This window comes from Gopherus flavomarginatus, chromosome 3 (assembly GCF_025201925.1).
Source record: "Gopherus flavomarginatus isolate rGopFla2 chromosome 3, rGopFla2.mat.asm, whole genome shotgun sequence".
NCBI lineage: Eukaryota > Metazoa > Chordata > Testudines > Testudinidae > Gopherus > Gopherus flavomarginatus.
In genome coordinates this window covers 255,684,233-255,791,781 of record NC_066619.1, presented here as the reverse complement: position 1 = coordinate 255,791,781, position 107,549 = coordinate 255,684,233, and the positions used below count along the sequence as shown (strand labels likewise).

Here is a 107,549-nt window from a genome sequence, read left to right as displayed (position 1 = left end):
GAATGAGAGGGTCCTGGACGGCCTCCTGCTCCTGGGACGGTTCCTGCTCCAGCTGCCCCGGGGAGTCCGGAGGATGTGTTGTGTGCTCTTCCGACTCAACCGCGGGGGGGGGAGGGGCAGGAAATGGTGGCCTCTAGTGCCCGATGTTCTGAGGCAGCAGAGCGGGTCTGGACTAGGGGAGCACCCTGGGCTCGGTGGTACGCCCAGGGTGTCCAGAAGGACCACTGTTGAGGTCCTATGTCCTGCGGTCGAGAGTCCTGGAAAACTCCCGCAGGTACCTCCGTATCTCGGTCCCGGTCGTAATAGCTGTCAGCCTGGAAGGATACGGACGTGTGTCTGGACGGCCATGGTGGAGCAGAAAAGCCTGGAGCTGAAGTCCCGACGGATCTCGCACCCCTCGATTGTGGGGACCGGTGCCGGTACACAGAGCGGTACCGAGAGCGAGACCGGGACCTGCGACCGGACCGGTGCCAGGAGGTTGACCGGGATCTCGAGTCTCTACGCCTTGACCTGCTCGGGGAGGGACAGTGCCTGGGACGGTGCCGGGAACTGGAGCGGTACCGTGAGTAGCGGGTTGGGGGGCAAGAGACTGATCGGTTCCGAGAGTCCGACCGGTGCCGGGAGTCCGACCGGTGCCGTGGTGAGGAACGGTGCCGGGACTGGGAGCGACGTCGAGAGCGGGAGCGACATCTCGACTCAGAGTGCCTGTGGGATTGTGATCTTGAGCGGTGCCGGTCCGCTACGCTGACAGACGGCGGTCTGGTCAGGGTTGGCTTGCCCATGGACTGCAATACCCGCACCGGTGGTGCCGGGGGTAGGGGCGGTGCCGCCTCGTGATGGCGATCAAGTCCCTCGCCGCGGAGAAAGTCTCTGGGGTAGATGGCAAAGCGAGCTCTACCACGGCCGGTGCCGGGGAGCTGTCAGGTGCCGGACTCAATGGCCCTCGTGGGGCTGGAGTCGAAGGTACCGGCTTCAGCTGCGCAGCGGCAGGTATTGGTGCCAGGTGGTCAGACCTAGGCGCAGTCTCTGGCTGCAACGGGGGTGTTGCCATCTGACCCTTCGCTGTCTTCGACCTCGGGGAGAGGGAGCAGCGTGGAGTCGATTTCGGTGCTGGCGGTGGCCGGTGCAGGGAATCCTTAGGCATACTGTCGACGCCCGGTGCCGTAGGGGTGCCTCTGCTCACCGACTGGCTCGTGCTCGGTGCTGAGGGCGACGGTGTCAGGGCCGCTTCCATTAGGAGCTGCTTTAACCTAATGTCCCGCTCCTTTTTAGTTCTTGGCTTAAAAGCCTTGCAAATTGGGCACTTAGCCGATAAGTGCGATTCCCCTAGACACTTCAAACAGGAGTCGTGGGGATCTCCTGTTGGCATCGGCCTATGACAGGCCGAGCACTGCTTGAAACCCGGTGAGCCAGGCATGAGCTCCAGCACCGGGTGCGGGGAAGGGGCTACCCCCCGAACCCTGCAACACTTACTAACTAACAACTATAACTATGAACTATAACTAAATCTAACGAACTATATATATACACAATAACAGTTAACTACACTACGAATACAACAACTATAAGAGACTACGAGTAGCTAGGGAAGGTGGAGGTCAGCTAAGCCGCACTCCACTGTTCCAACGACCGACACGGGCAGTAAGAAGGAACTGAAGGGTGGCTGGGGTATATATCCGGCGCCACAACGGCGCCACTCCAGGAGGCGCCCAGCCGACCCGCCGAGTGTTGCTAGGGTAAAAGTTTCTCCGACGAACGTGCACACGGCGCGCACACACCTAACTGGAATGCATATGAGCAATCACTTGAAGAAGAAATGGGCTTTCCATTTCCACCCAATGAGCGACTGTGTCACTCCAGAGGGTAGCTTCACTGTGCTTTGTATCTCATGTTGGAAATAGTCCCAGGCTCATAAGAGCAATCCCTCATACACCTGCACATGCTGTTTTGTCCATGGAACACTCTTCTACATATAATACTAGGAGACCCATTCGTGGCAGGTAAAATGGATGTATGAAACTGTGGGGATCAGCATCTGGATATTGTTATACCTTTTCTGTTACAGGAAGACTCTGGCCTCCGTGGTGCCTCTTCACTCCTAAGTGGAAAGTTATCTGAAAGGGGAAGATGGATCTCTTCTTTAATCTTATCGGAAACCCATGTGCCACCAGAAGCATGGAGAGGACCCAACATATTACATGCATAGTGCAAGGGGGAAAATCTCATAATTTACATGGTAATTTTTACTTGCAGCAGTAGTCACGAGTTAACATGCAGCCTTCAAAATCGTAACAGACTGGCTTAGTTTGTGAGGTAGCCAGTCCTAAAAAGGCTGCTTTGTTCTCTTTATTGACTATAATTTTTGTAGGTCAAAAGGAATTGGAAACTTATTACAGCTTGACTACATACAGCAGGCAGTTTGTTAGGCAAACTGTTTTATAACATATTTCACCAACAGGCTCTGGGCTTCATAATTCAAGCATCAGCCCCATTTTCTAGCTGCTTTATACATACAGTAGGGTAACTGTTCTGAAAAATCCATAACTGGCCTCTTGCCTAACACCTACCCAATAAACTTTGTATATGCAAGCTATGAAGAGTTTGAGAATAGATTCTCAGCACAACAATTTCTTGTCCACTAGCTGACAATGGAGCTGTTTGACAATACCTATTGTCTCCTCTGTGCTTGGTCCCTAGTAGTGTATAATTCAGCACACAACATGCAAGTGCTACTGTGAAAATGTATTTGTGATGTCTGAAAAAGAACAGATGGGGCATTTTTGCTATTTATTGGGGGATAGCAGAGAACAACAGATATGACTAAAAAGTCTCTTGGGCTATATCCTATTTAACCCAAACAAACAAGGAAAAGTGGGGAAAAAGCAACTGCATGATAGAGGCACATCTACACTACAAAGTTTTGTCACCATAGCTATGTTGTGAAAAAAACCTCACATTCCTTAGCCAACATAGCTATGCCAGCAACACCTCCAGTGTAGCTGCTGCTCTGCTGACAAAAGAGTGCTTCTGTCAGCATGGCTGATATTGTTCAGGGAGACAGTGTTACTATACTGGTGGAAAACTCCTTATGTTATCATAAACATTGCATCTATACTTGGGGACTATACTAAAATAGCTGTATTGATACAGCCTGTGTAGTGCAGACTAGACCAATTGGAAAGAAAACAGGAAGCAGCAGCAACTGGAGACAGAAAGGAACATTTTCTCCAATCCCCCTTTCTCACACTTAGTTTCAGGATATGTTTTGCAGATGGAAAAATACCTTACTAGAAACGATATCAGCTGAAAAATTAGACATACAAAACACAAGTTTGTAACCTGATCAGCAGAAAAAGGCTGTGTCCAAGAAGAACAAAATTTATCATTTCTCTCAAAAATCACCAAAGTGCACTATTGCATAGGCAAGCTCCTTTAATGGCTGCTTAATAGAAAAGCAGCTTGAAACAATAACATGTTATCTAGGCATACACTTGAGCTGCATTTTAATATGAGGGGCCTAAGCACTGGCAGGCTCTAGCTTGAGAGAATGGATTGCCTCAGTGTTTGAATGTCCAATTTAAGAGAGACAAGACTTGATTTCCACTGGTGCTTAGCACCTGAAAGCCCTGCTGATTTCACTAGGATGTGCAGATGCTCAGTACCTCTTAAAACCAGGCCCCAGTTGTGTCAGATTAGGCACCAAAATTAGAGGCATTCAAAATGAGGAGACTTTTGTAAACATAGCTATTACCACCCAAGATCACATGAATGAGTCCATAGAACCGCACAATATGGAACCACTGAGAAGTGAAACTGAGGAAAATCTCTCCCATGCTCTACTCAGGATAAAACAGCTGATCGAACAAGTTCTTTGTGAATACACACAGGTTGACAGAGGAATTCAATATTTAATAAGTGGAATCTTTAAACGCTCTCATATTTTCTCCATTTCATTCTCAATTACGTATAATACACATATCCTTTCTGGGTATTTTGTTGTGCTTTTTAAAACAGTTGGCATTTACTGAGTGCTTTACCTTTTCAAACTACTACAAATCTTCATGGCACTCACCCATGTAAGACTGTTACCAACCTCATTTTACAGATAAGGAGACACACAAAGGTCACACTGCTTGCCCGACAACTCTGAGTCAGTGGGAAAGCTATGTCTGGAATTCAAGTCTTCCTGGTTACCAGCACTACCTTCAGTTGTCTGCCAAGAAAATAAAGAGACTGCATCTCCACTTGTGTAGATTTCCCTGTCTAGTGTGGGGACCAACAGGTTAACTTAAAACAAAGGAGGGTTCATTCATTTACAGGGTACTTGCAAACTGCACTGAACTTTTACAGCAAACAGTTTTGAAATGCTCCTTTCATGAATGAATGGCACTTTTATACCAAAATGGTAGCTAGTTTCATTACCGTGCATTTGCAGCTTTAAACACAAGCAATTAAATGGAAATTTAATTGATACAATTATAATGCTATTAGAGAATGGAACATGGGCAATTAACAGCCAATTTTATAATATTTGAAAGCAAGGTTATAATAATTACCTGACTGTTGAATACACATACCATTGCTTAATGTAATCTAACTGATTGAAGGTGCCTACCACCTGATATCAAAGTGCCATCTTTCAGAATAAGGTGTTCAAATGTGTGTCATAGGCCCTATACTGTTTTACATCACACAGCTCATGTGGTAGGGGCCTGTCTTGTCCTCTGTCTGGTTCAACGTATACAGGGGGAGAGAAGGCTTAATAGTGTTATGGTTTCTTTGGTGAGTTGATGACACCCAGCTCTCTTCGTAACCTCTCAGGGTAATGGAACGTTCTCACGGAGACTGGAATGTGGAATGAAGACGACTAGCTGGCTAAGAGTCCACCCAGAAGAGGTGATGATTGCTTAGAGAGAGAGAGAGAGGGCAAGGAAGAAAACAGCCCCCCACCCAAAAGGAAATTTCATCTATACCCCGTTGCAAGGTTTGCAGCCTGAGAGTCATCAACCCCCAGCTCCTTCTGGATAAGAAGGTAGCTACAATTCCCTTATTCATTTGCACTTGGCAAGAACAAGCTGCATCCTCTTCTTGCTGTGGCAAACCTTGCTAGAGCCCTACATGCCTCCTTCACTTCAAAGCTAGATGACTACACTGTGACCTATATATGGCTACATCTTCAGACCAACTGGAAATGGTGGGCAGTGTGGCATCTGGCAGACTGCTTATTAATCAGTGTTTTCACACAACAAGCATAATATACTTATGAGCTGCACTGGCTGCATGTTGAGTTCTAGATGCAGTTCACTTTGACCTATAAAGCTCTATACCAGGGGTAGGCAACCTATGGCACGGGTGCCGAAGGCAGCACGCGAGCTTATTTTCAGTGGTACTCACACTGCCCAGGTCCTGGCCACCAGTTCAGGGGGCTCTGCATTTCAATTTAATTTTAAATGAAGCTTCTTTAACATTTTAAAAACCTTATTTACTTTGCATACAATAGTTTAGTTATATATTATAGACTTATAGAAAGACCTTCTAAAAATATTAAAATGTATTACTGGTATGCAAAACCTTGAACTAGAGTGAATAAATGAAGACCTGGCACACCACTTCTGAAAGGTTGCCAACCCCTGCTCTATATAGTTGGGGTTTCTAGCTCCTTGTAGGACACCCCCACCTCTCTGGATCTGATCCAAAAGCCATTGAAATTACTTGGCGCTTCCATGGGCTTTGGATCAGGTCCTCTTGAGCATGATACTATGGCAGCTATCAACAGAAGTACTCAAACTAACAGGCCCACTTGCTTAATTGGGAGCATGCTAATAGCAGGGTTTTCCTCTGTGAAGTGCTCCTGGCCACTGAGCTCACTTTCCCTCCGACTTCAACAGAAGCTAGATTTGTTGACCCTTTAAGGCACTCTTCATTCATCTGTTTTTACTTAGACTTCTCCTGTGTAGCGTTGTTGAGGGAGGAGACAAAGGGATGAAGCTGTTGTGGCATGAGCCAATTTTTAGTAGATAGGACTTATCTTAATTGTTTAATTTATTGTTAGAAGTTGGTGCTTTTACATAGCTGTAAAAAGTCTAGAACTCTCCATAGGAACAACAACAATTCTATTCCAGAGCAGCTAATGGGGACTCCTGTAGCTCAGGGGTAGCAGCTGGACCAGAACTCTATTCCACTTTTTCTTTGAAGCTACAAGTGGCCAGCATGTCCAGCATAGGAATAACTGTGAAGTTTTAGGAAGCCAGAGGTTTCGTAATGTGTAAAAAATAATGATAATTCCAGCTAAGATTGTGCAGTCCTCTTTCATTTCTAGCCTTTCGCTTTAATTGATCTGAAAGCTCAGTTTTTATTTAGACTCCTCTAACATTCAGTGATGGGTTCTTCCCCCATTTTGGCTGACTGGGTTCTGAAAGGCAGATTATATGGAGTCCCCTCTGATTTCCACTTGCAGTTTCTTACTGGCACCAACACTTCCTGCTCCTCTTTCCCTCAACTCACACACTGGCATCATGATAGCATCTAAGCTCTGCTCAAGATGTGCTTGCTCAGCTGACCCTCTCAGAGTAGTTGCTAATGCTCTTTTATAACCTGCACACCCATCCATCTTCACCATCCTGCACACTAACACTTCAGCTCTGCAGTTGGTCAATGTCATATTTATGCAGGAAGAAAGCTTCTGGAGAATGTGCCTGCAACCATTAAGTCTGCAAGCTAAAGTAAAGTTTTACATTGTACAAAGGGAAGGATGCCTGCCTTGCTAAACGAAACACACCAACGTTGACTTTGCAGGCAGCAGGAACTTGGGGAGATGGGGGTGAATTCAACTTGCAAAGATATTTTATATATATACACACATACATACATACACACACATATATATATATATACACACATACATACATACACACACATATATATATATATACACACATACATACACACACATATATATATACACACATACACACACATTTTTGAAGACCACTGGTGGAAAGTGTTGGTATTCTCAGACTGCCTTTCATTTCAGAGTAACTGTTCCCTGATGCCTTTCATTTCAGAGTAACTGTTCCCTGATGTCCTGCTATTTATAATTGACAACTTTCAATTCATTCAGGTTCTTCTGCTCCTTTTCCTGGGCCTCATTTCTCGACCCTTTCACCCACCCTGTACCCCCACATTTGCATATATTCACATACAGAATCACTCATGTCAAACACCTTGCTTGTTGGAAAATTCACACACATTCCCGGAATAGTTCTGCTATGTCTAAATATTACTTGAGAAGAAATGTAAGCTATTCTAGGGAGTATATATTGTTTGAGTGCAAGCAGCCATGTGCAGTCTCCAAAAAAAAGTTTTAAACTATGATAAACATACTGCAGCCTAATTCTCTTTAAAAGATCATGTTTTGTTTCTTACCAGAGTTTACTTATATATTTATAAGTCTATTCCCCGAAAAGATTGCTTTGTATGGTGCCCAAACACCAGAGTAATAGGCATGATCAAACAGTCTGAGAATTGGATATAAAACTGCATTCACCTCTCCCCATGTTTGGAGGTACCTATCAGAATGCCCCCCACAGGAAGCAGAAAGCTAGGAAAGATAACTGAAATTACTGGTGATAGTTACAACATTAACTTTATAATGGAGATCAAATGTAAGCTTCCTTGAGCACCTGTTTTATCAGAGTTTAGACCTGGCACGTGCATTTACATCAAACTATTTGGCAAATATTTTCATCCCTTCTGTGTACTTGCTACTGTACTAATCCTGTACTATTAAGGATTCTCTCTCAATTTTGTCACTTGTTTTTCTTTCTTCAAAACTCTCCCCTGAAACGTTAGTTAGCATTTCAGTATAAGACATCTGTGGAAGTGCTCAAGTGAGTAAAGTTGCACAAGAGGCTAATTATTTGCAGAATCAGGGTATGAAACAAACCTTATCCATTTTTCCAGTTGTGTCTCTTCGACTCACATAGGGGACCAGGGCAAAGTGGGGTACTTGTTAAAAACTATTTCAGAGGACTAATAATAGAGTAATGTGTTTGGCAAATTTTAATAGCCTAAAATGAAGACAAGTTAATCCTTTCAGCATTTGGCTGAGTTTTTGACGTTGATGTTTGCGTGGAAGTAATGAGTAATTTTGCAAGTGCACAGATCTGTACGTTTGCGAGAACCTGAATATTCCATTATCCCTTTCCAAATCCTTCTTGCAAATACAGAATATGGAGTCAAGAACAAGTGAAGATTATTCATTACATGTTCATAATAGCAGTGAATTAAAAAAAAAAAAGCAACATTCTGTGGGCTGCCTCTGTTTTATATTCTATTTTGGACTATATTTATACTTTAAGTTTTCCATTCAGTTTTTGCAACTGGAGTTTCTCAGCATCATAGCATCGGCAAGCATTTGCCACCTCATTCTGAGATCTGTGGTTTCCTCCTCACCGGATATCTAACCCAGTCCTCAGACACCGGCATTGGCATTATGTTCATCACTATTCAGACACAGATTGCGGCAAAACACACAAAGATATTTTCAAAAAATCATTATTTTATTGGTTGCATAAACTGGAGCATTATTTACAGCTTTCATCTCTCTATAAATGCTCATTAAAATAAAGCTGCACAAATAGTAAAATGTAGCACTTTAAAACAAAGTTAACCTGGCATCTCAGATTAAATGCAGTCATGTTCCTATATATTATATCTACACCTAGAAGAATCAAAGAATTTATATAGGAGAGTTTATCTTAATTTCAGTACAATCATTCCAATTTCATGCATCTTTGGCGACTGTCTTGAAAACTTGTTAAAACGGTTTAATTTTAGAAGTGGAAAAGAAAAAAGTAACTACAAGATTTATAATTATGGTCCCATTTTGAAACTAAAACTTAGTCTAAAATAGGGTATTAAACAGAAACTCCAGTAGGGAACTCTCTTCAGCTGTAAGAAATTTGCTCTGCAAAATGAAAAAGAAAATAAAAATTAGTCATTTAGCACAGCTGGGATCTTCAGCAGTCTAAGCACACCTAAAATTAATTAACTTTCTGGCTCACACTGTACACATTTCCATTCCTGTGGAAAGCTCATCAGGTTTTGTAGACAGCTATTGGTAGTCTCCAAGGTAAAATGCAAGTGGGTACAACTCCGATTACTTCTGTGACGGCTTTATCTTTACGCCCAAACTATAGCAGCAAAGATACGACTGCCTCTCATTTTTAGCATGTGATTGCCTCTCATTTCCACGAGAAATATTCAAAGAATTGTCTGTTTTGGTTTATGTATGTAAAGTAAGTAAACTTTTCTAAACTCCATAAAATAGTTTTAAAGTTAATTAAATATTAACGAGTAGTTTTGGTCATCAATCCTTGTGTTCTCAGAATTTGAATGTCTCTTTCTCTAAATTGTGCTTTTAGATGCATTCAATACATTTAAACTATTGAGATGGCATAATTTTTTAATCGAAGCAGCATGCATTTTTGGGGGAAAATAAATCCAGTTTATACAAATGGAACTGATGAGCTTCTGGGTTAAGAACTGTATCACACACAGTAGTATACTGGAAAGTAATTCTGAAAATAGTTCTATTTATTATTAACTAAGATAGCAGGCACTCTGTTTTAATTCTTACTAAAGGCCCAATCTTGAGGGGTATTAGGGTCCCCTGACTCCTATTGACTTCAAATGGGAGATTATGCTGTTCAACACCTCATGGGATTAGACCCTACATCACTTAACAGTCAACAAGTTTAAATCTTCAAGGTGAACAAATTCTTCCAATCTGGTTACAGCTTCTGAATTAATTACACAGTATACTATCCCTATCTATATCCCAAAGAGCCCTGAGCTTAATTAAATAAAAAAAAACAAAAACAACGTGAAGAGATTCTATTATGGCTGTACATTATTGAAGAGGAGAGCTTTACCTGAAGCAATTCTTAACCTTTAAAGATGCTGATGATGTAGGAGCAGAAAGTGTGCAGTGATTCCCAGCAGTGCTCTCGTGCCAACTTCATTACTTCAGTCTCATTTTCTGACTCTTGTCCGTGCTGTGTTGGTTTTACAAGAGGTAGTGTAGATGGTTTAGGTTTCCCTGCTTTTTTGGCAGAACTTTTCCCTGCCTGGGTTTCTTTAACTTGCTTTAGAGAAGCTGAGGGTTTCTGGACTGATTTCCCCTGATTGGCTGTATCTGCTTGCTGGCTAGGATTCTGGTTTGGCTTCATGCTGGAAGCTACTTGCTTCATCTGAGCATCTGTGGGAGCCTTTTGGCACATGCTTGGCTTCAGCACTAGGGTGGACTGGCAAGCGTTTGGGAGTTTTCTAAGTTCAAGGGCAATCTGGTTCCAATAAACCTTTGGGTTGTTATTGAAAGGACGACAAACTGATGGTTTGCCAGTATATTCGCACCAGTAAGACTTGCCTTGGTTTTTGCATTCAATTCTGAGTTTCATTTCCCCATTACCACTCATGTTCATTGTGCAAGTGTCTTTGACTTTAGTCTGAAAAAGAATTTCTTCATCATTGCTCCTTTTCTTTTGAGTCTGTTTCTGTCCCAATCCTCCCATGCAACAGATCATCATTAGAAGAAGGATGACAGTCTTCATGGTGAAACACGAACTAAGATCCTGAAGCAACTCAGTCCAAAACAGCAAAAGAAACAAGCAACTGTCTGCCCACAATTTAAAGGTTTTGTGCACAAAGAAGTCTCTCTCTCAAGGTGGCCAGTATTTTTTTTAAAAATAAACCACGCTAGTGTAAGCATATGCCCATAATTTATAGCTCAAGGGAATGTCAAATAACCTGTGAACTCCCAAGAAGGTAACAAGACACATCTTGCAGCGAAATAGAGTACGATAGTTGTATAACTTAAAAGCTCATTCCTATCTAAAATGCACACATCACCTTTGATTTTAACAGATATTTTCCACTCTCCAGCTATTTTATAGCTATCTTTGTGCCAGATATTGTATGACCACATGGAAGTAGTCAGAAGGTCAGCCAAATCACACCTATGAGGTTTTGTCCAGAAGATTAAAATTTATTCAATTAATAAAAATGGATTTGTGGTACCCTTATGTTTTTTGTGGATGTGCACTGGTAAGCATGTGGCTTTTATATTTTATTGTGCCAATACCAGAAACATGGAATACTGTGCAAAAATCAAAAGCACATTTCTTAACTAAGGAAAGAGTTTAGGACACACTGGGTATGTCTACATAGCAAAGAAAAAAACCATGGCTGGCCTGTACCACCAACTTGGGTCTTGGGTTGCTTCATTGCTGTGTCGATTCAGGCTGGAGGCTGAGTTTTGGGGCCCTTCACCTTGCAGGATCCCAGAGCCCGACTTCAGCCCGAGCCCAGAAGTTTACACAGCAATGAAAGAGCCCTGCAGCCCAAGTCAGCTGGCATGGGCCAGCAATGGGTTTGCTGTGTAGACATATTGAGTGTGGCCAGGGGGCTTATGGGCTTCCCCACACAGCTTTATCAATGTAATCCAATACCTCTCATTCTATTTCTGGGTTTCTCATCTTGCTTGGAGCCAATATTGTCAATGAAGTCCAACAGTACATCAGTTTTTGTAAGGAGGACAAAATCCATTTTCCAATGTGATCTTAGCCCACATCCTAACCCAGTGCGCTTCCTACACTTCTCAAACACACTTAAAATGAAATAAAATAGTTAATTATGAATCAAATACAGGTTACTTAATCAAGTTTTTGTTTATTTAAATGGACTGGGAATATTTTCTCAAATTAAAAATAAACTTTTTAAATTCTACAATTCTGAACATATACACACATATATCTATATCTATCTATCTATATATATATATATATATGTATGCGCTACATATTGTCACATCGAAACATTTCCATTTCTGACCAAAGAGTGAAAAACTTACAATGTGATTCCAGATAAAACTGGTATTGCTGTTCAGTTTTACTTTATGCTTTCAAAGCTTTTTGGAATTATCCTTATTTTAAGCCAAATTAGTCTTTATGGAAACATAGTTAAATATTGGTATATAATCAGTTTGCTCTTCAGTTTAAGATACCTAATTCTTCCATCTTTCCTATCCCCTGTGCTTCATTTTTGTAGTGTAGACCTTTACAGTCCTTTAAGTGGATTTATCATGTCATATAATCCAGCAACACAACCGCCATGTCTAAATTCAAGGCAATACCCTAAACTACAGTGATATAAAACAACCTTCTAAAAGTGTTCAAATTCCTGTGTAGAAAGTTTAATTTAAAAATTAGTTAGCAAAAATATAATCACTGCCTGTTTAAAGACCCACTGACATTTATTAGGAACTTGGTCTGGAGATGAAGTATTCTAAAAATTACCAACTTTATGACATCTCTTATGGTCTAATTAGAGCATCACTCAAAGTCCAGGGAGCTCCACACCCTGCCACATACACAAAAGTTGTAATTTTAAATGAGTCTCTCTGCAAATACCCTTCTAGGTCTAATATTTAATACATAATGATTTAAGTAACTCAAAAAAGAGGGAGAAAAACCTTCCACTGAATTAATTTTTTAGAGACAGGAGATACTGCATATCCCGTACATTTAAAGTTCAGTCCAAAGTGGTCGCCCAAGAGCACCAAAAGTCAATACTGAACATGCTGATAAATTATACAATATCAAAAATTTCGCTAAAACACTTTCAAGCTTTAAGAAAATGTATATACAAAAGACTCTGTATACAAAATGTATTCTTTATGCAAGTGTGTATATACTGTATTTAACACATTCCCAACAAAACGGGAAGGTAAGAACTTGAGTAATCATGGTAGGGCAGTTAACTTTAAGCCAAGTCTGTGTAAGCCACATTAATATACATATTGTGATGTGAAATAGAAACCCTAGTGTAAAAAAAGTAAAAAACAGAAACCACTTTAGTTCAAGTCTTAAACAGTAGTGAACAAGAGGAAGTGCTCTGGTATTTTGTACAATAGTTAATGGCATAACATTAAACGCTGCTTTCTTGATTCAAGACTGATTTACTGTACAAGCCACATAGAACAAGTGGCATGGGATTTGGATGGTGAATTCAGATCCCAGTGTGGTTGGAAGAATTTCATGTTTCCTGTAGAAGAATCTTGAGCCTTATTTCTATAGGCTGAAAATAGATCATAAGAAAAAGAATCAGTAAAAAATAGATTAAGGTAGTAATATAATTTAGCTAGAACACTATACATATGTGGTCTTCATGTGAAAGTCATGGGTGTGTCAACAGATAAATTTCTTTACTTTACAAACAATCATGCTATTATAAAAGTGTACAAACTTTGTTCTTTTACATTTTAAGAAGCTGATTTTAAAATGGGAGGATGTGCTGAAAAAAATTTAAAAAGTTCATTACTTACCCCTGATGTTTCCAATATTGGTTACCACTGTTCTACAGAGCTAAAGAGAAAACAGAAATATATTTTTCTGTTGCTAACAAAAGAACTGAATAAACTGACTTCATAACTACAGTGCGTGGCACTGTCAGCTGTCAATAGCGTGACCAATCATTCCTGGGTCTGAAACCTATCTGTGCTATATAAATAAGTCCTGAGTCTTCCTGCCAGTTACTGAAGTTTTTAATTAGAAAAAATGGCTTTAGTTTCATTGTATAGCAGTCTTTTTTTTTTTTAAAGACTTGTTTTGGGGTGGAAGGAAATACTCACATAAATCAATTAAGCACCATAGACCTGAGTTAGAAAAGGTCTTAACCCAACCTCCCATTTTGCTCTCACAAATAATTGTAGATGCTTTTGATTTTTATTTCTCTCTTTACCTACCTGATCAGGGGAAAATGATCAGGTAGATTTCTAAATGCAACTGCAACCTGCAATTACCTGCATCCATAACACTGCAGGTGCAAAAGGGGAGGCTTCCTATTCCTGTCACTTTAAAAGGATATGGTTTCACTGCTAACAATCTCACTCAAAAGATGCTACAAATACTTACAGCCAACTAAAAGATTGTAGGAACTGAGAAAAAGTAGGGCAGCAGAAAACATGAAAATGGTTTGTGCAGTTAAGAACAGAAAACAAAAATCTACTAGAGTGGTATCCCTGGATTGTGGTAGCCCTGGTCCAGTTTTTCCAAACTCTGTCTCAGGTACGAAATCATCAAAAGGAAGCGGCAGTTTAGAGTAAATTCTAATGTTAGTTACGGGGAGGTGGGGGTGGGGAGAGGGACAATCCAGAGAAAGTTCACTGACAGTAGGACAACTGAAATCAGAATCTTGTCCTTAACACGTATGTGTCCATGTGGAAAGCTAGTGTGCTTTCATTTAACATAGTGTTTTTGTTATGTTCATGATTTTTGGCTTATTTCTGAATATCTTGTATATTCAGTCATTGAACAAGGATTTCCTTATACTTTTTTTTTTAAATACCACACAAATAATGTGCCATACAGCTCAAGAATGTTGAAAATCAATATTAAAAAATTACAAAGATCAGAAAGTGACTTCTAAAGTCTGGATGATTATTAGTTCCCTCTTATGAAAAATATCAGAAGTCTTTTATGTTGAAGTTCTCCGATGTGCCAGTGGAGTTGACTCTGGAGTCAAATCTCTTATAGATTAATATGAGGAGTCCCAAAAGCCCCCAGTGTGATACAGGCTATGCCAAAATAATGAACATTATAACACCACTAATACTAGGGTGACCAGATGTCCTGTTTTTATAGGGACAGTCCTGTTTTTTGGGATTCCCTATTACCCCCTACCCTGTCCCGATTTTTCACAGTTGCTATCTGGTGACCCTAACTCAGGGGTAGGCAACCTGTGGCACGTGTGCCGAAGGCGGCACCCGAGCTGATTTTCAGTGGCCCTTAAACATTTTAAAAACTTTAGACATTAAAAAAACCTTATTTACTTTATAATATATAACTAAACTATTGCTGTATGTAGACTAAGAGAAAGAGACCTTCTAAAAACATTAAAATGTATTTCTGGCACACAAAACTTTAAATTAGAGTGAATAAAAGAAGACTTGGCACAGCACTTCTGAAAGGCTGCTGACCCTTGCCCTAACTAATACCACTGTTAAGAAATACTTCCTCCTAAAGGAAGCATAGGGAAGATACTTGGTTAATAAAATAATCAATGCAAAATAGACTTTAACTCAACTGATACGGCCCTGAGGGCTGTCAAAAATTTCAACCTGAAGCCCCATCAACACAGAACATCCCATTCATGACCCAGAAAGCAATAAAAATGAATTCTCTACCAAAAATTCAATCTAAATGTGTTCTTTATAAAAGAGTTATGTGGCTCACTATTCCTTATGTGTGTCAGTTATTTAGCTTCTCATTCAAGGAGCTCAGAAATATGTTACAAAACCTACTGAAATCTCACTACAGTCCTGTGAGGCGGATCGCATCATCTCAGTTTTATGGAATGGGAATCCAAGCACTGAGGTTAAGTGACTTGCCAGTGTCTCACAGCAAGTGAGCCGCAGAGACAGGAGAAGACCCCGCAACTCCTGTCTCCCAGACTTGTGACTTAACTATTTGGCCATATAGAATTAGATTAATTTCAGAAGTGCAGTAACATCCATCTTCCCCTCTACCTCTTCCATCCCCCTGGCCCACTTGCAGCCTGCACATATCAAACTTTGCCTTTCCTCAGCTGTTTAAAAAGCTGCTCCTAGGGCACAGATTGGAGGGACTACTGAGCAATTAAACATTACGTTAATTTGGGAGGTTACTGTAGCTACTCTTCGCTTTTATAAAATATGAGTTTTTTTTATTCTTATCTTTTAAATCTCTAGTCCTGCTTGTTCATAGAAGTAGCTTACTTCATATCTTTCATAGAAGAAGCCTACTTCTATGCATCATCATGAAAAAAATTCTAAAAATCAAACTAGAATTTAACAGGAATAATCTACTAATGCCCTAGGTTACAGTCAAAGTGGCATTTATTAGGTTTTAATTTATAATTGGTCCTACAGACCTTTATATAAGAATGAAGAAAAAAAACAAACCCAGGAAAAAGTGAACGTGCATCCCACAGCCTCTTAATTGCTATGCAGAGTACTTTAATAACTTCATCATTTTAGGGCCATCATGTCAGAGAAGTAATATGGAATTATGTGGCTTTTAAGCTTACAGAATTCCATAGTTAAATGACTGGATACTATTACAATATCTATGGCTATGTAGGCATATTCAAAAAATATTAAACATACAGCCCTTGTTACAGTGAGCAACCATGCAAAAGCAAATAGAAAAATAAATATATTCACTTTAAAACATGCAGAAAATTGGATAGCTGATTAGCACAGTACGCTAAGCAAGGAAACATGAAGGCATGCAGTTTCAGACTTGGTTTACCTTGTCATAACAGGATTGTGTATACCATATAAATGCTCTTTATGATAACCATTATTACCATTTTCCATACTGTAACAAAATAAATACACCAAAAAAGACTATGTTAACTATAAGATGCAATATGTACAAAATGGCTACAAAAGACATGTAAATGGATGATGGTATTGTATGTAAAAATACGTTGGGTCTGTTCAGTAGACAATATTCTTTAATTTTCAACCATACTGATACTGTATAATATCAAATAAATTCTATGAAACCTTATTTTAGCACGCTTCAATTTTCAATTTAATAGAGATTTGTGTTCAGTTGTACCCTAACATTATAAAACGTAATTAAACCAAAAAACATTAGTTTTTATAGTAAAGAATTACATTCTAAATATAAACCCTCACTCCTTCATAAAATAATTTTAACAAATATCAGTAAAAGTATCTTACTTTTTCATGGGTATAGTTTCAACACTAAAAAATATAAAAAAAGGAGAAGCAATCAACTTAAACATACTAGCAAGTGAACATTTGTCTCAGCAGTACATGTCTTGCTGCTGCTCTGTTCATTTGTGAATGTACAATGTAAATTGACCAATGTGAAATAAAATGATCTGAAAAAACGAAGTGCACAGGTTTACTGAACAACAGCTAAAATAAATAGGAAAAAATAGTCAAAATGAAAATAAGTAAAAACAGTTATCATAAAGTAAAATGCCAAGTCCCTGAGACAGAGGAACTGCAAGTGAAAAGGAAAGACTGGTTAGGGATAATAGGATATTGAGTGAAAAAAAGAAAGAATTAACACAAGGAAACTACAAAGCAGGTACAAGTTATCTTAATGCAATAATTGAGCAAAGATCTACTGAAATTGGGAATATTTTTAAATAAAGGTGTAAGAAGTTCTAAAGCCCTGAACCTGCAAGGAGCTTCTCACAGGCAGACCCTGCTACACCTCTGCAGAGCCCCACTGAATCAATGTACGATATGGAAGTCCACCTACGTGACACATATTGACACATTGGGGCCCATATCTGTACTCTTTCAGAAGATACTGTGGTGCTCATTTTGCCAATAGTGAAGGTTTAAACAAGGCACCATATAGTTCATGTAAAATACTGTGTGTTATGCAGGAAAGTATTCATGTCCACTGTCTTTTTAGCCTATTTAAGATTATATACTTACTCATCATACACATCCTCTGTATCCATTCTACGATAGTATTTGGATAGTTTTACAGCACAAATTATGGCAGGAATTAAAAATATCGAACAGCCTCCCAAACCAAACCAGAAGGAATTCTAGAAGATGACAAAAATCAAGAAAAGGACATTCAATAAAATACTGTATCAGTGTTTTAAACCACTGCTAGTTTCTTTTCATATTTCTTCTTAGAACAGACCCCCCTTAGAGTCTTGAGTTGGAAATTGGCTTTTATTTAGTAGCTAAAGTTGCTGCCCTTATTACTACTCGATTGTCAATTATGTTGTTTCTGAAAGCATACAGCTGAAGTCATTGGCATGGTCCAGGACACTGCAGGACCCTGTAATGAGAGGTAGCCATGAATTATCAATTGTTTGACCATTAGCAGAACATTACTACTCAACCAACCAACTCTAAGTTGGAAGATACTGTGTTCCTAGAGATGAACCTGCTAGCCATGTTGTTTTCCTGCCTTGATATTTAACAGTAGTGGCCTTATTCACGTTTCCTGTGGCAAGCTGAATTTTCAGCACCTTAGAGGTAGTTTCAGACTTGACAGCTGCAGTTCACGACTGTGAAAGTAATTTCATTAGTGCACAGATTAGCAGGCTCCAGTTGTTAAAATGGTATTTTAAACCTGATTCCTATGGGCTGGAAGCAGTTTTGACTTGTATGTGAGCCCAGCTGGGATCTTTCATCATGTAAGATTTTGACCCATGCACGACTAACTGATTTGGTGAGTGGTATTTTTCCTATTCAGTTTCTGCAGGATGGAAGGAAGAGATGTTCTGCAGTTCCTTTGTGGTGCTAGGTGATTTTGACTTGGTTCTGGCAGGACAGCAGGTTTCAGGATTTAGTGTTAGCAGGATTAGGGCACTTCAGACTCAATTTCAGAAAATTAGAGGTGGTTCTTGTATACAAGTTCTGATTATTGCTTGGTTCGGACTGATTGAGGAAAAGAAAAAAATGGTGAGAGAAGTTTTAGGTGGTTTACAGATGTGTGGTTTCTTCTAATATACACAGCCAACTTTTCATCCTTTGAGAGGTGAGAAAATGCCAAATAGCACCTCAAAGTACTACAAGCCATAATGAAGCTCTTCTCTGTACATGAATGAATCAAGATTTGTTTTCTGCACGCCACCTGAAAAAAGTTTCTTTTCCTCATTCACATTTTCTAGATTCCAGCAAAGATGTTTGTGGAAATTTTTTCCTCAGTACTTTCATTATTCTCAGAGTAGAGATGGGTCAAAGCTGGAATGTCAGATCCACTCCCCTTTGAATTTCAGAGGAGTTCAACTCTCCAAAACAGAACCTCCTACAAAAAAGTTCTCATTCCGGATCTGAACTTGAATCAAAATTGGTCTCTTTTCATTCAAGATGGCAAAATCTCTTAACAGTGGATTTTGTAGGATTTCTGCAATTATGGGACAAAATCTCATGGGAATGTATTGAAACTCCAGTCTTGGAGTGGTTTCAGACCTGAGCTCCATACTTTAAATTAAATCTAATCTCGATCAGAACACTTCCTCCTTGGCCAATCTCAGATGTAGACAAGCTCTTTCATCAGAACATCTTAGTCAAAGGATGAAATGCAGAGAGTTATGTTCACAGTTCGGTGGAAATACAAGCAAGAATTCCCCATTTAAGCCCTAGTTTTGAAAAATGGGAAATATTTCTTACCACAGAGTCAATTACATAGCTGCATAAAAATATATCTACTGCAGTGTCTATCACGTTGGCAATAGGCTTGCATGCTGCTACCTCCATGGTAATCTACAACAGATTAAAAATACCATTCAAGTCATTCATTTAAAAAAACCAAACCCTGCAATACCTGATACAAGCTTTATGTGCCATTTACCAAGGGCGTGCTCCCCTCTCCCTAAGCAAATTCCTGCAATATATTCTATCCCCAGAATGCAAATCACACCTGAAGAATTAACTTGTTTTTCTCAATAGAATTATGCATTTATTTTCCCTTTCTTTAAGAAAAGGGTGAGCAAAAACATAAAACAGTCAGGCTCAGTGCAAGAGAAGTACAAATGGTATCTCAGCCACTTGCACTCTAGAGAAACATCACTGTAATTAGAACTGCATTTTGCACACTGCTATGCACTGAAACAACTCATTGCTTCCATTCTACTTGAAATATAATGAAACTCCATTTATAGTAAACACACTATAACAATTTACACTTTTCCCCTGTTCTGAACACATAGTAAAAAAGACTTTAAATAGAATAAGTCTTATTTTTAGATTTTTTATATGCTTTGTCATATTTTACAGTAGTTCCCTCAATGTAGTAAATGCATCTTACCGACTCCTTGACCCACTCAACATATTGCTCGAAGTAGCCTATTATCATATCCATGTACTTTTTGGTTTCCTAAAAAAACAAACAAACAAACAAACAAACCACCAATCCTTCACACAAAACCTCTACTGCACCATAAATTCATTAAAGTAATTTAACATAAGAGAGTTTACCTGGATGATAACCAGTGACGCATCATTGCTTATGAGAAACTGAGCAGCATCAACAGCACTAATCACATTTCTTACTTTTACCTGAAAAAAAAGAATGTACATAAGATAGCTCAGACCTTTCCAAAGTTGCTATGACAACACTGCTGGTATTGTAGTTTTAGTCTTTTCTATAGATAAACAAATATCATTGTCCTGATAACGCTAAAATCTGAGAAATATGTTTCTCTCAATATGGTGAGTACAACAGTGGGTCCACAATATCCTGGCACCCCTAATGCATAAGGATTCATTCTATACCAACATGGACCCCCTCATCACTGTCAGAGGCAGGCACCTCTATAGTCAGGCAGCAGCCCTTGCTGTACTCTCTTTCATACTTTTAGAACAGGTTACCCTTCTTTTCTTTCCTTCCCTTATGAGCAAGGATTCTCTCATCTCCTGGGCCATTCCGTCACCAGCTGGACCCCCACAACAACAGCCATGCACTATAGAGGTAAAGATAAGCGAAGTCTTGCCTCAGAAAATAATTTCACACCCTGTATCATGGCAGAAGTATGCATGTGGAAGGGAAGCACAGGGTCAAACAATATCTCAGCTGTGGACTAACATAGACTGTTAGTGTCCTTAAAACATTTTGGTTTCCCCCCCTCTTTTTTTTTAAACCTGATAGTTTTTCATTATAAAAAAATCCCAATAGCTCCCCAATACACGCAAAGGATGATGTACTCACAGCCTTATGTTGCAGGTGAATTTAAGAAAAGCTTCTGTCCCTTTCCCACAACAACCTCATGTTATCACCAGCCCCTCTTACCTGCCCATCTAGGTCCAGGACATACAAGTTCTGAATGGATTTCCTGCAGCTGGTTTGCTGCCATGCATGGGTGTAAAAGTGGCAAGAAGAACTGTAGCAGGTAAGGAGCATTTAGGGTGACATAACTGCACTAGTGCTACTGGGGCTGGACTGTTGCTAGAGGAGCCAAGACAGGCTGGTGGTAACAGGGAAAGCTGCTGCTAGAAGGACTCTCCACCCTGTTGCTGATTCTCAAGAGACTAGCAGAGCATAAAGGCAGCTACTCTCTTGGCTGTGCAAGCACTAGCTGCTATAGAGAAGGAAAGCAGGTGGGCTGCCTTAGGGAAGCTCTGTCAAGCTCAAGCTTCCTGCAGTTTGGCTGGGATTGCAAGAGAGAGTAAGGGGACACGGTGGACGCACGATGCCACAGGAAGAGACATCCAACATTAACAAGACAGTGGAGCTCATTTCATTAAGCACATGACTGGGCTAAGTTTATTTTATTTTTTACATACGGACAGGTGAGGCAATCCTACCTCAATGACTAAGAGTAAAAGCAAGCTGCTGAGTAACAGGAAAACCACAGCATGTAAAATTGTACTGAAATTATTTTACTAAGTGAGAATTAGAACTTTCCAATGGCCTGTTTAAAAAATAGCCACAAAGCGTCTTCTGATTTGTGGCTGCTTCCTGGGCACTGTAACTATCTAGATTAACAATTAAAAAAAAAAAAATCAACGAAACTTTGCACTTCAAGTGCTTTACAAGGGGAAATGTGAAAGATGGGGAAACCAAGGTACCTAGAGCTCTGTAGAATAGAGCCCCGAGCTTCAGACTCCCTGGCTCTGACCTGCAAAGGGACTTGGACATTGCAACACTGAGCATCACAATGCCTAACTATTTAGGTGCCTAGAAAAAAAACAGAATTCACAGGAACAACAGTGATACACAAAGCCAGAGTTAGACCCCTTGACTCCCTACACAACGTCATAGGTGCATTAGACTGTGATCCACAAAGCCAGTGCACTAGGCAGGATATTAACTAACTTAGCCCAGGGGAGGTGCCAGCCAGATGGTGAGTGGTAAGCCTGGTGCCTATCTCTGCTGGAAATCCATGAACCGGGGGAAGACAGGTGTTTTGGCTGCCTAAGTTACATGTGGAGCCCAAAACAAAACAACTCATTTACTGCTTCAGTTAATATTTAAATTATTCAGTTGTTTAATGAGAGACTGAGAGCGCACCACCATGACAATAGCCTAATGGCTGGGGCACTCACCAGACAGTGGCAGAGTCCAGTTCAAATCCCTTCTCCCCTTCAGAAGAAGGGGGAACTTGAACCAGGGGTGTCTCCTATATCCCAGGTGAGTTCCCTAACCACTGGTTTAAATGTTCTGAAGGGGCTCCTCCTTTCCCCTCCCCCACACTGTTTTGTGTGAACTCACCAGAAGGGTCTCGGAGGCAATCTATCAGACGGGCCTCACACATGACACAGGCAGCCTAATGCCTGTTTTTCTGGGCTTGTGAACTGCTCTGAGGCTTAAGTGGGAGACAGGTGTCCGGACACCTACAGTGAGGCTGCACTGCACATGCCCAGAGGTAAAAATCTGGGAGCCACATGAGTTTAGGTACCTACAGGACTGGGTGTCAGGCAAGCAGGAGTTTTATGGATCAAAGTGGTGCCTAAAAATGTGACTTTGTTGCTCAAGTTCCTTCATGGATTCCATCCCTCGTCCCCAGCTCTAAGCATGACACACTCTTCCTGCCCCCGAAAAGTTAGCAAAATAAAAATGTTGCAAATATTATGTCCTGTATGCTTGTGGTAGGGTAGATTAAAAGTAAAAAAATAAAATATGTTTATTGTGACGGGTTGGATCACATATATATACATACACACACACAAAAATCTATCTATATATAAAAATATAGAGTGTGTACGTACGTACACACACACACACACACGCGCGCGCCCCCATAACTTTCATAGAGATATGTTACATGGCACAGGCAGCACAAAACATATTCCAATTATGTCATGTTCCCATAAACCATTATGGGGTACAGCGTCACACTTATTGCCAGAAAGACTAACCTACCATAAATTCAGATGATGTTCTCTGCAGTAATCTAATGCTCTGATTTAAAGTGCTCTGGTTAAAAAAAAAGAAAAAAGAAAAAAAGATTTTATAAGAATCCTCTTGCTTCTTCTACAAGAACAAGTCACCTAGATAATCATAACCAGTAAGATATTTCAAAACAAATTAATATTAACGGATGCAGACTAGCTGCATTAGCTAAGAACGGATTGCTTACTAATGGAACTAGCAGCCAGTGTGTGTAAGACACTCTCAGAAGGAAACAATGTTTTCTTAAAGCACAGAGCAGCCACACTTTGCGTGCTAGAAGACTTCAAATATAACTAAAGTTTGCAGCAATAAGGCTGGATATCATTTATTGGGGGTGGGGCGTAAAGGAAAAGAGCTAAAATTAAAGCTCATTGTGCACAGCATATTATTTTACAGTTTTGGAAAGGAAACTCACTTACCCTAGCTTTGACATATTTCTTGACAGTCAGTTTTGGAAAAAGAAAAAAAAGATGAGAATAATTAAGAGTTAATTAGAAGAGAAACAGTGAAGGATCAGCAGAATGCAACAGAGGACCTAATACTTCTCTATAAGAGGAACATAGGGACAAATACATTTCTATACATAACTATATATGAACTGCTAAATTAAGGGCCAGTCCTGTGAGGTACTGAAAGCCCCTTGGAAGATGTTCAGCTCCTAGATTCCCAGTGATTTCAGACAGTTCCTCAGCACTTTCCAGGAAATGTTCATCACCTAACAGAGCTGGGCCCTCAGACACTAAAATAGTATAAGCTGAAAAATTTAAGCAGAATATTCAGAGAAAAACTGATATCTGGCAGAGTTGTGATTTGAGCTTGCTTTTCTTAGGAAAAAAAAAAAAGGGGAGGGGGCTTGGCAAAACCTGTTAGAAGACACATTTCCATATCGTTTGAAAGGTCAAGGAAGAAGATTTTTCTTTGGCTGTAAACATTACTCTGTGCGATTTCCAACAGTACCAAACCCAGAAAGGAAAACTAAACCATTATACAAATGTGAAAATTATAACTATCTTTTTTGCCCAACATAAATGTAGAGCAAAAGTAAAAAATAAATGATGCAAAGTTAAAACTTGTGGAAGTTTTCTCCCGGTGCTACTGTATTTCTTTAAAATTGTACACGTAAAAATGGAAAAACAAAGGGGCAAAGAAAAGTTTGGTTTTTGCAATATTATATAATACTAACAACAAAGGTAATGACATTGGTTTGTTAAAAATTATCTGACTACCATTTTAATTACATAAAATATATATATAAAAAACTGTATTTTGATACCAAAATGAAGACATTTTGCATATTTTGGAAATATACAATACATAAAACTAAACCTAATATGAAATTTGCACAAAAGAAAAAAGTCCTTAGCTGCACTGTAATTTGCTGATTTTCCAATAGGTAGTTTTGTAATCTAGATCTATATTTTTAATGTAACTGTGTTCATAGTACAACAACAATTTTAAATATTTTACCATAGCTTGCTCCAGTGGAACAACTTGTTGGTTATGAATCATTCGAATACTGTTTGCATGTCCTTTTAATGCATTTTCCAGTGCTCCTTTGGGCTGCAAATATAAACAATCATTCAGTTTGCTGATCTGCAGTTGTTTTTTTTTTTAATTTAAAAAGTGGTATTTTTCCTAAGCATCAAGAATATTTCAAGGAAATGTGTAGCAATCAATAACATGTACATTCTGGTCATATTTTGCAAATAATTGCAATTGAAATAAGAAATATGATATGGCATTAGATATGCTACAGCACAGGGAAATCATCATAAAAATAGTAGAAATCTCAATAAAGTGAAACAAATGTGCAATTCTAATATAGTCAGAGAAATATAAAGATACCTGTACAAATTCAATGGTATGAATTTTCACATAGTGCACTGTTAGCCATTTTTTTCTCAACATCAAAAGCACAGGACAACCTCACTCTTTTTTGCTCTAAAGTCTGAGAGGCTCATTAAGAATGATTGATCTTATTAAGGGAATGCTCCAGTTATTTATCCACTGCCTCTCAAAGTGCAATGGCGCCCTCCACTGGGATTATAATTTTCCTTTATAGATTAAACCAAAACATCTACATGTAGGATTGGTACAGATTTAGGGACACCTAGTCTTTTGAAGCAGCAAAGAATCCTGTGGCACCTTATAGACTAACAGACGTTTTGGAGCATGAGCTTTCGTGGGTGAATACCCACTTCCTCAGATGCATGTAGTGGAAATTTCCAGGGGCAGGTATATATATGCTAGCAAGCAAGCTAGAGATAACGAGGTCAGTTCAATCAGGGAGGATGAGGCCCTGTTCTAGCAGTTGAGGTGTGAAAACCAAGAGAGGAGAAACTGGTTCTGTAGTTAGCAAGCCATTCACAGTCTTTGTTCAATCCTGAGCTGATGGTGTCAAATTTGCAGATGAACTGAAGCTCAGCAGTTTCTCTTTGAAGTCTGGTCCTGAAGTTTTTTTGCTGCAGGATGGCCACCTTAAGGTCTGCTATAGTGTGGCCAGGGAGGTTGAAGTGCCAACCTCCCTGCCAACCTGCCAACCTCCCTGCCAGACAACCTGCCAACCTGAAACATATTCTCACCAGTAACTGCACACTGCACCATAATAACTCTAGCTCAGGAACCAATCCATGAAACAAACCTCGATGCCAACTCTGCCCACATATCTACACCAGCAACACCATCACAGGACCTAACCAGATCAGCCACACCATCACCGGTTCATTCACCTGCACATCCACCAATGTAATATACGCCATCATATGCCAGCAATGCCTCTCTGCTATGTACATCGACCAAACTGGACAGTCTCTACGGAAAAGGATAAATGGACACAAATCAGAAATTAGGAATGGCAATATACAAAAACCTGTAGGAGAGCACTTCAACCTCCCTGGCCACACTATAGCAGACCTTAAGGTGGCCATCCTGCAGCAAAAAAACTTCAGGACCAGACTTCAAAGAGAAACTGCTGAGCTTCAGTTCATCTGCAAATTTGACACCATCAGCTCAGGATTGAACAAAGACTGTGAATGGCTTGCTAACTACAGAACCAGTTTCTCCTCTCTTGGTTTTCACACCTCAACTGCTAGAACAGGGCCTCATCCTCCCTGATTGAACTGACCTCGTTATCTCTAGCTTGCTTGCTAGCATATATATACCTGCCCCTGGAAATTTCCACTATATGCATCTGAGGAAGTGGGTATTCACCCATGAAAGCTCATGCTCCAAAACGTCTGTTAGTCTATAAGGTGCCACAGGATTCTTTGCTGCTTTTACAGATCCAGACTAACACGCTACCCCTCTGATACTAGTCTTTTGAACTATTTACAATGTTGAATATAGCCAATTGATTTAAGGAATTTATATTCAGAAATATGATAATCTTCGAGTGATTCTGGCTTGGGGAAGGGAACATTTGTGCCTATGCTTTTTCCTGTTTAGTGGTTCTCTCAGCTAAAAAGTCAGGAAAATTAGAGACTTTGCAGTCAATTTCTAGACACTGAAAAAAGGTCTGTCTACACTGTGTAGACCCACACAGCACAGTTGCAGCTGGCACAGGTCAGCTTGCTGGGGCTGCAGTGTTATAAAATTGCAGTGTAGACATTTGGGCTAAGGCTGGAACCCAGACTCTGAGATGATCCAAGAGGGACAGCGTAGGACTGTGGTTCACTTAACAGATGGGTCTAAGAACTATTAAGGCAAAACACTCAGCAAGTAGCAATCAATTACTTACTTCACCCTCCTTTTGTTACACAAACTTATAACTTCTTGTTATCTTTCCTTATACATCTTGCATTAGCTTCTTATTTCCATGTTAACTCTCCTCCGCTGTCAGTACAGGTTAAGTTTTAGTTCTTTTCTAGCTTTTTAGTTACTTTATCTTTTTTTCTCAAAAACATGATTATTCTGCAATTTCTTACACATACACAGTTCTTCTTACACTTATGCTGTTAAATGTTATCAGAACAGACTTAATAACCACAGCAGGCTTCTGTCAGCCCTGAACATGACCCTTTACTCCCAACGTTCCCTACCATAAAGCTTCAGAATCCTTTCTGAAACTTAATTGAAGCCTATATTTAATATACATCTCTTTTCATTCCCAACTGCCTAACCAAGATCATTAACCTTCCAAATCAATGCAATCAGCACAACTACTAGTATGGCCTGCACTCTTACAAAGCCCATTAATATCATGCATACCCGCAGATGTTAACCCAGTAATATACTAACTCCCACCATGGGGCGTTTCCAAGTGCATCTATGTCACTTTGAATACTTACTCTCCTATCTTAAGGTCAGCAAATGTTCTGGATGCTTACTCATTAAGGTCTGCACATTTTAATGTGGTATGACTCAGCTTAACTCTATCAGTCTAGGGCAGCACCAATTAGGGGGGCATTAGCTGATACATTGCGGATCTCATTCCGGGGAACTGGAAAAATTACCTTGCCCCCATTCAGGTAATTTTTCTTGGAACCAAACAGAACATTGGCCACTCATAGTATCATGTCAGTTTCAGAACCCAGGTCCATTGCAATTTGATAGCCCCACAGCCTGAGCCCTGAGATGCCTTGGTACCATGGGGTTTTTAATCAGAGTAAATATACCAATACTGTGTCAACTATTTCATCCAGTAAGTCACACTTTCTGTCCCACCCAAATCTCAATCCTTTGACTAAAATGAGGAAGACGACAAGATCTCGCATTCCTCTCCCATGCTGGATGAACAGGCCTGAGAGATTTTTTTTTTTAAACTTTAGCCTGTTTTTCTGTTTTTCCTCACTGCAGAGAGCAGAACAAGTGGTGGGTTCTGGTTTTTTTTTTTTTGTTAATAGTTTATTTGTCAGCAGGACAAGTGGGAAAAGTCAGGGGTCTGATCTTTCCATACAGACTGGTAGAACTGGTGTCCCTGCCAGTGAGCAGCAGTCACTTCTTGTACAGGGATGTTGGTGTCACTAGGCATAACCCGAGGTAACTTGGGAGGGTGGTAGACCACAAGTATTAATGAAGCCCTCCTGTTGTAGGCCTTAATAAACCAATTTTTCTTTATGTTAAACACTGTGTATAACCTAGTGTAACCTAATATGTTAAGAGCTGTAAAATGTAATGTTAGCAGATAGTTTTTTTATTGTAACAGCCAGTTCCCTGCTGTAATACACTGGAGCTAAATTGAAGCAAGTTTTAGGGTCGCTTTTAAATACAGTATACATGTTTCAGCAGCGGAGAGGGGGGAGAAAGGGGGAAGACAAAAGATTGAGTGAGAAAAGATACTGCAGCTGGATGAGAAAGGATGGGGGAGTAAAAAATCAACTAGTCAGCAAAAAACAGTTCTCAAAAAGCAACTGGGATATAAAAGGAGAAAGCCGCTTGTGTAGGGGAGCTGGATCTGAGGCATGCTAAGTCTCCCAGCACCGCTTTGAAATCTCAAATAAACTTTGCTTGCTTCTCCACCCTGGTGTGTTTATTGGCGCTATGCGCTCTGGGCAACGAACCACTGTTGCTTGCCTCGGGCACCCTCTGTGCCTGCAATGGGGAGGTGATTCACATACATCTAAAGCTTTGTCCACACCACTGACAAGAATCATTGCTGAAAATGGATGTCAGCAGTATGTGCAGCAGAACCAGTGTCAAACATGAGCAATGAGTAAGCACAGATAAGAAAACTATATTGTGCACCAGTTCAGCTGCATCCATTGCTGACACCCATTGGCAGCAGATCTCTTTTATAATATAGACATGGCCCCAGAATCTGTACTATCTAGGTACTTAGGAAGGAAAAGCAACCGTCAAACGATTCCTGAAGGGCTGGAGAACTCAAGGTACTCAGACAGTAGGAACAACAGAAACCAGAGCCATCAACAGTCCTACAGCTCAACTGCCTTGGGGGAGACACTCCAGGATCCTAGATGGGACAGCTAACTGTGGACACACTGACAGAGTGAATCTGCAGGCCTGTAAAAGAAACATCCCAACCATTCAGGGGGAAGTAATATAGGGAGGCAAAAACAGAAGACTCTGCAAATGCCAAATTGCTGTGGTGGCAGAGCAGATGGTGAAGGAGTGGGAATTACGTCCTGCCACGTCGTTCAGTGAAATGTTCAGCCTCACATGGCACTAAGGGCTAATAATAGTCAGAAAACATTCTGCATCCTCAAGTGTAGCAGATTAATGTGCAGACCTGCTGTTGGCAAGAGAGTTTAGCAAATGTAGTTTAGTTGAGCTCCTGAACTATAGTTGCCCAGATAAGTTAAGTCCCCATTTATAAAATCTCCCACAAACAAAACTATGTTGCCTTCCTCTAAATTTCACCCAAACATCCAGAGTTACCTGAAACAGCGCAGGATCATAGATATTACATCCTTAGACGCTAGTGTCAATTTCAAAGCAGTCTAGCTTCCCTGCACTGATTCTAACATGTTATGCTGTCCCATCAATGATCTCATCCATTACACTAATAGCATCATCAAAATACACAGAGGAAAAACTTTCACAATGACAAGTAATGCATTTAACTACTGTATACTTTATATCACATTAGTTGACTTGATCTTTTCTCTGCTTTTTATTAAGCACTCACAAAAAAAATTAAAATAGCATCACAGAACATCTTATATTTTATGGATGTATGTAGAATCTACCATTAAAGAACCCCTATCATGAGCAATTCCAGAGAAAAGAGCGTGTTGGAAGGCTCTGACTGAAGGACTTGGGAGCGTGTTGGAGGTGTCCCACTGTAGCTCACAGAAAATTCCCTCTGTAGTAATTCTGTTGGAATGCAATTCTTTGGCTGTTAAATGGATAATGAATGCATTGTCATAAATATAGGAGCCTTGCACTTATGGAAGCTGTACAAACAGAAGAGATTACATGTATTTTAGTTGCTTCTAAGCAACATCTTCTGGGAGAAGCCATTCATCTCCTAAATTTTTTCATAAAAAGGGTTCAGTTAAGTCAACATCATTTTAAAGAGGAAGCGAATAAAAGGAACAATGAGAGCTAGAATCACTGAAAAGTCAACCGAAATCTCAGAGTACAATGAAGAATCACATTACTGTCATGTAATCAGAGTTGTAAATTCAAACCTAGCGTGAAGCCATTCCCATCAACCCTGGAATTTTCTTGTTCTAACTTGATCTTGCCATCACCAAAATACAAAACATATCCTAACTGTTACCAGGGCTGGATGAAGGCAGTATTGACCTGTGTTTAAGGTGCTTGAAGTCATGCGATAACCGAAGAAGCTCTGCTTTCATTAAAAGGTCTCTTGTTCTCATGATTACAAAGAAAAGCTGAAAACAGTGTAACCAAACCACTGATATCTGTCGGAGGGTGCAGACAGCCTGAATCAACAGCTATGAAAGGTTTGACCTGCACTGTACATCTAATGCGGTGTTAACTCCAAAACCCCCAGTCGGTTTTGGGTTCTCTAAACAGAGAATGTGTGATAAGAAGAGAAGAGTGCAGCAGGCCTGGCCCATGCACCCAACAAGCTGGAGTAAGTATTTGGGGCACTATGTTGCTACTCCTGTCTGTCTTGGGGAAGAAGGAGCTCCTGTTACCACCCCGGAATGCGGAAGGGGTCCCATGCCACTGTCTGTCTCTTTGCAAGGAGGAGAACCCCCTGTCACTGTACAGGGGCATACATATGGTAGGCCATGGTGTGTAGGATACCTGATTGCTTTGCTTTGGCCCTGACTATAATGCTTGCTGGCTATTCTGTTTTCATATTTTTTTTTAAAAAAAGAAACTAAGTATGAAAATATAAAACCAAATGTGCAATATTAGCCTACAAAGCTGTGCCAGCTCCTCCCCAGATTAATTTGCTTGTATGCTGTATCCACACCTCCTACCCACTTTCAGCTGTAAGCCCTTCAGGGCAGGTATAATCTCTTTTGTGTGTTTGTACAGTGCCCAGCACAATGAAGCCTCAGGCTCAGCTAGGGTTATAGAACTATATACTAAAAACATCCACTACACAATAACTGGATAATGCATGCAAATGGCCTTTCCCCACCATGATTTGGGTCAGTTTTCTCGTTAAGCTGTGATCATAAAATATAAGCAGTGCTTATCTGTAAATCAAGTTTGCAGGACTTGCCAGTTTCTTTTTTAAAAAAGCAGCAATAAATACTACTATAAATGAAAACCAAGACAACAGAGACAGAAATGACGTGTGGGGGGTATACAGAAAAGGAGTATAATGAAACACTACATGAGAGTTACATATATCCCTCCATATACCACATGGCAGGGTGTGTGCATGTGTGTGAGAGAGGAGCAATGACTTTGTTCACATATGAAATCCAGACTGGTGGATATTTACTGTGACAAAATGCTGATTAAACTATCAGAACGTCAGAAAGCAAAACAACCTTTAGCAGTGAACAGCCATCAGTTATCTATTCTTTGCACTGTTCAAATAAAAAACTCACCAACTGGTCCGCTCTTGCTTCCAAGTCATTAGCAAATGATAAAAGATCCACTTTGGTAACACTTTTATTGATCTAAACAAGATACAAGCAACATTTTTGTTGTCATTACTACTGCATTTACATTTACTTTAAAATTATGGCACTGCTATTACATAAACATAGCCCTTCCCCTAAATACTATGTTACTTATGGACCTAATCCTAAAAAGCATCCTTGTTCAAGTGTTTTTATCCAACTTATTGTGTCCTTTAAAAGCCCACACACACATATGGAACCAGCCTTTAATCTGTTTTGCTTGTGAAGACAAACATATACTGCTATATTTTCTTCCAGATGTGCAGGGCCTGCCAGATATGAGGTTACCATTATCTTACCTCTGTCAAATATGCTGCAAAGTTTATTCCATCTATTCCTGAAGAACTGAAATCCAGAAGATTCCGCTTTCCGATTTCATCCAGCAAAACTACATTGCTAAGATTTACATTAATATGTTCAATTTTCAGTGATACATCTTCTGTATACTGGGGGGGGGGGGAGACAAGAAACAGTTCTCACTGAGTCCATATTCTTCCTGTGTTAAGGCATTCCCACTTGAAAGCACTTGCTCCTCTTGATTTATCACTCATGTCACTTAAACCACATAAAAATTCAGTGATCAAATTCTGCTCCCAGTTATACCAGCGGAAGTCAAATTAATCTGGACATATAGCAGGTCCAATCCTTCCTTTCCCTGCAGCATCCCCATACTCTCATCTTGCAATGTCCTAACCTGTCTCTACATCCTTTCGACTCCTCTACAGATTATTCTATTGCCAGGACCTATTTCAATGTGCTTTCCTCAGGAAGGTCCAACTTCCATACAGAACAGATACAGGGATAAAATGCAGGAAATTGTTTCTTCAGTTTAAGCGGTTTTAAAATGGCCGGGCTATGCCATAGACTGTATGATAAACCTAGAAAATACAGGGGCCTAGGATTTTATCATCATCAACCCTGACAGAAATTCTGTACCATAATTAGGTAAAGGGATCACCAATTGACCAGAAAAGATCCTCTAACAATTTATCAAGATAACAGAAAGGTCCCAGCCTACTACGTAATGAAAGACAAGTACTGCCTTGATTTGTGCCATTCAACAGACAAGGCATTGGACTGGGATGCAGGAGATCAGAATTCTATTCCAAGTTTGCCACTGGATTGGTGAGAGACCTTGGGCAAGTCATTTCATGTCTTTGTGCTTTCACTTCCCCTCCATCCTCTGTCTTGTCTATTGTTTGTATACTCTTTGGGGCAGAGACGGTCTCTTACTATGTGTAGTTTCAATGCCTATCATAATGGGACACTGATCTTAGTTGGGGCCTCTAGAAGCTACTGCAATACAAAGTAGAACAGCTGATAACTAGTAACGATATCCAATTAACCGTGGCCAATTCTAGAAACCAAGTTGGGAGAAATCATTTTTTTCATCTCTCAAATAATACAAATTTTAACATGGGCTGTGGGGTGCATATAGGACAGCAATTTATCTCTTTGGCCAACTTTAATTCTGGTTCCTGCCAAACTGAACATGTCATTATAGAGGCTTGCCATATGGAGAGAGACTGTATGTTGTCTTCAACTAATAAAAATTCTCAGCATCTCCTGGAGAATGCTAGATTTTGAGGTCTTCATGTACGTAAAATAAAAAATAGTGCTGGAGCTTAAGGCCAGAAGGGACTACCAGATCATCTAATCTGACCTCTTGAATATCACAAGCCATGAACACCTCCTGCAATGTTATGACTTATAAATAAGGCTATGATTTAGTCACAGAATCCATGACGTTCAAAGACCTCTGACTTCAGCCCTGGCAGCTGGGAGCTGCAGGGTCCCACAGCCTCCCGCAGGGACAGGGAACCGTAAGCTTCCTGCAGCTGCTGGTGGCAGGGGAACCGCCTGCAGCTCCCTGCAGCCACCACCACTGGTCGTGGGGGGCTTTCTGTGGTTCCTCATGCAGTGGCTGGCATGGGGACCCTAGCAGCTCCCCACTGCCATGGGTGAAAGAGGGGCCCTGGAACTCCCAGCAAACCAGCATCTGCCCAGCCCCTTCCTGCTTTATCATGGGTAGTTGAAGTAAATGTCAGGGACCAGTCACTGGCTTCCATGAATTTTTCTTTATTGCCTGTGACCTGCCCATGATATTTTACTAAAAATATCTGTGACAAAATCTTAGCCTAATAAATAAGTAAGTAATCGGTCCCATGCATAGAGCTCTCCATGCCCATGAAGGCCCTGAATGGAAGAATTCTACAAAGTTATTTACTAAAAATAAGACACTTTCTCCCATCTTAACCAGGTTTGACTGTTAGAGAATATAGGAACTGACAAGCCCTCCCTCCTCCCCCGCAAAAACCACCAGTACTGTACTGTGTTCAAGAACACCTGAAAAGATAGCTGACAACTGCAATGTCCCTCCACACACACCAAAATTAGGAGCACAATCACAAACTTCCCTTACTTACCATACTAATGTTTAGAAACTCATTGATATTGAAGAGATTTTCTAGGTGAAGTGTGGTATAAATTCCTTTGTTTTCTTTGCAGTCACTATGAAAATAAAATGATATATATATCAATTTGAAAACCAAACTTGGTGCTATTTTTTTAATTAATTAACAATGCCAGCACATTCTAGTTTAGTCAATTTTTATAGAGTTCTAGACATATCTTTTGGATGTCAGGCTATAGGAAGGACAGTATTTAACAATTTGCTTAGTTTTAAAGATTCTTTGATGCTGTAAAATACACAAAACAGCTTTTCACAAGGACAGCTGCTTTTGTTCAATTGTATTATACTAAGACTACCTATAATAACTGGTTTATACGTTGTTCACTCACTTTTGCTAGTGATTCCCTATGAAATTAGCAGGCCACTTTATACAGGCAATTTTTGGTGCTGGAAATATAGAATATGGAAATTGCTGCTTTTTGAAGACATAAAAAGGAATGCATGGTAACAGCTGTAAATCCTGGACAAGATTTTTTTTTTTTTATACCTGTAAACTTTTTCAAAGGTCAAATTAATATCTGGATTTTTAAGCACGATGGCAGAAAGGTAGTTTCTCCAATGTCGATTCAGTAAGTAGGGAGTATCCAAAACCTAGAACAAAAGTGCACTGAAGTTATTTATCATAATTCTACATTTCTAAATTCCTGCCCGCACTTGCTTATGCGAATCTTGAATGCACACGTATGCCTCACCCTCAGAGATTATCACCTGCTGATGGAAAAAGAAGCGGATACACAAGACCCAATGATCTCTCAGGAGCAGAAAGTGAAAAGTGTAGCTCCACATGTTATCATGGGCTGCTGAGCTGCAGGGATTACTTCCAGCGATAAGCAGACAGCATTTGCATTGCCATTCTCGGTTGAATCTGCAACTCAGAATGGCAGAGGATGAGCCTCTCCACCAGAGTGGACACTATTATCATGACTGATGTGTGTCATCAAAAATGCCAAATCAGCACCAAAATTCACAAACATCTTAAAGACTTGTGGGTTTGGGTTTGTTTTTTTGGGGAGGGGGATTGGTTGGTTGTTTTGTTTAATATTTTGAATATGAACAACTTCACCTTGAACAAAGTCCTGTCTTCAAAGGGTTCACAGACTAGCTTTTCTACATTTCCACCTGTAACGAAGGTGATGACCACTGTGATCATCAGCACCCAGGAGAAAAGGAAACTGAATCCTACTCCACTGAAAAAGGGGAAAAAAAAAAAATTAGTGAGAGTTTAAGAACACTGAAGTGCATGCAGTAGCGAAGCAAAATTCAGTAACTGTAGCAATTAACAAGAGGCAGCAAAGACTGTTCCCAGTAATGCTGCATCAGAGCTCCTCAAATATGGGACATGCAGAGGAATGTTCAGGGGGTGCAGTGCAGCAGCTTGGGCTAGCCCTCCCAAGGGGTGGGAAGGGCTCCCCCGCTCCCCCCATCTCCCCCACTGCTCCTACCCACCAGGCCTGGCTCTGCTCCCAGACCCACCTCCACCTCACTTACACCTGTCCGCATCTCCCACCCAGGAGCTGCGGCTCCGCTCCTGGCTTTGAGAGGAGGGGGGCGCAACTCTCAAAAGTTTGGGGACCACTGAATTGTCTATACAGACATATAGATTTATACCCCAGCTTGCCACAAACTAAATCACACTTGCCTGCTGTGCACTACCTGGCTGGGTGGACTCTGCTGTGTGCACACCTAATCTACCCCACCTTGAAATGGGAGTAGAATAAAGCACACTAAGGATCAGAGTCTGAGACACAAACAGGCTGGCTCACTTCTTAGGTTGGAAGTGGAGCACATTGCCTCTGTCAAGAGTGAGCGCATTGCCTTTAAATTTTTTTTTTTAAATGAAGCCTCTAGTCTTCAAGAGTGGTTGTGCAAATTCCAGCCCTCCTCAGCAAGAAGGATGGATTAAACCCAGTGCTAGGGTCCCTAGGGATCATTATCGCCCACAGAAAAAAGCCCTCAACGATCAGATAGAAATAGGCCATATTCCCCTATTCTTCTGATGCAGCAGGTCTAATCTCTCTCTTTGGGAGCTCACACCATGTTTAAAAATATGTTCCACACATTATTTTTAGAGGAAAACTACAGATTCCCTTTATAGTGTAAATAATTTGACGTATGTCCCAATTTTGCAATTCCCGAGTTGGTTTAGATGGATGTTTGTTAGTTACAATGCTCTCACTATAAGAGATAAACATGGTTTATCTTCTCACATGATCCTCTAGTAAAGAAATTACTGTATATTAATGCCAACCTAACATCTTTTAAAGCATCCCAAGGCTAGAACTTGCTTCCACTGAGACACTTAGTTTCCAAACATTTAACCTGTATTTTCATCTTAAAATCTATTTTTCCCCCCTTAGTTGGCCAGCGTATATATTTATCCAGGTAACAAAATCACTGCTTTTCAAAATATACTTTCCACAATACAGTATATAACTGCAAGAGATCTTTGTGTAATATTTAACTTATATTTGTTAAAAATAAAAACTCACGCCATAAGGAAATTGCCACCGGTGTTTGAGATACAGCCTCTGGTTGTTGGAGAAGCATGTTTATCATAACCACAAGTACCACATAATAGTCCAAGATAGTAAAAGACCAGGATCAGAATCACCATGCAGCAGAGAATTAGACAACCCAACCATCTAATGAATCAATATAGACAGTTACAGGATTAATATGCATGGCACACCACAGTCCAAGAAGCAATCATGAATATTAAAGAAGAAATATCAAAGAGATTAAAGGGTAAAAATATTATGCAGGGTGACTAATAATTCAGAATAGAACCATCTCAAATGGGTTATAAATGGAGCAGTGCAAAAAATCAACTAAAAATCTGTGAGTGTGGATTTGTTATAGAATTACCGATTGTTCTTGTAAGTTTGCTTGTCTGAAAATACACACATATTACTTCATATCTGAATGTTGTAGAACAATTGTATTTAGATTGTTGGGGTTAAAACCTATGGTAAAGATACATTGCAAAGTGCCAGACTCTGCATTGCTGCAATTACAAAAGTACAAGGTTAAATGCATATAATTGGGGTAATGCAAGATTAACCCTAATTCCTACCAAAGTATTCTTTCCTTTTTACTCATGACAGAGTAATTCTGCTCAATCTACCTACATATGTAGAATTCATCCAACATTTCTTCACTCCAACACCTTCCATGTCTCTCTCCATCCTTCCTTTCATTTACTCTGATTTCTCTCCTTCTCTCTTCAGCTAATTCCCTCCCATCTCCCCTTCCTTCTCACTCTTGCCCTCCAAGACACTGGATGCAATAGAATAAAATATGCCAAAACAAAAATAAAAATTTCACAGCTAACCAAAAAGAAAACTGGAACTAATATGATATTTGCAAACCATTACGCTACTTGTATATTACATCCCTTATCCCCACCCTTTGTCTTGTCTAAATAGAGTAAATTCTTCAGGGCAGAAACTGTCTCTTACTTTATGTTTGTAGAGTGCCCAGCAAAATCCTGGCAGGGCCTCCACCACCAGACAAACATTAAATTACAACAACTTCACAATAGCATCAGCGATCAAACTTTTACTGTCCTGACAAAAACAAATAATTATATCAAAATTTTCCTAGACAGCACTTTTCCCCTCCTACCTTATTATTTAAGTAATATGTACCTACCTGTAGAAATCATACTGTTCCACTAATGGGAAATAATCTTGAACATATGCCTCACTCTGAGTAAGATATATTGTTAAATCAGCTAGAACCTTCTGAACAGGAAGCATTTGAGTGAAGCTAGTGATATTTGAACCAATGAGGTCCAACAAATTTTTGATATCTGAAAAAGCAAGCATTGTGGGAGTACATCGTTACAAGTCCATAAAAGGAAAATTATATTCTACATACACCAAGTTAAAATGCTCATTCATTTCAGCCACATTGTATATGGAGAAAGACAAGCCATGAAGACAAACATGAAACAGGACAGGCAAGCCACACGGAATATAGCTTTCAACGTAAGATAAATGGCATTTTAAGACACACATACTGTAGTTTTAACATTCAACTTAGCAATGAAAGATGTTGAAGTCAAGTCAGAGTTTTCTCTTTCTGTTGATTCATTTTAAAATTAATGTGTCTTTTTAAAATCCAGCTAGTTTAAGTCTTGCAGTTTTTTTTTTTGTAATATACCCAATAGCAATACTGAGCAAGGCAATTAGGTACTACATTAATAGACGTTTTAGGATTGTTTAAACAAGGGCTGTCGATTAATTGCAGTTAACTCATATGATTAACTTAAAAAATTAATCGTGATCAATTGCAGTTCTAATTGCATTGTTAAACAATAAAATGCCAACTGAAACTTATTAAATATTTTTGGATGTTTGTCTGGATTTTCAAATATATTGATTTCAGTGACACAGAATACAAAGTGTACACTGCTCACTTTATATTATTACAAATATTTGAGCTGTAAAAATGATAAAAGAAACAGTATTTTTCAATTCACCGCCTACAAGCACTATAGTGCAATCTCTTTATCGTGAAATTGCAACCTACAAACGCAGATTTTTTTTGTTATAAAACTGCACCCGAAAAACAAAACAATGCAAAACTTTAGAGCCTGCAAGTCCACTCAGTCCTACTTCTCATTCAGCCAATCACTAAGACAAACAAGTTTGTTTACATTTACAGGAGATAATACTGCCCACTTCTTGTTCACAATGTCACCAGAAAGTGAGAACTGGCGTTCGCGTGGGACTGTTGTGGCTATCGTTTCAAGATATTTACATTCCAGATGTGCTAGAGCAAGGGTAGACTACCTATGGCACGCGTGCCGAAGACAGCACGCAACCTGATTTTCAGTAGCACTCACACTGCCCGAGTTCTGGCCACCAGTCCGGGCGACTCTGCATTGTAAATGAAGTTTCTTAAACATTTTAAAAAGTTTAAACTTTATATACAACAATAGTTTAGTTATATATTATAGACTTACAGAAAGAGACCTTCTAAAAATATTAAAATGTATTACTGGTACGCAAAAAAGACAGTTACTCACCTTTGTAACTGTTGTTCTTCGAGACGTGTTGCTCATATCCATTCCAATTAGGTGTGCGCGCACTGTGTGCACATTCATAGGAAGATTTTTACCCTAGCAACACTCGGTGGGTCAGCTGGGTCGGCCCCCTGGAGTGGCGCCATTATAGCGTCGGATATATACCCCTGCTGACCCAATGGCCCCTCAGTTCCTTCTTGCCGGCTACTCCGACAGAGGGGAAGGAGGGCGGGTTTGGAATGGATATGAGCAACACATCTCGAAGAACAAACAGTTACAAAAGGTGAGTAACCGTCTTTTCTTCTTCGAGTACTTGCTCATATCGATTCCAATTAGGTAATTCCAAAGCATTACCTAGGTGGTGGGGTCGGAGTGACAACTTGCAGAATGCAAAACTGCTGAGCCAAAGGCTGCATCATCTCTTGACTGTTGAACCAGAGTGTAATGTGAGGCAAAGGTGTGGACCGAGGACCAGGTAGCTGCACGACATCTTTCCTGGATTGGTACATGAGCCAGGAAGGCAGCAGATGAAGCCTGAGCCCTGGTAGAATGGGCGGTGAGATGACTCGAGGGAATATGAGCCAAGTCATAACAAGTGTGGATGAACGCCATCACCCAAGAGGAGATCCTCTGGGATGAGACAGGTAGGCCCTTCATTCGGTCTGCCACTGCGACGAAGAGTTGGGGCAATTTACGAAAGGGCTTTGTCTGCTCGATATAAAATGTGAGCACCCTACGGACATCTAGGGAGTGCAATTGTTGCTCCCGTTGTTATGAGCGCAGCTTCGGGAAGAAGACCGGAAGGAAGATGTCCTGATTGATATAGAAGGCCGATACGACTTTAGGGAGGAATGCTGGGTGTGGTCGCAACTGCACCTTGTCCTTGTGAAACACAGTATATGGTGGGTCCACTGTGAGCACCCGAAGCTCGGAGACTCTTCTGGCCAATGTAATGGCTACAAGAAAAACTGTCTTTCAGGACAGGTATAGTAGTGAGCAAGTTGCTAATGGCTCGAATGAGGGAGACATAAGTCTGGTTAAGACCAGGTTGAGGTCCCAGGTATGGACAGGGCGGCATACTTGGGGGTATAAGTGCTCCAAGCCCTTGAGGAGCCTGGAAACCATAGGGTGTGAAAACATGGAGTGGCCACTCTCCCCAGGGTGGAAGGCAGAAATGGCCACCAAGTGCACCTTCAATGATAATACCGCTAGGCCCTGCTGTTTGAGAGACCAGAGGTAGTCCACGATGGAGGGGATCGAGACCTCGGTGGGAGTAACATTTTGCGTTTCGCACCAGCAGGAGAAACGCTTCCACTTGGCCAGATACGCAGACCGAGTGGAAGGTTTCCTGCTATCCAGGAGTATTTGTTGTACTGAGGCAGAGCAGCGTAACTCTGACTGGCTCAACCATGCAGCAGCCATGCCGTGAGGTGAAGGGACTGCAGGTCTAGGTGGTGAAGTCTGCCGTGGTCCTGAGTTATGAAGTCTGGGTGAAGAGGCAGGGTAATTGGGCTGGCTATCGATAGGTCGAGCAACATGGTGTACCAGTGCTGCCTGGGCCACGCTGGGGCGATCATGATCAAGCAAGCTCCGTCCCTGTGGAGCTTTAGCAGGACCCTGTGAACCAGCGGGAAAGGCATAAAGCAGTTGGCTCGATCACGGTATCAAGAAAGCGTCCGAGATCGAGCCCGGGGAGAGACTTTGGAAGGAGCAGAACATCTGGCATTTCCTGTTCTTGCCGGAAGCAAAGAGGTCTATGTGGGAAAATCCCCACTTCCAGAAAACAGAATGAATAATGTCCGGACGGATGGACCACTCATGAGAGCGGAAGGATCTGCTGAGTCGATCCGCCAGAGTGTTCCGAACCCCTGGGAGAAAGGACGCTACCAGGTCTATTGAGTGGGCTATACAAAAGTCCCAGAGTCGAATGGCTTCCTGACAAAGGGGGGAGGACCGTGTCCCTCCCTGTTTGTTTATGTAATACATGGCCGTTGTGTTGTCTGTGAACACTGAGACACAACGACCTTGCAGACGCTGTTGAAATGCCTGGCAAGCAAGGTGGACTGCTCTCAACTCTCGGACATTGATGTGCAAGGCCAGCTCCTGAGATGACCAAAGGCCTTGAGTGCGAAGATGTCTGAGGTGAGCACCCCAGCCGAGAGATGACGCATACATCATCAGGGCCATAGAAGGCTGGGGCGGATGGAACGGCATCCCTGCACACACCAGGGAGGGCGTCAACCACCAGTCGAGGGAGCCTAGGAGTCTCGGGGGAACCGTGAGGATCCTGTCTATATTGTGTCTCCCCGGGTGGTATACTGAGGAGATCCAAGTTTGAAGGGGATGTAGGCATAGCTTGACATGCTTGGTCACGAACGTGCAGGCAGCCATGTGACCCAGGAGGCTGAGACAAGTTCGAGCCGAAGTGGTTGGGAAATTTTGTAGGCCTTGTATAATAGATATCATTGCGTGACACCGTGGCTGTGGTAAGCAGGCCCTGGCGAGATTGGAGTCCAGAATGGCCCCAACGAACACTATTCTTTGTGTGGGATCCAGAGTAGATTTCTCTAGGTTGATCATCAGGTCTAGTTGGATGAATAGGTCCTTGACGATGCCCACGTGCCGCGTTACTTGGGTCTCGGAGGCCCCGCGAATGAGCCAATCTTCGAGATACGGGAAGACGTGTATGCGTCGACGACGGAGGGAGGCGGCGACTACGACCATACACTTTGTGAACACTCTTGGGGCTGTGGAGAGGCCAAACGGAAGGACCGTAAATTGGAAATGTTGACGATTGACCACAAACCTGAGGTACCGTCTGTACAGAGGATAAATGGCAATGTGAAAATACGCGTCCTTCATATCGAGGACGGCATATCAGTCTCCAGGATCCAAGGATGGGATGATGGTCCCCATGTAGAACTGATAAATGAAATTGTTTCACTTTATTAATGTAACTTCTGTTCACCATTCACTACACTTGCCTATACTGTAAATTCTGTTCAAACCCCATTTTAAAACACTCACTCCATTTTGTAAAAGCTTCCTCCAACTTTCATTTTTGCAAACCCTGCTGTAATCTTATTAGTTTAGTTTAGATGTGTGAATGAGATATGTATGAATGATGGAATCAACCTCCAGCCCCAGCCTGTCCTGATGAGATAAAGTTCAAATACCAACGGCTGAAGACCTAGACAACAGCCCTAAACAAAGTAAGAAGCATCCACCCTAAAAAGAAAAGGACAACAGAAGGAAGATCAAAGCCAGGTCCAAGGCTGAAAGTCACGCCTGCAATTGATGGGTGATCAATCTAAACCCAGAGGCAGCGTGACACAGCAAGACCTATAGACTTTGAATCCAAACTAAAAGCCTATAAAAAAGAAGGGTGAGATGAGAGACTCTGGGTAACATTCTGCTGCCAACATGGAAGAACATCGGTGCCTGCCCAACAGAGATCCAGCTCAGCCTTGTGCCCAGCTTTCCTGGCCAGTTAGCTGCCACAAGCTACGAACCCAAGCTGCAAAATCAAGCCATGAACTTAAGCTATCTTCAGGACTGGTAACTATGCAGCAGCTGCAGAACATCTGATGAATGTGGGTGTGTGTGTGTGAATATGTGTGTGCATGTGTGTATATAGGTATTAGGTATAATGTGTGTGTATAAGAATTAAGATATTAGTTATTAGTCATAAATTGTTATTATAATAAATGTGGCATCTTTGCCTTGTCCCTTTTAATAAGATCCTGCTGGTTTTTACTGGTCTAATATAATTGGTACAACACCCAGGGATACCATGCAGAACTTCAACTTTATCAAGAACTTGTTGAGTCCCCGCAGGTCTAGAATTGGTCTGAGACCTCCCTTCGCCTTAGGGATTAGGAAATAGCAGGAGTAGAACCCCTTGCCCCTCAAGTCCTCTGGTATCTCCTCTATAGCTCCCATGGCATGGAGGGACTTTACCTCCTGCAAGAGGATTTGCTCATGAGAGGGGTCCTTGAAGAGGGGTGAAGATGGGGGGTGGGAAGGGGGGGTGAAATAAACTGAAGGCAGTATCCAAATTCTACCATGCGTAAAACCCAACAATCTGAAGTTAGTTGGGTCCACGCAGGGAGGAAAGAGGAGAGGCGGTTGCAAAAGGAAGGGAAAGGATCCTGTTGAACTGGTACGTTGCCCTCGGGCGTGCCTTCAAAAGTTTGGTTTAGGTCCCGCGGGTGGTTTGGCGGGGCCGTGATTCTGTCCCCCTTGGGGTCCGGACTGCTGTCTACGATTGCCTCAGCCATGCCTCCTTGCCGAAGTCCTGCCGCTGTCTAGGCGGGGTGTAAGGGCGCTGAGGCTGGGGCCGGAAGGGTCTGCACTTAGACTGCGGTGTGTGCATCCCGAGTGAGCGCATGATCACCCTATTGTCCTTCAGACTCTGCAGCCTAGGGTCAGTCCTTTCCGAAAATAGGCCCTGACCTTCGAAGGGCAAGTCTTGTATCGTATGCTGCAATTCAGGTGGAAGGCCTGACACCTGAAGCCATGATATTCACCTCATGGTAATTCCTGAAGCCAGAGTTCTGGCTGTGGAGTCAGCTGCGTCTAATGAGGCCTGGAGAGAAGTTCTTGCCAGCTTCTTTCCTTCCACCAAAAGGGCTGCAAACTCTTAAGGCGAGTCTTGGGGGACTAGCTCTGTGAATTTCTCAACCGCCGCCAAGGTGTTATAGTTATAGTGGCTAAGCAGGGCTTGTTGGTTTGCCACCCTGAGTTGGAGTAGATTTTACGTCCCAATAAATCCATGCGCCTAGCCTCCTTTGCTTTTGGAGTAGGGGCTTGCTGGCCATGGTACTCCCTTTCGTTAACCGATTGGACGACGAAGGAGCAGGGTGTACATACAGGGGCACCATGTACTTCCTCTCAACTCCCCTAGCCGTGGGTAGAATAGATGCTGGAGACTGCCAGATGGTATCAGCCTTCGCTTGGATCGTCCGAATAAACGGTAAGGCCACCCTTGTGGGAGTGTCAGCCGACAAAATATCTACCACCGGGTCCTCTATCTCCGGAACCACCTCCACCTGGAGGTTCATATTCAGGGCCACCCGTCTCAGGAGATCTTGATGTGACCTTAGGTCAATTTGAGGAGGGCGCAAGGAGGATGTCCCCGCCACCGCTTCATCTGGAGAAGAGGAAGAGGAAAGGCCAGGGACAATCGGGTCCTCCGTTGCCTTGTGGACTTGGGCGATGTCCGGCTCCGGTGGGACCTGAGGGTCTGGTGCCTGAATGGGAGCATCCTCCGTACCCACAGGAGGGGGGCAGCTAACAGTAGCCTCTGGCACCTGGTGCTCCGACGGTACGGAGCGTGATGGCACTGGAGGATGGCATGGAGGATGGTCTCAGTAGGGCAGGCTTGCCAATGGACTGTATAACCCGCACGTGTGGTGCCGGTGGTTGAGGCAGTGCAGACTCTGTCAGTGCAATCAGTTCCCTTGCCGTACAGAATGTCTCTGGCGTGGAGGGAATAGTAAGCTCAACCATGGCGCGTGCCAGGGAGCTGTCAGGCACCGGACTCGACGGCTCTTGTGGGACCGGATTCGAAGGTATTGAAGTTGTCGGTGCTGGGTGGTCCGACTTAGGTGGGTGCTCCAACTGCGGTGTGGACACTGAAGCTGCAGGAGTCTTATGTTTTTTGACCCGCGGGGAGAGGGAGCAGTGCCGAGCAGACATCTGGGCCGGCGATGGTTGGTGGCGAGGGGCCTTAGTGGTACCGGTGTGCTCCAGTGCCGAAGATGCGCTTCTCCCGGGTGTGGACTGTCCAGTGCTCTGTGCCGAGGATGGAGGAGTAAGAACTGTCTCCATCAGGAGCTGTCTGAGACGAAAGTCCCGCTCCTTTTTGGTCCGCAGCTTGAAGGACTTGCAAATGCAGCACTTATCTACAAGGTGGGATTCCCCGAGACACTTAAGGCAGGAGTCGTGAAGATCTCCTATAGGCATCGGCTTGTGACAGGCTGAGCATGGTTTGAAACCTGGTGAACCGGGCATGGGCCTCGGCACCGGGTGAGGAGAAGGGGCTAATCCCCGAACCCCTCTTAATTACATACACTAACTATGTTAAAGAAAATAATAAACTAACTGCAAATATAGAAATTTGAACTATATACACAACAACAACGAGAAAACTATGAGCAGCTAGGGAGGTGGAGATCAGCTAAGCCATGCTCCACTGTTCCAACGACCGACACGGGCGGTAAGAAGGAACTCAGGGGCTGTTGGGTCGGCAGGGGTATATATCCGGCATCATAATGGCGCCATTCCAGGGGGCGACCCAGCCGACCCATCGAGTGTTGCTAGGGTAAAAATCTTCCGATGAACGTGCACGCGGCGCGCACACACCTAATTGGAATCGATCTGAGCAAGCACTCGAAGAACCTTAAATTAGAGTGAATAAATGAAGACTCGGCACACCGCTTCTGAAAGGTTGCTGACCCCTGAGCTAGAGTGTCATATGTCCCTTCATGCTTCAACCACCATTCCAAAGGAGATGCGTTCACGGGATGGATTGCTTGAGGATTACCTGCTCTGTTCATTCCCTCTGGGGCACCTGGCACTTGCAACAGTCAGAAGACAGGATACTGAGCTAAATGGACCATTGGTCTGACCCAGTATGGCCATTCTTATGTTATTTTCATGCTTATGACTGGTTCTGCTCGATTACAATCCAAAGCAGTGTGGACTGACACGTGTTCATTTTCATCATCATGAGTCAGATGCCACCAACAGAAGGTTGATTTTCTTTTTGGTGGTTCAGGCTCTGTAGTTTCCACATCGGAGTGTTGCACTTTTAAGACTTCAAAAAGCATGCTCCACACCCTGTCCCCCTCAGATTTTGGAAGGCACTTCAGATTCTTAAACCTTGGGTCAAGTGCTGCAGCTATCTTTGTCAAATCTGCAGCGAAAGCGTTCTTAAAATGAACAACATGTGCTGAGTCATCATCCAAGATCACTACAACATGAAACATACGGCAGAATGCAGATAAAATAGATCCGGAGACATACAGTTCTCCCACAAGAAGTTCAGTCACAAACTTAATTAACACATTTTTTTAAAATGAGCATCATCAGCATGGAAGCATGTCCTCTGGAATGGTGGCCGGGACACGAAGAAGCATATGAATGTTTAGCATATCTGGCACGTAAATACCTTGCAACGCTGGCTACAGAAGTCCCATGTGAACGCCTGTTCTCATTTGCTGACACTGTGAACAAGAAGTGGGCAGCATTATTTCCGTAAATGTAAACAAACTTGTTTGTCTTAGCGACTGGCTGACCAAGAAGTAGGACTGAATGGACTTGTAGTTTTTGAGTGCAATCTTGTAACAAAAAAAATCTGCATTTGTAAGTTGTACTTTCACGATAAAGAGATTGCACTACAGTACTTGAATGAGGTGAATTGAAAAATACTGTTTATCATTTTTACAGCTCAAATATTTGTAATATAAAGCGAGCAGTGTACACTTTGTATTCTGTGTTGTCATTGAAATCAATATACCATACATACTCATTCATAAGCCAATTTTTTTTTTAGTAAAAAAGGGAAGCACCAGAGAATGGGGTTGGCTTATGAACGGGCATAGAGAGGGAGAGGTGCAACACAGCCCCTCCCCCCAACAGAGGGAGCAAGGAGAGGCAGCACAGCCAACACAGCCAGAAAGGAAGAGGCGAGGCCAGAGTCTCTCCACTTCTGGCCATGCTGCTCTCCCCCAGCCTCCAAAGCAGCTGCAGCTCCGGGGTTGGCAGGCTGCAGCCACGCTGGTTGGCCCCGCCCCCCAGAACATGCTTCAGCTGTGCCGTCCAGTCTGGCCCGCTGGAGCAGGCTATGGCCGCACTGCCCAGTCTGCCGGAGCAGCTCCAGCCAGGCCAGAGACATCCTCCCCTGGCCCTCCCAGATAAAGTGGGAAGGAATGGGAAGGGGAGAGTGTGAGGGTATGTCTACACTACGGGATCATTCCGATTTTACATAAACCGGTTTTGTAAAACAGATTGTATAAAGTCGAGTGCACGCGGCCACACTAACCACATTAATTCGATGGTGTGCGTCCACAGTCCGAGGCTAGCGTTGATTTCTGGAGCACTGCACTGTGGGTAGCTATCCCGTAGCTATCCCATAGTTCCCACAGTCTCCCCCGCCCCTTGGAATTCTGGGTTGAGAGCCCAGTGCCTGATGGGGCAAAAATCATTGTCGCGGGTGGTTCTGGGTACAGCCTCACCCCTCCCTTCATGAAAGCAGCAGACAACCATTTTGCGCCTTTTTTCCTGGGTGAACTGTGCAAACGCCATAGCACAGCAAGCATGGACCCTGCTCAGATCAATACCGCAATCGTGGATGTTGTAAACACCTCGTGCATTCTCGTGCAGTCTATGCTGAACTGGGACCTGCAAAGCCAGGCGAGGAGGAGGCGGTGGCTATGGCAGCATGGCGACGAGAGTGATGAGGACATGGACATAGAATTATTTCAAACCACGGGTCCCTGCGCTTTGGAGATCCTGCTGGTAATGGGGCAGATTCTAGCCATTGAACGCAGATTTTGGGCCTGGGAAACAAGCAGAGACTGGTGGGACCGTATAGTTTTGTGGGTGTGGGACGATTCGCAGTGGCTGCGAAACTTTCGCATGCATAAGGGCACTTTCATGGAACTTTGTGACTTGCTTTCCCCTGCCCTGAAACGCCAGAATACCAAGATGAGAGCAGCCCTCACAGTGAAGAAGCGAGTGGCAATAGCCCTCTGGAAGCTTGCAAAGCCAGACAGCTACCGGTCAGTTGGGAATCCATTTGGAGTGGGAAAATCTACTGTGGGGGCTGCTGTGATGCAAGTAGCCAAAGCAATCATTAAGCTGCTGCTACGAAAGGTTGTGACTCTGGGAAACGTGCAGGTCATAGTGGATGGCTTTGCTGCAATGGGATTCCCTAACTGTGGGGGGGTGATAGATGGAACCCGTATCCCTATCTTGGCACCGGAGCACCAGGGCACCCAGTACGTAAATCGCAAGGGGTACTTTTCAATGGTGCTGAAAGCACTCGTGGATCACAGGAGACATTTCACCAACATCCACATGGGATGGCCAGGAAGGGTTCATGACGCTCGCGTCTTCAGAAGCACTGCTCTGTTTAAACTGCTGCAGCAAGGGAATTACTTCCCAGACCAGAAAACAACAGTTGGGGATGTTGAAATGCCTGTAGTTATCCTGGGGGACCCAGCCTACCCCTTGATGCCATGGCTCATGAAGCCACACACAGGCAGCCTGGACAGTAGTCAGGAGCTGTTCAACTACCAACTGAGCAAGTGCAGGATGGTGGTAGAATGTGCGTCTGGCCGTTTAAAGGCGCGCTGGCGCACATTACTCACTCGCTCAGACCTCAGCCAAACCAGTGTCCCCTTTGTTATTGCTGCTTGCTGTGTGCTCCACAATCTCTGTGAGAATAAGGGGGAGACCTTTATGGCGGGGTGGGAGGCTGAGGCAAATCACCTGGCCGCTGATTATGCGCAGCCAGACACCAGGGCGATTAGAAGAGCACACCACGAAGCGGTGCGCATCAGAGAAGCTTTGAAAATGAGTTTCATCACGGGCCAGGGTACGGTGTGACTGCTGTGTTTGTTTCCCCTTCATGAACCCTCCTCTCCTTTATTGACTCCTTCCCTGTAAGCAACCCACCCTCCCCCTTTAATTACAGCTTGCTTAAGGAAATAAAGTCACTATCGTTTAAAAATCATGTATTCATTATTAAAAAGTAATTAGAAAAAGAGGCAGAGAACTGACAAGGTATCCCGGGTGTGGATTGGTAGGAGGATAGGAGGGAAGGAAAAGGCCATTAAACACATTTCAATGTAATGACAGCCTTTTGGTTGGACTGTCTACGAGGGTGGAGTGGGCGGGTGCACGAAGCCTTCCCCCACGCGTTCTTACACGTCTGTGTGAGGAAGATATGGAACATGGTGAGTGGTGAGGGTGGTTACACAGGGGCTACAGCGGCACTATGTGACCCCGCTGCTCTTCCTGAAGCTCCACCAGACGTCGGAGGATATCAGTTTGATCACGCATCAGCTCCAGCGTTGCATCCCGCCACCGCTGATCTTCCTGCCACCATCTCTCATCTCGAGCGTCTCTCCTATCCTCACGTTGGTCCCTCCTATCCTCATGTTCACTGGCATCTTTTCTGTACTTTGCTACCATGTCCTTCCACTCATTCAGATGAGCTCTTTCATTGCGGGTTACTTCCATGATTTCCAAGAACACTTCATCTCGTGTCTTCTTTTTCCTCCGCCTTATCTGAGCTAGCCTTCGGGATGAAGTAGGGAGGCTTGAAAAATTTGCAGCTGCATGAGGGAGGGAAAAAAGGGAGAGAAGTATTTAAAAAGATACATTTTACAGAATTTTCATAGTGAACAACACTATTCACCTTACATAGCACATGTGATTTCATTACAAGGTCGCATTTTGCATCTTAATATTGAGTGCCTGTGGCTCTGGTGTTAGAGATCTCACAGATGCAGGTCTGGGCATCAGAATTCAGCTTGCATGCGGCCATGGTAAGCCATTGTCTTTCGGCTTCTCCAGCCTTCATATACACAGTGCCCTCTGATGCTTCTTTCCTGTTAACATGCAGCAGCAGAAGCCAACCCCCTCCATCCAATTCTCTAGGATGATTGCTTTACCCCTCCCCCCACTGCATGGCTGGTATCATGGAAGATCACTGCTAATCATCCCTCTTTCCCCCCCACCACGTAGCTGGGAAGATTCCTGCTAGCCAAACACAAAAAAGCTCAGGGCTATCCTTCCTCCCCTCCCCCACTTGGCTACGTGCAAGGAAGGATTTCTTGTAAGCAACAGCCCAGTAGGAAAATGGCCATCTCTGTCCCCTTAATTAAATTCCTGAATTTCAACCAGGTCACCATGAACGATATCACTCTGCTGAGGATAACAGAGCGAGATAAAGTACGGATGTTTCTTGAATGCCAGCAATCAGCGGGACCATACACAGCTATGCTTTGTCATGCAATGATACCCGATTAGTTGCTACATGCATGGCGTGGTAAAGTGTCCTACCATGGTGGACTGAACAAGGCTGCCTTGCCCAGAAACCTTCTGCAAAGGCTTTTGGAGTACCTCCAGGAGCGCTTCATGGAGATGTCCCTGGAAGATTTCCGCTCCATCCCCAGACATGTTAAACTTTTCCAGTAACTTTACTGGCCGCGAATGCATCCCAAGCCCTCATGGCAAATCAATTATTAAAAAACGCTTGCTTTTAAACCACGTTTTATATTTACAAAGGTACAATCACCAGAGGTCGTGTCCATGGCTTCACTGTCTGGGCTAGTGGCTTGGGAGGGTAATTCCGTCTGGGTCACAAAAAGCTCCTGGCTGTTGGGGTTAACGGAGTGCTGTGTGCTCTCTGCAGGGTCATCCTCCTCCTCATCTTCCCCCTCCGCAGAATCCTCAGCCATGGTTGTGATTACAACTCCCACCTCGGAATCCATGGACGGGGTGGGTAGTGGTGGCGCAGCCCCCTAAAATTGCATGCAGCTCAGCGTAGAAGCGGCATGTTTTTGGCCCTGACCCGGACCTTCCGTTTGCTTCTTTGGTTTTCTGGTAGGCTTGTCTGAGCTCCTCAACTTTCACTCTGCACTGCACTGAGTCCCTGGTGTGGCCTTTTTCCATCATAGCCTTGGAAATTTTTTCAAATATTTTTTCATTTTGTCTTTTGGAACGGAGTTCTGTTAGTACTGAATCCTCTCCCCATATAGCGATCAGATCCAGTACCTCCCGTGCGGTCCATGCTGGAGCTCTTTTTCGATTCTCAGGAGACTGCATTGCTACCTGTGCTGATGAGATCTGCGTGGTCACTTGTGCTGATCAGAGCTCCACGCTGGCCAAACAGGAAATGAAATTCAAAAGTTCATGGGGCTTTTCCTGTTTACCTGGCCAGTGCATCCGAGTTCAGATTGCTGTCCAGAGCGGTCACAGTGGTGCACTGTGGGATACCGCCCGGAGGCCAATACTGTTGATTTGCGGCCACACTAACCCTAATCCGATATGGTAATACAGATTTTAGCACTATTCCTCTAGTTGGGGAGGAGTACAGAAACCGATGTAAAGAGCCCTTTATATCGATATAAAGGGCCTCGTAGTGTGGACGAGTGTGGCGTTAAATCGGCTTAACACTGCTAAAATCGGTTTAAACAGTAGTGTAGACCAGGCCTGAGAGTCCCAGGCTAGGGGTGGGGTCATGTGGTGGGTGGTCAAAGGGGTTACCCTCCTGACCCTCAGGTTCTTTCCCCCCAAAAATTTCTCCACCAGTTGCTGTCCTGGCCCGTCAGGGTAAGCAACTGGCTCACCAGGACTCTTTGTTTACTTAGGTTTACCTCCGTGCCTGTGGATACGAGATAAAACACGAGAATTACAGGGTCAGCTTCTGAACTGGTCATAAATTTCCATTTTTACTTATCCATCTGGGGCGGGGGGGGGTCAGCTTATAAACGAACCGGCTTATGATCGAGTTATATGCAGAAAAATATCCAAAAATATTTAATAAATTTCAAATTTGTATTCTATTGTTTAACAATATGATTAAAACTGTGATTATATTTTAATCACTTGACAGCCCTAGTTTACAACACACCCTGTTAAATTAAAGATCCTATATGAACTTCAACACAGAAAGAGTTAAATTATAATCTGTCTATACAAAATGCATAGTTTAAATAAAAAGCCTTTCCAATTAGTTAGCAGCATTCTTCAAAAAGATGTGCTAATGAAGTAATATTTTGGTTATCTCAATTTATGAGGGAACATGTCAATCTGTTGGCATAATTTAAAAGTTATACTTAGCCACACAGAGCTCCTAAAATATTTCATATTACCATTGTACTATAAATATATAAAGAAATGCCACAGGAATTTGGTAATGGCCAGCACTGCCTCCAGGAGAATCAGGCCTTTTTTATGCTTTGAAACAAATAGATTCCGGTACCAGCTTTCCTAAACCCAAACCCTCCTTCTCTTTAAAAACTAAACTGTTCATGAAATTACTCTATTACAATTTTTTTCTGTTTTTCCACTTGATTTCTACCCTGCACTCAGTTATTAGTAAGAAACATCAAGCTGCTAAAATAATGAAAGTCTGCCTGGTTTTACGTAAATTGGCAGCTACTGGAAAGGAGTATTTTTGCATTGAGATCTCCTTAATGAAGAAAATGTAACATCATCATCTTAGAAAACTTTGACTCATTTTAGACAAGGTCACACAGTATGCTATGTTTACATACATACTGTGTATCGTTTTGCCAAACTTACAAGGAACAGCTGTTTACATTGGCAGAACAGGTCCACAATGCAAGAACAAAAATTAAAACACATTAGTATACACATTCATATAGTAATGTACTACGTCACCTTTTAATGATAACTAAGCCGTTAGCCAATTTAACTGTTTTATTTTTGGGTACTTAAAAGGTTAGATAAAGAACAAGTTAAAATATTATGTGTTTTATCCACTAGATTTCATACCACTACATAGATCAGTTTCTTTTTTTTTATTAGGAGCTTAGCTTAAATAAATAATAAATACTGTATATGTGCTTTTTCCAACCAAAGCACTGTCAACATTATAGCACAATAAAGATAGAGTAACCCATTTAGACCTCACGATTTCACCTGCAAGGCAGTAGTAGTCTAAGAAAAAATGCACAAAACACCATACGTCTTATTCTTAGATTTAATTATGAGACAATAATACTGCCAAAGGTGGTCGTCTCAGTCTATAAAAATGTGAACAAGTTTTAGATTCTATCTTTGATAGCATTTCCTGAAACATCACCAATAAAGGGGATACAAAAATATAACCATGGTAAAGGAGTGATACTATGCTTTAATGTTATGCTCTAGAAAACAGTTGATCAATCAAAAGCAAAAGCAAATTCTATTATCAGTTTCACCTGATAAGATGTTCCTGGTTTGGTTCAGCACTAAATCGGGAGTATCATTAAAGGCTGCATAGCCCTAAAATAAATGGAGAGAGTTAAAAGACTATCTCAATGCTGAATTGCTCACATTTGTTTTTGTGTTGTAAAAGGGCTGACATTATACACGTCACATCTTATCCAGTATGTCAAACAAATTTTACGTCACCCATTAAAAGTACAAAATACTATAGAAAGCTTAATGAGAGAGTCTAATCCAGGTAGTTTGCTCTCACAATTAGTCCCTGAAGAAGCAAACACAAACACACTTTTTTAAACATACATCAGTCGCATTTGCATGATTATGACCCTAAGGTGCTTTTTGTCCAACGTGGACCTAACGCTTACAAAGCTAAGGTTGCACGCACATATTCTCAGTAAACAATGCTGACATGCTGAACACCTACACAGTCTACTCCTCTCAGAGTGCCCCCAGCCCATCCCAAAACAAAAATGTCATGTTGAGACCGGTAAGCAGAAACACCAGTCAGGAAAGATGAACAACACTGTCACGGGTGCCAGAATTTCTATCCTTTTCCTCAGGCCTTTGTTTTATGGAGACAAAGGATTACAAACAAAAAAAACCCCAAGATGCTGAAAACAGTGGGTGCCAATTGCCAGAGAACTTTCCAGCATCTTAACCAGATGGGAAAGGAAAGGGCACACTTCACTCTACCTAGCCACCTCCGACTCCCTTTGTATCTCCCCCTCACCCTGATCACCCATGTGACAGGCACAGGTCTGGATGAACCCCTCATGCTCTGGGGCTTGTGGACTGCTTTTCTATCTTTTAACAAGGCTCTTACTAAAAACACCTAAACTTTAAAATTTGAAAAGGTATAGTATATGCCAGTAGACCAGTGGTGGGCAACCTGTGGCCCGTCAGGTACTGTGCTGGTGGGCCGTGAGACAGTTTGTTTTATACTGACTGTCCGCAGGCACACCTGCTTGCAGCATCTAGTGGCCACAGTTCACCATTCCCAGCCAATGGGAGCTGTGGGAAGCGGTGGTCAGCACATCTCTGCGGCCTGCACCGCGTCCTGCAGCTCCCTTTGGCTGGGAATGGTGAACCGCGGCCACTGGGAGCTGTGGGCAGCCATGCCTGCAGTCAATGTAAACAAACTGTCTCGTGGCCCGCCAGTGGATTACCCTGACAGGCTGCAGGTTGCTCACCACTGCAGTAGACCCAGATTTTGTTTTTTTGCTTTTGAAGAATATCCTTTAGTAGAAAATTAATGTTAATTATGGATGCACAGTGCTCTGAAGATGTAAAGCCTTATGTAAGTATTATTAGATTAACTCTTAAGATGTGAACCAATGCTGGGACAGTCAGGAGAGAAACCCGCTAAGAAGCAATAAGGGGGAGAAAGACTTCTATTTGGGAAAGCCAAGAACAAATGTCATATGTAATCATCCCATCCTATTATTTAATGTACCAAGAAACGTACCTTTTGAACCAAACTGGAAAGGTCTATTTTAAGGACGTCATTGACTTTGGCAAGCTGTGCGCTCACACCTGGCAACTAGGATGGAAAAAAGCATTCTTGAGTTAAATCAAGATACCATATACACTACTTGACCACATATTTCAAAGGGGGCAGTAAAAACAAATTGGAAGAATGTGTATAGCACAATATTGCTAATGCTCTCCTTAAACCTTCATTGGATGAAAGCAAAATTTATACTCAGCAATTATAGTTAGCAGATCATAGTGTTGGCTAGAGCAGCACTTTAACATCACTGTTTGAGATCTCTCTCTCTCTCACTTTTAGTGCATTCAAGATAAAAGCAGTGACTGAAATTGCATAGATGAAGTGACGCAGAATAGATCATTTTACTACACAAATTACTCCACAAATTGAGCCTAAATCAGAGGAATATTCCTGAGGTAATACAATGAAACTACACTGTGAAATGTTGAAACAATATTCTTACCCCACTGAAGTTAGCATTGATATTCAGTTGATTTAATGAATTTCTGATAACGTTGCAAGTTGAAGCAGCTTGAGCAGCAGAGCATGCAGAGTCACTGAGTGTGTTGCTCAGGTGTATTTTAACATCGGTCAGGTTAGAATGCAGCCTTTCAGTACCTTCCTGCAAAACCTCCACAGAGACACTTACATTTTCCAATGCCTCCTTTGTTTCTCTGATTGCTGTGATGATACAAAGATTTTAAAAGTTTGATTTAGAACTCCGTCTAGCTACTGAGCAAGATGCATACATTTAACTATAAAAACCAACTCTATTGCAGCAGAAAATATACTGCAAATAGATGCATAGCACATTTTGCTAGCACAGGCCAAACAGTCCATCTATTTTTACCAGGATTCCATCCCCCTCCCCCTGCAAATTTACCCCCTTTTACTCTTTGTTCGGTTCACTAGTTTGGATGAATTGCAACACAGAAATACAATGAGTCCACTGTTTCATTATTATATACCAGCACAAGTGGGTCAAGTCATTAGCAACAAATCCAGGGCCTTGTTTTGCAAGCTTAGTACAATATTTTCTGTATTTCTATCACTACTGTACACTTTGGGCACATCACTGAACTGAGTTTCAAGTGAAACAGAACATGTTGAATCAGCATTAGTGATGGCTGGTGCAACATTTTCTGCCTTTAGATCTCAGCCCAGTCATACAAAAACAATGAAGTGCTCAAAAGAAGGGTAATAGACAAACAGATACAGCTAAAAAGGCACAAGTGCACAAAAAAAATGAACCACACTTCACACAACACACAAGATTTTGTCAAGTCTTTTACCTTTTATAGCCCTTTCCACTTTGACTTCAAGCCAAACAGAAAAATAAAGCAAAGAAAGGAGAATGATAATGAGTGATGAGAAAGGGGTCTGGTGACGTGTGCGAACAGATTCAGGTGCATGGGTAAAGCAAAAAAATTGACTAAAGAAAGTGAAAATTTTCACTTTCATATGTACAACTGCACTACTTACAAACTCCTGAATTAGCAATTTTGCATAAAACAAGAACTGTTGAAATCATCTTCATAATGGACAAATCACAGAATCAAGTGTTAATAAGCCCAAAGCATGTATGGTCAAGACATCTTAGTTGCTGGTACCTTCACAATAAACTAGACAAATATTTTAACTTGATGGTGCTAGCCCACACATAAAAAGCAGCAACATCCCTTTGAGGACTGAAGGTATAAAACAGTATGACCTGCCTGAGAAGCAGATAAACTACTATTCATTAATTACCGTTCACAAAAAGTTTGAATTTCTCCAAATCAGCCTTTCCATATAAGAAGAAAAAATCTGGCAGTAGACATACAATTTCAAATGATGGGAAATTCACTACAAAGACCCAGCTGAATAAGCTCAAAACCTTTCATACAATGCAATCAATCCACTGGCTAACTCTGCTTTGTAAACTCACTACCACTGCAACTTCCATAAACCATTGGTACTACTGGAAGAGGCAAAGATGGGACATTTACCTAGCCAAAACCTAGCATTCAAAGACGCTTATAAATACCCAGAAGGTCCAGTATCTATCCATCTGAAAGTGCACAGACGCCAAATACCTTTTTAAACAGAAAGGTACAAGGATGCATATTCTGAGGGAAAGCTCTTGCCACTGGAATAATGCTCTCTTTCCTCTGTAATGGAACCATGCTTTTCCCTCTTGTCCTAAGGCATGCACAACACTCTCAAGTCACTTGACAATGCCCAGAAAAAAAACCTCTACGTAGGGACTGATTATAAAATTACATAAACTTGTGGAATAGGAAGAGGGTCTCTCTTAACAAGGCAATGGAAGATTAATAAATAAAAGCAGGAGACGTGCATTTACCTCCTGCCATTGTTAGAGCTGCATCGAGTGCAGGACGCACTTCTTTCGCAAAACGCTCCTGAACTCTGCTGCCAAGCAATGGCCCAACATCTGTAGTAAGAGAAAATAAAAACCATTGCAAGCCAGTTCAATGCAATCCTGTATCACTACCTATCAGAACAAGTATCTTGCACCAATTTTTACTAACTTCTAAAAAAGCTGCACTCAGGACTAAAGTCAAAGTTCAGGGTAAAAAGACCTCACTGCCCACATCTTCTTTGGCAACACTTACCTCTAAGATTTACGGGATTAAGCAATAAATCAAAAGGGAGTGAGGTCTATTTACTAGTGCCTGACTTGGGAAAGTGAAGACACTCTAGCAATGCAACAACAAACCAGAAATGCATACTCCAATACTGTTATCAAAGCACTGCTCCTTAACTTTACTTTATTATTTTTCAGAACACATTTTACGAAAAGTCCATCATTTTGCAGTGAACTTTGGGCAACAATCCTTTACTATGAACTATTTTTCATAGTGCACAAAAAATAGGGAAATTGATTCTTTGGATCCCTTTCTCTCTCCTTTTCCCTCAAAGCCCCAGCTGTGTTCTTAAAAGACAGTCCCAAAGATGCTTTAAATTTTCCATCAATCTTAGATTTTTGTACATCTGCCCATTACAGTATCTATCTTCCACATAGAATAGCTTGGCAATAGTGAAGTCACTAGTGAACTTCATGGAGTCTCTGGCTTTTCTCCATTTTCAAATCATAGAAAGTTCTTAGGGTAGGTTTTTTGAGGGTGCGGTGTGTGTGTGTGGGGGTTCAGGTTTGGGAGGCAGTGTCAGGGTGCTATGGCATAGATGTATCCTAGGTGGTCAACACTGTCAATTCTGGTTATGGTGGAAAGGCTTTACTAAATAGGAAGGTTTTTCAGTGCTTCCTAAAAGCAGTCAAGCTCTGGATTTGTCTAAATTCCCCCATAACTTCATTCCACAGCTGCCACCCTTAACTTAAAATGCATTGTCAGCAGCTCCTATACACTTTGCCCTAGAGGAGTACAATTCTCTTGGTGGTTTGTAGATGGAGATGTGGTCTCTTATGAGCTGGAACCTGTCCCACCGATGGCTTTGAAAATTAAGACCCAGGCCTTAAACTGGCAGTGGAGGCAGATAAATACTCAGTTTAGTCTGCAACTTCAAGAGCATGGAAAGCCATAAATGAGTGCTGAACATGCAGATGGCAATTTTAAATTATCCTCTAAATGCCCATTAGTCTTGTGCATGACCTCCCTTTCTTTGAGACCAGCTGTGCATTCTGTGGCTTTGTCTAAACTAGGATTTTAAAAGTATGATGTTAAATAATGTGATAACATGTTTTAAAAGGCTAGCATAGACAAGACATGCTGTCTTTAATGTGCTGTAGCATGTTAAAGTACACACTGTCTTATCTATACAGACTTTTAAAACTTGCTTGCCCTAGGGTGCTAATACCACACCTTTTAGTCTAGTCTAGAGAAGATCCATATGTAGCTGGGCTCCTTTTAACTTTAGACACTGAAGTAAAAGCCTTGGAAAAAAAAAATCCACATTCTAGCCTTTTTATTTTTAAATTAAAAGCTTCAGAAATGTCACCAAGCGCTATAAACTGTGCTGCTGAGGACCATGCAGCAACTGCTTTAAGTTTCATGATCAGTGCTTTTCAAGTGCTAGTTATAAAATAATTGCTCCCAATAATTCTCTCTTGCTCCAGCCAAATATTTGAAAGAGTCTTACAATCATCAGTAAACTTATATCTCAACATGTCTATGTGGTGGGTATTATTATAAGGCCAAGAACACTGAAACACAGCACCTGACTTGACTAAGCTCAAAACACAACCTGCATTGCAGCCAGGAGCCATGTCACTTGGCACCCAGTCCTGTGCTTTAAAAATTAAGAAATGCTTCCTCTGAAACCACCAGCGATTACTGAACTCAACAAGGCAAAAATTATTAGTCTTTGACTTAAAGTGAAAGTCATTTAATGAAGAGTGGAGTTTATTTTTTAGAAAAATTTATATTGTGCCACGTGTCATTTTTCAGGAAGAATTATATTTTTGTTTTATTCTGGTTATAACAACTTGACTTTTGTATTGTGATAGAAGTCATTCACGAGCTCTTCAGTGAACTCTACACTGAATACACATAACATAACACTGACATAGCTAATAAAAACGTATTGCTTACTATTAAGGTCGGAGAGTGCTTTGTTCTTGGTAGTGTTATATTGGCTCACCAAGTAGTCAATTTGCTAAAAGTTTAAAAGAATATATTTTTAGTACAGAAACAGTAACCACCCCATACATACATATTTAGCGGCAAAACCCCCAAGCTGTTGAACTCTACCATTAATACTTCCAACAATGTACAGTACAATTCTCTTCAGTCGTGAGATGCTTAATTGGGAAGTCTCCTAGGGAGCAGATTTAAACCCCAATGATAATTAAATAGCAGCAATTGCTGCTTCATGAGGATTCCATCAAGTGATTTAGTATGATGAGGGTCTCATGTATCTGTTTCATGCTAGTTCTATCCCTCTGGCCATCTAACAGTATTTAGTCACTCCTTCACTGTGATACATGTAGAAAGTGTCTGAATTGCTTCACCACTTTTTATTCCTTTGTTTGCCCTTACGCTAGGCAGCTTGCAGGCACTTCCATTGCTGGCCACAGGAAGAGAGGTGGCTTTCCTTTTCCAATTGCAGACTGTGCCCTTTACCAATTCTATGGGTCTGTCCAGTGACAGTTTGGGCTCTGCACTATCCCAGACAGCAGCATGATGACAACATGGTCTTTTGTTAATCAGTTTTTGTTTGGTTTGTATTTCTATTTGGCTTGCATCTTCAAGTATTCAGTGTGGTGAATCCAACACAAGCAGCAGTGATTAAATGGCCGAAATCACATGCAGCATATGAAACATTTTGTGCCTGACTGAGATTATGTTTTTGCCTCTCATCAATATACCACAGTTTTCTAGGCTCTGGAATCTGCAGAAGAAACTAATTTAAACAGTTCTTAGCAGGACTGCTATGAATTCTCAAACAACGGCACAAAACAAAGTGGGATTTAGAATGACTAGCAAAACAAGGACAGATATCCTAGGGGAATGGTGTATGAGCTGATGTCCTTAATAGACAGACTGTTAACTGCACTGAAGCGTGATGTTGATAATGCAAAAAACTTATATATTCTGCAAATCATCTATGACAACAGCTCTGAGCACCTGACATCTTCATCACATCCTCTATATATTATGCACCTAATGCTGATTGGACATGTTAAGTTCGTACTTCAGAAGTCTGTCTGCAGCCTACAATCTATCAGATGGATTCTATACCACTGTCAACAAAACTAAAGACCCTTCCTACTAGTATCAAGAATTTCCGGGATTTGATTAGGAGCACATGAGTACATGATGTAAAGATGCCCTGCACAACAAAGCAACTTACTAAGAAGAGTCAGATCTGATAGAACAGACTATAGATAACATTTAGTTAATTATACAGAGAAAGAACTAATAAACCTAGGTAAGAACTGGAAAACCATACATAACTGAGACTTTGAGGAGTTTCTGCAGTTTCCATGAGCATTCGGTCTCTAATACTTATTTTAGCTTAGTGCAAAAGTACTTTTAGGAGTCACTAGCTTTTTAGCTATTTCATATATATATCACAATAGCTGAAGGAAACACGACAGATTTTATATTCTGACATTTCCAACAACAAGCACCCAGCTGTGGCTGATGCAAAGGAGTGTGTGTGTTGGGGGGGGGGGTTGGGATTGGAAGAATTCTTGGTATAACTGGGTCACAACTACCAATGTCAGGTTCACTTCAGTGCCCTGAGCCAGCTCAAAATGATTGTAGATTTATGAAAAAAAACACTACACACTGCAAACCAAAGGTTCATTATGTAACCTCATCTTTCCTTCCCCACACCTACCCCAAAGGGCTCTGCCATGACATTGCATTTACATACATTCCCTTTTGCCTCCAGCACATAGAATATACCCAGATGTGGAGAGAATTAAGGAAGTGGTGGATGGAGATTTCCCTTCAAACAACAATATACTTCAGCCCAGGCTGCAATGTTAGAGGAGACATCCTGAATTCCCAGACTCTCACATCATCATTACAAAGCCCTCAATCAAAAGAAAAACAGTTCATACTCTATCACAGAGTGGGATTATTATGACCAAAGCAGAGGGTGGTCACTGCGCCCACAGGTGTGACAGTATTGTCTGAACTGGCTCTGGCTCAGTAAGAAGTGGGATATTTGTTAGCTTTTCCCTTCTGTGTTGTTGGATGTTTAATTTGTTACAAGTTGAAAAAACATACTGTTTAAAAATCACATGGAAAGCAATCATATAAAGTTCTCTAATAGGAATTAATCTTTCATTGGAAAAAGTCAAAGAGAAGTATTTGGAGCACTCTTTGCAACGTAAAAGGAAGCGTGAAGCCATTAAGGACACTGTACTTCACATATGGTATGCCTCAATATATGCATTAAAAAGCATAAAAGGTGTTCAACAAAAACAGAGAAGGCTACAGTTCACTCCAGAGGATATTGGCATAAAGAAAAGGGATGTATGGCACTGTTGCCCAAGCATACTTTTATAAGAATTGCTAAAAAACAGGAGGTTATTTCCCTTTAAAAAAATTACCTCTTGGGCAACGCACAGCGCAGCAAAAGAAAAAAGGCAAAGGAGTGTCACATTACTGCACAGCCCCTTATTTGTTCGAAGAATGCTGGTCCACAAGAATAACAGGTGGATATTTATTAACTTATGAGAAGTCCTTTATCTTTTATTGTATTGTGTTATATTTTATGCGATTGGCAACCAGCGCAATGGATTGGCATGCATAAAGAAAATACAGCTTGTTGCATGCATCACTAATACCAAATAGGAAGAAAAACTACTTTCTAGAATACTTATTTTACATATACAACCACATATATAAAGAAAGCATCTCTTTACCCCTGGAGTGTCATTGAGGAAAATTCTCAGGTCTTTAAAATTACTGTGCACCAGGTTCTTTGCTCCCCGGACTTGACTTGTTAAGTGTTGGTTGGCAGCATAAGCACAAAGGACACCAATACTATAAACAGAAAGATACGAGATATTAATTTACTACTGCAAATACACATTCTGCCAATTAAGAACAAAAAACCTAGCAAAGCAATCAACATTTATCTGGATAATGGGTGCCCTGCAGACAAATTAACGTCTCCTTTTACTATAAATTTCATTTTTAACCACTAGGTGGCACTGGGAAATTAGCTATAAGATTTGATAGATCACTAATTTTCTACATGTTTAATAAAGAAATCTCGTTAACTCAAAAGCCTTCAAAAGGAACACACAATAGCAAGACATATTTTCAGCACTGCAGTTGTCAAAAATTTACAAAATGTATACAAGATATACTAATAGTATACATACTTAGTTATTTAAAAAAAAACCAGCCATGATTTATGATGGCTAACATTCCCTTTCACGAGTAATCATTAGTTTGACACATCTACAAGAAAACAGTTGGTAAAATAACGTATTAAAAGGAATTATACATGAAACAAGTTTTTAAATTAGAATTACTTCCACTGCTAATTTTTTCACTGTGGTTCCAATCTTTCAAACACTTTGCATATACTTAAAAGCACATAGTCTAATTAACTTCAATGGCTTAAAATTAAAGGATGCCCACAGAGTTGGCAGAACTTGGGCCATAGGGAGAAATATATAAAACATAAATTAATAACATGAAAAATGGGAGGCAGATGGGAGTTTCAATCAGTGCGTTTGGTGATTATACGCCCAGTTTGGCCATTATGATTGCACCATTCTATCTTCAACAGAAGATATCTGTATATACAGTAAAATACAGTAACTAAAAGCCCATGACAAGCTTGAGAGTGTTATCACAGAATCATAGACTTTTAAGGTCAGAAGGTACCATTATGATCATCTAGTCTGACCTCCTGCACAATGCAGGCCACAGAATCTCACCCACCCACTCCTATAACAAACCTGTGTCAGATATTCTTTGTTCATTTTCCTTCCACATGGAACTACGTTTATCAGTTGCCAAAGTGAGACACTTTTTAAAAAATCCCTGTAATTACTTAAACCCTATTCAGCTCCTTTTACGTATAGATCTCTGCTATTGTAGACTAATAGCCACACTCTGAAGCTTAGGTGGGAATGCAACAGTGGAGTCAAGAGAGACCATCTTCATGGCAGGCAGAGAAGAAGCCCACCTTTGCAGGTTAAAAATTAAAACCTTAAATTTCAGACGGACATCACCTTGTAGCAGATCAGACCATGGGTGCAACATGCCCCTCTATGGGAAATGTTGTTTAAGAAGGCAGGCAGTTACCTTCACTACCTGCAATTTCGGGATTTTCTTAAGGTGTAACCTCATGCAGTTTGCCTTGCAGTTAACCAGTTTGAGGCTAGCAATATCAAAGGGAGCTGACAGATAAAAAGAACACCATGTAATGGGATCATCATGCTAGAAGATCACTAACACAAATGATATTGGCTCTACAACTGGGGTCAAAGAGACCTGAGCACTTCATACTACTATTAATCACTTATTTTAAAGTAGTGCCTAGAAGCCAGCCATATTGAGGGCTCTATTGTGTTAGGTGCATGGCAAATAACTGTTCTGACTCCAGAATTCATAATCTAGGGAACACATGATACAACAGGTGGAGGAGACAAGCATATCTGGTGGGGTGGAAGGGTAACAAACAAACAATGACATGCACAATTCTTAGCAAATCAGGAGCACAACTTGCCATCTGATTAGCAATTATGTTGCAATTTTCTGTATTTGTTACATTTGAGTTTGTTTTTGAGGAGAGACAGTATTGGACAGCAGTTTTTTTATATTTTAAAAAAAAAAAAAGAGTTTTTCCCATATATAAGGGGGTGGCAAGGGACAAAGTAGGAAAGTTGCTTGTCAGACGTGACAAATCAGATAATCAAGACAGGCATTGTTGCCAGAGTGAAGAGAGGAGCCAATCTTGCAATAAACGTAACAGAGCAAGGATATAGCGGGAAGGGCTCTGAAAGTAAGACAAAGAAGCAATGGACAAGAATCTTAGCTGCATGGGCAGAGAGAAGAGGTCAGATTTTGGAGCTGTTTATTACTGTACCGCACGATGTAAATAGATACTCTAGATTTGTTCTATTAGAATTGCATCACTAACCTTCACCTCGCAGAAAGAAGGATTTGGGATAGGATGACAACTGGAGAGTTGAGCATCAAGAGATAATTTCTTACTCAAAAGGTTTAACAACTGCTTCCTTAAAAGATGCTAGTGTCCAGTGAGGGCTGTCTACACGGAAAATTAAAAGGTATAATTGTAGCTTGGGTAGGCATAACCATGCTAGCTTTGACCTAGTGAATGCTGGTGACAAGAGTAAAGAAGATATGGCAGCATGGGTTAGCAACAGTGGCACCAGCATTATCTCACCTGTCTTTAGTAACTGAAAGGGCATGTGTTCAATTCCATTTGCAGCCCACCGCTCCCTGAAAATCCTTCCTAGTCACATCTGTCAACACTCAAGTAGAGACAAGTGTCTCCACCAAACCATTTAAAAAAACCCGAACAGACCTGATAAATATATTAAGCATCTTTAAAAGGTGACATTCAAAATACGGCGGCTGCATTTCTGGCAAACGTATACATTGTTTCTTTCACATCTACAAGGAGAACAATGATTCTAAATATTTTCCCAGTGAAAGAAAACCGATTAGCTGCTTTCTTTTGACCAAATGAAAAAGAAAAATGTCTCATAACTGTCATTCAAATGTAAAGTACAGTATTAGTGTGTAACTCACATGACTAAGTTTACAATGACATCTTTGTTCTTTGAAGGGGTTGTTTTTATATCCTTAGCGTACTCTTCTCACAAAGCAAAGAGGTCAGCAATTGCAACCCAACAAAAAAAGATACTTTGTAAATTCGAATGTGATCTTTTTCTCTTTAGCTTTCTGAGAGGAGGGTGGGGGAGAGATGGGAATCTTTAAACAGACTATGCAGTCAAACATTCGCCTGTTCTAAACAGATACACAACACGAAAGGGAAAAAACTCTACTTATTACCTAATGAGCTTTGAAAAATTACCAAATAAAGGAAGAGAGAAAAGGAGAAGAGATGACACAAGACCTGCCTTTTCCATAAAAGACTGGAGTGGTGTATATCTGTTTAACTAGTCTCCCCGAAAGTCAGATATTTCGGTTTTAGTTTGTGAGATTTCATAAACGGATGCAAACACGATCAACCCAGCTGGGGATTGTTTTACTTGCAAAAGATTCAAGTCACAGAAAATTAATATTAAACAGATTTAAAGAAAAAGTACTAAGGAAAAAAGTTCTCCTCCCCATTAATACAAAAATAAAATGTTGGATCAGAGTTTTCTTTATGAACCCATTTGTCAATTCTTCTGATTCATGCTGAATCCCAGATTCTGAACTATTTGCATTACCAATTACATGTAGGTAGATGTTCTTCCTTGATACATGAATAAGGCACTTGTCCACATAACAGATATAACCTATGTACTTTAGGATCTACATTTCTGAATAGGCACCTAATTACTCCCCCCGCCCCAAAAAAGACATACAACACAAAAGGATCATAAGTTGTATACATCTCAATTCAATCTATATAAAATATGCTCAAATTCAAAGGTATATCTGTGCTTATTAACAATAGCTCCTGCTCTATAACCACAATATTCACATATTCAAAATCCCAGCTGCCAGCAATGTAACCAGAGACACAAGGAGGGTGAAGTAAAATCTTTTATTGGACCAACTTCTGTTAGTGAGAGAGAAGCTTTAGAGTCACACAGAGCTCTTCTTCAGGTCTGGGAAAGATACTTCCAGCATGACAACAAAATCCAAGGTGGAACAGATTGTTTAGCATAAATTAGTTAGCATAAACTGCAAGGGACAATTCATGGTAGAGTGACCCGTTAACACCTCTGCAGTCATAGGACAAAGAGAGGAGGTTAGTGGGTTACAGATTGTTGGACTAAGGGTATGTCTACATCTACGATTTTGCAGCGCTGGTTGTTACAGCTGTATTAGTACACCTGTATAGGGCCAGCGCTGCAGAGTGGCCACACTTACAGCAACCAGCGCTGCAAGTTGTGTTAGATGTGGCCACACTGCAGCGCTGTTGGGCGGCTTCAAGGGGGGTTCGGGGAACGCGAGAGCAAACCGGGGAAGGAGACCAGCTTCGCCGCGGTTTGCTCTCGCGTTCCCCGAACCCCCCTGCAAACCGCAGGGAAGGAGACCTGCTTGCTCGGGGGTTCGGGGAACGCGAGAGCAAACCGGGGAAGGAGACCAGCTTCGCCGCGGTTTGCTCTCGCGTTCCCCGAACCCCCCTGCAAACCGCAGGGAAGGAGACCTGCTTGCTCGGGGTTCGGGGAATGCGAGAGCAAACCGCAGGGAAGGAGACCTGCTTGCACGGGGGTTCGGGGAACGCGAGAGCAAACCGGGGAAGGAAACCAGCTTCGCCGCGGTTTGCTCTCGCGTTCCCCGAACCACCCTGCAAACCGCAGGGAAGGAGACCTGCTTGCTCGGGGGTTCGGGGAACGCGAGAGCAAACCGAGGAAGGAGACCTGCTTGATTACCAGAGGCTTCCTCAGGTATGCTGGGATACCTGCTTATTCCACGGAGGTCAAGAAAAACGCTGGTAAGTGTCTACACTTGATTACCAGCGCTGGATCACCAGCGCTGGATCCTCTACACCCGAGACAAAACAGGAGTACGGCCAGCGCTGCAAACAGGGAGTTGCAGCGCTGGTGATGCCCTGCAGATGTGTACACCTCCTAAGTTGCAGGGCTGTAACCCCCTCACCAGCGCTGCAACTTTGTGATGTAGACAAGCCCTAAGCTATAAAATCCCATCTCTCTGTTCAGTTCATGAGTTTTAGTTTCTAGTAGAGTAATGCATTTAAGCTCTCAGGCTCGTCTTTTGAAAGTGTTGTGCATGTTTCCTTTGAGAGTGAGAACTAACAGGTCAGACAGAGTTATCGCTTTATGAAAAGTGGTCACCCAAAGGTGACAGGGTGTTTGTGTCTCATCATTTTCCTGTGACAGTTCATTCGAGAGCATAGTGATTGTCTGGATTCACCCACATAGTTGTTAGTGGGGCATTTAGTACACTGGACAAAATATACCATGTTGTAATAGGAATGTAAAGGATCCATGGATTTTGAAAGGTGTTGTGTGAACACCACCTCACAACAGAAATGTAGCTGGACATACTTCTGGCTTTAGAACATTTTCTCCCCCATTTTCAATCAAACACAAAATATTTCATTTGTTTGAGAAAATGCAATATGTCTACAAGAAGAAACTAGTCTGACGCTTATTAAGCTGAATTAAGGCACATTTATGGACAAAAAACTGCAGAGCCACTTGGATCTCGTGGAGGAAAGTACTTGTACAGTGTGGTATACTGTTAGAAAAATGATCTGTAGAACTTTTTTTTAAAAACTTTGCACTTTTTTGCTTTCCATGAACCTTTCCACTCAACTCTAATTAGTTTACTAAAACAAGGTTTTAATACTCTCACCATTGTTGCATAGCAATGAAAACGCAGGGATAGTTTTCACTCATGGGGAACACTGCCAGTCAATTTCTGATTTTAGAATCTTTATCAGTAGTGATTATGTATGAATCTGGAATATTCATCTGTCAGCATGAGCTTACATGCTGAATTTAGAAAATTCTCGTTTTGATTTAAAAAAATTTGAGGGACAAACACACACAATCGCTTCTGATCACCACTTGACTATTATCAAAATGTGCTAATGCATCCTAACATCTCTTCTCAATGGGATGGCATCTGAGCACAAGACAGATAATCTTTTGTTCATGAATTAGCAACTCTAAATGGCCATTTGGATAATCTGATTTAAAAACAAGAAGTGATCTCCCTAGAAAAAGTATCATATGCCAAATTCCATCATAACAATGTTTCACACCATAAACCTCTCAAAAAGTGAGTTCATTCATTAACATTATATTAATCATATTAGCACTACTGTAATGCCTTTGTAAAATATTTTTTGAGTAAAAGTGAATATATTATTTTCAGCCTAATAAAACCATTTCAGCTTCTACAAACGATAAACTAGACTTAATATTCCTTGTTGTACAGTAATGCAGTATTAGTATTGGGCAAAATGAGCACTGTGCAATTTATTATACTTGCCTGATAATTAAAGAAGCAACAAAAAGAAACATTGCAAAGCAGCCTCTCCGACAGTCAGCATTTTTCTTCTGTCTTTGGTGCATTTCCCCACCACAGTTGTCACAGCAACGACACATACAGAAGCACAGTCCCACAAGAGGCAGTAACAGAACAAATAGCAATCCCAAAGCAGCAGACACTATAAAGCCGATTTCATAGTAGATTGCCTGCAATTCAGACAAAAATAACTGTAACAGCAGATATTATATAGTTGTTGAGATTCATATACAGCCACTGCTTAAAAATGAAGTTAAAGCTACAAGATCCACTAGTTACTGTAGTCTGAAATCAATGTTTTTTAAGTCATCAATACATATCTAAGCAACATTTCTATCTCAAGCAGATAAAAACATTGTAAATGTTGACAACTAACCTATCAAGAAGTGGTTTAAGCAGCATATTTAACAAGTAAACATGCTCATGATATTGATGCAACTTGCATTATAATGTATTAAAAATGGGTACATTTGATTAGCAGGCCCACAGTTTGATCTCATTCTCATAGCTGTTCCAAAAAACTATTGGAGAATATCAGCAACCCTAAATATACCAACACATTGTACTGTGGTGGGAAATTATTTGTTTTTGTTCTTTGAAAAAAAAAACAGATTTCTGTTATGAGAAGGAAGCCTGATTATGAAACTGAAGAGAAATATTAAATGACGAAGGACTGTACCCTCTCCAAAACAAAACGTAAAAATAGCGGAGGCACAAAAAACATCAAGGGATGGATTTTAAGCTCTGTAGGGCGGAGACTCTTGATCTGTGTGTCATGTACATTGCTATGTTCAGTTGGCAACAAACAAACAGTAATTAAAGGAGAGATTTTTCAAAGGTGCAAAAGGCAGCTGGGAACCCAACTCCCTTTTAATCAGTGAGACGGATGCTTAACTGTCCTTGGTGCCTTTGCAAACCTCCTGATAAGGGTATGTCTACAAAGCAAAGAAAAATCTGCAACTAGCCCACGCCAGCTGACTTGGAGTGCAGGGCTGTACCATTGTTGTGTAGACTACAGGTCTCAGGCTGGAGCCCAACTCTGGGACCCTCCCAGGGAAGCTAGCCACAGGCTTTTCTATATTGTGTAGACATACCCTAAACAGTGGTTCCCAACATTTTTGGCCTCAGGATCCACTTGTAAATGTTTATGGTCTGTCACGACCCAGTAAATAGTTTGGGGGTGAAGGCCCTGGGGTGGTTTTGGTTGAGTACTGCCTCCTGGGGTCTTGGGTCCTGCTCAGCACTCACCTCAGTGGCAGCTCCTGTGCTGTGGGGCTAGCCAGGCTTGGCTCTTCATTTTGGGCGTTGTAACCTCCAGGGTTGCAGCGCTCCTCAGTTTTGGCCCCCAATCCCCTGGCTGGACCAAATTTGTCTAAGTGGAGTTGTGACGTGGCTCATGGAGTTGCAGTGCCACTCACTCAGATTTAGCCTACCCGGACTCCTATTATCATGACGGCTGGGCCAAACCTGAGTGGTGCTGGGACTCCAGAGTTTGCAGCGCCTGGAGCAGGGAGGCAAGCCCAGCCAGCCCTGTGACACAGGAGCCTTAGGAACTGCCACATAACCTTTGAAACATTCTGGCACCCCGAAATTGGGTCCTGCCCATGGGCTGAGAAGCCCTGTCCTAAAAGGCTATTAAAGTCACTTGGGAAAGTCTGTGTTAACATTAAGTGTACTAGAAATTATTACACTTACTACTATGGCTCCTCCTCTCTCTTGTATACAATCTGGAAGCAGCAGTATCAAGATGGAATGTGTGTTGTATTTTCACCAAATACAAGTTACAAATCATAATTTCTCACTAGCTATCCATCATCATACTTCAGTTCTTGACGTACTGAATCTGCCTCCAACCCCACCAGTCCTTGGGGAAAAAAAATTGCTCCACATGCAGTGTCAATAGTAACCCATTATCATTAACATGGTTGCAATCTCTGACTTGCCAATCCTAAAATAAATAGGAGACTAGTGATGGTTTAGAACTGCTACTCTTGCTTTCTGAATCAGAATAACTAATATTTTGGAAGATAATTTTGGTTGGATTTTACAAGTCAAATACTTAGCCAAAATTTGTTAAAAAGAAACTCAGAAAAGATTACAAAGTAACTAAAAATGAACAGAAATATGTTTTAGTAGGTTATCTGAATGATCTGGAAGATAACCAAATCAAAAGTGGCTTAAATGAAAAACAACACCTCCATTTAGAATGGCATGGAAAATAGTAATGCATGTTTTGACAGGAGTAGTGAATATAATCCCTGCTAGTTTTGGGGGAAAAAAAAAAAAAAAAAAAAAAGCAAGACACAGAGCACATCTACCAGATACAATAGAAGGCATTATTACCTGAAGAGTCAGGACAACATTTTCTGGCTGGGGAAGTCAAAGCAGATGGAGAATGTGTATAATGCACAGGCAGCATGCACAAAAACAAGTCATGTGAGTAATGAATAATTAACTGTAATTGAAACAATTAAATACCCAAAATAAAAAAATAAAAGCAACTGAACTAAAAAAACTTGCATAGAAGCAGTAAATAATTAAGCCAAATTAATTATTTAAAGAACATATATTATGTAGTAGAGGATTTCTGATTGCCTTGGTAAATTAAAAGAATTCAGGATCTCTTCATTCACCACAAATAGCTCTCAGTCTTAAAATAAAAACAGACCAGTTATTTTTGTATGGACCGTCAGTTATATTTCCCAAGATATTTCAGGAAGAGAAGGCTCAGATACTGTATTAGTGTGCGATTTCTCAAAGAATTCCAGCTGTCAGAGCTGTTCCACTATATTTTTGCTTTTTGAAGTTACGAATTGCTTTGGCATTAGGAGAAGCAGTTACAGTAGCAGTTTCCGTGCCTTGGCACATTGTACAGAAAGTTCATCTGCACTTTAAAAGTCTGTAGGAAACTTAAAACCTACAAAAGCGGAAATGGGTAAAGAGGTGGGGAGACAGAAGGGAGAAATCTAATTTAACAGGTTCATAAGCGTTTCTGCTACCCCATTTGCCTTTTGAGAAAACAGTGGGAAAAAAATCAGTCCCAGGAGTTTAAGAAGCTACTCTCTTCCCTCTTGTTTTCAGATCTTATGCACAGATTAAACAACAAATTTCTGAATATTAAATTGTTTTTCTGCATCTTCATATGGCAATTCACACCTGACAGGGGTTTCCTCTTTTCCTCGTAAGTTAGAAAATAAGAGCAACCCATCAGTTGTGAGTTGCTATATTGAAAGTGCAGAAGTCACTGAAAAGAAAACAATTCCAAATCACCCAAAGACTTGAAAAATTCCTGACACTATACTTAAACATTTTTGCATCAGAAATGTCAATTTACCAAAACAAACTTTATAGAGCTGTCCAGATTTGATGGGAGGCTTCTCAGATTGAGAGAGACACCTACCCCAGAATAAGCAAGAGATGAGCATTTAGGACGTACTCCCGGAGATGTGGGAGACCCAAGCTCAAGTCCCTACTAGGGTTGTCAATCAACTGCAGTTAACGCATGCGATTAACTCAAAAACAGTAATCACGATTACAAAAATTTATCATGATTAATTGCTGTTTTAATCGCACTGTTAAATAGAATACCAATTGAAATGTATTAAATATTTTTGGATGTTTTTCTATATTTTAAAATATATTTCAATTACAATGCAGAATACAAAGTGTACAGTGCTCACTTTGTTATTTTGATTACAAATATTTGCACTGTAAAAATGATAAACAAAAGAAATAGTATTTTTCAATTCACCTCATACAAGTACTGTAGTGTAATCTATTACGAAAGTGTAACTTACAAATGTATATATTTTGTGTTACATAACTGCACTCAAAAACAAAATGCAAAACTTTATAGCCTATAAGTCTACTCAGTCCTACTTCTTGTTCAGCCAATCATTAAGACATGCACTTTAGTAGCTGGCAGTGCAAGGTATACGTGCCAGATATGCTAAACATTCATATGCCCCTTCATGCTTCAGCCACCATTCCAGAGGACATGCTTCTATGCTGATGACGCATGTTAAAAAAATAATGAATTACATTTCTGACTGTATTCCTGGTGGTAGAATTTACCCAGCACATGTTCTTTGTTTTGAGAACACTTTCACTGCAGATTTGACAAAACGCAAAGGTACCAATGTGAGATTTCTAAAGATAGTTACAGCACTGGACCCGAGGGTTAAGAAACTGAAGTGCCTTTCAAAATCTGAGAGGGACAGGGTATGGAGCATGCTTTCAGAAGTCTTAAAAGAGTAACATTCCAGTGCAGAAACTACAGAACCCAAAGCACCAAAAAAGAAAATCAACCTTCTGCTGGTGGCATCTGACTCAGACGATGAAAATGAACATGCAATCTGTACTGCTTTAGACTGTTATCAAGCAGAACCCATCATCAGCATGGACTCATGTCCTCCAGACTGGAAGCATGAAAGGACATATGAATCTTTAGCGCATTTGGCATGTAAATATCTTGTGAAGCTGGTTATGACAGTACCATGCGAATGCCTATTCTTACTTGCAGGTGACATTGTAAACAAGAAGCAGGCAGCATTATCTCCTGCATATGTAAACAGATTTGTTTGTCTTCGTGATTGGCTGACCAAGAAGTAGAACTGAGTGGACCTTGTAGACTCTAAAATTTTACATTGTTTTGTTTTTGAGTGCAGTTATTTTCTGTACATAATTCTACATTTTTAAGTTCAATTTTCATGATAAAGAGATTTCACTACAGTACTTAGGTGAATTGAAAAATACTATTTCTTTTATTTTTTAATACAGTGCAAATATTTGTAATAAAAATAAGTGAGCACTGTATACTTTGTGTTCTATTTTGTAATTGAAAACAATATATTTGAAAATGTAGAAAACATTGAAAATATTTACATGGTATTCTATTATTGTTTAACAGAGCAATTAATCACAAAACTAACTTCTAATTGCTTGGCTGTCCTAGTCTCTACCCTGTCATTCTCCCACATCTCACTTGAATGCCCTGACCACCAAGTTATATTGGCCATCCGAAGGAGGGTCTCTCTCTGGTTTTCATGAAAAAATTGCAAAGGTCTGTTTCATTCCATTGTGGAACAGGAAAATTTTCAAAATCTCAAAGTTTTGTGGGATGGGAAACCTGTTTGTTTTCCAGCTCCAATTAAGATGCCTATCTACCCAAACTGTGAGATATGGATATTTATTATACGTACCTCCATAAATTCCATTAAACACTTATTGGAAATGCCATCAAATTTAGCCACAATTTATCTAAAAGTGGTAATGGCACTGGATATATTTTTCATAAAAAAAAAATTTTAGTCTTCATTGTAAATGGGTACCAAAAATGGATTTAGAAAATAAAAGGTAAGTTCATCTGTCTCACAAAAGAACCCTAAAATCATGGCAGCATGATCAATTGGGTATCTGCGGGGACATAACAGCGGTTCCAATCAATTTTTGGTTTATCCTGGCAGAAGGTGATTTATATTCTAACATACTTGAGATGATAATTGTCCTAGCACCCTCTGTGGCTAAGACAATAGTTTAGTTTAAAAATGAGCTTATTAGGAGGGCTTACTACACAGGATTACAGCTGACAGTTTCAAGTTTCCTGTGAATTCTATCCCAGTTCCCAGTAGCAGGGAATGACCTACGGATGTCACCATAGATCTAGAGGTCTTGTTCAAAGGGTCAATCAGTCCATGAAATTTAACCTCTAGGTTTCCTTATATGTATGCAAGGTGTTCTGTTTGGCCCTGCAGCCTCTAATGCATCATCACCACAAATCCCTCCAAAAGAACTTGTGAGATCGGGAGGAACTTGGTACAGCCTCAGAACAAGTTCCATGCATCTGGATACCAGGCAAAGGATATCAGGCTAGAAAGGCTTCCCAGAAAGGCCTCAAGTCAGTGGGCATGAGTCTAGGGACCTGATCTGTCTTCCTGAGTGCACACAATACTATCCACAGCATGCTCCAATAACCTATAACCTAGCAGATGGTACAAAGTATCATGTCACCAATCTGGGCTCAGTTAAGGTACTTACTACGGGAATTCAACCCACCACAGTGCTTGAGTATGGCTCGAGGAAATGAACCAGTAAGCACATCCAAATTGGGTTGTATTCCTTGTTGCTGGATATCTTGAGAATGTACACTATTCTAGGGTAACTATGCCATAGGGAGAAGGTAAGGAAAACATGTTTCTATAACCACTTTAAACTAAAAATATTTTATCAGTAAATGTGGAAACTCGGCTATCTGGAGTTGGTAAATGGAACCAGCCTTTTTCTTAACACAAAGCCAGAGCTTAGTTTCTGTGAGACAGATAGTCACATTTTTATAGCTGGAGTGCTAGTGAAAACTGCTGCTAAGACTGCCTGAGTAATTCTACTTTAAAACCTATTTTCAGCCAGTTTTTGGACCTCCCATGACATCAAAAAAACAATATACATAGAAAGAGACAAATAAATATATACTTTACAATAAATATTTACATGCAATCATTGTGCATGTTAAAAATAAGCATTATTATAGGGTTAAAAAGTTTCTGGTATCTGAAGACCAGCAGGAACTCCTTGTTCATAACTAGTAAAAAACTGCCCTTTTCTGCTTCTAAACATTTTGGCTTCAAATATTAGTTTTGCACAAAAGATTCAACACATTTCATGAACACTTTCTTACAAAAATTTTCTTAGTATTTTTCAAAAAAGATTTTTACATGGTATTTTATTTGAAACCATGAAAATAGTTATTGTCAGATGTCAATAATATATCCAATTGTTATTTTCAATTATTCTTCTCTATTTATGGAAGAGAGTCTTAATGTTTCAACTAAATTATGAATACATGCACTTCCATTACTATGTGTAGATAAATTACCTTTTGATAATCACTCTGCACATTTCCAAACTTCTGCTGTGTTAGCTTTTTGATAAGATCTGAAAATAAGCAAGAAAATTTCAAAGTTTTAGATAACATAAATTAGAAAACGTTAATAAATTAGGTTACGTGGGATGAAATTGGGAATGGAAATCAAAGTTGACAGACAAATATACCCAAGTTTCTATAACTATGTAAAATACTACATCTTAAAACTCACCTGTACATTTTATGAGAATGTTGAATGATAACCAGGTCAATGAGGTCATACTGAGAAGCTGTCAAGTTATTTTTGTTGAGGTGATCTTATATGCCACAGAGACCAGTGAAATGATAAATCGGATACTAGATTACCTACTACCTAGGCATATCGATTTGGGTGATTCTAATGCACCTTGTTTGCGCCAGGTCAACCATATTTTTGTTGGAAAACCATCTACTCAGCAATTAAGTTTTTTATCATAGCGATCCTCTAAAGTATATATACATACACATACCCCATGGAACTGTATAACTAGTGCTCAAATATTCTGATGTGGATATTCAATGTAGCTTTTTAAGGGGCGGGAGGAGGTAAGGGTGTGGTATGGGCAGGGAATCACTGTACTTGCAAACTGGAGGGAAGAAGGCACTCAGATCTCCAATACTGCCCCCAATTTTCCACATCTCAGCTCCAGGTGGGACACTGTTTGCCTAACAGACTCCGGAGCTTTCCCAGCCCTTGTAGTCAAAGGCGATTCTCAGGCACACCTACTCTTAGTATTACTTACTTACTATCTGTATTACCAGTGTCCATGTTGTGCTAGACCAATAACTCAGCTCAGCGTGTTAATTTCTAATTGGATTTAAAACACACCCAACATAAAACGACAGCCAAAAAAATGGAAGAGAAGTTCACCACAATATACTGTAACAGAATGTAAGGTGACAGTTTAATTTTAAATTAATATTCTGTAAATTATGAGTTCACTTGTAAGCTCTTAAGGACAGGGACCCTTGTCTGTTACATGTTCATACAGGTCCTACCATGCTGATGCTTCTAGGCACTATTGCAATCCAAACAACATTTTAGAGTTACATCAACAAATGTTGATTTTTTTTTCCCGCAATTAAAAACAAGTTAAGACAGCCCAGGATATTAACTATGTCTGGGATATAAAACCTTTCAACCCTACACTATCAGTTTAAATCCAGACCAGATGGCAGTGGCTGACTGTAGTTTATTGATGGCTATTTAGTAGCCCATGCGAAGTATAGGAGGGGGAGTCAATCCAATTCCTAGTGAACATGTGGCAGTGTATTGATTTTGGCACATTTGGAACGCTAAGGTCTCTTGGAAACTCATATTCTCATCCTTAAAGTTGGTCCCTCCAGGTCAGAGATGTGATATCACTGGCAGACAGATAAAAGAAAGCTTGCCTTGTGTTACCTATTGCATTGTATTATCTATGGCTCTATTCTGTAGCTCAAGGAGGATTAAGAGTTTGAGGACTGAAGTCCCGAGAACTCAATCCAGCACTTTTCAAAAACAAAAAATTCACTAAAAATTTTTAGAGGTCATATGATGTGCTCAATGGAGTCAGCAGGAGTATTTGTGGCTCCCAATTCCCCTTCAGTTTTTACAGCAAAAATCCTGGGGGGGGGGGAGGGGCAGGAAGTAGGAGGACAAAAACGCCAAACGTTCACTGACTCCCCAAAATAAGAACATCTGAAGGCAAAGAAATATGCACCTGCCTGATTTATGGAGAAAAATGAAATGAATGTTACTCAGAAAACTGCTTTAAAAGGAAGAAAGTGGGTGAAGTAATACAGTATCTTCTATTGGACCAGCTTTTGTTGGTGAAAGAGACAAGGTTTTGAGCTAGGAACAGCTCTTCAACAACTGAAGAAGAGCTGTTCCTAGCTCAAAACCTTGTCTCTTTCATCAACAGACGTTGGTCCAACATAAGATATTACCTCTCCCACCTCGTCTCGCCAATATCCTAGGACCAAACAGCTACAATAGCATTGCAAACATCAAAGGAAAGAAGCAACCATGCAATGAGCAAGGCAGCAGTGGCTGTTTCCAGCACACCAAGGTAGATGTACCAAGTGAGGAAAGTGCACCTACCAAGATTGGGGTGAAGGGGGGGAGAGAAGGGGAATTACTGATAACTCATCCGGTCATAGAAACTACAGAGTAAAGTGGAAATGCAGGATAGCAAAGGCCACATAAGAACATGGAGATATTGGTAGCAATAGATAACCAAGGAGTTTGTACTGCAAAACATCATCATTTGGGGAAGACTAAAAAATGCTGGAAAAATGTAGGTGAATGCCTCAGGAACAGAGGTACATATAAAAGTTTCCCGGAAGTTAAAGAATCCTAATCAAGGCAAATATTTTGAAACATGGCTTTAAACATTTAAATGTTAGCAGACCTCTGACTGAAAGGACACATAGAATTGCAGGGGCGATAAGCAATACACCGAAAGCTATAGTTGTGAGATTACAAATATACTGGGATCAACAAGGAGTCCTTACTGCATCAAAATCAGTAACTGAGGCCAAGGACTCTAGGCAGAGAATTTATATTTCCCAAGATTCTTCAGCTGCAATACAGAAACACAAAAGCAGAATAGAACCCATTGATGCAAAATCTCCACACCAGACAAATTCAATGAACTGACTTAGCCAAACACAACGCAGATATCCTACAAATACACTACACACCTTTCCCACATCAACAGAAACAGTGAATTTCGTCAAAAAACTTCTATATCTAAAATAAACTAAGGACCCATCTGGTGCAAAGAAGTGTAATTAAATTCCTTATTTCTTTAGGTCTTTTCTAATAACCAGCAATGGTTTTAAAATTACTATAAATTGGTATAGTTCTACTGAACTAAATGAAGCTGTGCCAATTTACACTGAGTAGCTGGTCCTTTATTTGTCATTTATTTACAGGCCAGCCTTGGACCATCCACTTATACAAGGTACCATCAAGATCTTGCACAAGATTAGAAAAGTTATCTGAATACAATACAAAAGCTTCTTGAGAATAACCAATAATGCAAAATCAGCTTTTCACAAGGACTAACTGATTTTATATTCTGAACATGGGGAAGTACGGGCCTAGAAAGGATATTGGACTCTGCAAGAATAGGCACAAATAGCAGGATTCCCATACTTGCAACAAAACAAGTTTCAAGCAAGCAATGGCTGTGCTACCTGCAGCTGAGAAGCTGCACTTTAAAATAAATGCATGTTGAAATTAAAAGGCTGCTGGTACTGCATCCTACTGAACAGTGATACCCCCAGGCTAATGCTGTTACATTAGCAGCTAATAAAATACTAGTGGAACCTAACTTAAGGGAATTTCATAGTAGAGCTGGTCAAAAAATTTCCCAAAGGGGCAGTCTTCTATTGGAAAATACTGAATCAACTCTAAAAATTTTGATAAAAAATAATTGAAGCCCTTTTATGATATTTATATTACACAACAGTACCCAATATAAAAGTGAAAACAATCTAAACAGAAACACTTCAATAAGGTCATTCTGATATTTCTGAAACAAAATGTTTCAGAATTTTAGTTTTGTCGGAAATTTTAAATTTTTGTTCCAATTGGGGATGATAGGAGATTTCGAAACGCTGGAATTTCCTGTGAAATGGAAATTAAGTTTCACAACCAGTGTAACTTTGTAGGCACCTTTGTCTTTTGGAATTAAGAATTAAACAGAAGTCAGCCAAATGCCATATGTTTAAAGAAACAAATAAGAAAACAGAGAAGAGTCAACTAATTTATTTCTTATTTTAATGACCTTGATAAGGTTTTGAAATGTGGTTCCGAATCACAGAAGTTTTACTCAGACACTAGTAGAGCTGTCAGTCAAGACTGATAGAACTGATTAGGAAATACTATGAAAAATTGATGGAGAGAGTAGTTTTTCAAACTGTGTGAATTACTGCATACACTTCGAAGCAGGCCCAACAGAAACAAACTATCTTTAACATCATGATTATCAAGATTAATATGTATTATTTAGCAAGTAGTCATATATTATGTCCCTTCAATTAATTAGACAGAGTAGGCATTAAATACCGTATGAAGTTCAGATTTCACTCTATGTGTTGAACTATTCACCAAATAATGTGAACACTACATTACTACTACTACTTTTTTCTATTTTTAGAAAGCCCATCACCTCTGCATTCACTCTTGGTAAGGTTTCCAGATGTGCCACAGACTACTAATTCTCTCTGACCAGGTGTCAGTCATTTATGCAAACAGTTATATTCTCTGTGATTTAACTTAATATTTTAGAAGTTCTTTGGCATCAACTGTAGTAACATCAGTCATAATGAACTCACTTGACATTAAATGTGGAAGTCATTAAACATTAAGTGTGCATTCAGGAGCAACAGCATCACTGTTGTCAAAAACTTACAACACAAGTTGTATTCCTACCAGGTGACAAATCATCTTTCTACAGTTTACACTGCTCTGTAGAAGTCTATAAAACCAAAGGATTCTGCAACTTTAACATATTTATCGAGTCCAATTCTTATTTCCAAAATAAAACCAACAGGAAGGCATTGTGAAAAGCACAATGACCTCTATTTACAAATTAACTGGATTAGTTTTTAAGTCGGTGACTAAACAGATGTATGCATTGTTTCATATGACCAGTAATCCAAGGCTTTAACATAAAACACATTTTGTCACTGAGGTTAAAGAGCTTTGCTTTATAAGGTTCACTTACAATACTAATTACGTTAATACTTTACTCAGTCTCTTTCCTGCTTTCCACGCACATGCAAGATGCCATCTGCTCTAACAGACTGACCTATTGACTTATTACACCACCATCTTACTGATACTAGCACCTTCTTGCAGAGCTGCATATAAATACTCCTTTCCATGTGGTGTGAGTGTTGTGCAGATGTTTCTAGATACTTCTGTTCAATGTTGTAATACTCAGGACCCATAAAGTTTGTTTCTTGGCACTATTCAATGGAAAGTGATGGCAAAAGACAACAGAGACTTAACAAGCTGTCTGGATATTAACAAAAATACAACAAACTGAAACACAATTCTCACTGCCAGGAAAGTTTTATAGGATTAGATGACAGAAAAACAAAACAAAAACAAAAAAGTTGGGACAATACAATTGACAGGGGGTCTATTTAAATTGCAGAGAAATCACTTTTTTCGCCACTTGGTCACGGGATAAATAATTTTATGGATGTGAAATTTGCTATTTATGCTGTGACCAACAAAAAAATGTGTGATTTCTCCACAGTGTTTCTCAAACTAGGGGCCCATGGCCCAAAGGGGGTGGGGGGTTGCAGTATTGCCATGCTAACTTCTCTGCAGCTGCTGGTGGCACTGCCTGAACTTGCCCAGAGGCCCAGCTCAAAAGGTAGTGCTGCCACCAGCAGCAGCAGCCCAGAAGTAAGGGTGGCAAAACTACAGCACAAAAGTAAGGGTATGTCTACACTACGGGATTATTCCAATTTTACATAAACCAGTTTTGTAAAACAGATTGTATAAAGTTGAGTGCACGCGGCCACACTAAGCACATTAATTCGGCGGTGTGCGTCCATGGTCCGAGGCTAGCGTCAATTTCTGGAGCGTTGCACTGTGGGTAGCTATTCCATAGCTATCCCATAGTTCCCGCAGTCGCCCCTGCCCCTTGGAATTCTGGGTTGAGATCCCAGTGCCTGATGGGGCAAAAATCATTGTCGGGGGTGCTTATGGGTAAATGTTGTCAGTCATTCCTTCCTCCGGGAAAGCAACGGCAGACAGTCATTTCGCACCCTTTTTCCCTGGATTGCCCTGGCAGACGCCAAAGCACGGCAACCATGGAGCCCGTTCTGCTTTTTTTTTTTTTTTTTTTTTTACTGTCACTATATGTGTACTGGATGCCGCTGACAGAGGCAATACTGCAGTGCTACACAGCAGCATTAATTTGCCTTTGCATGACAGCAGAGACGGTTATCTGTCATTCTGTACTGTCTGGTGCTGTCATGGGTACCCCTGGCTGAGGTCGGCTGGGGGCGCAAAGACAAAAATGGGAATGACTCCCCGAGTCAATCCCTCCTTTATGGTATCTAAAAATAGAGTCAGTCCTGCCTAGAATATGGGGCAAGTGTACTAGAGAACCAGTGTATCAGAGAACCAGAGAGCACAGCTGCTCAGTGTCAGATCCCACAGAAATGATGAGCTGCACGCCATTCACGGCGGGTGCCCTTGCAACAACCCCACCCGTTGCTTCCCTCCTCCCCCAATCTTCCTGGGCTACCGTGGCAGTGTCCCCAACATTTGTGTGATGAAGTAATAAAGAATGCAGGAATAAGAAACACTGACTTGTTAGTGAGATAAAATGAGGGGGAGGCAGCCTCCAACTGCTATTAGTCCAGGCAGGACATTAAGCGGAGTGAGGGAGAGGAGCCCAGCATCCCGCTGTTATGATAGTCCAGGCAGTACAGAATCTTTTCTTTACACATGAAAGGGAGGGGGCTGATGGAGCTCAGTCCCCAGTCGCTATGATGAAGACGGTTACCAGCCGTTCTGTATCATTTACTGGGAATGACCGGGAGTCATTCCTATTTTTACCCAGGTGCCCCCGGCCGGCCTCACCTGAGGCCAGCCAGGAGCACTCAGCAGATAGCAAGCATATTGTACCATCTGCCACCGGGGAGGGAAGAGGAGCGGATACTGCTCTTTACTGCTGCAGCATCGCGTCTACCAGCAGCATTCAGTAGACATAGGGTGACACTGAAAAAAGTCAAATGATTTTTTTCCCTTTTCTTTCACGGGGGGTGGGGTGGGGAGGTGGGGGGAAATTGACGAGCTATACCCTGAACCACCCCGGACAATGTGTTTGACCCTACAGGCATTGGGAGCTCAGCCAAGAATGCAAATGCTTTTCGGAGACTGCTGGGGACTGTGGGATAGCTGGAGTCCTCAGTACCCCCTCCCTCCCTCCATGAGCACCCATTTGATTCTTTGGCTTTCCGTTACGCTTGTCACACAGCACTGTGCTGTGGCCTCTGTATCATAGGCCGGAGATTTTTTCAAATGCTTTGTCATTTCGTCTTCTGTAACGGAGCTGTGATAGAACAGATTTGTTTCCCCATACAGCAATCAGATCCAGTATCTCCCGTACGGTCCATGTTGGAGCTCTTTTTGGATTTGGGACTGCATCACCACCCGTGCTGATCAGAGCTCCATGCTGGCCAAACAGGAAATGAAATTCAAAAGTTTGCGGGGCTTTTCCTGTCTACCTGGCCACTGCATCCGAGTTCAGATTGCTTTCCAGAGCGGTCACAGTGGTGCACTGTGGGATACCACCCGGAGGCCAATACCATCGATTTGCGGCCACACTAACCCTAATCCGATATGGTAATACCGATTTTAGCGCTACTCCTCTCGTTGGGGAGGAGTACAGAAACCGATGTAAAGAGCCCTTTATATCGATATAAAGGGCCTCATCATGTGGACGGGTACAGCGTTAAATCAGTTTAACGCTGATAAAATCTATTTAAAAAGCATAGTGTAGACCAGGCCTAAGCGTGTGGCCAGCAGCTGCCACTCTACACTCTGCCTTCAGGACTGGGTGGCCCGATACGAGATTTCAATCCGTGATGCAATTTTCACAGCAGCAAATTTGGTAGATCCCTAACAATTGGGGATATTATTCTTGTTCTCAGTGCCTCTAAAAAGAGCATTTAAAAAAAAATGAATTACTTAGGGCCAAATTCAGTTCTAGTGTCAGTCCAGTAAAGTCAATGAAGTTATGCCAGAAATACATTTGCCTCATTATGTGTAATACAGAATATTAGTCCCTGATTCTGAAAAGTAATTAAGCATATCCCTAATTTTAAGTAAGCAGCACCTATGACTTCTATGGGGAGATTTAAACGTGTAAGTACTTGCTGACTCTGGGACTCTAAGACAATGATGGAAAACTACATCATGCTAAAGTTGCTCACCACTTTAATAGCATCAAAATGCTCTTACTCAACGTATGTCCTGGTATTTCATTGTACAACTCAAGTCAACAGAATTACTCATATGCTTAAAGTTAAGCATGTGCTTAAGTGCTTTTCTGGATTGGTGTCCATGTGAATACATCTAGTGTCAAAATAAGTAATTTCACAACACTTAGAAAATTTACTTGTTAGCCTTAAATGAATGTATTACTGCTACTTAAAACTCATTGTTTCTTTTAAAATATGACTTGAAGGTCTGCCCCAGATTTTAATTTAAACTTTCAAGATTAGTCAATGCACAGCAAGTTTCATGCTTATTGGAGATATCAAAAAATAGTTGGTGATTTCACAGCAAAGATAAGTGGAAGTTCAGTTTGTCATCAATTAAAGGCTCTGTTTTCACTTCATGGGACTGATCCAAAGCCAACTGAAGTCAGTCAGAATCCTTCCACTGACTTCAATAGGAGTTGGATCTGATCTTGAGTGAAGAGGTCCCCTCAGTCTGGAATCTAGGCTACCACTCCTTGATGCCACAGGGCTTTCAGCATCCAGCATAGCTCTTTTATTCCAGGAGCCCCCCAAATCAGCTCTAGTTTTCTACTACCTCAGCCAGACAAGAGCTCCTAGTGGAAGAGGCAATGGCAGAAGGACCCAGCACACAGGCTGTTGCAGAGTGGGACAGACCCCTCTGCGTAGGTCATTTCTGCCCTGCTTACACCATGGAATCTTTACCCTGCCCAAGCAAGAAGAAAGTCCACAAGACTCATCCCTCTCCCAGGCAGATACCAGGAAGGCAGTACATTTGATATAGGAAGCACTTGAGCTAAGGCAGGGATCCAGATAGGGACCAAGTGTTCCCTCTTTCCCCACCTGCTTATGTTCCTCGTAGCCTTCTGGCCTGTGTATGAAGTGTCTACATTGCAGTAGGGGGTGAGTGGTCAAGCCTATTCCTCCCCACGCTCCAAGTGGTTAGGGACTCCGGAGCAGGTAAGAGAGCTTACTCCTTTTCTCACAGGGTCTCCTTTAGGCAGATTACACCCACTTTTCCCTCCAAGGATGAGGGAATTAGAGGTCTTTCCTCATAGTAGCCCTGTCCCTTTATATTCGGCAAGGTCTCTCTCCACGCAGTTGCTAGCTCCATCTTCAAGATTAACTAGTTTCCTTAGTGATCAGGTCATTCAGTTATCATTCTTTTGCCCACCTCTGTCAAAGAAACTCCTTACTTAAGTGTAATCCGGCCATTACATTCTTCCTGCATAAAACCTGGAAGTTTTGTAAATCAGACTTACTATCTGTACTGCTCAAAATGTACAAAAAGGAGGGAAAAGGACTCCGATGAAAGAATTACTTAATAGTAGAGATATATGCCTTGTGTGTCAAAGCACACATCCTGAGTGAGCTGGACACATCTTGGACAGAAAAGTAGAAACCTGACAATCATTCCTCACTGTCATAGGACATTACAGAACTGATGTCTGCAGACATAACTTTTGAGTGCATGTTCTGAGATCCAAGACCACATCTCCTACTTCTCTCTCAGGAAGAATGTCCAGGGTTATCAGAGGGTATGATACAACCTGCATTGTGTCTAATTTGTTGGGCTTCTTGCAGGAAACGAAGATATTCGTCCTGTCTAGACAACTGCCATTCTCTGGAGGAACCCACCAACACAGAAATCACTTGACTACTCTGTATACAGCTGGTCTATCTAGTAATATATTTCAGAGTTCTCAGTTTTGAATTAGTGACTGAGCATAAGGAAGCTTTGACTGGAGCAAAATGAGTCAGGACTGCTGGAAGGGTAGCTATTATGGTAATAAAAATAATTAGCAGTTAGCCAGTTGACACTTGCAAATAGTCTTCAAAATAATTCAAACAATTGTAAATAACTTCCCATTTTCACATATCTAAAATGCTGTTAAATAATAAACTCATGCAAGTTGCAGGAAAACATGCCTCTTATGCCACAAGAATTAGAATGTTTCATAGAAACTCCACAAAAAACATGCTGCCCTAGGGGATCTTGGAAGCCCCCACAAACATCACCAAATGGTTCCAATGCTCAGCAGACTTAATATTTGTATTAAGGATGGGAACTCACATTGCCAGATTTTAAACCCATTCAAACATTGTTAGCTCACTACAGAATGGAGCAGCTAAAATTTCACATTTCTCCCTTTCTACTCACTCAAATCCCAAAATGCAGATCTGTCTTTTACAGTAGATGCAACACGTAAAATGAACCATGGAGTAAGTGTAAGGTAAGTGCTTACCAAAAATTGCAAGATTTCAGAGTGTATATTGCTATCTTTGTAGTTGAATAGTTAAGCCACTGAACTATATGTTGATTGTCAAGAAAATGGGACACACAGAATAAAAGGTTTTTCCTTTGAAAATAACCTTTTCAGGGATGTGGTGATTCTTACTTCTTGCAAATATGCAACAAAAAACAAAAAAAGTTGCCTCCAGAAAAATCTTTGTATTATGTATGCAGATTTTTGAGCAAACAATGTCAAGTAGGATGCACTTGAAAAAGAGTATGCTATACAGAAATTACACTCAATCATTTTTAGTAAGACATTTTAAAGCTTAAACTAAACCATCTTGTTTACAGCACTATAATTATCCATCACCATATATTTTTTGTCTGTAGTGGCTATATGAAGTTCTCTCTTCTAGGCCACCATCTGGTAAAGATTTACAACAGATTAAGGGCAAGGGTTCAGCTCAGGGTGCTGTACAGGATTGCCCGTTTTAACCCCCTGGAGATGCTGAACAACTTGCTGGTACTTTATGGTTCGCATGTCCAAGGTGTACTGGAGTGACACCTTAAAACATTTAAAGAGGTTATTTTAACACATATGTATAACAAGGTTGTTTTACCTTAGATGTCAGATTTCCAGCTCCCTCCCTCTCCTCTCAAAAATGTTTTCCAGTATATTGTAAGTAAACTGAGAATAGGACAGAATTCTGCTTTCATGCTCTAACTTGTGCCTATGGCAACATGAATGCAGACAGTTGGAAGTGACACAGGAGAGCACTACTGGTACTGGTTTTTAATTACTTCAACAACTGGCTTTTTGGCAACCACAGTATGGTCTCAGAATTCCTCCTCTGTATTTGTCATTTCTCTGCAAAGGACAGTATATGCCACATGAACCCAAACCACTAAATATACCATGGTTGCAGAAGTACCATAGGTCACAGACTGACTGAGCTCAAATGTTTAACATTTTTAAATAAGATCTGAATTATGCTGCGCCTTCTTCTCCCTCCTCCCCCACCCCTGTCTCACTCAAAACACAATAGGGGCAAAGTTCCTTATGAAACCAGAGTTCTGTACATGGCTCCAATTGAAAAGTCAGGAGTTGTGTTTTAGTATAAGTTGTTTAATGAGGTACCTAACATACAGTCTGCAGTAGATAGCATTCTGAGGCAAACTCAAAATCAGGTGGTTTACAAGATGCTCAGAAGATACTTTTGATAGAAAAAAAACCAACAACTACTCCAATATAAATAAAGTTTCCAGGATTTCTGTTATGGGTTTCTGTTAATCCAATTAATCAGAGTCTGATTAAATCTCCTGAAGTTCTATGTTGGAGAATGCTGGCTTTCTTGCTAGCGCATCCGCTTTGATGAGGCCACACAAACATTGCTCCTTAAAGTCATATGTTCTGTAAAGGAAAGTTAATAGTTATTTTTGACTCTTTGGGTTTTATCCCTTTAAAGCCTGCCACCATGCTCATTCCAAGATGGAGAAAGACGCTGTGGAATCCAAAATTCTATTTACTCGAAGAGTTGAGTTTTGCCAACCCATATTTGTTGTTGAAACATGCATGACTGCCTATTTATAGTCAGCAGATTTCTCGAACGGTGAAGAGAAATCAATGCTAATACATAGTAGCCTGACTAGTGTCTATTCCAAACACATGAAACAACAACGTATTTTAGCTGATAAGAACTGGAAGCAATTCACAAAAGGCTACATCTTAACAATATACCTGAAAATAATTTTTGGCACTTAGGTCCCAGATTTTGGAAGAATATTTTAAATATTTGAGTTCTCAAGAGCAGTTGAAGTGCAGATCATTTCTGATATTTTTCTCTATTAAGAATAGTTAACTGCTACTTTCAAAATCTATAGTTTCAGCTAAAAGGCAGAGAAGAGCATAGTGTTTATTCTTGCCTATCAAAGAGAAAGCGCAAATTTTAGAAAGTTATTTCCACAGTTATCAAAATCCTCATTTCATTAAATATGTTATGAATATTGCTGCATTTCTGACTTGGATCTGAACAGCTAAAAGGACTCTGACATAGGTGACAATCTTTACAAATTGGAAAGCAAATCTTACTGAGGCAAACAGAAAGGAGCATAAACTCTGACAAGTATCATTAGGAGGCCAAAAAAGATTTTAATGAGCAACTAGCAGAAGATAAACAAAATTTTGCTATTAGTTTTTGTAAGTACATTAGAAGCAGGAAGCTGGCCAAACACTTTGGGGCTGGGAAGTCCCACTGGATGATCGAGGTGCTAAAGGAGCACTCAAGGAAGGAAAGGCCATTCTGGAGAAGCTAAATTAATTTCTTGCTTTGGTCTTCACTGCAAGGGATGTAAGAGAGATTCCCACACCAGAGCCATTCTTTTTAGCTGACAAATCTGAGGAACTATCCCAGATTGAGGTGTCAATATAGGAAGTTTTGGAACAAATTGATACATTTAACAGTAATAAATCACCAGGACCAGATGGTGTTTAAGAGTTCTGAAGGAACCCGAATACGAAATTGCAGAACCACTACAGTGGTATGTAACCAGTTGCTTAAAATCAGCATCTGTCTCAAATGACTGGAAGATAGCTAATGTAAGAATGGATTTTTTTTTTTTTTTTTAAAAGGCTCCAGAGTTGACTCTGGTAAGACTAACTCCAGTATGAAGCCAACTGGTTGAAACTATAGTAAAGAATAGAATCAGAATCTAAACACGATTTGTAGGGCAAAGAGTCAAGATGGCTTTTGTAAAGTGAAATCACGCCTCACCAATCTACTAGAATTCTTTGAAGGTCCAACCAACGTGAACAAGGGTCAGCCAGTGGATACAGTGTACTTGGATTTCCAGAAACCCTTTGAACAAAGTCCCAAACCAAAAGCTCTTAAGCAAAATAAGCAGTAATGGGAGAAGAGGTAAAGTCGTCTCATGGATCAGTAACTAAAGTTAAGAGACAGGAAACAAAGGAGTAGGAATAAATGGCCAGCTTTCAGAATGGAGAGAGGTAAATTGTGCCCAAGGATCCATACTGGGACAAGTGCTGTTCAGCATATTCATAAATGATCGGGGAAAAGGGGTACAGACGCTCCCTGGCTTATGCAAGAGTTCTGTTCCGGAACGCCTTGCGCAAGTCAAATTTTGCGTAAGTCGGGGAAGGATACCCGACAATTAATTAAAAAAAAAAACCCAAAGAAACAACGCTTACAGAACTTTTTCCATAAGTGCAGGCTTGTGTTAAGTCGAGGTTTGTGTAACCTGAGGAGCAACTGTAAACAGGAAGGTTGCACAGTTTGCAGACAACATAAAATTATTCAGGATAGTTAAGTCCAAAGCATACTGCAAAGAGTTACAAAGGGATCTCACAAAACTCAGTGACTTGTTAACAAAATAGCAGATGAAATTCACTGTTGATAAATGAAAATTAATGCACATTAGAAAACAATCCCAGCTGTACATAAATGATGGGATCTGATTTACCTGTTACCAGTTAAGACAGAGGTCTTGGCATCATCATGGATAGTTCTCTAAAAATATCTTGTCAATGTACAGCAGGAATCAAAAAAGCTAACAGAACATTAGGAAAGGGATAGATGATAGAAAGGATATCTTAATGCCACTATACAGAGCCATAATATACCCACACATTGAACACTGAGTGTAATTCTGTTTGACCCATCTCCAAAAAGATACATTAGAACTGGAAAAGGTACAGAGATGGTCAACAAAAATGAAGGGTATGGAACAGCTTCTGCGTGAGGAGAGATTAAGAAAACTGGGACTATGCAGCTTGGAAAAGAGATGACTGAGGCTGGGTATAATAGAGGTCTTTAAAATCATGAATGGTGTAGAGAAAGTGAATAAGAAAGTGTTATTTATCCCTTCACATAACACATGAAGCAGATAGTCACCCAACAAAATTAACAGGTGGCAGATTTAAAACTACAAAAAGGAAGCACTACTTCCGAGAATGCAGAGTCAACCTGTGGAACTCATTGCTAGGGGATGCCAGAAAGGCAAAAAAAGTATAATTTGGTTCAATAAAGTTCAGGGAGGATAGGTCCAGCATTGGTATAACCCCTGTGTTCTGGCAGAAGCTCGGATCAGATGACAGGAGGATGAATCACTTGATAATTGCCCTGTTCTGTTTACTCCCTCTGAAGCACCTGGCACTGGCCACTGCTGGAAGACAGGATACTGGGCTAGATGTACCACAGGTCTGACCCAGTATGGCCATTCTTATGTTCAGTATTTCAAATACATCCCAGGTCAACAGTTGTCATCTCACAGCCGTTTGCTGGCCTATGAGAGACGAGTGGACAGTCTCAATCCAGTTCCACACTGGCACTCTTATTAGTCACTTCTGCCTTTGACTGAACTTACAAGCAGTTTAGAAATATTTATCATGTGTAAGACACCTATACAGTAGGTAAATATCCCTATACTATATTGTAGATGAGGAAAAGTGAGGCTTAGAGAAAAGTAAATGACTTGCTTGAGGTCACGCAGCAAAGTCAGTGTATTAACTAGGATAAGAACAATACATTTATACTACAGTGTTTCATAGGCCAATCACAGTCTAACCTCTTTTTTTTAAGTGAGCCCATCAGTATAATGGGCTAATGATGCTTAAGCTACATATAGCTGTGGACAACTTCTTAAAATGTTTTGTATTTTGCCTGTGATAAACATTATCCTGGCAAGGGTTCATATTATAAAGTTATATCTCATAGATATTTCAGTTACTGATTATATTTCTTGCTAAAAATCTAAATATCCTCTGAAGAGCACTGTATTTTGGGGAACAAAAATCAGTATTTTAACAAAATAAGTTCACACAGGGATACAAAAGTGATCACAGATTAAGAACAAACAACGTTGTCTGAGACAGAAGCACAATCCAACGTACGTATTGAATGTATACTCCATGCAGACAGGGACCAGGCTGTTGGTAGAATGGCATTATATATCACCGCATGCCCAGCTAGCATGGGTATAAATAGCTGTGTAAATGATAAGGCATCACTTATGCGAGTAGAGTGCCCTACATGCTGAACCTGCAGGGCATACACCTTACACAGCACTCTACACGCTGAAGCCAGGCCTCCTACATCTACACTGCTATTTTTAGCAGCGTAGTGCCTTGCTGCCTCCCTCCTCGCCAGAGCCCTTCCTTGTCACAGAAAAAGGCTGTGGGCACTGCCCACCCCACAAAAATGACATAAAAACAAAAAAAAAGAAACTTCACAATCTACAGCCCCCAGCTGTTTTTTGTGCAGGTTAGGGATGCTCTTACCATACCAATTGGATAAGCTCCTGCATGCAAGACAAATGGAGGAACAGCCAGTTTGAGAATCTCGGAGTTTAGGGGGTGAAGTATGGTGCTATCGGGATTTAAGCAGTTACACCACATCATTCCAGCTATTGACATGCAAGTTATTTTCATGCTAGCCACAGACTTAAGGATTGTTAGCAGTCAGAAAGAAAGTCCCAGGCGCCACTTTGGGAAACATCAAAAATGATTTGCTCTTATGTAAAGAAAACTGAACACCCGAACCCATAACCTTTCGGACATTTCATACGTCTCTCTCTTGTTTGTCCTACGCCAACAACATTCAATGTTATTTTCTAATTAGAATTGGATATGGAGACTTAAACTGGGTATAATTGTTGACTAGCCCCAAAAAAGGACCCTGAGAAGACAGAATCAGACACTCAGGGCCATGCTCTTGTTCAGAAACCACACAGTCGTATAAATTGCCCTATAAATTGCCCAGCTATACATGTTTTGTGCTGATTAGTTAGTATCAGGATTTTACTACTCTTTTTAAAGCTATATCATAATTTCAACCACAGCACTGGAGGAGAGGATGAAGGCACAGGATCATATGGCACATTTAAAGGGTTGTGGAGTATATGCACACTTCTGTGACAATTTATAGATAGTCTTTTGCATCTGGACTGAGACAATATCAATGGAACAGTCATCTCACCAACTCTATAACAATACTCAGGGGATCTAAGTTTTCTGTGGAAAGGATCCAAAGACATTTAAAGTCTTAGAGCAAAACTTAGCTTTCAGATCTATACAGCTGGTTTCAACTTCAATATTATTACTTTCCCAACATGCACACATCTCCTTGGATATCACTGGAATGTCTGCACAAATAAAGAGAGCTTATTAGAGTAAAGATCCACATTTCTGCCTACTCTTTGGCTGAAACCATACTAAGAAGAAATATTTATTGGGTATGCACAAACTAATCGATTACTATACAGGATTAGGATACCTACTACTCTCTCACGCCTTGTAACCTACCGCTTAAATCAGCCTCTGTACCAGATTACTGGAGAATAGCTAATGTAACATCAATTTTTTTAAAAAGGCTCCAGAGGTGCTTCCGGCAATTACAGGCCAGTAAGCCTAACCTCAGTACCAGGCAAATCGTTTTTTCCAATGTGCATTACTTTCCACGTAACACTGAATTCATCTGCCATTGTATTGACTCAACAAAGAAAAGAAGTATATAATTTCATGGAAGATAGGCCCATCAATGGCTATTAGCCGAGATGGCCAGGGAGGCAACCTCACGATCTGGGTGTTCCTAAGACTCTGACTGCCAAATGGCCGAACTGGACAATAGGGGATGGATCACTCAACGATTGAATTGAACAGAACAATTCCCTCTGAAGCATCTGGCATTGGTCACTATCAGAAGATAGAATACTGGGTTAGATAAACCACTGGGATAACTCAGTAAGGCCATTCTTGTCCACTTAATATTGCTCCTTGTTAGTAACTGGTTAAATTAATGAGGGAAGCAAAGAAATTCACCCACGAAAGCTCATGCTCCAAAACGTCTGTCAGTCTATAAGGTGCCACAGGATTCTTTGCTGCTTTTAAAGAAATTAGTGTTACAGCTCTACAAAAGTAACAATTTTAATCTATTACATTGAGTGACAATAGTTTTGTGTTAAAACTTGCAAAGAGATTCTGCTTCAATGCCTTACACATAACACCATATCAAATGCAGTTTTCGGAATCGAACAATTCATAATATCTTTCCCTTTCCACTCATCATTTGAGTAGGTTTTACCTGTGCTTTGTTAGTTTACTTACAGTTGAGTCAGTGTAAGTGCTATGCAGTAATAGTAAATTCTATTAAATGTAGTTGTTTTCCTTTTTTTTTTTTTTTAACATTATCTAATCACTGTAATATTTGGGAGAGATACGGAAGTTTTACAGATGGGGAAAATGAAGAAGAGAGGTTACAATGCTGAGCACTGCCACTTGCAACTCCCAATGACTTGAAAATCAGGGCATAACTGTCTTGCCCAACATCACATGGGGACTGAATGACAGAGCTAGCATTGGAACTCCCAAGTTCCTAAACCCCAGTCTTGTGCTCACACTACTAGACAATAGCTCTCAGACCAATTGCACTCGAGTTCTGAGATTCAGTCAATATTTTATCCTTCCTCCTCATGGGAAGTAGTGTGTTTAACATGTTAACCCATGTTTTGCCATGAAGGCATATGTTTGACAAGTTTACTTGTCAAATGGTTTGTTATAAATGGTACATATCTGGAAGGTAATGGTTGGAATTCCATAATACACTGCCTGTACCACCCTGATTAAGTACAGTGGGCCATGCCTATAATTTTGTCTTATTTTACTGGAAAACAAATGGGTGTTTCTCCTGAGCCTGCTTCTCTTAATGACTTCTCACTCTTTAGCTAGAAGAGGAAAACTTCTAAGATTAATATTTGCTGTGCATACCCTGTTGGCAAATTAATCTCAGATAATCATTTTATTGGAACTAATAACTGGTTTCCAAGGGAACAAAGATAGAAGCCACTTTAAGATATTCATAGCAACCAAATGATCATATTGACCACACCCTGTATACAACAAATTCACATCTGAAGGCTCACAGCACACCAAGTGGAATAAACAAGCCGTTTCACTAGTACCATGCTACCATCACAGATTAATTTAGTTTCACTAATAAATGATTGTTTCATCTTTCAACAAGTTAGAACATAAGAATGACCATATTGGGTCAGACCAAAGGTCCATTTAGCCCAATATCCTGTCTTCCAACAGCGGCCGATGCCAGGTGCTTCAGAGGGAATGAAAAGAACACGTAATCATCAAGTGATCTATCCCCTGTTGTCTACTCCCAGTTTCTGGCAAACAGAGGCTAGGGACACCATCCCTGCCCATCCTGGCTAATAGCCATTGATGGATCTATTCTCCATGAACTTATTTGGTTCTTTTTTGAACCCTGTTATAGTCTTGGTCTTCAAAACATCCTCTGGTGAGAAGAAAAAACCCAAAGGCTGTTTTCTTATATCTTGTCTTAGTTGAGTGACAACAAATTGTTTGTAATTCTCCTGGAAATGCCAACATTTATTATAATGTTAAGTTAAATTACTAACAAAACATGAGATAATACTTACTATTTAGACAGAGCTTTTCAACAGCAGATATTGAAACACTTTATAAAGGAGGGTAGCACCATTATTCCAATTCTATCCATTAGGCCACATCTCCCCACAGAATATTTATGTATCATATGCTTAAGGACAAATTCTGCTCTCATTTACACCTGTGCAATTTCCAGTGAAGTCAATGGGATTTAGTGGGTAGAACTGAAAACAGACTTTAGCTCTCAATACTCACTACAGTCCTTCCGGTCAAATAACAAAATGAACAATTTAAAAAAAAAAACTAGGACTAGTTTCTTTACCTCACAGTAGGAACTTAATATTGCCCTTTCAAACTCAGCAACTTAAACAATTAGTGTACTGAAGAGGTGCTGCAATTCCCTGTCCTAATTCTGTTAGTGTGCATAACACTTAAGACATACATTTGATCACATAACTAATTTTCCTATTATATAAATTTAGGATTTTTAAAAGTTAGATTTATGGCCATGAAACTCTCCCAGTGACCATTTATTTTCAATTACGCATTAATTTAAAAAGAAACCAAGGTAACATTTAAATTTTCAATAGAAGCTGAGTAAAACATTTAGAACTAGCAACTGCAGTATGAGTGCATCAACATTTTTAGGCTACCATTTGGAGCATTGTTTTTATTACTTACACACACACACACACACACACACACACACACCATTCTGATATTATCTTTACTCAGACACAAACAACTTTCTCCTGTTTTCTTAACTTACAATGCAAATCATAATTACACAGAGTTTCTTAAAAATACCTAAAATTATTGGAGTATTACTATGCACCCACACAAGGCAATCTAGTAAAACAGCACTTTGCCACATAAATCTTATCCATGTTTCTACAGTAACCCATTTTGTGATTTCAATTATCTTTGTCAAAATAGCCAAGCTATGAATTATGTTTCCTATTTTTATTCTGATTCCAATCACCATAACATTCAATAAACATGTCAGGATTATCATTTTTTTTTTTTAAAGATTTAGACTTGATTTTTTTCTGCAAACCAATGACAGTTATCCACCTTTCCCCCCTATATCTAACTTGCTATTATCTAGAATGCAAGATCAGTAGCTTCTAAGACTTTGCTTCTTTTAAAAGTAATCTTTCTCCAACATAGCATCCACAGGAAGCCAATTTATTTCATAGACTGGAAGACGAGCTATGTGTAAACTCAAAAGCTTGTCTCTCTCACCAACAGATGTTGGTCCAATAAAAGATATTACCTCATCATCTTGTCATTCTAAACACCTGGGACTAACAGCTACACCACTGAATATTGTGCCACTGCCATTTGCCATGAGGCACAAAGTTAGCAATAACTTCCTTATTAATTGCTTACTGTTGCTTGAAAGCATGTTATATCTACATTGGCTGGCCTTGAAACATTCAGCTTTACTTGAACATTACTGCAAGCAGATAAATGATTTGAGCACAGTAAGAATACATACATGCAATTTAAATAGTACGAGTCACGAAGGGCTAGTCTACACTGGCAACACCAAAGTGCTGCTGCAGCAGCACTTTGACATGCTTTGCGTGGTCTCTCCCAGCGCTCTGGGAAAAAACACAAACACACACCTCAACAAGGGGCATAGCTCCCAGCGCTGGGACACAGTTTACACTGGCGCTTTACAGCGCTGCAACTTGCTGTGCTCAGGGGGGTGTTTTTTCACACCCATGAGCGAGAAAGTTGCACCGCTGTTAACTGCCAGTGTAGACAAGCCCTAAGTCTTAAAACAGTACCTTTAAAGAAATCCCTCTCTAGCACTAACAAGGAAAATCAGTAGGCCATGTACTACAGGTGAACAAAGAGAAAGGTCAAAGGTGGAAGTGGGACTCTTGGCAATCTCCCCATTTCTCAACTGCTATTTGAACGGACATGTTTTCCGGACCTTTCAATGATCAGTACCATTATTAATTACATTTCTTCTCTGACTCATGGCTATAAAGCAACAACACACATTGATTACATGAAGGTTCAAGGGAAAACTAGGCTAATACCCACAGCTTACATTAAGATTTAAACTCTCCTGAAGCCTCTGCCTAATTAGTAGCAACAAAGTTTACAGTTAAACACTCTGGAAGAGGTTGTGTAAAAGGTATATGTGCACTAAAAATTATTTGTTTTTTTCAACTCTTGATTGGACTAAATCCTATTCCAGTGTCTTTGTTTTTTATAAACAGTTAAAAAGTAACCTCATAATTAATACATTAGATATGAAATAGAACAGCATATGGTAAAACAGATTATGGGATTAAACTAATTATATGATGACAACTCAGAAATCCACATCATCCTTCAGATCTAAATTTTGGGATGAGGGAGAACAAAAAAGACTTCATATAATGCAAACGTTAGAAACTAGGTTTTGAAAAATATCGGGGGGAGAGAAGAGAAGAAAAGAAAAGCATATGTTAAATAAGAACAAAGAACTTATGTTTAGGTATCTACTTGCTCTCCACGGGCCTAATCTTGGAAACATCTACCACTGGGTATAGCATTTACTACTGTAAGTAGTCCCATAGGATTACAAAAATTGTAATAAACCCTATGCCTGGTAGTTTACAGGTTTAGTCCCCATAAACTTAAAATTTGCATCTATGTTCATAGGACCCATTCCTGGAACCCTTATTCACAAGAGTAATTTCATTAAAATCAATTGGATAATTAATATGAGAAATGGATACTTACAAGGCTTGCAGGATCCAGTACAGTATTTATGTGAACTTGTAATAACTCAGAGGCGTAGTCAGAATAAGAATTAGCCTATTCTTTAAGTTTTGGTTTCAATATAACACTAGAGACCCATTCAAGTTTGTTTGACCGCTTTCTTCCATAAGCATTGACATGGTTGTGGACTTTATATTTTTATATTGAAAAAACAAAATCATGGAAGACACTATACACAGCAAAATGAACAGGAGTACATGTGGCACCTTAGAGACTAACAAATTTATTTCAGCACGAGCTTTCGTGAGCTGTAGCTCACTTCTTATACACAGCAATAACCAATTATGAATTATAGCTCCTTGTAATTATCCTGAGAAGCACAGCATTTGGACTGATGTACATACTGTCTTTCTAAATCCCAATTATTTGAACTGAAAAGGTTTCTTAATATATAAATGCAGGTAACATTTAAAACCAGTAAGCATTTTTTGTGCACAGCTACAGCTAAAAACAGACAAAGTAATTTGGTGAAAATCTGTAAGTAAAACAAAATAAAAATGTTGCTCAGCTTTCATATACTAAAATTTCAGCCTGCTGTGAATTTTAATGCCAAATTTATACAAACCCTATTGACATTCTGTTTTAACACCTGAACTAGATGGTGTAAATGTGGTGAAAAAACACTAACCAGTAATAAAAAACCAGATCCACAGCTCTAAGAGCTTACTGAAGAGTCTTTCATGGACAATCTAGAAATCTTGAACATGTATACTTCTCTTAAGAATTTATTATTTCTTTTCCAGCTTTGGGAACCAGAGTGATTGGCCGGGGGCGAGGAGGCAGAGAACAGAGAAATAGTCCAATAAGAGAGTAAAAGCTTAAGTTCTTAAGGTTACAAAGCTAAACAAATAAGCCACAAGTTAGATGTAGCTATACAATGCAATTCTCTTTATGACTTCAGTACAGATGCACAGATATAGAAATGCATGGAATTTACTTTGCTACTGACATTCCTTTTGCAGAATAATCTCTAGAACAAATCTTGTAATTACATAGTAAAAAGTCACAGTCTGTCAATGACCACTGAAAAGGAGAATAATTAAACTTTTATCCCAGATTAAAACCTGACGCAAGGCTTTTATACTTTTTCAGAAGCAGTGGATTCAGAGTAGAGTTGAGATGGGAACAAATTTCAATAAAATAAAAAATAATAATAAAATAAAAAAACTCAAATAGCTAAAGAATAAATTTATGAGACAAAAAAAATTTCACTGGCAGATTTCAATCATTGACAAACACCAGTGATTTTTTTTACAGATTCATAACCCCACTGCTTGCTGGTAATGAACCCATATCATCTATTTTTAAGTGGGGATGTCACTATTTACTAGGAAAATTAATATCTTAAAAGTAGGTCATTAAAATAAGATATAATTTACATACCTTGTGGAAAAGAATTTGGTTGCACTAAATAAAGGAAAGTATGGACTAGTCTAAACAAAATTCCTATTGGTCCAGGTTCATGATATGCATTTGTATCATATGTCTTCGCAGGCACAAACCCAAAATCCAAAGTTCCAGGAGGCGGTTTGTGTAAAGGCTGCACCTCTGAAACAGTACTTCCACAAAGCAACAACAGCAGTAAACAAAGTTCCACAGCCATGGCTAAAAGTATTCATAAAATATGAGGTAGAGATTTTGCTCTCCCGAAGTCTAGCAATCTTCAGCACATTAGAAATCTCTTCACGGGGGGTGAGATGTGTCAGCAGGAAAAAGCTGATGTCTTCAGTCCTTTGCTTACTCTTCGATAATGTACACTGACTTCGGAATGGCGTGGAAGCTCTTCACAGAACTGAGGCAGTGCACCATTTCTGGCAAAGACAGAAAACAACTCTTTAATGAGCACCTTCACTCCACAAGGATATGAAAATGTGAGATGCCTCCAATCTCACGTGGAAATATAACACAAAAAGATTATACTAGCCAGCTAAATAGGGCAGACCAATTTATTCCTATGTGTGAAAAAACTGATCCATTACACACAGTACTTGAGGAAACCACTGATTATTCACAGTTTTGACTGAGCCTTTAAAATAAATATTATATATCTCACGGTATGCAGCATAAAGAGGAAATGAAATCAAAGGAACAAATATTTACTTTACTTATAATTGTAAGAGTCAGATGTATTGTATTTAGTCACAAAATAATCAGAGTGCATTTTATCAATGCTTTAACATCCAATTCTAAATGCATGGAGACAGCCACACAAGGACTGATATACATAAGCAGATGATTAATACAAAATGATATAATTTCTCTGCCCTGAGAATTCATAACTTGCCAATGTTGCAAAACTTCCCCCTCCACATAGGTTAGCAGAGGCATATTTATTTCTTTACTCTTATGGCATTATTTTATTAACGGAGAAGCCAGAAATTACAACCTATCAAAGAAGGATTTAAAAACTTTCAATTCATTTTATAGTGTCAGTAACATATGGTCATGGGGGAAAAAAATTTCTGGCTCACAACATTGTAGGGACATCAGACAGGGTATGTGGACTTTAAAAATAAAATATGGATTAAAACAATCAACCTCATGCATTTTCTAATACTAAAATTTAAATAATTAAAATACTTAATTCCCTCAAACATAAAATGCCCCCCCCAAAACCCCCCCACATATTTAGTATAATATATTTCCCTTTCAACATAGCCAACAATGTAATGTAAGTTATTCTTCACTTTCAATTTGTAACCAAAATGATGCTAAATCATTGTACTGATGCTGAATGTTCTAGATTCAAGAAACACCTTCTCTGCCAATTACTGTAAAATCTGCTTGCCACAGGTAGATAGGAAGCTTTCCCTATAAAGCACAAATGGGTCTCATTCACAAACTCCTGCTAATTGTAAGGCTTTCCACAGCGCTCTGTCCTTGGCCTCCTTCTCTTCTCTCTCAAAAAGTAATCTCAGTCACAAACACCAATTCAACTACCATCTGTATGCTGACACTCACAAATCTACCTTCCTACTAAAGATCTATCTTCTGTCCATATTAAAAACTTGGTCTGTCTCTGATAGCTCTTCACGGATGTCTGTCAGCTCAAGCTCAACATGGCTAAAACAAAGCTCTTAATCCCCCACCCTACCAATCCTCCCTGCTGCCCCCTTTCTCAAATCACTGTGGAAAACATTACCAATCCTACATGTCACTCAGGACTGTAAGCTGGGTGTCATCTTCAACTCAGACCTCTCTCTGGGTTCTCATCATTTCACATCACAATTACTCCAACCTCCTCCTCTCTGGCCTTGACAAATGGAACCATCACCCACTCATATCCATTCAAAGTGCTGCTCCAAAGCTCATTTTCCTAACCCATTGCTTTGATCATGTAACCCCTCTTTGCATCCCATCACTGGCTCCCTCTTTCTATCATTTCAAAAATCAGTTATTTGTCTTATTATTGTAGCCTATGGCCACCCTACCTATTATCTCTTATTCAGCATTGACAAGTCGACTCCCACATCTGTTCAGTCCATGTCAGCCTCCATCACCCACTTGTTAAAATTTTCAAACAAGCACCTTTATGCTTTCTTCCATGTTGCCCCCATGCTTGAGAGTAACTCTCCATAAACATTTACAAAACTAACTCATTATCCCCCTTCAGAACTCTCCTTTGCTGTGAGGCCTATAAAAACAGGAGAATAGTTAGGTTTCTGAGATCACTGCCTATTTTACTGGCCAATACTGTCCTATGGTTTCCGTTTAATCCCAGTCTGTCTGCTTCACCTGTTGTCTCTTGTCTTATATCTAGATGTAAACTTTTTGGGGCAGAAACAGTCTTTTTGTTTTGTGTTTGTACAGCACCTAACACAAAGGGGTTCTGGTCCATGACTGGGGCTCTGATGCATTATGATAATACAAATAATAGAACATGAACCAATGAGATATGGTCTTTTTGAGTAAGTGAACTCAACTCTAATGATTCTGCTGCTGGTTGTAGCTTCCCAAAACAGTGAAATTAGCAAAACTCTGGTCATTTTTACATCTTTTATTAAGAAAAGAAGAGCAGTTGTGAAAATACAAGTCATGTCAATTTTACTGCTTAGGAAGTCTATAAGCAAAGAGCCAATACTGTTCATTTCAAATGAAACATATGAATTTGCCTCTGTGTCACTGAGGCCTAGTTAGATAACTCCGCCAACTCAGCCCTGGGCCAGTTGGCCAGTACTGGCTATTTGGTACAACATAAGCAGAAAAACAAAAACAAAAAAGATGGCATTTCTGTTCTCCTCTGACTTCGGATGCCAAAAATGCTTTTTTTTTTAAAAGGCTAAATCCTTCAAGAGCATCCATCTGTAATACAAATCCAAGCACAGGACAGATCCAGACTCCTGCTGGTGTACAGGCCTCAACTGACTGCAAACTCCTTAGAGGGGCCACTCAAGGTACTGTCTAGCACTCTACTGGAGTATCCTAGATTTCTTGCCCTTCTGAACATCAGTACACATATAAAGGACACCTGTAACACCTTATGTCAACCACTAATTTCTTCTGAATTGTGTCTGGACCCGTGTGCTGGACTGAGCTTCGGCTTATGAGTGGAAATGAGGAATATAAGCAGCTTACTGTTTTCCTGGTCCAACAGTACTTTCCCCCAGCAGAGTTCATGACTTTCCCTATAGAGTGACCAGATGTACCGATTTTATGGGGCTTTGTTTTATATAGGCGCCTATTGGTCCCCAGCCCCATACCGATTTTTCACAATTGCTGTCTGGTCACCCTATTTCCCAAGCAAGAGGTGAACCACCCAGACTGGCTCATCCTTGAAGGGTCATGAATCTGCTGAGCCTCTAGAATGCCCTGGAAGAAAAGAACCATTCACCTGCAGGACCAACGGTAAAATAATACAAAAATACACATGCTTTACTATCAAACAACCCCTGTCCCCCAGATCTCCATGGTGCACCAAAATCTGATGAAGCATGAAGGTAGAAAACTACAATGTTAGTGGTGATGGGTTCTCTTGCAGGAGTACACCACAGCTATGGGGAAATCTAAGAACCTTTTCCCCATCCTCCATTGCCCCTGCTAAATTACACACAGCAAGTGTTCTGAGAAGACATCCAGTTTATCAACCTGGAATACACCAAGCTACACCACAGATACACTACTTATTGTTGCAAAGAGCGATAAACATGCTTTGTTCAAAATATCAGTCAAAAGCTAGAGGAGCTCTCTGAGACAGAAAAATCCAAAAACAGAGCCAGGAATAAAGACTATTCCTCCCCTTCATGGTGTTCAGCTTCTCTTTCCTCTCAGTAACTGGCCTATCTTTACTAGAAAAAGCCAGGAAAGAACAACTCTAATAATACTCTAAATATTTGAAAAACCTATGCCTTATTCAAAAAAGGCAGTCTTTCCAACTACCCTGAAGCATGATGCTCAATGCTACACATATAAAACTACACATATAAATTCAAATATTTCAACGTTTTCAAAGCAATAACTGATTGTTACAAAGCATCTATGCTATGAACCAGACAGATATATAGACCCAAAGGACATCTTATATTTTTCCCCGAATTTGTTTACTTCATTCTTTAGTCTTCAAGATTTTCTTCATCGTGGATTGCTATCTTATCCCTTTATAGATTGCCCTATGGATTAAATGTAATAAGCAGCATATATTGTAGATTGCTTAGAATGCCTCTAATTATGGAATGCTAGGAACATCATAGTTAACTTTAAGTGTGAAATAAAACCCACCTTTAACAGGAGTTCAACCTCCATTTTGCACGAAAAAAATAGTACACAACTTGAGTGCAATTTGAATTTTTTGATAATTTTCAAGTAGATCTACTATTTAGCTTCTGAGTGCTAATCAATTAGGGTCTGATTCAATGCTTAATGAAGCCACTGGAAAGGTTCCAATTGACTTCAATTGGTAATAAACTGAGCCCTTAATTTCCAAACTTGAGAATGTTTAGTTTCACAGAATTATGCAGACAAGAGTAAAGCACTATGAAGGTGCCTTCTTGAGGAAGAAAAAAACCTAAGAGTCACCAGTGTGACTCTGATGAAAATATTAAGTCATACAATATTATGACATTAAAAAGATTAGTAGGCTTAACAGAAGAATGCTGTTGAAAATGCAAGGTCCAATCCCATATTTCAGGACACTAATGGCACCCTGCTATGAGAACATGAACATAAATGTTCTTCAATTCTACAGATCCCAGTGAAATCCCCAGATGCTATCATTATAAATATAAATAAATTTAGCAACTATACTTTAGAAATAAAATAGTTTTCGCTCCCCTGGCCTCTTGGGAATCAAAAAGGAATGCCTCTAGAATTCTTATCCTCCCTCTAATAATAAGGTGGTATTTCTTGCCATGCTATTTAAAAAAAAAAAAAAAAAAAGTGTAAATTCTCCTCAAGAGAAGTGCTCTGTAAAGCACCAGCACATTATGAGTGCTATATCAATAATAATAGTAATAATAAAATGTTATCAGTCCTATGGCTCAAAAAAGCCAATGAGCATCTGAACAGGCATTGCACTCACTGAAAGACAGCTTCCCTACTCAAATCACAAGAGATCGGGGCTGTGAATGGGATCCTTCTGTTTTCCTTATCTTGCTATGCAAACAAAAACTTTTTGGAAGTTTGTTGCTAGCTAACGATGCTACAGTAGATCAACAGCACTGGAAAAAGAAACCTATCCATAGAATATGCAATCAATAAAAATGCCACCAATCCCCAAGGCAAAGCTGCAAGAGCGACAAAAAAAATGCTACAAACATATATGAGAGTTTATTTCTATGACACTCTTTACCATTGCACAAGACTTTTGTATCATTAGAAACAAAACGCATATTACGCTTTACTCTTGCGCCTTGTGAGCTACACTCACGGCGATTCACAGATTCTTCATATTCAGTGTAAGTGTGTGGGCAGGGGAACAGAGCTGTATAGTATTTTAAAAGGAGTTTATTAATTAATCCACATGATACCAGACATTCATTTTAATGTCCTTGTTTTTCATGAAAACCTTAAATTCAGCTACATAAAATGTAACTGAAAGGAATAATTTAGTTTATTTCTCATTGTAATTTGCATAGGTATTAGCTTTCATCTTTAAAAATACTAGATTTTGGCTTTTTTTTCCCCTGAACCCCTCCTCATACTTTTCTATGTATAGAAGTCACTACACCAGAGATGGGTAAACTACGGCCCTTGGGCCACATCCAGACGTTCAGACGTTTTAATCTGGCCCTTGAGGTCCCACTGGGGAGCGGGGTCCGGGGCTTATCCCTCTCCGGCACCCCAGCTGGGGAGCGAGGTTGGGGGTATGGTTTTGAGTGGCTTCCTGAAATAGCAGCAGCAGCAGCAGCAGCATCTCCCCCCCTACACACAGAAGCGGCTAGGGGGCTCGGCATGCTGCCCCCACAGCTACCACTGGCAGGGAACATACCCAGATATGGCCCTCAGACCAAAAAGATTTCCCACCCACGCACTACACCCAACTCTAGGGCATCTGCAGTCTATCACTCTGTAGAAAGCATGCCACAAACTTTTGTATAAAAGGTATGCTAGAATACTAACTCCAGAGAGAGAGAGAGAGCGAGCAAGCATGTTTCATCCAAGATTCTCAAGTCACCTTACTACATCAGTTAAGCCTAGACATGCCTGACATACAGGTAGGATAGTATCCCCTTGCTATAAATGAAGAGTTTGAGACACAGAGTGGTTAAGGAATTGTTCTAAGATCAGACCAAGTCTCAGTTGCAGAGCTAGAAATAGCACATAGGTTCTCCAATGTCTAGTTTTCAGTTTTAACAACTATACTGCATTTCTTCCCTTCAATGCTGCAATCTATGCAAACATAATATTGCAATCCAGTGATGTGACTGCAATTCACTCTGAACTGAGATTCAACCAGCCAGGAGCCAGACTGTTAGAGCAGGATGTGGGAGCCCTCTGGCAATGAACAAAGAATGGAGGGCAGAAGATGGGGCATTTGCCCACACTGGATACAGATCAAGGACTCTGCTGTGTGCATTACATTTTGTTTTTAAATTAACCATTTGAAAAGTTGGTCTATAATTCCCTCTCCAGAGTCCAGTGACACCAACCACTACAAGAGCAATGCAAATTATGAGGTCACAGCCACATGAGGGACAGTTACTTGCACTGTACATTCCACACACACAAAAATATAAAAGCTTCACATTCAGAATACATAAAATGATAAGCCACATTAGCCATTGGCAAGTCACAAAAGGTCTGGCGTTTGGTTACAAAACCTCTTCTAGGCCTGTGATATAATGACTGCAACTTGTTGCCATAGGAGGAGTAGGGAGTATGTGTACCTTCCAGTATCAGGGGGTAGCCGTGTGAGTCTATAGCCACACAAACACTAAAGAGTCCAGTGGCACCTTAAAGACTAACAGATTTATTTGGGCATAAGCTTTCGTGGATAAAAAACCTCCTTCTAAAACATCAGGGACTGCAGAACACAGTAGCAAAACAATAAAGAAAACTAACACTGGAGAGCAGGACAGGCGCCAGGGTTTCTTGCGCCCTAGGCGCATGGCCATTTCGCCGCTATCGCGCTGATCCCGCGGCTCCGGTGGAGCTGCCGCAGGTATCCTTGCGAAGGGTCCGTTGGTCCGTGGCTCCAGTGGAGCTGCCGTAGGCATGCCTGCGGGAGGTGCACCGGAGCCGCGAGAGCAGCCGACCGTCCACAGGCATGCCTGCAGCAGGTCAACCGGAGCCACCTGCCGCCCCCCCAGTAATCCTGGCGCCCTAGGCAATTGCCTAGGCTGCCTAAATAGCACCGGCCCTGCTGGAGAGTCTCAAGTCTCAACTTGCATCTAACATGCATATTGTGAGTTCAAAATGGGAGAATGGCTGGAGTCACAGCAGCCAGATATGCAGAACATAGGATGGCATTTTCTGGATCTGTTTAAAAAAAACAAAACAAAGATTTAAAAAGGAAAATTTAAAAATTGGGCTGCGTTTCACTGAAACACAGCAAAATCCCTCGTAAGGAGGTGATAATTTTAACAACTGCCTTAAAATTAATTCCAGGGAGTCAGTCTCCATCCCCAGAAGAAAGAAAGACTTGGCAGCTGGTTTACTTTTAGCCAGTTGACCAAATGTTTAGATTAGATTCATTAAGTGGGACAGAAAAAAAAAATCAGCTTGTTTGCTCTGATAATATTTATAAAGCATGCCCTATGAGGGCACTGTAGAGCAATAATAAAAGATTATAAAAACATTAAGCATTATGAAGCCATTCCATAAAAAGGAAATCTGCTGTGCTGACAGTTCAGAACTGGTAGGGTATGCTGGAAAGGTTCTAATGCAGAGGAAAATGGATTACAACAGATTGTGTAAATAATATCTCATAAATGGGACAAGACCCTCCCCCCTTCTTCCCAATTACATTTAAACAGTTGGGATTTTCTTCCTCTCCCCTCACCAGTTTAATTCTAAATATTACATAGTATGATTTGTGGTTAAACTCTGTCTTGGTTGGAGTTACAGAACTGATTTTACAGCTTCTTTCTTAATTGCTTCCCTGGGTAGGATGCACGGAAGGAGATAGAGTCAACTCCTCTCCCCTGCCCCCCCCCTTCTCTTCCCCACCCCACAAAACAAACACTTCATGATTCCCTGCTGGGACCAGAATGTAATCATTCATGACCTTTCAATACGATCTGTCCTAAACTACAGTGACTAATGGCCAGTAACTCATAAGCTACCTCAATTCTTCACAGTCACCTTTGAGCGCAATAAAATGTTGTAACATATACAAAGCCACGAGGTGAGCATGGCTGGGTCTCTGCTTCAAGTCTGGACTTAAGATTTGACTGCAGATACCACAGCATATTTTTGCTTATTACAACACACCCTCTTGAACCTGCGAGATGAAGTGGTTTCTAAAACAGCACCCTATTCATCTCCATAGTGTGGTATACTAGTTAATCTCTGGAGGTCCTCATTTTTTTCCCACAGTACTGCCTTGTGCTTCTCTCACATCCAAACCCTCACAACACATATGTGAACATACGGTCCCACCACAACGCTTTCTATAATGGGAAGGATGTTTCACCCTTCTGTGTCACATGCCTCACCCCTTCACAGTGTTTTCTATAGAGGGACCCCCTCTTCCCTCAGTGCTTCCTAGGGGGAGTTCTTCTGCTCCCCTCACCCCACATCCACTGTTTCTACAGCAAGGTCCCGCTCCCTTCTCCCACGGCTGCTAGAGGGGATTCCTCTCCCGCACCCTACAAATAATGGTGCTAGGCATGAGTAGACCGAGCACTTGATTAGCGGCCCAAGAGGCTCAAAGGGGTCCTGATTTAGTATTACCCCCAAAATACTGTTCACGTTATTGAACGTGGGCTTTTTAACAAGTCATTACTATGCATTAAGTTAGCATAATTTTTGGTTTGCACAAAGAGCAATCCGTATTTTAGGGGTGGGTGAGGGATCAGGCCCCACCCCAAATGTCCCTGCTTAGGGCCCCCCAACGGGCTAGCAGTGCCTCTGCTACAATGCTTCCTATGGAGGTACCGCTCCACTCTCTACAGGAGGTACCTCTCTCCCGCACACCCCGATGTTTTCTATACCCGCTCACAGCCCACGCCAATGGGCTCCCACACCACAGCCAGGCTTTTCCCGACCGCGACCGGCACTGCCTGCGGACCCGCCACCCAGGGACGAGCAGCAACTCGCAGGGCAGGACCCGTGCACTCTGCCCCGGGGCTGCGCGGCGCTGGGACCCCTCCGCGGTCTCCACCCTCCCTGCAGAGCGGCGCGCGGGGAGAGCCAGCCGATCACTCACCCCGGCCCAGGGACAGCCCGCGCCCGCGCCCGCGCCCGCTCCGGCTCCGGCTCCAGCCGCTCCCGGCTGGGCTTCCTGAGCCCCCCCCGCTCGGCCACCTCCCCGCCAGGCCCCCCAGGCAGGCACCGCCCTCTGCCGCACGGACCAATCAGCAGCTCCCCGCGCCCCACACCCAGCTCATGAACGATGCAAAGCGAGGGCTGCGGGACGCGAAGTCGTGCAAGGGGGTCGCGCCGGGTTCCCCAGCAGCATGCACAGCTCGGCCGCCAGTTGCTTTCTGTGCAAGCTGAGTATGGGGGGGCAAGGAGACCCCCCCCCAGAGCTGCACGCCCCGAACTTTAGGTCTCTTGAATCTTCAGAGCTG

General features: G+C 40.9%; 2 protein-coding genes across 11 annotated transcripts; both read right to left on the bottom strand.

The window, feature by feature from the left end:
- Nucleotides 1-8,639: 8,639 nt before the first annotated feature.
- On the bottom strand, nt 8,640-10,905 carry FGFBP2 (fibroblast growth factor binding protein 2). The gene is made up of 2 exons (XM_050948069.1): nt 9,936-10,905; nt 8,640-8,968 (listed from the first exon to the last, which is right to left on the bottom strand). The coding sequence occupies exon 1, from the start codon at nt 10,611-10,613 to the stop codon at nt 9,948-9,950; it is 666 nt and encodes a 221-aa protein (XP_050804026.1). The 5' UTR covers nt 10,614-10,905; the 3' UTR covers nt 8,640-8,968; nt 9,936-9,947.
- A 954-nt stretch (nt 10,906-11,859) lies between these two features.
- Nucleotides 11,860-107,224, bottom strand: PROM1 (prominin 1). 10 transcript variants are annotated; one of them, XM_050947508.1, is made up of 29 exons: nt 107,186-107,224; nt 97,765-98,192; nt 74,927-74,985; nt 70,399-70,425; nt 68,020-68,225; nt 61,758-61,878; nt 58,969-59,032; nt 56,763-56,852; nt 54,882-55,099; nt 54,395-54,469; nt 52,923-52,986; nt 37,581-37,740; nt 36,419-36,571; nt 34,993-35,116; nt 34,417-34,520; nt 33,883-33,967; nt 31,756-31,902; nt 31,382-31,453; nt 24,411-24,503; nt 23,363-23,380; nt 22,914-22,967; nt 20,030-20,110; nt 19,860-19,928; nt 19,223-19,315; nt 17,525-17,640; nt 16,790-16,813; nt 16,350-16,418; nt 13,385-13,424; nt 11,860-13,137 (listed from the first exon to the last, which is right to left on the bottom strand). In XM_050947508.1, the coding sequence occupies exons 2-28, from the start codon at nt 97,982-97,984 to the stop codon at nt 13,406-13,408; spliced, it is 2,625 nt and encodes an 874-aa protein (XP_050803465.1). In that variant the 5' UTR covers nt 97,985-98,192; nt 107,186-107,224; the 3' UTR covers nt 11,860-13,137; nt 13,385-13,405. The 10 variants fall into 10 exon arrangements, 9 of the variants coding, with proteins under 9 accessions (XP_050803465.1, XP_050803463.1, XP_050803464.1 ...); XM_050947506.1 differs by having other exon boundaries at nt 23,363-23,391; nt 24,413-24,503; XM_050947507.1 differs by lacking the exon at nt 107,186-107,224 and adding an exon at nt 106,971-107,045 and having other exon boundaries at nt 23,363-23,391; nt 24,413-24,503.
- Nucleotides 107,225-107,549: the final 325 nt, after the last annotated feature.

Coding starts and splice junctions, on each gene's coding strand:
- FGFBP2 (XM_050948069.1), bottom strand. CDS start 10,613: ATGAAGACTGTCATCCTTCTTCTAATGATGATCTGTTGCATGGGAGGA.
- PROM1 (XM_050947506.1), bottom strand. CDS start 97,984: ATGGCTGTGGAACTTTGTTTACTGCTGTTGTTGCTTTGTGGAAGTACT. Junction 55,100..56,762: donor AGCTCTAACAATGGCAGGAG/GTAAATGCACGT, acceptor GTATCATCACAG/CAATCAGAGAAACAAAGGAG. Junction 34,521..34,992: donor AAGACAGGACTTTGTTCAAG/GTGAAGTTGTTC, acceptor CTTTTGTTCTAG/GTTTTGGATACTCCCTACTT.